The sequence below is a fragment of the Aquila chrysaetos genome, chromosome 26, assembly GCF_900496995.4.
Source record: "Aquila chrysaetos chrysaetos chromosome 26, bAquChr1.4, whole genome shotgun sequence".
NCBI lineage: Eukaryota > Metazoa > Chordata > Aves > Accipitriformes > Accipitridae > Aquila > Aquila chrysaetos.
In genome coordinates, this window is record NC_044029.1 from 12,367,663 (window position 1) to 12,511,480 (window position 143,818).

At 41.7% G+C, this 143,818-nt stretch overlaps 2 protein-coding genes and 1 long non-coding RNA gene across 12 annotated transcripts; all 3 read left to right on the forward strand.

Annotated features, from left to right (window-relative positions):
• The first annotated feature begins 12,510 nt into the window (after window positions 1-12,510).
• Window positions 12,511-106,302, forward strand: OSBPL8 (oxysterol binding protein like 8). Of its 10 annotated transcripts, none has more exons than XM_030002738.2 (24): window positions 12,511-12,702; window positions 45,577-45,682; window positions 51,100-51,136; window positions 56,664-56,798; window positions 76,196-76,266; window positions 80,886-80,966; window positions 81,849-81,950; window positions 83,174-83,377; window positions 87,901-87,985; window positions 89,164-89,335; window positions 91,314-91,548; window positions 92,936-93,120; window positions 93,904-93,985; window positions 94,684-94,782; window positions 95,232-95,328; window positions 95,690-95,788; window positions 97,285-97,382; window positions 98,764-98,853; window positions 99,436-99,572; window positions 99,926-100,111; window positions 102,676-102,763; window positions 103,168-103,270; window positions 103,878-103,983; window positions 104,239-106,302. In XM_030002738.2, exons 2-24 carry the CDS (start codon window positions 45,641-45,643, stop codon window positions 104,372-104,374), a joined length of 2,670 nt encoding a protein of 889 aa, XP_029858598.1. In that variant the 5' UTR covers window positions 12,511-12,702; window positions 45,577-45,640; the 3' UTR covers window positions 104,375-106,302. The 10 variants fall into 10 exon arrangements, with proteins under 10 accessions (XP_029858598.1, XP_029858596.1, XP_029858595.1 ...); XM_030002736.2 differs by having other exon boundaries at window positions 12,512-12,764; window positions 56,661-56,798; XM_030002735.2 differs by having other exon boundaries at window positions 12,512-12,702; window positions 56,661-56,798.
• Window positions 106,303-108,528: 2,226 nt separating this feature from the next.
• On the forward strand, window positions 108,529-110,819 carry BBS10 (Bardet-Biedl syndrome 10). The gene is made up of 2 exons (XM_030002836.2): window positions 108,529-108,744; window positions 108,835-110,819. The coding sequence occupies exons 1-2, from the start codon at window positions 108,560-108,562 to the stop codon at window positions 110,789-110,791; spliced, it is 2,142 nt and encodes a 713-aa protein (XP_029858696.2). The 5' UTR covers window positions 108,529-108,559; the 3' UTR covers window positions 110,792-110,819.
• Window positions 110,820-122,468: 11,649 nt separating this feature from the next.
• On the forward strand, window positions 122,469-126,828 carry LOC115336214. The gene is made up of 2 exons (XR_003921662.1): window positions 122,469-126,472; window positions 126,582-126,828. It is a non-coding gene; the product is annotated as an uncharacterized LOC115336214 (long non-coding RNA).
• The last annotated feature ends 16,990 nt before the right edge of the window (window positions 126,829-143,818 follow it).

A 143,818-nucleotide genomic window follows, 5' to 3' on the forward strand; every position in this document is an offset into this window, starting at 1 on the left:
TGGGTCAAATCCTTTGACTTTCTTCTTCAATATTTCCATCTATGAAAAAAGAGGATACTTTATTTACCTCATATAGATATTGTGAGGACATTTTTATATTTCTATATTGCTTTTAACATGCAAATACATTCTACAGTGGAACACAGTGCATATTACTTTGAAAGGCCACCAGCCTACGTTTTAGAACATATGAAGCATGTGTTTCAAAACTTTTTCTTATGCACAGTAGAGATGGGTCCAAATTGTAGTAATTCAGACAAGGCCCACGCTGTACCAAAACACTGTGTTATTTAGACTTGAGTTCAGGGTCAGGTCTACCTCCTATGAACAGACACTGTTCACGCTTTAGAAAATACTCAGTGAAAGGTGAAATTAGAAAAAGATATAAACATTACTTTTAATATAACAGAGTGCTGATGTATCAGAACTGGAAAATATTAATCAAATGAGATCTTCTGGGTGTTCACAAGTGTTTTAAGGTTCTTTCTGTCCAACCACACAATGAAATTTGTCAAGACATTCTTCCCCAAAAGTAGTATCCTAATAACTACCTTTTTACATAGGAAAAGTAGAAAGGGTAAAAAGAGTATAAAGGAGAAATCCCATGGCAGCCAGATAAGGGTAAAATCCTGGTCCCACTGAATTTAATCAGAAGTTTGAGAGGGCTCCTATTTTAGCACTTTGGGATGGAAAGTTTTGGCTGGGTAAGCAATATTATGTTCCCAACTTAAAATAGAAAGACGACTATTGCGGTGCATCCCTACAGCTCTCAAAAACTACGGGCTGGAAAGTGCTGAAACAAATGCGGAAATTTATCAGAGAGACATTTTGCCCCATAATTCACTACACAAAGGGACACCCCAGAGCTAAAGCACCTCTTCACTGATGTAGACAAATCTTCAGTGACATCTTAAAAAATCCTGAGCAAGCTGGGACAGTCCTGACATTGAGGAAATGAGTTCCAGGAAATTTTGTTTAAATCTAGACATTGTGGCATTGAGATGCCAACTCAGCAAGAAAAAAAAAAAAAATCTGCTTTTATTGCTAATGGCAAACTAATTTCTGAGATTGTCCTTCACCTGAGGTCTCTGCAAGTAAAGCAACAGCAGGAAAAAGCTTTGTGCCTCTGGGGCTTTAGATTAAGATCACTTAAGAAGGCAAGGTATTTTCGCAACCGGTCACCACCCTCACACAGTGGTATCACAACTAACGTTTTCTGTAGTACAGGATTTGCAGAGATAGAAGAAAGCAGGTTAAGCAAGAAGAACTTCCTCTCTTTTTCAAGAAAAATACTTAGACTCCTGGGGACAAAAATAAACTTAGCTACCACTTGATTACATTATTTTTTCTAATGCTGTATTTAAATGACAAGTGAGTGCTCTAACAGGGGCAGAGTACCTGGAAGTATTTTACCTTGATTTTGGCTTGCTCCTCATTAAGCCATACATTGCAGAAAGGTTTAGTAAGAGACAGTCTCTACGCCATCATCAAAAGGCTGATGTCTGCTTTTAGCTGACACAGGAATTGTACCTGATGGAAGACAGAAGAAGATATTTAGAGGAGGAAACATGCAATTATACCTGGATTTGATTTGGATGTAATTTGTAGCCTTTCAGAATTTGTCAGTTTGAAAATTTTAAAAGCAACATTATTTTTTAAAAATTTTTTCATATATATATATATATATATATATTTTTATGAATGCAATGATCACTACACTGACTTAACAGAATCCTACCCATGAAGGCAGGATTGTATTCAGGACCACTACAATTTATTAGAAGTAATCATCTAGGTTCAGATTCAGCCAATTTTAGTGATGAGAAGCATTACTTAATGGAGCTATTTATTAAGTGAAAACGTTCATGGAAAAATCAGGGAAATTCTGTTTTTCAGCCTTCTGAATGTGATAAACTTGAATCTGCACCCACCCCCACTGGTGCAACTCAGCTGGAAGAGGTGAGTTCATTTCTGTGGTATAGAAGTATCATGGAGCAGAATCAGGTCAGAAATACACGCTGGAGAATAACGTAATAAATTGTCCAACTGCAGTGGGTTTTTTAATCTTATGTTTTCATGACTATTGAAGACAACTGAAACTGTGCAAATGCTTCCCTTTAGCAAATAAACACTGTGCACAGGCTGGACTTCATGAAGTTGCCTTCACAGAAGCAAGAAATGATTAATGAATGTTTTTTAACATTTCTATTGAATATAGTCCAGTTTGTTCAAAACAAGGAACACTGTGCCAACATTCTATGTTGGATTTTGTAGCTCCACCTGCCAGGCAGATATTCCCAGTCTTCCTCTGTATTTTTTCCATTCCTCCCTCTCTTGGAAAATTTTTATTATGAGAAATTTGCTTCAGTTATGTTAGGAGAAGTTCTTAATTCAACAAAATATTTAAGCAGATTTCAGCCTTCTTCCATCTTAGTTACATAGGGCTAAATTAAGATTGGTGGATTCCTATGTGTCATTCCGTTTTCCATTGGACTTTGTTGTGGGGAAATTATTAAACACTCTGAGCTGTTATAAAGACTTAATAATTTGCATTTACTTGCATCAGGGAAATGTAATTCTCTCTGATTTTATATTAAGCATTTACTAGTTTATTGCACCACATGACACAAAACTAAGTTGAGAAAAAAAATTAAAAAAAAATTCTTTCATTCCAACTAGAGGAAAAGCCTCCAGTGAACTAGATGATTAACACCATTTTTAGTTCCCCTAAAATCTTAAGCCAGTCCTATCCATTGCCAAACAAAGGATGCTTCACCTAAACATGACCAAAACATAACTGCTGTAAAAGTCACTAGGGACTAGAGAGACTTATATGCACAGAATTTGGAATAGAGCACAACTATGCAATGATTTCTTCTTTAAATCATTTAAAGACATTTCCTAACCAACTGAACATTGACTAGTGGTCACCTGAAAAGTAATTGCTGGACACAATTCTGAAAGCAATTGGTCCTATTAGTCACCGACACTTTCTGAGTAGAATAACACCTTTAATATCAAACACATTCAAAAGCAGTAGAAAAAAAAAACCAACTAGATTCTAGCTTTCCTGTTTTCTCAAAAGAAGAATTACCCATGTAGGCAAGCTGGTTACCAAATGATATGGAGACTGATACTGCTGATTAACACAGTATAAATATTACCCATTAGACCTACTACTGTAATTAGCAATAATAACAACTCAGCTAAGAAAGGTCAGTTTGGAACCATCACGGGGGGATTAAACACTAACACGTTCCTGAATGCCTGATTTCCAGATATCACCTTGACCTGCATGGATACTGAAATACCATTCATGAAGTAGCAGTTGCTTTCAGGAGGGAGCAGCATTTTCTGTCCTGTCAATAAACTTCATGGACCACCTTAGCAGCAAGAGCATTTACCAGCTTCACTAAATTTTTGTATACTATTGGAAACTTTCAAAAGATTTTTGGTTTTAATCTGCTAGTTAGATGATTTAACTATGAATCTCACTGCATTACACTTTTTGGAAGGATTCTCTATTCAAGCGAAACAACAATTTCAATTTACGGCCTACTCCTGGACTGTAACTTGTTCAAAAGTCTGTTTTTCACAGCACCATCTGCCCAATGTGCTAGTTGTGCAAGACTAATTTCACTTCAGTTTGGGTTGCTGCTTTCCATACTTTAAATTTAAAGATAGAGGAAAATTAAAGCCAGCATAATTATCACTATTAAAAATCTTTCACATTAGTTTCAATAGAGAACATGGAATTAAAGATACTATCAGGTCTCCTTTAGCCCTTTCCTAAAACCCACAGGAACCACAGGCAAGTTTCATGAGAACTGTACTCACACAGATGAAACCTAAAAGGAAATGACAGTTCAGATATTTCATGAGACAGAAATGCAGAACCATCTAGGCAACTTCCAATTAGATTTGCAGACTGCAAGGTTGCAGCAGAGAGGAATGACAAGAAGTTTCCTGTAGCTGGGGCAATGATGAGTATATACATCATGTTTCATTTGTGATGTTTATAGCTATTAAACATATGCCAAAATGAAGGGCATAACTCTCAACTTATCAAGATCACCTGTCAAGGTCCAGATATGAGGTACTGGCCTTTAACATATTAAGAAGGTAACAAGAACATGGTGAAAAATGAAAAATAGCATTGCATAACATGGAAAGGACCTAAAAACACATGGCATGAGTTGCTTTTACATAGTTTTCTACGCATCAGGCTTTCTTATGACAGAAATAAAGTGTCAGATAACACAGGAGCTGCGTGGTACAAGACCTAAAATAGAGAAAATTGCCCGAGTTGCCCTTCCCTAATCAGAAGATGTTTCATAAGCTTCTGACAGGCTAGAGACCACATAATCACAACACACATTTGCAGAGGTGGATGGAGTCTTGATTCAATTGCCCTACTGCTAAATAAAAATCTTAACAAGACTGAGAGATGCCTGTGCTTTGCGCTGAATTAATGAATGCATGTCTGTGAGAGGAAAATCAAATGTGACAGTTGACTTTTTTTGAAAAAAATCCCCCAAGCATTGACTAGATAACCCCCCTGAACAGTGAATATATAAGTTTTGTTTTCAGTAATGATGTGCTTAGCATTTACAAGCTAAGTGAACTTAGCATTCTACCAAGAAAATGAAGGAACTGAGACATGGCCAATCCTGCTTAAGGTTAAGATAAGGCCTGGAAATAGAATATGCTTTGAGGATTATGCACTAAGGACATACAGTATAAAGACATAAAACCTACATATATTAAGGGTATGAATCAAGCTAGCAATCAAGGGTCAGGAGGGAGGCTTACGACAAGACACAAGCTTTAATTTGCAATCTGCTAAGGATCAATTGCAGTTGCTGCTTCAACTGAAGCATTGATCTCAACAGCTAGTCACAAGGGAACCATGCTCATAGCTGTCACGGTCTAGCTGAATGGGCTTGCTTAGCCAGCAAGTGATAATAGGTCTGAGAGAAGGAAGGGCCTGGACTCACTGAGTTAAAAGCACTCACTTTTGTCTAAATTTAGGCCATAGAATGGTATTGCATCCAATATAGTAGACAGCTATTGAAAAAATAGGAGAAAGAATCATCCCAGGGAACAAAAAGAACCATAAAAGGAGACTGAGAAGAGAGTCTTGATAAAAAGCCTGTTATGGAGGGACCAGCAGATATTGCCTACTGAATTGACAAGGGATCAGAAAGGAGCCTCACAGCTATGGAGGTCCCTTTCTTCCCCCCACAAGCAGGTTATCTCCTTTTGGAAGACAGGCTTATGACTTTGAGTATGTTTTCTTCCACTCTGTATGAGAGTCCACAATGAGAAGGAAAACACAAAGAACATGTCAGCAAGAAGTTCTGGAAAAGGAGGTTCAACCTGGAGCACCTTGATCTGAATGTGCGCATGTCTTCCTTCCTGCAAAATTGACGTGGTGGAGGAATTGTGCCAATGGGTTAGCTCCAGCCAGCAGCTCAGCACCACACAGCTGCTCACTCACTCCCCCCACGATGGGATGGGAGAAAGAATCAAAAGGGTAAGAGTGAGAAAACTCGAGGGCTGAGATAAAGACAGTTTAATAGGGAAAGCAAAAGCCGTTGCACACAAGCAAAGCAAAACGAGGAATTCATTCCCTGCTTCCCATGGGCAGGCAGGTGTTCAGCCATCTCCAGGACAGCAGGGCTCCATCACGCCTAACGGTGACTTGGGAAGACAAACGCCGTCACTCCCAACGTCCCCCCTTCCTTCTTCTTCCCCAGCTTTATGTGCTGAGCATGATGTCATATGGGCTGGAATGTCCCTTGGGTCAGTTGGGGTCAGCTGTCCCGGCTCTGTCCCCTCCCAACTTCTTGTGCCCCCCCAGCCTGCTCGCTGGTGGGGTGGGGGGAGAAGCGAAAAGACTTTGATGCTGAGTAAGCACAGTTCAGCAACAGCTAAAACATGGTGTGTTATCAACACTGTTTTGGTCACAAATCCAAAACTTAGCACTATCAGAGGTACTATGAAGAAAATTAACTCTCTCCCAGCCAAAACCAGTACACAATGGTACTCCAGCAATCCCACAGATCTCTGTAAAAGCTGCTACTTTGCACTCTTGACAAGCCATGCAAGTATGGAGTAAGTGCTGGACCACTTACATTCCTTCCAGTCTCACATTCCAGCACTTGGAGTCAGGGGGTGGCAGATAAATGAGGGGCTTAATGGCAAGCTTTCAAAGGACAAGTGTTAGGTTCAGATGGGAGTCCCTGATCACAGTACGCTTCTGAAAACAGAACACATGGATGACAGCAGTCAGGCAGGTGGGATAGCCTGTGCAGAAGACTACCACCATGTAGTCCCCCAGGTGTGGTCCTGGCCACCAGCTTTGTGGCCTTTAGCCACGACTCCTTTACAATGAATTGGTGTTTCTGCAGTCAATGTTCTGTGAAGAAATCCAGTTGTGATGGCCCAGTCACTGTGATGTGCCTGGACAAGGAAATGACTGGCACCACAAAGCCTTGACATAAAAATACCCTTGGAAGCAGTGGACTTGACTTTGACCAAACCCTCCAGAGCCATATACAGCACCTGCAAGAATCCCATCCTGTCAGCATTGGCTAACAGCCTGAGAAGAACTTAGACTGATCTCAACCTTACAGTGGTCCAGTTCAGCAACTCACTTTGGTTTTCTGTGATACCTTTACAAGGACTAGAAGTTCCTCCCTCTGTAGTGAATGTCTCATATTTTTACTTTTTTAGGTGGGGAATGATATTAATCATTTAAGTATTTTTAGGCAGAGGAAGAATTATCCCCATTTCCACCTAGGAACAACTACTGGCAATTACATGTGATGGTGCAGAACCAGCCCTATACTCTTCAACTGCGAAGTTCAGATCTGGATTCATTAATAACTGTGTATTCTTGTCCTGAACAGGTTTTGGTCAATATTGCTGTCAATCAGATACAACTGTATGCTAAGAAGTGCACTGGGGCCTTTCACCTTCTCCCTCCTTGTTCCCCTCCTCCCCTCCAAGACCCTGGCCAGTCTGAACTTCCTAAAACAAAAAGAAATGTTTCAAACCTCAGGAAGGGTGAGTCTGACAGTGTCACTTAAGCCTGATGCATCTGGTATTGGCAGAGAGCCTTACAATGAAGAGTTATGAAATTCATTATTGGCAAGGGTTATTTCAGACCCAGAAGAGAGCTGACATTCTGTATGACATGTGAATGTCTTACATTCTTTATATACATTTACCCTTCAGTGCAAGAGTTGGTGCATTTTTGTTTTCTATTTCCTCACAATACCAAATACTAATACAAAAAGTTCTGAGAAACTGCAAAGGTATGCAAGCTAAGTAGCAGGTGAAACAGGTGCATTAGGTGTCCTTGCTGCCACAAACTTCCTCTCAGCAGGATTACTGGATTAAAATCCTACTGATACAGCTAAATATAATCTTATCAAGCTCAGTTCACTGTACATGAGAAATGTGAGGTTCTTTACATGAAAGTTGGAGGCTAAAAAGAGACACATGGGGAGAAGGAGTTTTTCCAAGACAGCAGAGGAGCTGATACAGCAGATATTTAAAGAGGACTTGTTAGACAAGAGCATACTGAAAACTGCAAAAATGACAAACCAGATCAGGGCTAAGAATACTTGAACACTGGGGATGCAAAAGAATAAAAATATGCTGGCACTTGAAAAATGCCTGAGTTGAATTAAAAATCCTGTAACATCATGTCCTAAATAACTAAATATAATGCAGATGAGCAGGACTGACATTTTATAGAGACAAGCTTAGATCTAAGGGAAGGAGGAACATACATAATGGCATTCTGGAGTGCAAATGCCTGTGACAGAATGAGTAGTTCCAGCATCTTATAAAATAAAAATGTGATCTAACAGTGGAAAATAAGTTTTAATTTTTTTTATGTTAGTCCCATGAATGACTGGAGTAAATTATGGATGACTGTTGACAAAAGTAATTTCATAATGATAGCATTCGTAACTGTGAACAGACTGAGGACAATGAGAATTACTGTAAGCTAAATTAGAAATATTTCAGATACCTGCAACACAGCTTTTAGAATCCAAGTTGAAATATTGTCATCTTATTTTTAATTTTTATTAGTACAACCATACTGACTTCAAGTCAGAAACTCAAACCAGTATTAGTAATGTCTGTAGTTTTAAAGCTTCAAAACATTTATTCTAATAGCCATGCATTACCAAACTCCATGATAAAAAGTCTACTACTAAACGTTGTCTTCTATCATGAACAATGTACTTACAACCAAGTAATAGTCTTTTTTAATTTCAATTAAAATTTTAATTTTACTAATGTCACAATGCAGATAATTTCTCCAAAACAGAACAGAGCAACACACTGAAGCAAGAAGTGGTGAGTGGCTGCAGAGCTGACTGCTCTGCAAGCAGTGCTGAGGCCCTCCCGCAGAGGGCAACGGAGGACCTCTGGAACTGGTTTTCTTTTCATAAGAAGAGGCTAAAACCACTTTAGGTGAACATTTAGCTAAAAAGTCTTTTGCTGTTCTGCTCAAGCCCAGCTGCTTTTTAATTATAACCAAGCTTTGTTAATTATGACTAAGAGCCCAATTTTAACTTTTATTTAAAATGGTTTTTTTTTTTCTAAGCTGAGAACAAAAGCCTCAGTTCTCTTTGAGAGATGTGGGAAGCTGAAACTTCCAGGAAGAGCAAGCAAAGGACAACTTCCCTGAAAACATAAACCTGCTGTAACTTTCATAGTAATGTTTTTAATACAATATTTCTAGTTTATTTCTGGTTTGGCAGGGAGGTTTTTTCCAATTTTCAGAGCTGTTTGCACCTACAGATGTAGCAGGAAGCTATAGTATCCACTTCAGAGAAACCAAAAAGAAAAAAAAGAAAAAAAAAAGAAAAAAAAAGAGGGGGTGCAGAAGGCTCCCGTGCCAGGACTGCAGAATTCTCACTTTACTTCAGACTCTGCTGTTGCTTTTAATCTTTCTCTGTTTTCTTTTACCAGTAAAGCCCCATGTGGTACGTGATACCACTAGATAATAAGATAACACCTAGCAGGATTACAATGAGTAATCCTTTAGTGACTCTGCAAGTATGTTATCTGAGAACAATGCAAATTTTGTTATCTTCTTTTCTGAACAGAGCTAGTTTGTATTCCTCTAGCATCTACCAGCTCTAAACATAGCCCACAAAGATATGCACAACCACAAAACAAAACGCTCTGCCTTTCTGTTGTACACCTTCATCTCTAAAGTACTTTATCTTGTTTTCTGAACACGCAGTAGAGAGCACACGAACTTGGAAGGAGCTGTGAGATGGTGGCACTGCCATAAGCTCCCACGCTCCAGGTGGAAGTTGTTCTTGCCCACGGCTGAGCCTCATGTCTAGCATACAGATCTTCTGCTCACTACTTCTCCCTTCCTTTTGCAAGAGTTGAGTCAGGAAGGAGCAGCTGTAGGTAACTGAGGTGAAAGGCTTGCTTCAATAGATCATTGCAAACTTCACCCTGTAAGGAAGAGAGGGACTAGATGAACTCTTTGTGGGTCCTGAGTGCACTAATGAGCCTTAATGGCTCCGAGCAGCCTCACCTGTAGCTTCTGCTCACACCCACGGGCCCAGGAGCTCTATTTAAGCTCAGCCCTGGGCCTTTAATCCTCACCTGAGCTGTGTTAGAAGAGTACTGTTTTCAGTGCAGTTGTGTCTGTGCTGTAGCAATTCTTGATCCAAGCCTCAATCTGTGGACTGACTTCAGCCTGGTCTCACTGCCGTGGCTCTGCCTTGGTGGTTGCTGGACCTGATCCTAACCACAACTGAGGGATTTTGCTCCTGGCTTCATCTTGGACCTTTCTCTTCATCCTGATATTGCCTTATGATCTGGACTCTTGGCTGAATGTGACCTCTGTTTCCAGGTCTGTCCTGCTTAGGTGCTGTGAGAGGGGGTCCTGGGCAGCAAAGTCCCTGCCCTGCCAGCAAGGTTATCTACTTTGGCTCTGAGATCACCTGCGCCTTGGGGAACAGTCCTGTTCTTGCTGCTCCCTGAGAGCCTCAAACATCAGGTCCACCCTTAAGTTACCTGAATTCCTGCTACTTTAAAGGGGGTGGAAATATGCCCTAATTAAAAGCCTAGTTCAAAGATGGAACAGAGCTTCCCCCCTTTCACACAGCAGCTTCCATATCCTTTTCCTGATCCCCATGTTAACAGGGGTTGGGAGCTGTGGCCTTGCTGCAGGAAAAATAGATCAGTCTTCCCCTGCTACCTGTGGGCCTCCTGTTGTTCTATATGTGGTCACAGATGCACACAATGCAGGCAAATGCTTTCCCCAGTCCATGTATTTATGGTGACAGTGAAGTACTTCTTCCACCTGACAGCCCTGACGAGTGAGGTACAAACTCCCACTACTCATCAGTGCTCTGTCCTCAAATCTGAAAATGTGATACTTTGTGGTTGTTTCCCCCCATTTTCGCTATAAGAGGCCCTTTAACGCAGAATTTCTGTGACACGATGTGGCTTTGTGCAACCTATGAAAACATCAGTTTAAGCTGCCTGAGCTTCTCCATAAGCTATTGCTGCTCTGGTGTGCTGCCAGCCTTCCCCCTCTATCGCAGACAGGAATACAAGAACTCTATAAAGCCAGGAAAGCACTGCAAGGAATGAGTAACGGTTTACTGGTGACCTCCAGGAGAAGCAAAAGGCATAGTATGGATTCATCTGGCATACTCACCAAGTGAACCAATTCCCAGCTGTGCACAACTGCCCGGTGTCACATACTTTGTACATCTGGAACTGTGACCCCTCCACGGGCATTTAGCATGACTTGAAGAACTCCATGTTTTTTGTGGAGCTCTCAAAGTGTGAAAGTGTAAAATACGGTGTCCTTGAAAATAGCTTTAAAAGAATTGCTCTGTCACAAGGCAAGACATGTGCACACATGAGCCAGGACTGCTTCCCAAAGTGAGACTCGGCCCATTCGCTAGACCACGACCAGCCTTCTGAATGAAAGCTCTACACTGAGAAAGCCCACGTGTGTAACTCGTGGATAATTTGAGATAATTCAAAGGGAATTATCTCATTCCAGGGCCCTCCTTTGGGGAGAAGTATTGTTTAATTATAGAAAGCCTTGTACAAAGAAGCTTCTTATCTAATGATGAAAACAAAATTGTTCTCTGTATTTTTCAACATTTTATACTTCATCGCTGAGAAGAAAAACCAATCTTCCACAGTCAGGAATATATACATATCTTTCTACAGAAGTATTAAAAAGAAAAAAATACTGGGGAAAGAATACTCAGCCTTTTAATTAACTCAGATTATTGAAGGAACAAAATGAAAAGAATGTGAGTGGAACATTAGCCCAAGATAATGGACTCCTAGCGACACTGCTACATAAATGAGGTACAGCAGATAATGCTATGAAAAATAGATTGAGCTAGAAGGCTTATTTTCAGAGTTGGAAATATTAATCCTTTGACAAGTTTTCTGCGTCATTAGTTAGCAGGTCAGTGCTGAAGGTGCCAGGCATTTTCTGAATGTACTGACAGTACTTTCCCTTGAAATAAGTGGCAAGAAGATGCTCAGCATTTCCAAAAGTTATTCAGCATTTTGCAACTGTTTTCAGTTAGCTCAACTGGCAGGTGATGAAAACCCGAGGTACACAACTGATTTTAAATACGGTAACATGCGCAAGATGCTCACAGTGGAGCATGTTTAAAACTGCTAGTAGGGGACACATTTTGAGACCGAAAAAAAAAAAAAAATCCAGAGCGGGGTTCCTGTTGGTGTGTTAACTGGCAACCGCACCTCTTGCTGATTTATGGGTATTGTTCAGAGCGTATTTTATTTCCGTTGTTACTACTTTTTGGCTGCCTAGGTTATTACTTAAAACCACACTTGATGATTAATACAATGCTGCCGTGCTATTTATGAGTGTACTTTTTCCAGCACAGTTCACAGTTTATACTTGAAGGAATAGTGCCGCTGGACAGAAAAGGATTTTTCTCTCCTAAGACACAAGTACACCTCCCTCACAGCTAGGCCTCCCTCCGGGCGTCCTCCAAAACGTTTTGGGCTCGCCCTTCGCATTAGATTCTGCCCTTTGTTCCCTGTGGAACGACCTCTGGACCCTCTTCCCCCCCCCCCTCCCCAGCCCCTCAGCCGCTTCACAGACCCAGAGCCGCCCCGCTTCCCGCCGCCGCCTCCACCACCGCCGCCGCCGCCTCCACCACCACCACCACCACCACCACCACCACATCGACCTTCCCCCTTCAGTGACTGCCAGCCCCCCCACCCCGACACTAAACCCCGGGGTCGTTTATCGCTCCGTCCTTCCAGCACCCCCGCCATTTTCCAGGGGCCGCCTCAGGCCCCGACCCCCGAGGCCGCGCAAACGGCCGCCCGCTGAGGCGGGAGGGGCGGGGAGAGGAGCGCGCACGTGACCCCCGCAGCCGAGGGGGCGGGGCGCGCCGCCGCGGCGGATGAGGGGATCAAGCGGCGACCGCGCGCCGCGTAAGGCGGGAGGGAACCGGGAGCGCGCGCGCGCGCGCGCCTGTGTGTGAGGGAAGGAGCCGTCGGTGCCGCGCGCGGCAGGCGGAGCCCGCGGCGGGGAGGGGAGGGGTCCCGGCCGCCGCACACCCCCCCCCCCCCCCCCCTCCCCGCGCCTGTACCCGTACCCGCACCGGCCGTGCCTCCCGCCGGACCCGGCTGAGGGGAGAGGTGAGAGAGAGCCCGGCGGGAGCGCGGGGGTCCGCCGCCGGGCCCTGGGCTGTGCCGCAGCGGTGGGTCCGGGGCGCGGGGCAGCGCCGCAGCCTTCGCGGCGGGGGTGTGTGTGGGGGGGGGGTGTTGCCGCTGAGGTCCCCGGCCAGGTCCCCGCCGGTGCTGCGCTGCCGCGGTGTGTGTGTGTGTGGGAGGGGGGGGGGGACGGTTCTGGGAGCCCCCCCCCCCCCCCCCCCCGGGGTCTCCGGTAGCGGCTGGGCCTGGCGGCTCGGTTGAGGGGGGGGGGGGGGGTGTGTCTCCGCGGCGGGAAGCCGAGCCGGCGGACCGCGTTAAGGCTGGGGTCGGTTTGGGACCGGCAGCCCGCGCCGCCGTGCAGCCCCCGCGCCTCGGCGGAGGCACCTCGCGATCGCCTGGGTTTTATCGGCCGGCTTGTGCGCACCTTGGGCCGGCGAGGAGCCGCGAGCCGCGGTCTGAAAACGGTCGGGTTAAGTACCGAACGCGGGTAAAATTTAGCTCCTTTGAGTGTCGGTAACCTCCTTCCCCTCGCCCCGGGGAAATAATCTTCTGATTGAGCAACGCCCCGGGGAAAGAAACCCAAATCCCTGTTATTGTCCCTACTCCCTCGTTGCTGCCAGCCGCTCTTCTGTATCTTTATTAGCAGGCCTTATAAATGGCTCGCTTCCAAAAGAGTGTGTTCTCGTGTTGTCTGAAGGCGTTTTTCTTAACGCACTCGGTGATAATTCGGACGAGCTTCAGACCTTCGCTTGAAATAATAGTCTTCGTAAATTGTATGTTATAGAAATGCTGTAGAGAATGCCTTTTCTGAGAGGAATCAGTCCTGAGCTTTTCTGAAAGCCATCAATTCCTGTGTGTCACTGAAGGTGTTTCTAACATGAGATATTGCTGCTTGTGAGCTACTGTCCGAACAAAACAGAGTTTTTCGGGCCGAGGACAGGAAACCTTCTAAACTGCTGATTTTCATCTGGAAGTTTTCTTGACTTCACTCATTTCAACTTAAATCACAGGAAATATGAATCTGTTTGATCCATTAAGCGTTACACAGTTAGGGCCCTGCTGATGCTTGTTTAATATTAACCTGATTTGCAAAGTTTTGAAAAGACAGTAGTTGATACCGAGTTATTAGTCCACGGCAAGTGTGGGAGACGCGTATGGGGTGTTGCTCCCCGCTTGTCTTTGTGAGGTCTGTTCTCCAGCTAGTGAGAGTTCAGAGTTGATATAGTACTGGCCTTAAATGAAGGGGAAAGAACAACAATACAATTTCACTTGTTGGCTATGGAATAGCTGTAGAAGGGACTGGTGAAATTCTGTGTGCTGTTTCACTTTAGAGTTCCCTGCAAATTTCTGAGGATGTTTGTTGTTTCAGCCGTGCACTAGTTTTTCATCAAAACTCCTGAGCTTTGAAGTAATTTGTTTTGTGAGTATATAACTCTGCTGTAGAGCCCTCCTTTCCAGATGCTGATTTAACGCAGTCTGCTTCAAAATTGAAACTAGTTGCAAAAAGAGATGTGCAATTGTGGTCACTTGTGGGCTCTTTGGCTTAATTTTTCTATTGTTGTAGAGTTATGAAGGTGTTGTAAGTCAAGTAAATTTGTTGAGACATCTAACTTAGATCTAGTGATGAATAGATCTTTTTTTTTTTCCTACTTTAATCATGGAGCAGGGAAAGAGCTCCTTTTAAACATGCTGTTATGTAAAATTAGTTAAAAACTGACTTTTCAGAAAAGGGTCATCTAGCTCATGTTTTTTTGCCCACAAATGTGAACTTCTGGGGTACTTCAAACTCTGTTTTGTAAATGCTTGTTAAAGCTTGTTAACTTTTACAACATAAGGAGGAATTTTCTGATGTTGCAGGAAAAAATGTTGGACTTGTACACTTTTTACAGGGATTTGAATCACGACAAAGTCAGACTGATGTGCTGCTGTTCTTTCATTAGTGCTTACTGTATTATCTCAGGGTTTTACTTCAAAGGGAAATAAAATCCTGAAATTAATAGAAAGTAATCTTGGGGGGAAAAAAGTTTATTGAAGATTGCTTTCTTTTAGATTGCCTTTTTTTTTTTTTTAAATTCTGTTGAAGTGATCAAGATGTGTCTTGGGTGATGCAGTACTTACCCTTTTTGTTTTGTCTGCTCTTACGCTTTTAAAGGAATGTTTGTGCAATTACCTAGTACGAGAAACTATGCATGTTTTGTATTCTGTGAAGTTGTGTTCCAGCCTACTCTCCCTCCGGTAAATCTTTGCATAGACCACCTAGCCAAGTTTTGATAAACTCTGTCAAGTCAGTTATTAGGCTTTCACCTCTTCGCTGACTACTGTTTTACCACCTGCCCCCCCCACTGCATTTTGCACAACTTCTGGTACCTGAAGTGTACAGGGGAGATTTCTAAGGGGTTTTTGTCCCTTCTCCCTCCCCATGCTGTGAAATTGCTGTCACTTTAGGCTATCTGTCAAATAATTTATCTGTTAGTCTCTTGGGCTTCTCTTTTGGAACAGAAAATAAATTTGTTGCAGAAATCACATGCCATCATATAGTTAAATGGGCCAAGCAGTGTGGTTTGTTTGTTTGTTTTTTGTTTGGTTGGGTTTTTTTTTTAATGAACCTGCATGGGGCTCTGGGTTATTTAAATTTATGATTAAACACGGAACAACTTCTAGTGTTTGACAAACCAGAGAATTGTGAAGGAAGACAGAAAAAGACCTTCAGTGAAGAAATAGTGACAGCTGTTTTCTGGGAAATGGGATAATCTTGCTACCTAAAAGTGTGGGTTTTTCTTCAGTACGTGCAATATGATAGAAGCAGTGCAAGCACAGAAGTTGATCCTATTCCCCAAACTGTGATGTGGAAATCTTGGTGAGGTAAACTGTGGATCATAATACAGTATGCTGTTAATGAAGATCTTGCTTGTATGGCAGGTGTACTGTTGGGGAGGAGGGGAGCAGTAGCTGAAAGCTCTTTAAGGCAAGTATTTATACAGTCCCTGTTTTTACAGGAAATGAAACAGCATAGTTCTTCACCTAAGCTGTTTCAGTGAATTGCTGAGGAAGTAAAAAATACTACTACTAAATGTCAAACAATTCTTTACCAAGTGAACTGTCTTCCCCCCCCCCCCCCCCATTCTGATGTGGTCGTAATGATATTGAATTAATAAAGCTTTTCTATTTTGTTAGACAGCCTTTTCAATTAACTTTTATTATAACAGGTAGTTGATGGTAATATAGTTCAGAAATACATCTGTTTTAAGATAAAAGAGGTCATGGGCAGAGTCTTGGTGTTTTTTTTAAACAAGCAAACAAAACCCCCACAACAACAAAAAGTTTTTCCCAAAGTGATTTTTTTTTTTTCTTCTGTTGTCTTTGTGTTTTGGGTAAAGTTGATAACCTCTCTGTTTAACTTCAGCCTCTCAATAGTTTCCTTCCTTCCCTCTGCTGCTTACAGCTCTTCCACTAATACAAAGTGGAGGGTCATTCTTGGAGTTTACAGCTGGAGCAACATAAAGGGTTTTGTAAGCCTCTTGCTTCCATTGAAAACATATGAGCAAATATTGAGACTAATGTGACTTTCACAAGTTCTCTAGATTTTGGAAGGTCTAATTGTAACCAGAAAGTAGAAAAAAATAAGTTATTTACTTTGAAAAAATTAAGATTCACTTTCATGATACTGGAAATTAGTAGAGGAGATACATTGTTTCTGCTTTGTGGACTGACTTTGACCCTGGATTTGGAGAATCTGCATCATTTTGGCAATGTTTTTGTAAATTAACTTCTGATCAAGGAGATGGTTTCTCTGCCCAAGAAACTCCCATCAGTTTAGACACAGCAGAAGCAGCTCTGTGTAGCTTTATCTTAAAACAAACACTTGGCCAGCTCGTGGGAACAGCAAGTTCCATGCTTTTCTAGTAATTTGTCTCAATTAATTCATTTTTGTAATTTCACACCATAGTAGAGAGACTTGGTGGAGCTTGATGTTTTGAGAACTGACATTGACTTTTAAAGGGAAGATGTATGTGCAGTGTTAAACCCCATAAACTGAGCGAGTGATGTTTAGGAAACAGTGCTTGTAATAGGGCACCGATTAGCAGCAGATACATTAGTCAGAAGTGTTTTATTCAGAGTAACTGGTTCTGGATTGTACACAGTTGAAATCTGGTGCAGTATTTTGCTATGTTTGTTATAAAACAATGTTTTATTCCATCTGTACAACAAGAAAATCTGTTGCAGATGTAATGTATATAGTAGCATAAGAAGCCTCTTAAGAGCAGCTAAAAGTGTTTGACAGATGGTAAGAGGCATTTGGGAAGTGAGATTTTCATTTTGGGGAAATAGCTTGGACTTCTGGTGTTAGGAATAAATAAACCTCATTTTCTTCACACTCTTAATTGTAGATATGAGGTTTTATCTCAGCTTGTTGCCTCAGCCCAGGGTGCAGCACTGATCCTTCATCCACTAAAAATGCTACATCTGTCTCTTCGGAAGTTCTCAAGGTTCCAGTGACTTTGACACAATACGGGAGTGTGTGTATCTGATCTTCCTCTTTTTTCATTCATCCATTTGAAAGTGTTCTCATTGCATCTAAGCTTGGGCTGGTTCATATGCTATCTGTGTGTTCATATGTTTTCCAGTGCAATAATCCTGTCACCCAGTCTTTGTGTTTTAGTAATGCAGAAGCTGTTAATATGACTATTCAGTTGAGATAAGGGCAAACAGCTTGTTTCTTCCAGAGTTATCTTTTGCTTGCCTGCAAACCGAAGCCATAGTATTTTGAAGGTTATTTTAAAGACCAGCAGGTTGCTTTTTGAAAGGCTTGGACTTGGGAGTGCAGCTGTATTACTGGTCATTTAAACATGTGAAAAAATATTTTTATTGAATTTAGTGTTCTTGCACAACTTAGGGAAGCGTGCATATTGTAGGTGACTTTTTTTGCTTGACAGTTTTGGCTGTTCAGGGAATTATATGTCAGAAGAAAATAGGTTGGTTTTAATATTCATGTGTTTAAAGCTGATACGAAGTGGGTGGCCCAGTAAACTGGGTGGGGTATTTGACTGTGGCTTGGGCTTTACTTACCTTAGGAATGCTTTATTTACCTTAGGAATAGCTTTAATAAATTAAAGGATGCTTTTCATGGCTCATTTCCCCTCCAAAGTAACAAATAAAGCCTTCAAATGATTTACTTGCCTCTTCAAATGGCAGAAGCATCATTCCAAACCTGGGTTTGTCTCATATATAGTAGGTCTTTTTTTAAGTACCTACAGAGGGCCTTATCTCAGTGGCTGGCATATATTTCCTCAAAAAGATGTTCTTTAGATATTGTTTTTCTTATAGATGATTTGGAGAGTAAAGACAAACAGCTTACTACTTGTAACTAGATGATGCTACTTAGAAAGAGTGTTACATTGTTGAGATGAGATTTGCATGGTAAATTATAGGTTCAGTTGGTGTCTAGTTCATGAATTATAAAAGATTCCTGGCTGCATTCTAAAGGAGAAATGTGACATTTTACGATTCATGAAACACTTCTTGATAGGTACATGGCAAGTTCCTTTGCTTGAAATTTCATGTGGATTTTTTTTTTTCCTAATTAGTGGTAAGGCATATGGTAAAAAAGGGTGCTTGTACAGGCAAAGTGAGTACTTTTCTAGGTAAAATATGGGCAACGTTTCCTTAAATATTGCATTGACTGATCTCATTTTTTTAGTTAATATATTCAGATTTTACACTCTTGCAGTCTTTGCAAGGTTAGAAAAAAGTATGATGCTGCTGTAAATCTGCAATGAGGTACTCCTCAGGTGGCACTGAATTAAGAAACACGTTTACCTGAGAGCTTAGCTTCCCTTGTCTAGTTATGGTTTAGTGGAAAAGATCACTCAGTATGAACATACATGGTAGCAGATATAAGCCCTTTTCAGTACTAAATAGCGTATTTTTTCTTTATTCTTGTACGTTAAATTCTGAGGTAAATACCTGCTTGAGAGCCACTGTGTTTTCTTTGAAACAGGCCACAGCATGAGAGGTCCTCCATGGTCTGTTCCTGCAGGTGATAACTAATACTGTAGAGTGGATGCCTGGAGTTGGGGAAAAATACTGCTCTCAGTCACACAAAGCTTTTGGAATAAATCTGCACAAGTTTTTCACCCCCTGCACAAGCTGTTCCTTCCAGACCCGTCTCAGCGGTGGCTGCCTGAGGGACCTGCTGCGGCGTGCTCCTCCGTGCCTGGGGACGTGTGGTAGAAAGGGCCAGGGTAGGAGTCTTGTTCCTCATGTGGTGGGACGCCAGTGCTGCCAAGAAGAGGAGGCGGCAGTTTGTTCACAGTGGAGGTTTTAGTGCAACTCGTGAACCTTTACATTGCATAAAGCAAATACTGTTCTTAAACACAGAAGTGATAGCTAGGATATTGTTTAGACATTAAACCAGTGAGTCTGCATAAACTGCAGTTCGTTGTTTTGCAACTGTGGGAGTTGAATCCTGCAGCGCCATACTGTACCAGGACAGTGGGTTTACCATTGTTCGTCACTGGAGAACTAGTCTAAGAGAAGGACTACAGCCTGAAAACAAATATTTAACATGGTTCTAGAAGATCATCAGTTTCCTTCCTTGCATGACTTTACCTTTGTCCGATAAGAGCTCCATTGTAAGGCTTTGATGTAAGCAGTTTCTTTTGCATAATTGAGAGCTCTCATGATGTTTTCTTTCAGTATTTTTTCCAGTGGAAAGCAATCACAAGAACAAGTTTATTTGTATCTCTGAAGTGAACTGAGCCAGTTTAGATATCCATTTAGAGTAGTGCAATTGACCTGTGTAATGCATGGAAAATGTTTTGGTTGAAACAAATGTATTATGACTTAATGTATACAACGCAGTCTATGTTACTTGGGCCTGACTCTGAGTGTGAACTATTTAACTTTCTCTTCCCCCTCATCCCCACCCTCATGTGTGTAGTGTGAAAATGAAGCAGGTCATTTGCTTGGTGGATTGATTTATTTGTCCGTCCTTAGGCAGTTTACCATTGGTGTATCTCCCACCTTGTAGACAGGCACGGATAATTTTTGTGCTTCTTGTATAGCAAGGTGGCAGTAGTGCTGACTCCTTGTCTGTACTGCCACCCACACCCTGGCTGCTGAATATGAACCTGCATTTGTTCATGTGCTTTACTGAATGCTGGCTCTGTGGAGTTACAATTGGGAGCTCAACTAAATGTAATTGCTAGGAGTGGTGCTGGGTGGAGGTGGTGTGGATGACCAGGGAAGCTTTGTTTCAGGCTTTGGTCGTTTCCAGGTGAAGAAAGCCTGCAAAGTCAACCAAGCACTTGAGAAAGTGGACCTCTTTTCCCCTGAATAGGTGGATGTCTGATTTAATGTTTTTGGAAGAAGTCACCTGCTCTATGCTCTAATATGACTAGTGCCAGTATTACCCTGTTTTTTCCACTAGTCCTGGAAGCTGCTGCACTGCTCTTTTTGAAGCATATTGGACACTCAAGATTACTGATTTTTTTTTTTTTTTTTTTTACAATCTAGAAGACTGAGTAACTTCAGAAAAAGAATATGTACTTTAAATACTTAAAACATGCTGATCTTATTAATACATAGTCCATGTATAAATATAGAATACAGTATCCACAGACATTAGGATGATGCGTATAGGATGGTAACTAAGGGAAACTTTAACTTTTTCTAATATACTAGCCCTAGAAATAAGGGGGTGGTCCTGAGTTGAAATATTAACACGATAAAAATGACAAGAATTGAAGAAAAATAGCACAGCTATTGTTCCTTTTAGCAAACAATCTTTGAGTAATCACTAATAGGTTTAATCCAAGTCTGGAGGAAACAAAGTTTGCATAGAAGCCAAAGCAGAGTTAAAAAATTTAAAAAAAGCTTTAAAATGATTTGTTGAAGACCTCAAATAATAGCTAGTGTTATTGGGAGGAAAAACCGCGGACGAAAAGTTCTGTAGACTTGGGTCAGAAACAGGCATCAACTCGGTGTGAATACCTTGTACCTAATAGCTCAGTCTCTTTGCAGCCGACATTGACGTGTGGAGGTACAGTACCTCAGCTAGCCTTTGTTAACAGTCTTTGCACTGTAAACCGGGGGCAAATGCAGTGATAATTTGGCTTTGACTATTCTCTGTGGGCTTGTTACATGCACTATACAGCCAACATACATTTATTCAGAGTATAGTATAATGGGTTCTGTCTAATTTTGGATAATACATTAAATTTTGCTAGTATGAGCTGTACAGTTGAGTAACTGGTTATGTTGCAGCAGAAGTTAATGCAGAAATGCTCTCTCCCTTAATGGTCATTCTTCTTAATGCTCTTTTCCCCCTTTGGGAGGGGAAGAGAGAGGTCTGTGCATCAGAAGGAGAAGTCATTTGGGTCTTGTATTGGGGAGCCAAGATTCAAGGTCTACAAGAAGAAATTTCAGGATGAATAATAGTGTTTAGACTTGTGTGATTTCCAGCCCTCCAGATGCTAGACCATGAGTAATTGTCTGAATAAGATATGTGCTTTTCTGCTATTTCCATTGCTTATGGGGAGAGCTTACAATGCTCTATGCTTCTCTGTTATTGACTTCTGTTTTTTTTCCCCTGATCATACTCTTTTCCAGTTCAGGCAATGTCATGAAAGTTATGGTAATATAGAAGGAGCAGGGCATAAGGAGGATTGAGGAAGGCAGTTAAATTCTTACCTGAAGCAGCAGATAGGGTTAATTTAATGTGACTGAAAATCTGGCCAAGCTGATGTGTAACATACTTAAGGTGGATGTAATGTGCACATCACTGATGGAGGAGTATGTTTTGTGAGTGAAGATGACTTACATCACTTTCCTAACCTAATGGCATCTCTTCTCCGCCATGTTGAGGTGGCCTTTTTGCTTCTTTTCCATCCGTTCTTCTGCCTACGTAGGATGGCGAGGGCCTTCTGCTTGTTAGTTTTGTTGAGGAAAAGGCATCTGGGATTACTGTTTTTCCCTGTGATATATGACCTGTCTACTTTCTCCTGCAACTCCAGCTACACTGCCTGTTCCTATTTCCTTGGTTACTTACCGTCTTTCTCCTGCCTTGGTCTCCTACACAGGTCACGGTTAAATTGCTGCAGGGAATTTTCTGTCTCATTTCTTGTAACTCTAGGTACCATCTGACTAAGCATGGCTTTAGCTGTTTTCAGAAGATTATAGTTTTAGAAGAGGCCATGATCATAACCTTGTATTCCCTCCAGATAGCTGAGATGCTGTGGAAGACTACTAGCTGGGGGAGGGGACTGGGTTTTTTGGTTTTTTTTGAAGCAACATGCTTTCCCGTGTTAGATAGATGGTGGTATGTGCTGTCTGTATGTGATGCAGACAGTGCCTGTGTAGTATCTGCTTTACAGCAAGGACTTGCTTAATCCATAGAACATAATTTGCCTGTGTGCATGTATATATTTGTGTGTATAAAAGAAGTGTGCTAGTAATATGTTAGAAGCAGATAACCTCCTGTAAACTGCTAGATGGCAATCCTCAGTCTTCAGGCTAAGGCAACAGTAGGGGTAGCTGTGACCTGAAGTCCTTCGTGTTATTTGCAGTGTCCTTTAGAAAAAGAGGCTTTTTGTATGGATAAGAAAAGCAACTTTGATTAATCTGTATGATGCAAATTGTAGACTCTGAAGGTACCTCTTTGCTTTGATTAGCATCTTTTAAAAAAAATTTCTAAGTTGAGTCTGCATGATACATGAGAAGTTGCAATTCTAAGCTAGTAATTCTAGCTTCAAAATTTACACTAAAGATTTTGTTAAGCTGTCCATTATGACCTGTTGGAGCTGAAAGATTCACGTAGCGGTACATATTTCCTGTACCAAAATTACAATTTTTTAATGTTTCTTTTGTGATCAAATGAAATTCTTATCAGTAATTAAAATGTAGTCTTTGTGACTGTAGAGAGAAGCCAATAAGCTAACATTTGAATCTTGTTTTGTATGCAGAATTAAGGACTCCACACTAGCCTACCTATAAAGTTTTACTCTTTGCTGTTTTTAAAAACAGTACCTTGATTCTAGCTTGCAAATAGGATTGTAGTTATACTTAACTGTCACTAACCTGTGCTGCAGTGAAAAGGGGCTGGATAAACCTTAATGCAAACAACTACATTAAAATACCATAGATAGAAAATCATCAGGGGATAACAGGAGCTTAAGGTCTGTGATATTTACAAGCAAAAAGAAACTTCCTCTACACAAATGCCAATTCTACCTATTTGAATAACGCACAAAATTACTGACTGTAAGGAGAGGTTTTAAGATGGATTGTTGAAATCATCAACAAGAATGAATGTTTTCCCTTGATTGAAAAAGTTTCTCCTTTCATCAAAAAAGAAAGCCTGCTGAGGCAAAGCAGCACCGAGCAGAAAGCTTATACATGCTAATCAAGGTAGAAAACAGAATGGAGAGCAATGAGCTGCCTTATAAAATGAGGGAAAAACTGGTGAAAAATAAACCTGAGAGAGTGTACAGATGGGTCTGTACCATGTCAGCTACTTGAATTAAATATTAACTATACACGCTTACTGTCAGTACTTTAAAGAGCAGTGCTCGATATTCCTCTCTGTGCGTAACAAGAATATTTTCTTTTAGGCTTAATAATCAGTTCCTTTCAGTGTCATCAGCTCTGTTTGGTTCTCAGCTTGGAATAGGAAAACATGCTTTCTTTTTATGTAAACTAAGAACCGGTGTAACGAAATGAGGCCTGTGGTGTGAGAGGGTTTGGTTTTTGGTAGTTTTGCTTTGTTTTGTTTTTTAAATTTGTAGAAGACCTCTGTTCTGGTCACTGTCACATCACAGGTTACAAATCGTGCTGCTTTGGTTTTCAGAGGCATGTTCATGTTAAATTAAAACAAGCTTTAGTGCTTTTTTCTCTGATTTTGGCATATAAACTATATTTGTCTTCAGTGAACTTGGAAAAGTTGTCCTTGCATATCTTATTGTAATTTCTACTTTCTTCCCAAACAGAGCTTGATTTATATCAAAAAGAAGATTAAAGATCTGGTAGGTGGTTGCTATTTTCAAGCATAATAAATCAGTGAGTGTATGTTGTAGCATTTATTGAGCATAAATATTTATTTTTTGTTAATAAAAAGTGACCAGAACAGATTTTTATGCATAATTTTTGACTATGTATTTTATTAATTATAAAAATTTATTTAATCCCTCTTTATGAAATGAACTGGTTGGTTCTCACTTATTTTAAGCCACTTTCCTCTGTGACTGACATTGTTTTTGTAAATACAACCCACTTATGAACAGGGCTTGTGTTATCCTCTAATGTAAATATACTGAAAGAACCTCTGTTTTATTAATTGTCATATAAGCAGCATAGAGAATCAGGGCATGAATAGAATAAGGCAAATGTCAACATTCAGCTGTACTGTTTCAGTTGCTCTGTTCTGTGAATGCTTCCAAGTATCACCTGTAGGCTTTCATTCAAAAAGAGAAGAAATTACTGTTCTTTACATCTTGTATAGATTAAATATTTGCCAATACGAAGCTCAGAAAAATACATTGCAGATGTTGTTCTGCTTATCTTTCTGCATTGTAGGTCGTCTTTGTTCCCTTATGTGGATTTATTTCTGAACTCTGTTCCTTAATTATTCTGTATAATAAATTGTGGAGTCCTCCTTCCTCTTATTATAGGTACAAGAATTCATTATGCCTCTGAAATTCTTAACCAGCATGACAATTCTCGTGCTGCGAACAGTTAAAAATCATATCTTTCTGTCTAATACATTTGTTCTTCTTCAGCAGAACTTGCAACAATACCTTATGCATCAGGTTATTGAAGATCCAGCAGAAAAATTACACTACTGCATGGCTTAGCTTTCAGAAAAAGAGACCAGTCGCTCTTGTGTGACACCGTGGTCACTCAGTATTGCTGGCTAATAATGGGAGGCTCAAGCCTCTCAATCCTCTGGCTCTTTTGTTTTTTATTTTAAACTTCAGGAAGCTAAGGCCTGTTGCATCTTAGGTAAATAATGTAAAGGGTAACTTGATTGTGTGTTGCTCATGAGAACTATGGACTAAAGACAATGAGTTTTTCATTTTTGCTTAAAATTCTGAATACGGAAAATTGTCTGGCAGTTGACCTTTTGTGAAGATAGTGTGTACAAAAGCATTTGTGCTGGCAGGCTTGGTAGAGGAAAGGGAAACTAGAGTGACAGAGATCTGACGTTACTCTCAATGCAGTGTCCAGAAGTGATACCTGAAATATGTCTGAGATATTGCACGTAGGTCTGGACTATTATTCATTGTAGGCATTTTTGTAGACATTTTTGTGGGTTTAAAAAAAATGCTTAAGTTTCCAGTGCTAACAATCAATTTCATCAGGGTTTTTTTTACTGTTAGTTTCTCATAGGGGATTAAAATGTAAACTGCTTGCTTAGCAGATATTTCTATCTTAAAAATGCAGACTTAAGAAGCTTGGGTTGTTTTTCTTGCAAGATGAGTAGCATCTGTTGTGATTCATATGGCTTTAAGGTGTTGGGGGAAGTGTTGTAGAAGCAAGCACTTGAGTCGTAGAATGATTTTCTGAATATAGTTTAGTGCCTTGATAGAGATGTTTGAATTTGAGCCTATGTCTGTGAATTCTTGGGTGAAGGGGAGGAAGGGAGGTGGTTTTTTGGTGTTGTGGGGGATTTTGGGGGGAGTTTGTTTGTTTGTTTTTTGTCAGGGAGCAGCTGGTGTTTTCATGACTTGGAACTTGCTATAGCTGACCTTCTGCAGCCTGCACTGCGTGTTCTGCAGCAGGGCAGCCCAGACAGCGGAAAATCTAGAGTAGTGGAAAGTAATTGCTAAATAAGTTTCATGTTGGTGAAAACTTGGAAAAAGACCTGAGTGAAGGAAGCTGTGTGTGTGTTATCGGGGTTTTAACTTGTAATCTGATAAGCCCTCATTGAATCCTCACCCCTTCTCTGGTGTGGAGGGTCCCAAGAGTTGAGTCTTGCGCGAGGAGAGCAGAGACTATGGGGCTTTTCTATTACCACTTAAGGGTGTAGTAGATACAGTTTTCCAACTTCATTCAGCATCTGCTCTCGTCTTGTGACACAATGTTGCTGTTGCCAGCCATACAGAATGAAAGCCTACTTTAGCTCTGGTGGGCTTATTCTCCTTCCTGTTAGGATCATGTTTGCTTGAAATTGATTCTATGTTTTTAAAAGAAATGGATTTTTTTTTTATTTCCATGTTTGTCCTGTTGTAGCCATCTTTTAGATGATTGCTCTGTCATTTAACTGTTTGTTACACTTGTCTGACACTTTTACATGCCTTTTCTCCATCCCAGCTCTATTCTTGGGTTTCTGCTTGGATAATGAAGTTGCTCAGCATCATACACAACTACCTTGCCTTACCATCTCCTTCCATGTCCATAATAGTTTTCTCCTTAGCCCCATGCATCTCTCTTTTTCTTCATTCACTTAAGCATGTAATAGCATATTTGTTTTCCTTCTTGGCTGCTATCCTACCTGTCTTAACAACTCAGAAACCCAGTAGCGTTCTTTGCTGTTCTTCTGCCTTTCTTTACTTTCACTGGAGAAAAATACAGGTGTTCACTGATTGGAGCTTGCCAACATACATGCATATTTTGCTGCTGTGAATTTTTAAAGGTCTCTGCTTGAATCCTGTGCATGGCAATCTTTGCTGCTTAACTTGCAAAGATCATGCTATTGTAACAGTGTGGGAGAAGCTGCAGTGGAGGTGCTTATGTCAGCAAGTGTATCCTCCCTTCCCCAAACAAATTACTACAAGCATAAGCTGTACAAGCAAAAATAGTAACACTCTACTCCTCCCAGTACTGTGTCCAGGGAGGTTGTTATCAGCAGAAATTTATTTGCTAGGACCAACACTTGTAGGAGCCCCACTGCTGATACTCTGGTGGAATGCAGCGATACCAGTCTGCTCTCCATTGCAGCCTTGGAGTTTGTTGTGTTCGCAGACTTAACAAAGATACCATGTTATTGTGTCTTGGCTTGGGCTCCTCCTTCATTGCTGTTTCTGATGTCTTATGCTTCTTGTAGTTTCCAGCGAATGTTTTGCTGAGTAGCAGTGACAGTAATTTTGATCTTAAGAGAAGCAGGCTGTCCTTTCTCATAGGAAGTGGAAATGCTGGTCTTTTATGAATTCTGATTTGTGAGCATTATGATGAGAAGCTCTCATGCTTGGTGTCCTGGGAAAACCTGTTTGAACTAACATTTATGTACTTCGCTTGAGATGCATAATGAGGCTGACAGCTAGGAGAGAGTTTTTAGTTGGGGGGAGCATTGAAATTGCTGTTGAGGTGGTTCCTAAACCTATTGTTTTTCTAGTGATTGAGCCATTTTTCTACCCATTATGAAATAAATATGAACCCACCATGATGGCAGTGTGGGGTTTTCATAGTTGTTCTCTTACAGATATTGCTGCACAGATTGAATTAAGATTTGTAGCAGTGGGATATAGCATAGTTTCCTTTTATCAAAGAACTCCACTTAAAATTTTACGAAGAAAGGGAATTACAGGTCAAGGCAGTATATACCTGAATGCATCTCACTTAGGTTTTCCCGGAGTGAGCAGTGGTTCATTTTTGTGAAGCTCATGCCATGTGTCATGAAGTGGGTAAAGTCACTTTTCAGAGAAGAGTGACTGCTTCTGGGAGGTTCTGCACGGAAGGCTTGTTGCTGACAGACTAGAGCCACCTTAAAGGAGTGGGAGAGATTAGTGTGAAACTCAGGTGTTTGCTGTGCAGGCCAGTATTTTCTGGAAAGTCTGTGCCCTGATTCCAGACAAATTGGAAGCCCAGAGGGTCCAGATGTAACCTCCTATAGCAGAATGGCACTTTCTAGTCAGGAATTTGAGGCTACTGCAGAAAACTTATTTTTATTTTGGTCAGCTGAAGTACAATGTCTGAGTGTGCTCAAATCCCATACACAGGAACAGTTTATTGTGGGTCTCTGTTTTAAGGATGTTACCTCACCTGCAGTAACTTAAAATTTTTATGTTTAATTGGCATTATGGTACATGTCTTTAGTCGGCTGAGAAGGGACCAAGATTTTGTTTTTCAAATTAATACATCTTGCATACTTTCTTACTACGTACAGTATGTTCTGCAAATGCTTAAGCTGAAGGTTCTTGCAGCAACCTTACCGTATATTCTGTATATTGTGCTACCTAACCCCAGGTTAAGGTAGAGAGCTAAGCTGTGTAAAATACTGCCATCTACAGCACAAGGGTGACTTGACAGCAATCGAGATAACTCCTTGTCAAGTTAAGACCTATTTCAAGCATTTAACTCTGACGTGAAGATGATTCTGACTTTTAGCCACCTCATAAAGGGGCTGCTTTCGAAATGAATAGCTAATTCAAGCTTGTCTAAATACCTGAACAGATGCTTGTTAAGAAGATATATTGTGTATATTTGAAAAGAAATTAAGCCACTCTGAACTCCAGTAGTGAATGAATGAAGTTATACTAAGATATAACACACAGGTCACTGGAAACAAAATTCTGATGTTAAAACGTGATAATCAGCTCAAATTCACTAGAGAATCAGAAATCACTTTACTTACTTATCCTTCTGTTGAAAAAGTTATGTTTCTACCTAGTGTTTTAACTGGACACCCCCCCCCCCCCATGAATTTACTTGCTCTGACACTAAAAACTAATAATGATGATTAATGTGAAGGACTAGATGCAAGAAGAAACTATAAAGAGATGCAGATTCTTCTTCTGTTGTCATGATGTGACAGCCTCCTATACAGAATAGCATGGAAAAATTGTAATGCTATTAAAAGAGCAGAGTTTCATACCTGGCTTAAAATCTTTTATTATAATATGAATTTCAAGCTCAAATGGGAAAGTGTGGAAACCAGGAATGATAGTAATTTACTTTTAGGCAAAGCTACGGAGTGCTTTTGGTCTGCACCTGTGACAGTATTTGTCATGCAAAATGGATCTTGTTCAGAGTCTGGATACTTTGAAAGGCTTTTGTAAGTGGCTGGACATTGGTCTACTATAATCTTTTGTTCCTTTCATTATTTAGGGGTGTGACTATAATCTTCCATTCCCTTCATTATTCAGGGGTGTGGTAACAGAATAACATAGTGATTGCTTCAGCTGCAACAAAACCAAGGGGTTGAGAAGAAACCTGATCATCAGCTAGAGATCCACATGCATCTGAATTTCATGGCAGGTCAACATGATTTTTTTCTTTTGTAAGAGGAAATACAATACCCATTGTAAAGTTACTAAAAATGTTTTTGTCTCAAGAAGGAAGAAAAATTTAATATTCAACAAACTGTTTTAAAAGTTCAGAACCACTTTTGATCAGTTTAGAGCACTTTGTGTCTCTAAACTGGAATGATGCCACTCTTAGAGATATTATTGAAAATGGGCAATTGCTTGTAGTTTTGTGGTGTTTCTTATTATTTTAAAGCCACTTGGATTCACAGAGGTGATCTCCAAGGACACTCACTCTACCACTCTTAAATGTGCTTTTATATTTTTAATGAAGCTTTCAATGTGTAGGCTTTAAGTTGGCTGTGAAGTCTGTCTGAAGCCTTACCTTGCAATTAAGTACTGTAGTGTGGGATTTTCCATGCTTTTCACATCTAGGAAAGAAGCAGTTAGAAAAATGAGAATTCCAGGTCCATCTGCCTGTCTAGTCATTCTGCTAATTTAAAAATGGCAGCCATAGAAAATGCAGGTTTGGCAACATAAATTTTAAGTAGCTTTCCTTGTCTATACTCAATCCAAAAAGCAGAAGGAATAAGGTTACCTTACTAGGGGAGAATGAAGTTAAGGTCTGTGAATGTGAACTGTGCTGTGCAAGCTGAGAATGAGTTCTGGCCCGTATCGATATGATTAATATCTATTGTTATAGATAAGCATGAAAAGGCAAAATCAAACTTCATAGCCCACCTAGCTCATCTTTATCCTTTGTTTCTATGCCTATTTTTTTTTTCTGTTAAACCCTCAGCTTTGCTAGGATCAAAGAGTTCCCTTCATCAACCTTAAATGTTTCAGGGTTTTCATGGAGAATTGAAGAATTTTTTTCAGTTCTTGTTAAAATGTGATTTATTTATGAGTTATGATTTTTAGTAAAACAACTAACAGATACTTGAAGGTGTCTAAGGAGACAATTGTGCTTTGCTGCTTTTTTTTTAAATTGAATGCAGTATGCCATTCTTCAGTCCCAAAGTGGATAGACTGCTTAGCATTTTAATTGGTTTTCAAGCTGAATTCAGCTTTAATGTTCAAGGCCAAAGGCAGGGTTGTGAAGGTTAATTATACTTATCAACATTTGGAAACAGTCGATTCTCATTGTATGTGAAAGTGCTTTTCTCCTTGGGGGGGGGAGAGTGGCTTATTTCTTCATGATGCAACTGGAATGCTTATGTGCTTATCTTGGTTAGGTGATTTCAATGGATAAGCTTCTCAGTTATTTTACAGTTTGGTGCTTATAAATGGCATTGAAATATCCAAGTGGCCGTTCACTTAAAATCTGGATTTTATGAAGTTAATAGTGCTCCTGGATTTACCAGATCTTAATTTCATATTCCATGTGTGTTGCAGACAATCTGGGTATGAAAAAGCTTAAGTTATGAATGTCACAGACTTTCTAAAAGCTATCATGGGAGTGTAAAACATGCCATTGCATTAAGAACTACTGGCTTATCGTATTCTCAAGTTGTGATCATCAGGAGGAGAAGGCAGCTCATCCTCTGAATTCTGTTGAGGGCTGCAAAATGAAGGAAAGAAATACTTATGGGAAAGATTTTGCATACCTAAGTGGTTTTGAGAATAAAGGGCTCTGCACACTTTAAAATACTGATTTCAATGAAAGCAACATGTGCTTTTGCTTTACAATTTTGGAAGAAAGCCTGAGCAAACCTTTATTCTCTTACATGTTCATCACAAGACTTCTTGAAAAAATCAGAGTTTTTAAAAGTTAAAGCTTCTAGTTGTAAGTACGGTGTACCTGCTGAAGTTCACTGCTTTGTATCATGCCCACTGGTTTTGGATATTCAGTCTGGGCACTCAGTCAATAATGGATTGAAAACACAGGACACGAGATTTCTCCAGTCATCCCTTTTAGCGTAGCTTATGCTTGGAAACATGTGGTGCCAGTTATTCTTACAGCTACTCCTGCAGGAAATATAAATGGGTACATTCAGTTTTCTTCCTTCTGACATCTTGATGTGGTGTGCGGAAGTGAGTGTCAGAGATGGGACGTGCCCTAGGAAGTGGATGCTTGGCTACGAGTAAGTTGGTACATATATTTCTGTTCAGTTATAGCTCTGAGACCTGAGGTATTGCTGCCTAACTCCATTTACATTGTGAAGCATAGAAATTAGTCTTTTATTCTTTTCCTAAATGCTAGAGTTCGAAATACATGCGTAAACTGCCTTCAAGGGAATAAAATGTGTAACATGATACTTAGAGGTGTAGTTAACTGCTGTGGCAGAGATACAGGGTATTGAATTGCTTTATGCTAATATTATCTTGGTAGTTAAGCTAGTGTTATCTTGGTATTGTGTGTGATTTTTAAATGTGAAAGTAAACTATAAAATGCTGTTAAACTGATAACTCTTGTCAGTTTTGGTGACAGTATTGGAATGAGGTAATGTCTTGAAGGGAAGGATCTAGTTTTTCTCTTTTAAAAATAAATTCTCTCTTAGAATATTCTCTCTTAGAAGTATTCTTTATTGTAAAAACACAAACTGGATTTGCTGGAGCTCACAAGCATTGCATCCTTCCTTCCAGGCATTTGTGTCTGTCTTCTGTCTGTCCCTGGGCTCCCGAACTGTGGCATGTCTCTTGCGACCTGCACCATGCTGTTCTGACTTCCCTTAACTAGCTGTTTATTGAGGGGATGGATAGAGGATGGTGGGGAAGCAGGATTCAAAACTTCCTGTTACACAGTCCTATGGGATTGCACAGCTGAAAGGGTAGCATTCACCTTAAATCACATGCTCAGGCTATCTGTTGGCCCCGTTAACCCATTTTATGGGAAGGAGAATTCTCAGTACTTGAGCAGACTGGGTGGAACAGCAGGAGGGGGTGTCTTGTCCATTCAATATTTGTTTGGCCCTGAATGGAATAAGTCTTTGTCCAGGATGCTAGGTTTTTTTCTCTCTTTATTTTCTGCTCTGAAGCATTTCAAAGAACTTCCAAGGAAGTGTCAATACTTTGCTTTCCTGGCTGTGCTATATGAAGTGACCTTACAACCACTCCCTGGTTGTCAAGGAACAGAACCCTATTATCCCAACCATGACACATACTTTCTTTCCTGCTTGAATGAATTTAGTGTCTTCAATATTGGTCCCTGAAGCAGAACTGCTCTTCAGAAATGGGATAGTTTTGGGAACAAATGTGTTTAACTCCTGTGCTTGAGAGCTGGCTTTGAGCTGTGAAAGGCTTGGCTTCTATTTTCAGCTCTGGCAAAAATTATTTTTATGTAAGTTGCTTGTTTATCATTGCAAATAGGGTGAGCAGTTGCCTAACCTACGTTAGGCAGCGATACTGAGCTGATTTCTGAGGGCTGTGAGTTGCAGGTAAGTTGTCACTTGGTGACAATTTTATCTGTTCCATAGCTGCTTGTTGCGGCAGGCTAGGTGCTTCTCATTGCCCAAAGAAATGTCATGAAGGAACATGTAATTTGTTGAATAGAAATGGGTGGGGAAACAAGAGGTCTAGTGCTAGGTCACTTGCCAAGTCTGCAATGTGACAGTATTTTACAGTTCTTGTGGATCAGGTTATATTGTTTAAGTGCTATTGGTTCATCGTGTTAAACTAAAAGCTATGTGAGATTCTTGTAGCAGTTCCAAATCAAAGTTGATCAGTTACTCAGTTTCAGAAAGACAAGCTTGGATGTTTGTTGCTAAAAGCACTAGTCCTTGTTAAGCCTGTACAAAGGCTATTTGAAATATTTGTTTGTGACTTAAAAAAGCCCCACAAAACAATGAAGAAAACACACCCACAAAAAAGCTACTTTCCCCCCCCAATGCCCCTGAAAAAACTCCCAAACCAAAACCGACCAAAAAAACCAAACAAAAAACCAACCCCCCCCAAAACCTATGAAAGATCCTGAATTGCAAACATGTAGAATAGCACTGACACCTAAAAACCCCAGAAATTAGGTTCATCAGCTCATTTTAATTAGGTGAGCAGTAAAGTAAAAAACCCCTAAACTTGGCATAAACAATGGAAATCTAAATTAGACTTTCTAAATCTTTTTAATAAACCATGATGTGTAAGCCAGATACTATCGCTGCCTGTTTGAACCTGCTGCTACTTTAAGTTAGAATTTCTAGGGTTTTTCCTATTGCAGTAGGCTTCTCTGACCTTTTGTTCTTAAATTCTCGTACAGATATCCTGTATCTTGAAATTGTGGAAACTACCTTCTAGTGCTAGCCAAAAGAAATCCACATAAATGGCATCTCTTATGTCATCAACTCTATTTTAATATCAAGAAGAGGCACTGCTGTCAAGACAATAAAACTAAATTGTACATGAGAATAAACATTAGGTTCCTGTTTCAAATATCCACAGTGTTTAATCCTGCAGAAAGTCCATTTCATAAAAACCTCTCAAACACAATATAACTATTGCAGCTAAGCACGGCTCAACTGAGACTTCTCTGTGTTAAGTCTTCTTTTATGCTTTTAATCTTAGAACTTGCATTGATTTTTCTATTTTATGTATTTCAGGTTAGAGCAGAAATTAGGATTGCAGTTACTCTCTTACCTGAGCCCCTGTGAAGTGTGTTCATGGTACTTATTAGCAGGACCCAGTGAGGTAATCTCAGTTCTTCGGTGAAACTAAGCCATTGGGGTATAGGAAAGCGATTCTGTACTGGTAGGTCTTTGGGAGCTCTGGATGAGGAAGGATGGTTTATTTTATTCACTTCACATTAATGCTGTTCCTCAACAGTGCTTGCTAACAAAAAACTATTACCACTGTTAGACCTTTGGAACCCTGTAATCCGGTGTTATTTCTAAATGAATGCAGTTAAATGGCATCACACTCAGAATTTGAATCATTGTATTCTTCTTGGCAAGGTCTTAGTGAGTCACCTAAGTCATATTTTGAGATTGGTCTTTTTTTAAGTGCACAGAACCAACTGCCTCCCTCTCCACTTTATGAAACTTAAGATGTCCTTTCAACACATACGAAAACTTAAGACCTCTTAAGGTATATTTCATCTCTTTAAAATGAGTTACCCATCCTTTTCAGTTCTGAGAAGCAGCAAAATGCACAGTGCAAAAGAAAGATTAAAAACCTAGTAGAATTGCCACTTGGAAAATTGCTCCTTTGCACTGGCTCAGTTTTGGAGGTATATTATTCGTTTGATGAATTTTGTTTTCTTCTTTTTGCTGTAGATGTGCATTAAGATGATTCTCTTCCCCTTCAACTCTTTGTTTATTCAACAGTAGCTGTTTATATTGCTTTGAACTTGAGAACCCTCATCACATTTGGATCAAAAGGAACTTGGTAGCATACAGATATGGAACAAAAGGACACTTTGTACTCCAGGGAGCTTCTAGTCAAACACTGACAGTTACTGGTTAAGAGATACAGTAAGAAAAGTAAAGATTGGTATCTGCTTTGGTTAGTTATCGTAATTTCTGGGAAGACTGTGGTGGAACCTTATGTGATACCAAAAATCTGATACACTATGTCACTTGTAGTCACCTCCTTACACATTTCTGCTCTTTTGAAGGTGTGGGGGTTTGGGGTTTTTTGGGGGTTGGTTTTTTAGTATGGTCTGTCCTGCATATTCTAAGCTTTGACCTTTAGAGCTGGGTGATGCAGAGGGTACATGTAGCCATTAATGTGGTATTAATTTGAATTTGCTTTAGTTAGTTTGGATCTGTGTCCATTGTCAAGGAATGTACTGAGAAAGATTTGGTCACTCTTGAGGAGGACAGTCATCCTGTTCCTTCAGGTGTCTGTAACTCCTGCAAAGATGAGAAAGAGACCATAGGTGAGAAAAGCGGGTGGCTCTCCTTAAGCAGAGGATTGTGTAGTCTTTTGGACACAGTCTTGGAAAAATGTTCTTATCCACCCCCCAGCAACAGACATTTTTAAGCATAAATGGTATTGTAATGTAAGTAATACATGCTCTAATGCCTGAGACAGTTGCTTAGTGTTCATATTAAAACTGCAAATTGTTTGTAAACTCTTGGTAAGCGAAATGTTTTACGACGACTGTCTGACCAGGTACATATTCTGAAATCATGGCAAGCTGGAATCTTGCTTGTGTTTGCTTAAGTCAGCTTGGAGAGAAGCAATGTAGGAAATCAACTGCAATAGCTTTTGATGTGGCAATGAACTGTCTGCAGAATGGTGCCTATCTCTCCAAGCAAAGTCACTGAGATACAGAAACTTTACAGTAGTTTAAGGTAACTTTTTACTTTATTTGCAATAGGTAAAGAGCACTCATCTAGTCACATATAGTTCATCTGGCAGTTGGTAACTCATCTGCAATAGTATGATTACTTGCCATCATGTATATGTAATCTCAGGATAGCTCTCTGAAACTTTATTTTTTATGAAGTTGACTGTATTCTTGACCTGCATGTGAGGCTTAAAATATTTCTGTATCTGTGATTGCATTATAACGAAGATGTTTAGAGGGTTTCATCACTGAAGGTAGTATTCTGCATCATCTGAAGTATTAAAGTAGACTTTCAGCATCCCCCTATTGAGGCTTTTTCAGCACAATGAATTAGTTCTTATGTGCTTAAAGTGGTTTTCATAGGCTTGAAATAGTAAGTGTCCCTTTTTTTTTTTTCTCCTTTTCAATGCTTTGACTATTTGACAGTAACATTTGTCAAGGGGAAAAGAGAAAAATTTTCCTTTTAGAAAAAGCAAGGTTGGATTTTTGTTTTGGAAAGTTCCATGCAGAGGAAATCCAGATCTATCTTGTGTCTCAGGATGGCAACTGATTCCACTTTGGCATCAGAAACAGAATGACTTGTTGTGCCACCTACCCATCTTGTGTGTGGAAACATCTCTGCTGACTTATCTTACTTTTTCATTTCAGAAAAACGTTTAACAACAACATTGCTTTTCCTTTTGCCTTGGCTTGACTCCATTTCCCGCAATAGTTTCCAGTCAGTGTTGGGTGAGTCTGTAGCTGTAGACATAGTCCATTCTTGCACAGGCTGCTATGGTTGGAATGGAGATGGGTGAAGAGGTGGCCTTCAGCTGTTCTTTACTGCTGCCATGCCAGACCTGCAAGCAGAAAGGCAGGTGCGAAGTCCCATGGCTTAGCTCAGTTTAAATGATCTGTGTTTTGAGAGTGTCTGTTTAAAATAATTTGCAATAATGGGTGTCCCTCTGACAGAAGAGGGTTAGGGAGCACCTGCACAGACAGGCCTGTGGGCAGGTCTGAAAGGCAGCAGCTGTAGTGGGGAAGGCAGAGGACCAGGTGTGGAGGACTAGTAATCTCTTAACCCCTTTCAGCTGTGTCTAGAAGAGTGTGTCGTGCTGCAACTTGATAGGCTGCCAACATGAGGTGAGAAACCATAGGGAGTACTAGCTGGCCTCTCATTGCAGTGCAGAACAACTTTTTTTTTACTCTGAGATATCAATAGGAGTGTTTTGGCTTCTAAAGCAAACCTCTAGATGAACATGAGTTGACTAGGTAGATGGGGGTGTGCGTGTGAAGCTATTAGTAGTACCTTTACAGTTGTGAAAGAAAACTTCTAACACTGTTAGAAGAAAGGCAGGGTTCCCTGACTTAAAATGATTACATTTGTCATGTTCCTTTCTTAAACCTTTTTAGTTTGTCATCTTTGGGCAGGAAAAACACAAGGCACAAATAGCAAATGTGCCTTTGTGTCTGGGGTGGAGTTCTGAAATGAAAACAGTTTGCGATGTGTCTAACCATTTAGTCTGACTGCATCTTTTTTTTTTTTAGTTCAAAGACTGTTGTTGACCAATTTAACCTTGTTTAAAATTGATACAAGTATATCTGCTGTAAGGTTGGTTTGGCATCCACTTGGTTATTTTGCTGGTTGGTATTGCAGCGTCTTGAAATGTAAAAACAAAATGCTAGATTTGGCTATGTAAGGTTTGATCGAACCTTCTTTTTCTACGTCATCACAACAAAGCAGAAAAAAATCTTTTGAATATTTGAGGCTTCATAGGTGCTCTCTGGTTCAAGCCTAATAAGTGCCAAGAATTTAATGATTTAATGCCTCTCTTGTTCTTATCCTCAAAAGTTAGCCTGAACCCTAGGTAAAACTAGCCTGTAGAGGCAAAGTGAATAATGGTCTAGGTAACCAGACACCCCTATGTGAAGAAATAACCATTTTTAGTATTGAGACTTACAGCTCCTTTGGATTGTGGGAGCAGTCTTAGAAAATATGCATCAGGAAGACTGCGACAGGTTGGGGAGCTTTGAAGTGCATTTTTAATGTCCAAAGGTCTCCAGAACACTTGGGACTTGAGCTTTGAGAGGATGCTGGGTCTTAGTACCTGGAGGTGACTCTTACCACCTCTTCTGTACTCCTTCATTTTTATCAGGACAAGTTTATCTGTGGGACACCCGTTTAAGGTAGTAATTTATTAAAGTTGCAGTGGCTGTTCAGAAGTTTTCTATCCTTTTTGTTCACTGCCATCTATCATTCTCAAAAGATACCTGGGGTATCTGAACTATGCTTCTGCTTACCAAGGCTCTTTCTAGATAAGACATGTTTTCAAGTCTTGTTCTTAAATGCTTCAACTTTACTGTTTTTTTTTTATATTTGGGGGGTGGGGGTGGTTGTTGTGGGGTGGTTTGTTTTTTTTGGGGGGGGGGGGGGGGTGTTCCCCTTCTGAAAACAGCAATACAGAAACAGAGGAAACAGCTTGCTTTGCATGTGGATTGTTTATTCAGGAAGTGAGAAGGCAGGTGATGAAACTCAGGGTGGAAGGAAGCATTTCATAAGGGTGTACTTACTGGCTGATAGCATTAAGTGATCACAGTATACTTGGGGGACATATGTGAGGCAGTTGTTGAGTCTGGTGTGGTTATAGCTGTAGCGGACTTTTGAGCATTCAAACGTTGCAGTTCAGAGTTAACATAACCATGCAGTTAGTTGTCTACGACTTCCCCTATATCATTACTGGTTTTGTCAAGCTCTCCTATTTGGCCTGACTTCACAGCAGAAGGAATTGAACCTAGAGATTTCCTCAGCTCTCAAATTTCTCTTCTAGAATTGGAGAATAAAACCTCTTCCTAGTTCTTCCAAGTTCTTGTTAGCGTGTGTAAGATGCTTAGTTTGAAAGTTGAAGAAAAATTTGTGATTTCTTTGTTTACCAGATCTTTTGCTGAATCTTTTGACCCTGTTGGCCTCATTCCATTTTTACCAGTAACTCAGCTTCAGTTCCTGCTTTCTCGGAACTGTTCTCAACAAACACAGGGTCCTTGGCATGCAGTGACATTGGGTCATGTGCAAAAAGCTGGCCTGATCTGTAGCTTGTTAATGAAGTGTACTTGGTGTGTGGACTCATGAACTGAGACAGACGATCTGTGGCCTTGCACTACAGCCAGGGGGCTGTACATCCTCTGATGCACTGGATTCAAAGAGCCTTGAAAGTAAGACATGTACCTTTATTGTCTGCCTGGACTTCAGTAAGGCCTTTGACACTGGCTCTCATGCCATACTCCTTGAGAAGCTGGCGTCTCGTGGCTTAGACAAGTGTACTCTTTGCTGGGTAAAAACCTGGCTGGATGGACGAGCCCAGAGGGTTGTGGTGAATGGAGTTAAATCCAGTTGGCGGTGGGTCACAAGTGGTGTTCCCCAGGGCTCAGTATTGGGACCAGTTCTGTTTAATATCTTTATCAATGATCTGGACGAGGGGATCGAGTGCACCCTCACTAAGTTTGCAGAGGACACCAAGTTGGGCGGGAGTGTTGATCTGCTGGAGGGTAGGAAGGCTCTACAGAGGGATCTGGACAGGCTGGATCAATGGGCCAAGGCCAATTGTGTGAGGTTCAACAAGGCCAAGTGCCGGGTCCTGCAGTTGGGTCACAACAACCCCACACAGCGCTACAGGCTTGGGGAAGAGTGGCTGGAAAGCTGCCCAGCAGAAAAGGACCTGGGGGTGTTAGTTGACAGCCGGCTGAATATGAGCTGGCAGTGTGCCCAGGTGGCCAAGAAGGCCAATGGCATGCTGGCTTGTATCAGAAATCGTGTGGCCAGCAGGAGCAGGGAGGTGATTGTTCCCCTGTACGCGGCACTGGTGAGGCCGCACCCTGAGTACCGTGTTCAGTGTTGGGCCCCTCACTACAAGAAGGACACTGAGGTGCTGGAGTGTGTCCACAGAAGGACAACGGAGCTGGTGACGGGTCTGGAGCACAAGTCTGATGAGGAGCGGCTGAGGGAACTGGGGTTGTTTAGCCTGGAGAAAAGGAGGCTGAGGGGAGACCTTATCGCTCTCTACAACTACCTGAAAGAAGGTTGGAGCCAGGTGGGTGCTGGTCTCTTCTGTCAGGTGGCTGTGGAGATAGGACGAGAGGAAATGGCCTCAAGTTGCGGCAGGGGAGGTTTAGGTTGGATATTAGGAAAAATTTCTTTACTGAAAGGGTTGTCAGGTATTGGAACATGCTGCCCAGGGGAGTGGTGGAGTCACCATCCCTGGAGGTATTCAAAAAGCACATAGACAAGGCACTTCGGGACATGGTTTAGTGGGCATGGTTGATGGTTGGAATTGATGATCTTGAAGGTCTTTTCCAACTTAAATGATTCTATGATTCTATTACCTTCTGTGCTGTTGCTGCTCCCTTATTGCATGGAGCAAAGTGAAAGTGCCTTCACCCTGTCATATGACTACTGAATGACACTTAGATTATTTGAGAGCCTTGGTTTGATCACCCTAGTTAGATTTAGGATGTAGATTTCCTTTAATCTCTTAAAACTGATCGTATCCCCATTAGCTCTTAATTTTTATGAATCTGTTCTTTTTTTTTTTTTCTTCTTTTTTAGCACTTAGATACCTTTCTCAAGAGTATTACCTTAAACTTCCTTATGGACCTTACTGAGCTGAATGCACTGATAACTACACCTGAGAACTGCTTACCTATGGGTCACCTCGTGATCCTGACAGGCAGCAAGTTGAACATGAGCCAGCAATGTGCCCTTGCTGCAAAGAAGGTGAATGGTGTCCTTGGATGCATTAGACAAAGCATTGCCCGCAGGTTGAGGGTAGTGATCCTTCCCCTCTGCTCAGCACTGGTGAGGCTACCCCTTGAGTGCTGGGTCCACTTCTGGGCTCCCCAGTACGAGAGAGACATGGACATGCTGGAGAGAGTCCAGTGAAGGGCCATGAAGATGTTCAAGGGGCTGGATCATCTCTTATATGAAGACAGACTGAGAGAGCTGGGGCTGTTCAGCCTGGAGAAGAGAAGGCTTGGGGGGGATCTCATCAATGTGTATGAATACCTGAAAGGAGGGTGTAAAGATGACAAAGCCAGGCTCTGCTCAGTGGTGCCCAGTGACGGGACAAGAAGCAATGGGCACAAACTGAAACACAGGAGGATGTTCCTCTCAACATCAGGAAGCACTTTTTTACTGTGAGAGTGACAGCACTGGCACAGGTTGCCCAGGCACGTTGTGGAGTCTTCATCCTTGGAGATATTCCAAAGCTGCCTAGACGGCCTCCCACAAAATGGGGGTTGGACAACATGGAGTAAGGGACCCCTGCAGGTCCTCAACCATTCTGTGATTCCCTGTGGAATAGCATTTCTCTGGTACTGTTGTGACTCCTTTACAGCAAGGACCTAGGTGAATTATTACCCTTTTTGATGTCAATGGGAACAGCTAGGTTTCCTTTCTCCCATTGTGCCTCCATCCATGCTTGTTGCCACATTGATCTTTGAAGTTAAGTATATTCTGCCTGTATCATCTTAAAGAAATTTACAGTATACTCTTATCTGATACCGATCTTGGGCAATTTAAGTGCATTAACTTATTTTAGGCCTTAAGGAAAGAAGGCAGGCATCCAGCAAAGCTTAGCAGGTCAGTGTTGGAGGTCAGAGCCCTGGAGGACACTTCCCCGTTGGAAAGGCCAGATCAGCATGCAGTAGCCATTTCAGTGTCCACTCGGTGCAGCCTGTTAGCAGGTCACAGGTGAGGCTGTACCTTGCCTATGAGGTACGACACTGGAGTATAAGAGGGTACTCTGATACTATAACAGATCACAAAACAGTATCACAGTGCAAATGCCATATCTAATGACTGTAGGTGATAGGGAGAAAGCTAAAACCTGCCTATATAATACAGTATGCAGGGGTTCAAGTAACTTAGTCCATTGATTAAACAGAAAACATATTAGATTCAGGGCTCATCTCTACCACTTCCACTGAAATTCAGGAGCTCATGTAGGGAGCAGTGAGGATACAGGAGGTAGCATAGCAAGCATCTCAGCCATGAGATCAGGCAAAGACTCTTGATGAAATTCTCCAAATTTAGTGAAGTGTTTGAATGGAAGCTAATCTTCTGTGGGAGAAGGGGAAGAAGAGTCCTGCGAATTGAATTAAGGTTTTAATGTTAGAAACATACCGCCGATAGGGTATTACTGCCATGGAGTCAGGTTTAAACTCTAATATGCCTGGAACAAGGTACATATTTGGTGAGGAGCCTTTCTTATGCTGGAGGAAAAAAGGGCTTGTCATTCCTAATAATCTCTTTATTCAGTTAAATGAACATATCCCTACAATAAACACTGATATAATCTGCTTAACATATGGAATTTAAAAGTCAATACAGAACACCGCCAAGTCCTCTTGTTTTTAAAGGTGTGAATAAAGGCTTGCTGCCACAGAAACTTCTGATACGGTCAAGGCATCTGCCTTCAGCTGCTTTTGGTCCGTGACCTGTGCAGCCATACCTCAGAGAATATCATGTAACATTATAGAATCATTTACGTTGGAAAAGACCTTTCAGATCATCAAGTCCAGCACCTCAATGTCTTTCTTGTAGTGAGGGGCCCAAAACTGAACATGGTATTGGAGGGGCGACGTCACCAGTGCCGAGTACAGGGGAACAATCACCTCCCTGCTCCTGCTGGCCACATGATTTCTGGTACAAGCCAGGATGCTATTGGCCTTCTTGGCCACCTGGGCACACTGCTGGCTCATATTCAGCCTGCTCATGTTGACCAGCACCCCCAGGTCCTTTTCTGCCGGGCAGCTTTCCAGCCACTCTTCTCCAAGCCTGTAGCACTGCGTGGGGTTGCTGTGACCCAAGTGCGGGACTCGAGGCATACTCTTACAGCTTTTGAGATACTTTTTTTTTTTTAAAGGGTGGGAATTAGGCAGAGGTAGGAAGTCACATAAGACATTTGAGTATGCATATGTATAGATAGTTAGATAAAATCCTCTTCACACAGAGTACTAGCTTTCATTTATGCATGCTGTCCTTTGCTTCTATCAGAGACCCAAGCAGAGTTTTCCTATTCTTGAGGTGCAGCTCTCTGAAAACCAGACTGTTATAAAAACTGCCAATGTCTGAAGCAGTCTGTTAAAATAAGTTAAGATGAAATACAGATGTTAACACGACAGGTTGTCGATCATGTGGTAAGTGGGATGCATTTCCCTTCTGCTTTAAATATATGCTTCTGAGCTAATCACCCTAGATGCTCTTCATAGTTGGAGAGAAATATTTTATGGCATGATTTGTCCGATTGGTACAGCTGCTTTAAAATGAGCAATACTTTTCTAAGTTCCTGTTTGTATCCATCATCTATAAAAGAAACACAGGTGATTAGCTGGGATGCCATCATATAATTTTTTTTCAAATAATTTAAATTTGCATGTGCCCTTCTGAACGTTTAAGCTCTTAAGAGTTGTGATTGTGAAGTAGGAACATCTGTTAATTAAAGCTCCCAACCAACCAGCCAGGCAGACAACCAAATTGCAAACACTTGTGAATATGGAGAGAGCAGCAAAGGCATGTTGTAAATGTCCCCCAAAAGCTAAAAAGATGATTTTTTAAATTTGGGGTTGTGTCTTCACATCTAATCTTGCTGAAGTAGAAAAGAGCTCACTTACTCATGGAAGCACACTTCATAATAACCTGGCTGCATTTACAAATAAATACATTCCCCTTCCTTACATTGATTGGAAAGTTGTTTCAAAGCCTTGGGCTTGGATGGTTGGAAGCATTCTGTAATTTTCAAAATAAATCCCTTGTCTGAGTTCATACTTACTTGCCTTTCTGGCAACATTGTTTAGCTGAGAGATCTTTTCCCCTTCTTGGTGTTTATTTTGGCATATTTCAGAAGCAACATTGTTCACTTTCAGCCTTCATTTTGCCAAGAAAAATAAGCCAAGCTGGCTGGCTGCTCATAAGCTCAACAATGTGGGGGAAGGTAGTCCTTAACCATTTCTGCACCTGCTTTACTCTGCATGTCTGTTCAAACATGAGCAGGCAGAATTTTCCCCCTCCCTCTCCCAGATAACTTCTCTGCAGTCTTTGGGATCCTGCTGGATTATGAGTTTCATGGGGACCATGGATGACCATGACTGCTAAGAATTAGATGTTAGGGTACCTGTCTGATGATAGTACTCCTGAGACTGAGGTGAGGAAGGATGTGGTGGCTGTGGTCATGTGAACAAATGGAGGAGCAGAATACACCAGAAGTGTTGACAGTAAAAATTAAGTGTTTAAAAATTTCTGTTCAAAATAGAGATGGGTTTAAAACTGTTTTAGGGTGAATGTTCTTGTGTCAGGGAAGACCTGTTTATTTGGATAACTTCAGTATTGTTGCAAGTTTGTGTAACTAAAAAAGCTGACTAACTGTTAAATATCAGTGTATACATCTGTTTGCAATGCCACTCATTTTTCATCTTGTTTAAGAGAGTTTAGTGTTTCCATAAATTGAAAATGTATGCAGCCTGGTGTTGCTGAATCGCCTGCTAATAATAGAACCTAAAATGGGTGTGTGGGGGAGAGTTGACAACAAGCAGTCTTCAAGAGTCATTACCCAATTCTGCATCCCTGTGCTGGTGTGTGGAAGGCGTGTGTTGCAGTGCCTGCCACCCTGGGAAACAGAACTTCTGGGGTGAATTCCTCTTTCTGTGGTAATGCCATTTTTCATTTTATTAATGCAAATTAATCACTTGTAGTCATCTCCCTTCAGATGTCTACTGTTTCTAATTTACATGAAAACATCTAGCCATACGCTTCCCAGTTAGGTGCCACCACAGTAATTACTCAGGTACTTCAGTAAGATCCTCGTTGGTCCTTTGAACTGAGTCATAGGCAGCTATAAACTTTGCAGTTTCTTTAGCACACAGTTGTTTTGTTAAACCTTTTATTAATGCTTCCTTTTGTGTTTTATGGCGTATGTTATGGTAACTTGCTATAGTGTGTTAATACTGTATGTTCTTCCTAAGGGATTTTTAATTCTAATGTGCTTTACATAATACAAGAACAAAAAATATTGTAATGAAAACATTGAAAGCAGTTGAACAAATGGTTGCTCTTTATAGTGAGATTTGTTTTCATGAGTGCATATTTCCTGAGGCAGGCTTTGAACTGCAAGCTCTTGTTGTGTACTGCCCTGGTCCTCTCCTTGCACCTTCTTCTGTCCACCTGCACCCACGATGCTCCTCAAGCTCCCTGGGGAGGCTGTGATGCCTCCTCCAACCTCACCCCTCTGTCCTCAGTTAATCTGTTTCTGCTAAAGCTTGAGCTGAAGTCGTAGCTTGATGTATACCCTAAGAACAATATGGTAACACTGTAGCTTAAAAAAAAAGTCACCATCTCCATGCTACCCTGCTCTTGCACAAGTGTTGGTTTAGCAGTCTGGTTTGTAACATAGCTGCTTCCTGCCCCTCCACCCCACCCAAGACAAAAAGAAAGAAATAAAATAAAAAAAAAAAATCCTTGAGCTAATTCTCTGATTAAACACTTGTTCTGGCTGGTGGGAAGGGCAGTGTGAACATGGCTTTGTGGAGGGTGGGACCGCAGGGTGTTCTACCTGCGTGATACTGGTTTCTACTGTTTTGAACAGGCCAGCTTACAGCCTTTTCATCTGCTTGTATCTTTTGCTGATGGCGACATTTGAGAAAGAAGCAGAGCAATGGGCTGTAGATGGGCATCTCTGTAGGCATCCCGTTTTGATGTGCTTCCCTCCTGAAACCCACTAAATGAATGAACAGTTAAGGCATGTTTTTTCCACTGAGTTTTGCTTGATTTCAAACCGTTTTCTGGTCTCACTGGTGACTTCAAATGTGGTGTGAATAATAGGGTTTATTGTAGCTTTCATTTTCTAGCAAAAAAAGTAAAATAGGAAGTGTCTTGAGAACGAGGCATTGCTTTCTGGCTGTGTGTGGTGACTGCCAGCTGAGCGCCTGCTCTGCCTCAGAGGGTGCTGGTTTGCACAAATGATTTAATTTCTGTGTATCTGTTCCACAAAGCAAAATGTGGCTGTTTCTGGAGTTATGCTGGGAAGCCCAAAACTCTGACTGCTCCAGAATAGCATTTATGTACCCAAACAGCTTGTGTCCACATGCCTGTGGGGTGGGAGTGGTGTGCTGCTGAGGACTTGTTTTTTTTTTTCTTGTATTCTTCCAGCATAACTCTTCCTTATTTGATGTAAGCGTGGTTAAAAGTAAATGCTTGCCTCTGTGAGTAGCTTTTGTTTTGGCCATTTCATTTGAAACTCTTCTCTCCATTCCTAAAAAGTTGATTTTTATAGGTAATGAGCATGTTTTGCAAGGAACCGTAATATACACAGTTTACAATAGGAAACTATTTACCCTCTTAAAACATAGAAGAGAAAGAGTGTGTAGCTTTTTAATGGATTTCAGCCATTGGAAGTGAATTTTTTTTTCTTTTTTTTTTCCCTCCCCCTCCAGGATCTCAAGTAGCAGGATGGACGAACTCTAACTGACAGAGAGGCAGACAACACACCCTTTCAGCATGGAGACCGTTCCGGTTGATGGGGAACTTGATAGAAATTCAGTGAGTAACTTAAATGTGGCTTCATGTAATTGGATGAACATGAAGGTGCTTTTGCAGGGAAAGAATTAAACAGCTTGAATCTGTTCTAGTTTGGTTTGAATTGATACTCTTCTGGTGAATGCATTTGGAATGTCATGTAGTATCACCCATCATTTGCTAGATTCTCATGGTAAAAGGACCGGTTGTCAAGAAATATTTTGTTGTTGGATTTGATCCTCGGTGTCTCTGAGTCCCAAAAGAAAAAGGTATTCCTCTCAGTTGTACTCACTGGCACTTTACTAGTTAGTGACTATGGACAAAATTAAAAATAAGGTATTTCTTGGTGGAATGAGGAGCAGAAAAGGTGGGAGGAGTGAATATTATATGTTACCAGAGTCATTTCAGTTGTAAGAGTTGATAAACTGTGCTGATTATAAAATTTCTGAAGTAGTGAAAATACCAGCTCTTTCTTTCTAAGCATAGTTTAAAAACAGGAAAGGCTAGTGGGTACTATGACACTTCATCATCATCATAATGCTGAAATTATTTAAGAATTAAATTTTTCCACAAGCTGTGTTATGTGGAAGCACTCTAATAGCTGAAGCAGGAAATGTTTTTTAGTTTCCAAAGCTGCTTTCTAATACAAAGCACTGCCTCCCAAAGGCAAAATAGGATATCTTTTCTGTAACTGAGGTGAAGCTCAAGTTTAACACCTCATTAGTGACAAACTTTGTTTGTGATGGTCCAGCTACTACATAGACCTATTAATTTGATCAAGTGTTTTATCACTGTTTTTATCTTAAGTGATGGATTTGGAGACAAGCTATTATGCAGTGCTCTAAGAAAATCCTTGGCTTTTTTCTGTATTAAACAGATCCGTTGATTTGTTGTGGGGCCAATGCATTTATATCCCAGGCACAATATACTATAAGTATCATCTGTCAGCTGTGCAATAGGATATTTTTAAAAAAAAAAAAACAAACTGTCAATTGAGTTGCTGTGCTTCTTGTTTCCTATAATAAAAAAAAAAAGTACCAGTTTACAAAAAACTTTAAAGTAACTCGAAATGTGCTAGTTTTCTTTTTGTGACATGCTTTCACAATAGCATGATTTTAAGAAGGTATCTTGAAATAAGACTCTATATGTTTTACCAAGTCTGCTTCAGAAGAATGCTAAGTGTAAGGATAGATTTGCCTCTCATCCTATATACTTAGGCACCTGAAGTGTCATCTCAGAATAATTTTTTTTAACTGATGGTATACTGTGACTGGCTACTTTAAACATGTCTTACCAAAATATCATTTAGTGGGATAATTGTCTATCTTAATTGCAGTTACAATGTAAAGTTTTTGTGTTGCGCTACAGCTGTTAAAAACATTTTGGAAAGCTTATCTGGGAGTCTAATATACTTGGTCTGGTGTACACCATAGTAAAAAATTGAAACTGAAATATAAAAACAAAAACAAAAAACAATGCGCATATATTTTAAAAGCGATTGGACCCAGTAATTTTGAAGACCTTGAGTGTATGCAAATTTTGACACTTCCCAGAATTTTAAATTGTTTGAAGGGTCACATTTGAGATTTTTCAGTATTCCAGACTTATAGCTGCAATTTGATTTATTTTTTGAGTTCCATTTGTCTGATTCAAAATAATGAAATACATGAATTGCGAACATGCATGAAGAATACTGATCAACATTTTGCTACATGGTTTAAGTCCTTTGGGGGGTTTCTAGGACGTACCTGAAAAAGCCCTTTTTAGAGGTGTCAGCTTTCTAATGTGTTTTTTGGCTTGCATGTAAAAGAAAGAGGAGGAGATCACAGAACTTAACGTTATGGGCTTTTCTTTCCAGAATCAGTCTAGGGAGAAAAGTCTTACATGAAATGCTTTTCCTGTCTAATAATTAGGTTGATATATACTGTATCTGAACACAAATGTTATGACAGCGCAGCAAACTACTTTTGTAATCTGGCACCATTAAAGCAATGCAAAATAGTAGACACTTTAGTTTACGTTCTTGTTTGAGAACAGTTTTTGCCTATTTTTCTATAAAATAATAATTTAATTTAAACAAGCCTCACTGGCCCAGAACTCAGAACATTACATGGGAATGTTTGGTGTAAACCATTCTTTTTCTAAATAATTTTTTTTTTAGAAAACTTTCTAGTCAGCACTAATTTTCACCAAAACATGTATTTCATAAATATGTTGCCTTTGATATAACTTGTACAGTCAGTCCTTGCTATTTAAATACATCAGCAGGCATAGAAGTACCTTTTTTCCTTGAAGCATAGAATAGAGGTCCTTTTCTCTGGTCAGCTTTGCGGGCTGGGATCATGGTCCTGAATTTATATGTAACGTGATTAATCTTAGTGATCTACTTGTATTAGAGACTGCTTTCAGGAAGTCTGTCTTCAGCAGGGTGAAAACTCTAACTTGGCTTTAAAAAGTGCATTTAAACTCTATTAAGAATTTAGCTGTAGGTTTAGATTGTAAATCTAGTAAGTATGTTTAACAAGCATCTTTTGTAGTGTGAGATTCAGACATGCTAGTGTGACATGTGTTTGCTTTTACCCTAATCTTCAACAGGAAAAGGATTTTGTTTTATAGGACAAATTGGCAGATATAATTCTAGGTTTAGTAGCAGTTGTTATAAGCTTTATTTCTGAGAAATGAATGTCTAAAAATAGCATTTTTCTGAAGCACAGAGTTGCTTTTGTATGAAAACAGAATTATGGCTACCATCTCATTTGATGGTTTATATTGCTGGTTTTATTCCTTAGTCTTAATCTAAAACTTTACTGGGAGGAGGGCTAGGTTTTGTATGTTTTGATGGTAACATTTTTAACTAATTGTGCCTCAGCAGAAGGTAAATCAATAATGTAGTGTTGAGAACTTCCCTTATCAAAGGACTTGTTCTGTAATCTGCAATCAAAGTCATCAATTAAATAAATGTGAAAATAAGGGTAGGCTGTGTCTCTGGAAATAAGTGTATCTTTCTCTTAATTTTATATATTTAGAATAAAAAATTGTGCAAGATAATGGACAGGAATGCCCTGAGGGCATTCTTTTCAGAGAAAACATTGAAGTAGTAAAACTGTCATTTTTTATTCCCTTAGAGGTTTGAATCCCTGATCTGCAATGATATGAATTGCAGATGATAGAGGTGTAATAGGCTGTTGGAACACGAAGAGGTCTTTCTGGCTGAAATAGTCTCATTTCAGTATCTTGCATCGATATTTCAAAATATATATTCTGCAGGTTTTACGTAAATACACAGGCCCAAATAGTTCTAATCAAGAGACGGGGTTGACCAGCAACGGAGGCAGTTTGGTGTGTAAACAGAATGTCTGTTGGAGAAGATCAGGGACAGAGTTAGACAGGCTTGTGTTTCAGCCTCTGGCGTAGGAGCTGTTTGTACCAGTTCATAGGATTAACCATGCAATGCTAAAATATTTACATAAAAAAGCCCCTGCATCGTCTCGAGTGACAGATTGCCCTGCTCTGTGGTGTCACGTTGTATCTTGGTCAAGGCTGCTTGAGAGGCAGGCAGTGAGACAGGACCTGCTGCAGTGCTTTTTCACTCCATTTCTTCAATGCGTAAGTACGCACTGTGGGTGAACATGCTGTCTGAGTCTCAAACTTCTGATCCTGTATGTCTGTTAACAATTTATTTTTCCAGTTCTCTTCTCTTGCTTTCCAACTTTTAGTGTGAAATAAAGCAGACCCGTGCTGAATAGTGGTGTTCCCAGTCCTTCAGTCAGTTTCTGGATCTCTGTACAGTTACTGCAAACTCCTTTATCTTGCTCTCTTATCAGTCACTATTCCCTCGAATCTAAAACCAGTGTAGGGCAATACATTTCCAGTCCAAACAAATTGTTTCCTAGTCTGTAGCGTGCTACCTGTACATTAAGAAGAAACACTTTGCCTTGAAAACAGTTGAATTCTTGAACGTGTTTCATGTGCTAGTATGTAAAGCTGTCTGCTAAGTTCATGGGTTCCCTTAGCAGTGTTTCACTCTTTGACCTAAATTTAGTCTCTGACAGGGGATAGAAGGTTGTTTACCAAGTGCACTTATAATTTATTTCAGCTTCTCTTGTTTAATCAAGTCCATTTCCAGAAAGTGCAAAATTATGAAAGAAGGGTTCCCTCACCTTTCCAATGATGTGTACTGCAATTGTAGTATTCTTATTGCAGTACTTTACATTTGCGTGTTGCAGTGTCAGTTTAACACCCCCAGGCAACTGTGAGGGATAGAAATCTGTGTTTTGAGATCAGGAGTGTAAGACAAGACTCCTGCTTGCTGATATTTTTATTTTTCTTTTTTACGATTCCTGCTGTTTAGTACTGATAACAGAGAGGCAAGATTGGATCCTCTTTAAGGCAGGGCAAGGATTTATCTCCTTTCTGGAGCAGAAGTTTTTTGTTTGGGATACAGAAGATACAGCATGTTTGGATTTATTTTATTTTTAAGGAGCAAATATTTATGCTGATCAGTATGCTTGTTTTCTCCTCCTTTTCTGTTATTCGTGGGTTTCAAATGTAGTAAATCCTTTGAGATGTAGGTGGAACTTACCTTACCTCTGTACACGGTGGAGCACAGTGGGATCTTGGCTCCGATTTATGGCCTAGGGTAGCAATGACTTATAGAAGATTCCAGATCAAATGTCAGAAAGGATTACAGACTACTACTATGTAATTACTCTCCTGTAGTGCCTATATTTGATGCGTTCAGTGGGACAGATAATTTTTTTATACAACTTGATTCTTTGGAAATACTTTGATATAAAATATCCTCTTAAATTTAAAACTGCACTGCTTGTCTTCCATCCTAAGTAATTTAAAATGTTACCTGTGTTTGTAGATGAACTGAGTCTGTGGCTTCTAAGTTTGTGTTTGTGTGCAAAAACAGTTAGGCTTGGATCTGGCATTGGTGGGTGCTCGCACATTACTGATGGCTTAAAAGTTTTTGTCTTTCCAAAACACCTGTCTTTAAGTGGGCAGTTTTGGAAACAAATTTTGTGTTATTTCAGTTTTCTTCAGAGCTTTAGTCTTCTGAAAACAGTCCAGCTAAAAATTTCTTAAAATATATTGTGTATCCAGTTATGTGAGCACTAAATTGCTGATGGAGAGGTTCCACTCAGAATTAGCAGTTGGGGCAGTTGCTGTTTACTAACCATATATGATGATGGCTTCTAATAATGGCTTCTCTATAAGCATATTTGTCAGTTTTGTTGCTTCAACTTTTCTGAACTGCTAAGTCTCTTGAGGTCTTGCCTTTGGTATTGAGGTGCATGTTTTATTTTAGTTATGAACTAACACTGTTTTCATTGTCCTTCTTCTTTCCCGCTGCTGCTGCTTTTGTGCACTTGCTTCTTCCTGGCCTGGATTTTTATGTTTGCTGTTCTTCGTTCTTCAATTGTATGTGTACACAGCATCATGGTGATAACAGAGACTCTCATGGACCATCAAGTAAGTGACTCCCCCCTCCTACAGTATGTTTGCACATATGTTCATAATAGTTAGCATGTATCTTTACATATAGGCTGCTGGGCTAAATGCTACGTTTTCTTCCATACTGTAATTGAGAAGCTCAAGTACAATGAAAATTTACTGTTGGAAAAGTATTTTACCTGGCATACTACTCATCTAAATGTTTCCCTCCATTAACCCCCCCCTTTTTTTTTTTTTTTTTTTTTTTGTTAGTGGGAGAAGTGTATTCTTCACCTCTCCCAGCCATGGTTAGAAAAAAATAAATCTTTTAAATTACTTATCTGGAAGAGAAAAAGATATATTTATCAGTTTGAAATGAAACCTTCAAATGTTATTGTAGTATAGATAATAAAGACATGGAAATAATGGTTCAGAAACAGTTTTATTTTTTAGCTTGTCTGTTTATAGTGCTATATGTTTCACTTGATTTCAATAACTTTACATCTTCAGAAATGAACAGGTGTGTATACTGTAATACTCAAATAAGGATTGGATCTGATGTGGTGATAGGGAAAACTTCAGTGTGTGTATATACGTGTGTGCACACAGCCAAAGACTTATTAGTGCCATTGGTTCGTGGGTGTTAGTATGATCGTAGGATTGGCAGAATAATTTTGCCTGGGATTAAGAGTCTGTGTATGTGGGAAAGGTGCAGGTACAAATTCTTTCTTTTTAGTGAGAAATCTGTGCAGAAGCCATGGTATTAGCTGATACCACTTATTATAGAGATCAAAAAATAATGCAGAATGGAATTATAATAAACCTTCTCCTATATCTGATGTCCTTGTGCTATTTTCAAGAGTGTAGGCACTTTCACATGCTCGTTATAGAAACAGAAGAACTGGGAATCTGCCACTTCAGATATAATTTTTTTTCATAGCTTTATCTGATGAAATAAATTGGCTGTAAAGATCACAATTTGTGTTTCTTCTGATGCATGAATCATACTGACAAACTGTATTTTAGTAATTTGATGGCCAGTATGTGGAAATGGAACAAAGTATGTATTATCAACTCTAATAGTTCTGTTGGTATTGAAATGTGCCCTCCAAAGAGTTGCGAGGAGGCTTTGATATTTACTAATTGATGTTTCTTCTCTAAAATAACCCTCTGCTCATCTTCGAGGAGGTAGATGGTATGGGTTTAAACTCACTCAGGTAAAGGAAGGGATTAACGGAGGTCATCTTTCTCTTGAATGAGTGCTCTGAAGCCTGAGTGAAAATCTAAAAATGAATCACCAGTTTGAGGCCTTTGAGTGAAAGGAATGGTTGGCCACACTATTGTAGGTCTTGTCAGACACGTTGAGCATATGCCTAACAAATCCATCTTTCAAGTTGCAGAGATGGCACGTGAAACCCAAGAAGAATTAGAATCATAGAATGGTTTGGGTTGGAAGAGACTTTTAAAGATCATCTAGTCCAATGCCCCTGCCATGGGCAGGGACACCTTCCACTAGACCAGGTTGCTCAAAGCCCCATCCAACATGGCCTTGAACACTGCCAGGGATGGGGCAACCACAACCTCTCTGGGCAACCTGTTCCAGTGCCTCACCACCGTCGTAGTAAAAAAATTTCTTCCATATGTCCAATCTAAATCTATCTTCTTTCAGTTTAAAACCATTGTCCCTTGTCCTCTTGCTATAGGTCTTGGTAAAAAGTCTTTCTCTATCTGTCTTATAAGCCCCCTTTGTATATTGAAAGCCTCCAGTGAGGTCTCTCTGAAGTCTTCTCTACTCCAGGCTGAACAGCCCCAACTCTGTCACCTTTCTTCATAGGAGACATCTTCCAGCCCTCTGATCATTTCTGTAAGTGAGGTGTTCCCCAGGAACATTTAAAAAAAAAAAAAAAAAAAAATCATATTTTGATTGTCCTCACTAAAACTCACTAGAAAGTGTGAGTGCTTTGAAGGTTAGTCAGAAACTGAGTGTGGTTTTTGAGACTTACATTTTTGATTAGTTTGCCAAGATTTCACTGCAGGTACATGGGGACAAGTGAATCTAAAACTGTAAGTTTCAGTTTGGTGTTTTGGGCAAATAAGAAAACATGTTTGACTAGAAACATCATTTATTCATTCGTGCTAACTTTTATTTCACAAGTGAGCAAGGTCACTAGAGTAAATGACCATTCATCTCTTTCAGGATCACTGTTGGTTTTATTCTGTGAATGTAATGAAATTCCAGGATAAAATCATTCTGTGCTTCAGATGAGTTCAAAATTAGCTATAGGACTGTCAAACATTGTCAGTAAATGGATGACATAAGTATGTACCGTACATTTTTATAGTGTTTATAAAATCAATCCATCAGAAGCTACAAACAGCAGCCAAGGAGCCTCTACAAATTGCTGAGTTATCTATTAATAGGTACTAATTAAATCTATGCTCTTAAAAAGATCTGCTTCCGAGTGGTAGGTGTTTGATTTAATGGCATCTTGAAAACTCAGGTTTGTTATGAGCATAACTTTTCCCCCTCCTCTCTCCTTTCTAAGCACTTTTTCCTTTTCCTTGTAATAGCTTTCTTTGTTTCCATCTCTATCTTTTAAGGTTCCAGAGCTCCTGCCATAAGATGCTTGGCATATCTTTACAGAGATCATTAACTTCCTGAAGGTCCTGCTGATTTTACAGCTGTGACTGTACAGGCATCTCTAAAAATCAGGTCATTAGTCAGTCTTTTATAGAGAAAAGATGAAAGCCTCTTAGTAATCTTATTCACTGTCCCCTGCTCAAAGCAACAGGTAATGTTCTGCCTTGCCCTGTCTTTCCCCTCAACCCAAAGCAAACATCTGAGCATCAGGATGAGGCATTTTGAAGGAAGAGGACAACTTCTTCCTAGTGGCGGCTACAGTGGTGGATAGACATTTATGTACTTAACTGATTTATTTCCGTTTGTTTAGTACTTTTACAATGCTTTGTATAAAAAGGAGATTTTAAAACTCTACTGCTAATCTATAAAAGCTGAAGGATGATTGAATTTCTCAAAAGCCCTCTTGATTTAAGAAGTTCATCTTGAATCCCCAGGCATGCAAAGTGATTTCCACAAGATATTCTATGTTAGGTGATACATAAACTGTGTTTTTTAGGAAAGGAGCCTTTGTTAGTGCTAGCAGTCTTGGCAGGACCCAAACTGAGTCTGCAGACTAATGCAGGAGCATGAATTTAATAGTGAACTTGAAGCTTGTAACCCTGTGGGTGTTACCGAGTTAACATCGCTGAATTCAGTTCATGCTTTGGTAGAACTTGTGTGCAGAGTTTGCTTATGCTGCAAATTACGGGTAAGTACTGCCTGAGAAGTGATCATGTCTTGACAGCTTAAAGAAACCTTTGGAATTCCCAAAGCTTAAAGCTTAAAGAGAAGTTAGCCATGCTGCATGCTGCCCGTACAGAAACGAGCCTTCTGCACAGGTCACTCGAGAAAGGGTTGTTAGCGCAGCTCCCGCTGCGGAGCAGGTACTCGACGCAGGCGAGGAGCCCACCCGCAGAGCTGGAGCACTGCCCGCTGCAGCGGCCGGGGGCACCCGCAGAGCACGGCGGGCTGTGAAATCCCTTCCCTGTGAAGCTAAGTGGCCGCTGGCTCTTTGAGAGCAGCTTTCAGCTAGTTGATTGAAAGTTGGTGCTACTTTGGTGCACCTTAAATGTTTTTAAAACAGGTATAGCTCGCTCCCCTCGCAGGGACCCCTTTTGTGTGAGCCTGTGAAGCAGCTGTTTTCTACACACCCCACACCCCCTTTTATTTTTCATTTCAGATACCAGACCTTTTGTGGTACAGTCCCTTCCCAAGACTTCAGCAACTGCCCTGCTCCCCCCTTTTCCCTTACTTGTAGCTGCAGGACAATAAAAAGCTAGTTTGGTGGTACTACAAGAAGAGCAAAGTCAGTTACTGCTTTGAAGTGCTGGCCTTCTGGCACTGACAGACTTGAACTCTGACCTGGTAAAATGAGCTCTTTACCTCCCTTGTCCATCTCCTCACGTGTTTTTCCTGAGCAGCAGTCTGCATAGGGTATAGTTTGTCCAGAGCAGAGCTTTAGATGGTTTATCTGATGTAGAAAAATAGTACAGGTGTGTATCCTGGCATTCTTGCGTTCTTCTTAGAATCATAGAATCGTTTAGGTTGGAGAAGACCTTTAAGATCATCGAGTCCAACTGTTAGCCCAACACTGCCAAGTCCAACTCTAAACCATGTCTCCAAGTGCCACGTCTACACATCTTTTCAATACCTCCAGGGATGGTGACTCCACCACTTCCCTGGGCAGCCTGTTCCAGTGTGTGACAACCCTTTTGGTGAAGAAATTTTTCCTAATATCCAATCTAAACCTCCCCTGGTGCAACTTGAGGCCATTTCCTCTTGTCCTATCACTTGTTACTTGGGAGAAGAGACCGACACCTGGCTACAACCTCCTTTCAAGTAGTTGTAGAAAGTGATAAGGTCTCCCCTCAGCTTCCTTTTCTCCAGGCTAAACAACCCCAGGTCCTTCAGCTGCTCCTGGTAAGACTTGTGCTCTAGACCCTTCACCAGCTCCGTTGCTCTTCTTTGGAGATACTCAAGAACCTCCCCCCCCCCCCATACTGTCTTGTGTTCATTCTAGGCTTTGGTGAAAAAATGTTTCCATTGCTGTAATAATAGTACTGATCAAGCTAAGAAGAGGGCCTCTGTACTTCGCGGAGTCCATCCAGAAAATAGAACTTGTTTGTTTTGACTAGATCTTCTGCTGAACTTTTAAAACGATTTGAGGAAAGCTTGGGAACTCTTAAAATGAGCAGCATATAAGTTCCAATCTTTTAGGCAGGCTCTTCTTTAGCAAGCACCTATTGTTCCCCCTCTGATCTCTTTTTGTCGGTATATCTACTTCCACAGGCCAGGTGTTACCGAGTCAGCCATTATTCCATTATGAAAAAAAGTACAGTTTTGTTGTGTGCAGCTTAAGGAAATGTACAGCCACTGTAAACAGGATGCCTGGCCAGGTGATCTTATAAATAGCTAGAAGATGTCAGACAGGTCTTTCAGACTGATAAGGTTCGAGAGTAATTCTTCTGCTTTAAGCCTTTGCCTTGACAGAGTCTATACATGATCTTTATTAATAAGACTTGTTTCTTGTGGTGTACATACATATGTTCATCTTAGCTTTCTGGGATGGTGGCACAGCTTGATCTAGCAAGTAATTTCCTGGCTTGGCTGCGTTGTGGCTAAACCAAGAACTATCACAAAAGTGATGAAGAAAGCAGGGTTTCAGAAGTTAAGTAACAGCTCAGTGCTGTATCTGTATTCAGTGGCAGCCTTTCCTCCTAGTTTTTTTTCATCTTCTGCCTCATGTCTTAGACCAGTCTTGTCAGCTTCTTTCTGCCATCCCTTTCAAAGCAAATCTCTGGTTTGAAATCCTCATTTTCTAGAATGAAAGATTTCGCAAGACAGGATTTGAATACCAGTTTCATAAATAGCAGTGAAGTTGTTAATAGAAATCTATGCACAAGCACATAACAGCATTGAATGAGCATCCATTTTGTATTTCAGCAGTGGTAACAAACAGCGATGAATCACAGCTTTTAACTCCAGGAAAAATGAGCCAGCGCCAGGGGAAAGAAGCCTATTTTACTCCAACCAAAGAGTTACTCCAACCATCTCTCAGCCCAGGAACTACCCATAGCCATGGTAAGACAAAGCTATTTTTTACAGAGGTTTTAAAGAACTTAAATGCTGACATTAATTTTCTGTTCCAAATGTTGATTCAAAACCACTGTCTTTCACAATGAAGAGGTAAGGAAGAAAGCATATTGAAATTATTGTATGTAATTCTTTGTATCCTTATGTGTTAATCTGAAACAGAAAAAAATGCATTATGTGGTGCACTAATTTATTAAAGCATGCTATGATTTGTGGGAGAACAGTCCACTTGATGGTAAATCATTATCTGTGTGTAATCCTGTAACTAATGGTCATGTTAATGTCTCAGGTATTTAAGTTGTGTCTTCACACGGAAGTGGTGTGATACCACCTAAGCCTGGAACCTTTGTGTAAAGACCTCTTAACAATTACTTCTACTGAAAGATCCTTCCCTTTAAGAAAAGGGGTGGGGGGGGGAAGTCTCAGCACTACTTTTTGCCAGCTTTCAAACAGTCCCTCTGCCTTGCTAAACCTGTTGAAAACAAACTCCGTGGATCCATGTGAACTGATGGGATGCAAAATGAAACTCATCAGCAGGCCTGACATGTTGATAGTCTGTTTAAAAAAACAAAAAATAAAAACCAAGCAATAGTTGCTCTCCTTGTGCTTATTTGCATTTGAAACTGCTTGTGTTGTCTTATTGCCTAGGATATCATTAGACATGTTTGTTACCATGTGTGGAGTCCTTAGTGAAAACTTCAGGCTTTTTTTATTAATATTGTCTCTCCTTTTACTCTTGGCAGCCATGCCAGTCATCTATGCTTCCTTTAGTTCTTGCCATGAGTAGTGTTCCTGAGATTTTTTTGGTATGAGCCTCCCTAACTCCCATAGCTTGCTTTGTCAAAGTAATGACATTAGTCCATCAGAGTAATAGAGGCAGTGTCTCAGGTAACTTTGAATCTTCTCCTGTTTTCCATTCAGTACCGTTCACATAAAAACAAAAAAACTTTGAAACCAAAGATAGTTGTTACCATGTTGAATCTGGTAGTCTTTTAGTGTATTTTAAGAATTATTATGGTAGTTTTTTCAGTGCTATGAACAGCTGGCTTTCATATATTTTTCTCAAAGCTGCTGTTATCTCACTGGAACAGCACTTGATGTTCTCTGGCTTGCATTGTGCTTAATCGGAGAATATTTTCTGTAGAATATACATATATAACCTGTTTGTAATCTTTATTATGTTTAAAGAAATTTTTGGTTATTCTCTCTACGTACTGTGTTGTATCCCTTACTAGACTAATGTTGTAGTTATATAAATGTATTTGAATATTCTAGTAAAATCTTCCTTTTAGCATTGCTATTCCCACTAATTTATTAAGTCAAACTGTTTTGCTTTTTTTAAGGGCTTTTACTCATAGGAAAATCATTAAAACGGGCTTGAGAAGCACTAAGACTTGATTATGCTACGTCAAATTTCTTGCAGATACTAGATCTTCTCTTCTGATTTTTTTTTTTCCTCTGATTATTTCAGGGCTTATATAAGTGATTTTAAGCTGGTTAAATGTATCTGTGCCTTTTTTAGCATCAGTCATCACTGACTTAGTCTTCCAGGAGCGCTACTAGGAATGAGGCTGTAGTTTCATGAAACAAGGAATTTGGCTTGCATTCAATTTCAGTAGTGAAAAGGTAAAATGTGGGCTAGGCTTCAGCAACTTTTAATTGCTAACTTCTAGCCTATCTGCAACTCAGGAGGCGTAGGTTTGATTTTTTTATGGAGGAGGTTGACCCACATTTAGAAGTTGGGTGATTATTCTGTTGTAGTTATTCCTATGGGAAAATTACAGTGCTGGTGAAAATGTGAGCTTATTACATAGAGAAAAAGAGATGCTGTGCCAGCCTGAAAAACATGAAGTAGAACAGAGTTTAAAGTGGTGGAGTACTGGAGGCTGACTGTTGTAAATGAAATCCTATTAACAAAGGTCTTCACAATATACCTGCAGTATTATGTGATGAGAATATGCAGAAATATGGGAAATGTTTAGATACAGTACTTAAAGACATTTACTATGAACTAAATGGAGATACTTGTAGTCATTGACACCTGAATGCACCCTTAGGAGATGGGTAATGTAAATAAACAATTCAAAAGCATGCTAGGCACAGGATAAAAGAGAATCGAAACAGAAAAATGTGTGATACAGTCTACAAAGAACTGATTAAATGTATATAAAGGGGAGCTGTGACATGGGTACTTAGCTTTTGCCACTGGACAGTTGGATGTTGTTGGATGCTATTTGGCCACCATTACCTAAGTTATGTTTCCTGCTGCCTGAATAAAAGAGCCTGTGTAGCAAAGTCGGTTTTGTATAGAGCTTGTGGTTAAAAATAAATGAGTTGGAATGAAATGAAACCTGTGAAGAGGCAGTCTCTGGAGCAGCTAGCACTAACTTTGGTGTTAGTAGGGAAATACCACCATGTGTGCTGGATTCTTTGGCTGGCCCCAGCAGTCCGGGGACAGGCATGCTCAGTGCCTGTCTCTTGGAAAATGTACTGGAACAAGCTTAATTTGTGTCTTCTGCTTGTGTTTAAAGTAAGATCCTAATGACAGGTATTACAAATATGAATAAAAGTAGATGAGTCTTAATATGAGGGAGTGGAGGTAAACATTAAACATCTGTTTGGGACACTGACTTCCTATTTGGAACAAAGAGAACGATACAACGTGTCATTGTGAAGTTGTAAGTGGTATGTATTTCATGATTTTAAGTGCTCCTGTGTATAAATACTGCATTTTCATTTATGTGACCATAGATCTGGATTTCAGAAAGCTTCTATTTTCCTGTACTTGGTTTCTTAGTTTAAGACACATGACTTCCTCCTTCATCACTCTTGTCACTCTTGTGAGATGGAACTTACTATGTCATCTGAGCCAGAGATGGGGGTCATCTTTTTGGAGTCCAATGCAGATCTGTTTTACAAATGTAGAGTAAAGTTTGATCTGGCTGCATTGTCTAGTGATTGTTCAGCAAAAGCCTATTTACACTATCATTGTTCTGTATAATCTTTGTATGAAAAAGTTGCAGCTGCTTATTTTCCATGATATTTTTAAGATCCTTGAAGATACGCTGTCCTTTGTTCTGAGGCTGAAGACTAGCTTGCCTTTGAGGCTACAGACTGACATTTACAGGTGTGGAGATCAGAGTCGCTTCCATAGAAAGCTTCAGCAAGGTTGTCTGACAGCAATGTATTTAAAAAAACTGGTGGTGGGATTATGCTTGTATGATCTCAGTCAGTTTATGTAGAAAGTTCAGAATTTTAGTGGTGAAAGGCTAACTCAGCTGTATATAGCATTGGTCCTGAGATGGACAAGTGGTTAACTAGAGTGTCAGAATAAGCTAGTCCTGATCATAATACTTCAGTTACAATTTGTTCTATAAAACAAATTTATTGAGCCTGGAAATGTCAGTGGCTTTAAGTTGGAGAATACCAAAATCCAACTGCTATCTGTTGCTATCTGTGCAAAAACTGACACACTCAGATGTGCTGAGTTTTAAGAGACATCAAAACAAACCTAAAAAAATAGCTTTTTGCATCCACAGCGTGCAAGAAAGGATTTCATAAAAGCACAAAGTTGGCTTAACTAGACAACCATTTACATTCTGTGTGGTACCACCATTTCTAGAAAGCCAGCAATACAACTTGTTATAGAAGCTTTAAGCTGAACTACACAAAGGAAAGATTTTTGAATATGGAGCTTCTCAGCATCATAACTCAGAAACTGCTTGTGAAAGTGGCCTTGAGCAGCTCCACATTGAGTTGATCTTGAAAACTTTACTGATTTCCCTCACTTTTCATTGTATGTTTAAGAAAGCAGTTTCTTGACTTGCTAACTCAACAGCTCACTCGCATGGATTACTTTGCTTCTCATGTCAGGCTGGGAAATGGTAAAACAGTGATAAAGAGTTGGCAAGAATTTGCAAGATCGAACTTTCTGAAGCAATCTTTTTTCCAACGTAGAGTCTTTAATTCTAACTTTTGAAGTCTTTGTTCTTAATTGTCCTTTCATAGTATCTACCAAGTTAGTGCTGCCTCTAACTCGTTAATGCTATATATTGTACCTGAATGTTGCCTTCTGGTATGTTTTATTTTCATATCATTGTTGTTTTTCTTCTGAGTTATCTGCCAGGCAGTGAAACCTTCCTAGTTCTCTGTGCCTTGAACATTCTAAATGATCATACCGTGTTTTTTGCTACGTATTTTATTTAGAATTGTCAGACTTGGAATTGAACCTAAATAATTCAGTAGCCTTTTGATGGAAACTTTAATGGGTTTGGGGAGTTAGCTTTAGCTGTAAAGTTTTGCTTATGTTTGTGGTATGGTGGGTTTTCAGGCTCTAGTGAACTAGTGTGGCCTTGCCAACTCACCAAGACCATATTTTTGTAAGTGTAGTGCATATAGATGTTAGTACTGCTAAAATATCTTTCAGTTCTAGCAGTTGATGCATAGATTGAAAAATGTTAATTTAGCTCATTTTTCTGTGTTTGCATTCTACGGTTGAAAATGTTATTAACCATTAATGGGCAAACAAGTAAACTTTTATTAAGCTTTTTTGGGGGAGTTTACTTTTTTTTAACCTACCATAAGTGCGGCCAAAAGGAATTATTGACAAAACTATTTTATTATGGTTAAAAAAGGAACATGAAAAACATTGAGTACAAGACTGCATTTTCAAAAGCTATAAAGCAGAACTCTGCTTGCTGATGTAAGCTGTTTATGTTGTTACACAAATTATCCCTGGTAAATTGGATTCTGGTAAATCTTGTTAACTCAGGCTTACATTGGGATACCACTTTATTTGTTTGCTAAAATGGGTTAATATAGAAATAGTGATCACTTAAAATTTATGAAAAAAAAACAGAAGTCTCCTCAGAAAGGTTTTTAATATTTTTTAACTTAAAATATGCTGTGAAAACTATTTCAGACTTTTTATGAAAACAGCATAGATGCTTAAATAATAATAAGCTGTACTTGTGGTAAATAGGGAAATCTAGTTAAGATAATATTATTAAAAATTCTGTAATAGGATGTTTGAAAATGTCTGGCTTTTCTGTATTTTTCTTGTCTATTCAAAGCATTGATAAGATGCAGATGGGGTGAAAATGTGAGTAGTATCTGGGAAAAGCCTGTGTAGGATGGTGAAGATTGAGGAGATATTTCACAATTATGTAAATCTTTGAGCTAAATTAACAGCTTCTTGCTGTCTTTTTTTTAAAGTCATCCCGTCGCATAAGGGGGTAAGCAGTAGAAGTGTGTGCCCAAAGGAGCTTGAGCTAAGAAACAGGATCTGCCTCTCTTTTCCAGGAGAGTAGTAGTAGTTGTTAATTCAGTTTGCAATATGATGAAAATGTATTCTGTGTTACATGACTGAGAAACAGAAGTGGCTTAGGTGCAGGGAGGGGGGTTGGCAGTGGAAGCAGAATTATAGGTCTGCCGATGGTGATGATCACAATGAATAGAAAGGAGGAGGCGAGGCTGATTTGGGGCGAGAGTAAGGGTGGTTTTGGCTGTGCTGAGCTTGTACTGAAGACTGCTCCAGAGTAAACATCTGAAGGACATGCTAGGATTTTAATCCATAGGACAGTGCATTTGGGGAGAAAATACAAATTTAACTATTTTTGCATGTGAGAGAGGATGGAGAGTGAAAAACAGATGTTTTTAAATGGTAGGTCCTAAAGAACACTTATTACCCGTTGAAAGGATGAGATGCCTTTGGAGCCATAATCACCAAGAAAATAAATTACTTGTCTATCTGAGACAGCTAACAAGTTAAAGGTGGTTTGTTGTAGACCTGTACAGCTTCCAGCTTTTAAAAAAAAACGTTTGTTTCAGGTGTTTGGCTCAGTTGACAGCAGCAGCATGTTTTGTTTGACCAGGTGGTAAGAAACATCTGGAGCTCCTGACTCATCATCCCAGTTCTGGCTTGCTGGTGGTCAGCGTGCAAGAAGCTCTGGTGATGTAGCACACATCTCTTAGCAGCTGTCAGGGAAGACAGACTACTGTGGTCCAGTGGAAGGAAAGATACAGCCCTGTGTCAGTGAACTCAAAGTATTGGTAACTCCTTCAGAGATAGGCACTTGGCTTCAGTGCTTTGGCCAGGTTTCTGCCAGGAGGTCACGAGCGCCTGTGCATTCATGTGGGTGCACGAGACTGAAGCCACAGCAGAGAGGCACTGTGTTGGAGCTGGAGAGAGAAATCCTGCATGCCTGTGGTTGTAGCAGATGCATGCGTTGAGCATGGGGGAGGCTGTAACTCCACTGGTAGAATACTGATCACTGCTTAAATGCCAGCTCCTGCTTTCCTTTCAACTAGCACTTTCAGTGTGTTAATATTTCTTTTTGAAAATGCTATTTGGCTTGCAGATGGTAAAATCTTGCCAATCTATCTGGTTCCAAATCAAGCTGTTTCCTGAGTAGTTGGGTTATGTCCAATCTTTGATATTGATTTCTGTTTTTCTTCTCATGTTTCCATTGACTTTACTCTCTAGAGTGTCTAGACAGAATTATTTGTGGAAGTAACTTCATGCAATCTCTCCTGTTTTCCTCCACTATATCTGTCCTTTGAACAGAGAAGCTGAAGAATGGCTCAATAATTTATTATCTTGACACAGTAAGAGCAACTTAGTAATAAGCATGTCATACTTTTTTACCTCACTTCATCTTTCCATAAGTCTGTCTCACTGTCTCAGCAGTAGAGAAGAAACTGCTAGACGGCTTGCTGAGGCTCTCCAACAAGCTTAATTTTTAACACTTCCATATTAACAGTAAATATTACTCCTGAAGTCAGGCACCTTCTCTGTAGAGGAAGTGTGTCAAATGTCTTAGAAAAATGTTAACGCTTTTGCTTTCTCCTGCCGCATGGGAATTCTGTCTAAAACCTTGCAAGCCTTTGCTCTTGGAGAGCCTTGGTCTCTCTTGCTGTGTTCTTGGGAGGTGTTTTAATTTGTCTTACCTTGTCTTTTGATGATGAGGAAGTATTTTGTAATCAGCAGTGTATAGGAGCCATGTGGACTGGTTGTTCTTTAGGTAGTTATGGATTAATATCTGTTGTATTGCTGCAGGGACCTGACTCCAGTGACATGGGTGGTCACTTTTCGGTTTTATGATGGAGCGTACCTCATGGAGGTGAAGCCCCAGTTCTGCAAAATTGTGTGACTTATTTGGAATAGCTTTAGTGATGCTTCTCTCAAACAGGATGTGAATGAGGTTCTAGTCACAGTAATCAAGGAAGGAGTGAGTTCAATCCCTAAATAATGTGGTTTTAGCTGGTGTTACCAGACTGAATTTCTTGTGAAATGTTTGAAGTTCTGCTGTGGGTAGTTCTGTGCGTGGGTAGTCTCCTGAACCTATTATCTTGACCTCCTGCTTTCTTACTGTAATGCATACTCTGGCAGATTCCTCTGTGCAAGTCATTGTGTGTTTATTAAAACTCTCCATTTCTGAAATGCTACTCCACCCACTATTTGTGGCTTGGGTAAATAGCATGTACTCCTTTCTGTGTGGGTTATAGCTTTATGAAAGCACGGTACTGGGTCTGAAAGGCACAGCAGGGCTGATTACTGTGAAACTTCTCGAGCAAGTTCTCTTTCCATGACAATCTCTGCAGAGCTGGCCTACTTGAACCTGAAATGTGACCTTGAGAACTTCATAAGGGCTGAGATGAAAACTGTTGAAACCCGAGCAGTGCGCAAGCCTATTTACTTTGGAGTGGGAGGAGCTGAGCAGGAGTGTTAGCAAGTGAGGAGGTGCAGCCAAGTACAGTTGCCAACAGGGCACTGGGAGCCTTGGTGTTCATTCATAACCGCTCTCAGGCGTGCCTCTGGAATTACTCCTCAGCTAAATTGCACTCGACTTGGAAATACCAGAGAACAGAAGAATATTTGGTGGAAGAAACTTGCTACTCTAAACTGCCAACACAACTTGTAGCCTCATGGTTCAGATGTCTTTTTTCTGCATCAGATATTGGTGTCTGAAGGCAAGTATATCTTTAATACCTTTTTTGTTAAATAGGAGAAAAACGCTTTCACTTAAAGTCCATGTGCAAAAATCAGGTGTTGGATAAAATGCATTTATAGGTGTAATAGCATAGCAGTTTCCTTTTTCTGTTTTCTGCCTGCCGTGAAGAATGTGTGTATGCTGCATGTAGAGAATTATTTATGACCTTTTCTTTTGTTGGACTGTGGGGAGAATTCTACTGGAAAACATAGCGTTGTCAGGATGTCAGGGCAAATTATTGTCAGACTTGAAGGGCAAGTCTAAAAAGCTTCTGTCTTCTCTGCTACACCATCAGTTTTCCTTCCTCCTTCTCCCTTTAGTTTTCACAAGAGTTTGGTTTTAAGAAGGTTTTGGGTTTTCCTTGTATAGCTCTAAGGGGAAAAGGAATACTTTTTTAGTTTACATCACTAGATACACTGTTAGTTGTATTATTGCATCAGTAGCAGTTTGTATAATGTGTTCATTATTTTAAACTTATAATATCCATATAAAAAGGATAATTATATTTAAAATTCCTCAGTTGGATAGTTCAGAATATGTATGATTTGAGTTCAGTTTTCATGCTTGGAATTCATACCTGTGCAGTTCAGAGAGGTCTTTTTTGATGAGCCTATGTTTTTTTCAGCTGTAAATATTTTTCAATTGGAGAAATTTTTTAAAACTAAAAGCAGGCTTTGTCAAAAGTGTTCATGCGCTGTTGGAATTGCACGTGTCTTCTATTTGCCTTTGCTTTGGTATTCTGAGATTTAAGTTTTGCCTCAGGCAATATCCTGGAAGAAGGGTTTAAGCACAGGACTATGGGGGTTTTTTTTGGCCAGCATTTACTACTGAAGAAGCCCTGATTGAGTAGTTGATATGAGAAATGCATTCTGTACTTTAGAAACTGTATACAGCAGATAAGTTTTCCTCCTCTAAAGAGATGTTCAACAGATTGACTGAGAATGGATTCTTCCCCTGCTCCCCCTACCCCCCCCCCCCGCCCGAAATAGATGAACTAAATATTTGTCATGGTTTTTTCATCTTCATACTGATTTAGGTATTGTATAAAACAGAGAAACCAGGAGACTTTTTCTCCCTTTCAGTGCTTTAATGAAGTACTTAACTTTTGTTATGAGGAATCTTATTTTTTCATGTACAGATACGCAGTGGCACACACCCGATGTGTTTAGGCTAGAGTGCAGATACTTTCCTGTTTATGCAGGCTCTTCAGCTGTGTCTGACTTCCGCAGTTGGACTTGGCTGTAGTTCTATTTGTGAGTATTTTGAAACCATGTAAATTTCCAAGCTGTCTGTGTTAGTGCATTTTCTAAGTATATCAATTATTAAGGCACTGGGAACTGGTAGCAAAAGGATAGAAGGCTTCCTGGGACATTAGTATCATTCATTAGGTGACCTTAGACTAATTCTGATTTTATCAGTAGATTGACCTAATCTGTCTGAAATTATTTTCAGGGAGGGGAGAAGAGGAGAAAGGATATATATTTTTTTTTTTCTGTGTCTAATATGTGGTGGCTAATGAAGTGCACCTTTCCATTGTCATGTACAGAACATGCAAATAAAAGTACTTCCAACTACTTTAAAAGTATGTCTGTGTCCTTTCAGGAATCAAATTTATTACAAGGAATCAAAAGGCTTTCTAAAAATCTTTGGGCACTAAGCGTGTGGAGAGCAGAAACCCCTTTAATATTGCAGGCTGATGCTCAAGAGTTACAATAAACTTCAGCTTACAATCACACCATGGAGATGATTGCTCATTTTTATTAAATGTTGCAGATTCCTTTTGATCTAACAGCCTTTTGGTTGTGTGTCAGCTATCTCTCCAGCAATATGTACTGCTTTGAAGTAGTTGAAGCAAATGAGCATGTGTATACAAGTATTAGCAGGCATAATAAATCACAAGCTGTTGAAAAGGTGGAGAACTAATGAATTTTTACAGCCAAACCATGTAATTAACTGTTTTACCACTGCAGATTTAAGTGAAATATGAAGATGGCTTGGTGGTGGGGAAGGGAGATGGAGGAAGCTTAAATAAGGTTATTTTTTTTTTTTCTTTTCCTCCTCCTTTGTGGTGGTGAGACAGAGTCGTATTTTGGCAAAAGGCACAGAGTCTGCCCCTCCTATAATGCTGTGGAGTTAAAGCAGAAGGTACTTAGAATACCCAGATAACAGCTTCCTTCGTTGGGAGATAGCCTCATAGAGGGGAAAAGTAACATTACCTGTATTGAAATTCTTAATTTTATCTACCCAAAGATTTCAGTTTCACTTCTAAATGGAGAAAAGGGCATAGGAAGGAGAAAGAAGTTTTTAATCTATTCTCGTTTACAGTTTGGCTACATGAACAGTGTCAAGGGACCTGAGAGGACATGGAGAAAAATAAGGTGAAAACCTTCAGGATTACATTTTTTCCTGGAACCCCTGGATGTCTAGCCACTTTCTAGTAACATGAACATAAAGTGGCAGAGAAGACGACGTTGTGGAAGAGCCTGCTAGGCTGGCAGAGTCATGCTCAGTAGTGGCTCCAGAACAGTGGCACAGCAGCTGGAGGCAGATGCAGACAAAGCGGTGCGGGTGGCTGGTGGTGGACCCTCCTGTTAGTCTGTGTGACCCTGCCGTTCCGGTACAAGACATGGAAATGTCCTGATACCAGTGTCAGCAGAGTGTTCCTGGGCAGGGTCATAGCCCTGACTCTGAAAGCTGAGATAACAGACCCATTAACTGGGCAAGATAGGTCACTAATGAGAGGATACAGTTCCTTCTGTGTGTAAGGGGAGTTTTTCTACTGTAGCTTTCTCTTGATTTTAATTAGAAATAAGAAAGTGCATATTCTGAAGAGATTTGGACCAAGGTAGTCGCTCTGTTTTGTAGTTAAGAAGATAGATTTGGAGAAGTGATGTGGAGCTGTGTTTATTTAAAAAAAAAAAAAAAGAGAAAAGAAGAAGAAAAAAGTGGTGTTCTCCCTCCTTGCATTTCCTCCTCATTGGCCCACCATTCCACTCCTTAAGTTTTTCAGCTGCTCTTTCTGTTCTTTCTGGGACATCTGGACAAGGACTGCTTCAGCTGAGGGAAGTATGAGACACAGTAATGGATAAATGGAGACAGGCCTGAATACATGATGTGCTCATCCAGTTTCTCCCCCTCCCTGTGCACAAGTGAATAGAGGTTTTTCACTTCTTGTACAAAAGAAGTGAAAGTTACGTATTGCATATAATGGTTTCTGTTGATGGGTCATATTTGGTTTTTTCAGTTACATCTTTTTTCCTTGGCATGTATTGGGACATTAGTCTGTTAAGAGGCATGAAGAAATTCTAGTGATTCATAGGATGCTGGAAGCTACTATGTTTCATAATCGGAAAATTATATTCGGTGTTTTGTTATGTGTCTTAGTGTATGTATCTATAGGTACTAATGCACATACACTTTGCACAGTTAAAACCTTTCATAGGAGTTATAAAATACTTCAGTCTACTGTATTATCCTTAAGCCAATGTGAACTGAAATTACTGAGCCGCGAATAGTAAGTACACTTCTTTGCGTAAGAGCTGGAGTAAACAGTATTATTTGAGGATTAATCAAATTCACACTACCATTGATTTAATTTGTGGGATGTGTTTCACTTTGTAAGAAGAGGAGACCTCTAGTATGGAGTAAGGGAGAATACAAGTTCTTATTTTCAAGCCAGTTTTTAGTTTCATATTTTTCTGTTTTCCAGCAAGCAAAGTAGGTTTCAAAATGTATTTTGTCAGAAATAAGGCATGGTGGGGAAAACAGGATCAGCAGAGAAGCACCAGATGGGAAGGAGATTCCACGTATGGAAGAGGGTGGCCATGCATGCTAGTTGTCAGGGCAAAGAAGCAGCTGATCTAATGAGCAGTGGATGAAGGAGGTCAGGGAGAGCTTATTTGACTTTATTCTGGTAGCTATCAGCAAGAGCAGTTTGGATCAGCTGATTTCTAGTCTTGAAGAACAATTTACTGGGATTTTTTTATGTTTAAAATTTAAGTTCATTTTAAGTGTTTTATTCATTGCATAAAATATTTGGGGCATTAATAATAAAAAAACCTTTTTGTGGAGCTTATTTTGTGCAACTCTTCCAGGAGTCAGGCTGGTTTGTATATATAAATATGGCAGAGTCTTAGAGAAGAAAAAGCTGTCACCTCACCTTTTAAATAAAAATAAGAAATGAAGATGTAGAAGCTACGACAATCAGTTGATGAAAACTAGCTAGGTAAGTGCCTAAACAGGAAAGTTCAACATGGCTGTGTAACACAAAACATTGGCTCCCTTTTCAGATTCCTGTAATGTACCACAATATCAAATAGGGAAGCCACATAGGTCACAAGTTGTGCTTTGTGCAATATAAATTTGGGACTTGAAAGATTAACAGGAAAAAGAATAGATTTAAGGAATCCTTAAAACCTAAATAATCACTATTTTTGTGTACTTAGAAAGCAGAGATGAGTAGGACCAAAACTGAGATGTAAAAAATGAGATGCAATGTATTTGCGGAAAAGAGGAGCTGAAGCAAAGCCATTCTGCTTTAAGCGTCCTAATGGGTTTGACGAGAGGAGTATAGTGTTGCTTGGCTTGCTGCTGATTTGGCAGCCTCTGTCTCTTCGCTGCATTTTTCACATGTGCCCTTCGTTTGTTTCTTTTTTTTTTCCTTTTGTATCTTACTCATCAGAATGTGAGGTAAAAGGCTGTTACTGCAACACTCTTGTTCCAAGCAGCTAATGCTAACCAGCTTTCACAGAGAACATAATCCTTACACAAACACCTTAACTCATGAAGGAAGAGGGTCCAGTGCGACGTAGGTTTTCTTCATGTGCTGGGATTTCATCTGTGTTTTCTCCAAGAGCTGATGGCCGAAAGCTTGTCCGGAATGCTTCATTTGGAGGATATAATGAACTCTCTCCTGCTTTACCAGGTTTGTTTTGGTCTTGCATTTCTTAAAATGTACAGAAGAGAATATAATTTCCACCTCAAATTTTTCAGTTTGAATGAAAGTAATGTACCGAGATGTTGGTAGAAATCAGAAATAATATTGCTTGTATGCATTTAGATAACAGCTCTTTGTAGTGGCAAGATTTGCAGATAGGCAAGTGAGTAAGTTAGCTTACACTGCAGCAAATCTCCCTTTAAAAGGCATTTGTGTATTTTGTACTGACTGGAATATTTGTTTTGGTTGTTTGGGCTTTTATGACTGAAGTTCTTTGATGTGGTTTAGAAACGCCTTCCTCCCTTGTACTTTCCACTCCCTCAGCAGACGATGGACTTGCTTTAAAATAGTAAGGTACAGCAGAAGCTTTTAATTTGGCTATAACTACTGAAGAATCTGCGTGCTTGTCATCAGTGGTTTGACATAAAATGACAACGTAGAATGAGTTAAGGCTAAAAGCATAGCCTTCCTAAACTCTGTAGCGCAAGGTTTTTAAGACATTTGACACCAGAAAGGGCTTGAATCTCCTTTTGCTCAGATTTGCTGTCTCCTGAAAATCAATACTGGAATATTGAAATGAATTTCTAGTTTCATTGTCCATAATGTGCACTTCTGATATAGGTACCTGAATTTCAGCAGTTTGCTTCAGGAAACTTCGGTGCTTGAAAATACATTACAAGGTCATCCCCTCCTGAAAGGGGACATTGTAGAAATTGTACATTCTTACCAGAATTACTCTGTATGTGTGATTTGTCTCATGCATGCACACTTACGTACTTTGTTGCGTAGTCCCACCGGGCCAGAATGCTAGGCGGGGGATGGGGAAATAAAATAGTTTTCACTTTTTATTGTATGCCTTCTGCAGAATGGCTCACTGGATTTGTAAGCCCTGGCTCTGAAGCCATGGAAAAGAGTTGGGGTGCAGAGCATAGGGGTGGCTGCAGGCTGGCGGTTAGGGAGCTCTCTGCATCGCTGGCCGGTGCTGGCTTGCAGAATCACTGGAGCAGCATGTTCAGCCTCAAGTGGGTCGGGCAGTTGCTTGGGACACCATGTTCTATTAAACTTCATGTTTTATTCTATAACATTTCCTTTCAGTCTGCTTCAGGAAATGATTAGCCTTCTACCAGGAATCTAACACTGAGTTTTATTCAAGCTGCTCAGGAAATAAAGATCTCAAAGCTTGAAAGCGTGGAGTTGGCAACTAGACAGATCGTCCCTACCTTTAAAATAAATGCGTGTAGTCTGGTGATTACTGAAACAAAAAGGGATTCGTTTCCTATTCGGTTCCTTCCTGTATAGAATTCTACATTAAAGCTGATCACTGTCCATAAGTGGACAGTGAATGACTTCTTAAAACGCAGAACAAATGGGAAACAGTTTTTAATGAAAAAAAAAAAAAAATCAACTATAAACATATAACTAAAAAATGTTTTGGAATCTTCCATATATCTGAAGAATTTAAACAATATTAATATGCTGGAAGGTATGCTCTTTCAGTTTGGTTTAAGCAGGCAGTAGTTATTGCCTGTCTAAAAGATACTCGTGTATAGTTAGTGAGGACAATCTTTGGTTATTATTGTTTATTTTATATGGTGTTTGCAAAAGAAAACATGACTGTGAGAAAATACATAAAAGGACTTTGCTTCCTTTTCTGATTACTTCAGTTTCAAAATCCACGGAGGAATCTGAATTAGTTAATATGGGATTGTATTCTTAAAACTGTTTGTCAGCAAGCCTTTGAAAATCAGTCAGTTAAAAAGACTATTGTCTCCTGTGTTCAATTCTTTAAAAAGTTTTTTCCATTTTTTTTCCTGCCGTGTTTATTATATAACACCAGTATTGATATGTCTCACTAAGTATAGCTCATAGTTCTTCCAGAAGCATATAGTTTTTCAGGTCAATTATTTGTTCTTCACAACTGCACATGCACAGCAGTAATGAAATCAGGCTGTTCCTTACTTTTCATTTGGAAGTCAATAATATTGTTGCTTAGCTTGCTATTTGTGAATTTGTCATGCATTGCATTACTTTTTTAGTAGTTCTTCTGTTTGTTGGAAAACAGCCACCAGTGGATAGTAGTTCTTTCTTTTTAGATAAAACAGATAGGACATTAAGAAGTAACATGGTCTTTCTGATCTCTTTTCCTCGAGTATCTTAATTGCAGATAATATTTGAGAGGTACAAAACCAGTATTTGAGATGTAGATGTTACATGGTTGGTTTTGTTTTTTCCCTTCCCTCAAGACTGATTGAAGGGACAGATTGCGGGTGTGACTTTAAAGAATACCCGTGTTATGCTTCAAAATTGAAATCTCTTAACAGTTTTGTTTTAAAATGTACTCTGCTGCAGACTTTATCCTAAAGATTCTTTAACACTAGTCGTACAATGTATATACTCTTCATTTTTTGTTGAAGGCAATGTTCTGGAGGATTTTTTTCTGTTGGTATTGGCTGCGTATTCCAGCTCAGTCTCTAAAGAACTGCTGTTTGATTTTGTTTCATTGACATCTTGCATGTATAGAGTTCTGGTTGTTCCAGTTCCATGCAGGTGTCAGGTTCTTGCATCTGTCTGAAAGTTCATCATGAGTTTTTGTGTAGATTTCCACCTGCAAGTCTTGGAAGGACATGCTGAGTGCTCACAGTAGGAATGTACTAATGGACAGTTTTCCTTGGTTTCCGAGGTCATACCGTGAACTGTGGCTGACTGCACTGGCGTTGAGATCAGCTTTCAGAGCCAGTGGGGCCTGTGATGTTAAGGCAAGGAAGGTCACACTAGGAGAAAGTCTGTTAAGACATAGTGTTGCTCTGAACACAATCCATGATGTCCAGAACTGCTTTAGAGGCTACAGTAGTGGAACTTGTGTTTAAAATAAAAATAACTCTTTAAATCTGCAGGTGTCTTAATACTGGGAGTGCAATCTGCAGCTCTGAAGGTTGATTCAAATGGCACTTGGCCACTGTCTCCTAACTCTGAAAATTGCTTTCAGGTGTTACGTAGAAAATAGTATACAAATCCAAGAGACTTAATAGAGAGGAAGTTACAGAAAGAGGCTGTATCTTCAACACCTGAATTTCTACATTGTGAAATGTGAGCTCAGGTTATCTTGTTAAAGAGTTCCTGATTGAATTACAGGATGGGAAACAGCAAGTAGGCTAAAATATTAAGCTCAAACCCACTGCTGATAAACACTGAAAAACTTGGAACACATTCTTTTTATTAGACCATGCCTCTAGCCTCTCATACCCTGGCAGTGTCTGCTCCAGACACTGATTTGATGACTTTCTGTGGTGCAATTTGCAGTACCTCTGAGGTGAACAAAACTACAAAGAGCAATAACACAAAGCATCATTTAGAGGCGCGGCTTTCTTGGCTTTGCTATTATCTTTGTCAGAAATCCATAAAGAAATTTGTTCTTCATAACTGGTAGCAGAAAGGGGGAAAACAGTATTTCTTATGGTTGATTCTCTGAATATAGTTGTTCTGTTGTTGTTGTTTCCTTGACCAAGTACTTCCACGACAAAATGTATATCATCCTCAGTTTGGGCCCATATATAGCTCTTTGTGATGTTTCAGTTCAAATTTCCTTGCAGGTATTAGTATCAAACTGTTCTTGTTAGAAGTAAGACTGCTTATGGTATCGAGGTCTCTCCATCTTAATAGAGGCTCCCTGGAAAACGTGCCCTTACGGTGGGTGAGGCTGTGTCTGGCTCAGCACCTGAGTTACGATTTATTTTTTTAACGTATGTTTTAGCATATGGGAAGAAAAGCCTTCTGTCTGTATTCTAAGTGAGCTTATCCCTTCTACGGAGAGGGATGTTACAAATAGGATGGTGCGGGATAGGAAGCTGACTGGTTGGGTTTCGTCACAGACCGAGATGGAGCAGTGCAAGGTGTTACAAGATCTGCAGCACTCGGACTTGGGTTCGCTAGCAAACCCCTCAGACCGCCCTTTGCTGAGCATTTGGGTAAGGAAGGGAACAGCGAGTGTGGTGGCAAGTTTATGAAGCAGCAAGCACGCACACCTCTCGGGCTCAAGACACTGGAAGCAAGGAGGTGAAATTCATGGAAATGCAACTGCACTTTCGTCTTTGTGTCTGATTCTCTGGGACAGAGTAGTTCTTTCTGTTTTCATTTCTGCTTGGTGATACTGATGAAAAGCTTGTTTATGAAAGTAAAAACATATGTTTGTTAGATAAGGATGTGTAAAGCCCTTAAAACTTTAGTGCTTTAGAGAGCAAGCTGTGAATTATAGCTTTTCTTTTGTAAGAACAATCCTGACTTGGCACTTTCTCGTTGATTTCCATCACTAAGTCTTCTCTATGTGCCTATAAATAAATAAGTAAAAGTGGGAAAGCCATTAGAAAATGCCTGCATTACATTTTCAGTGGAACTTGGTTCCTAATGAGGGATTTCTTTTGGGTGTGGGGGTGAGGAGAAAACCTCATTACTACAGTTCTGGTGTGTGTTTGACTGCCTAAGACTGGCATCAAATCTAATAACTTCTCAATGAGCCAAGGCAGGTCTGTCCTCTAAGGCTTGAAGCAACCTTTGTTTTGTTTTGGCACCTGATGACTGGTGCTGTAGAAAATGTGCTGTTGTATTTGGTGTTACATAGGAAACGTGGCTTCTGGCCTCTGGATCTTGACATGCCTTTTTGTTTTTTTCCAGATTCCCTAGTACTACAAGTTGTCTGCCTGTCTGGGTACTACTTCCCTGGGGTCAAATAGTCTTCTGCATTATAGGGTTTTTTTAGCTGAACAAACCTATCATGGATGTATTGTAAGAATTTCAAAAGGAAGGGTTTAATGAACTGTGTATAGAGGGGCTTCTGTAAAGACATGTAAAGGTTTCTTTAAAGGCATGTAAGGTTTACTTTGTGTAAACATAAAATGAAATATCATTGTATTGCAGTATATAATTTTTTAAAAATCTGGTCTTAAAAAAGAATGTCTGCAAAACGTAATACAAATAAACAAAAAAAACCCCAAAACTGATTATCAGACCAAAGCTAAGAGGAATCTCAGATTTCTCATGTAACCTGAAGACCAACATAATGCCTCTATAAGTCAGTGAAACTTCCCAAGATGTGTATTTGTGATAGATGAATCAGTTCTGTCTTAGAGTTTCTGGGTATTTTAAGTTGTGGGAGGGTGAAAATACTGATTTAAAAAAAAAAAAAAAAAAAAAAATCCTGCACTGAACAAACTACTCAACACTGCTATAGAGAGTTAATAAAAATTCTCTTAAAGCTCATAGTTTCCCCACACATCCACACACTCCCCTTTAAAAATGTGAAATCAAACTGTTTCTCTGATAAATCTCATTTCAGAGATCTGAGTACTAATTTCTGTTTCAAAGTTCGGAAGACCTTCAAAGGGAAGCCCAGAAGAGCTTTTGGTATGCGTTTATACAATTTCTCTGCTGATGTAGTGCCCTCTGGTGGGTTGAAGCTCTAGGGTACCACTGTCAGAGCCATGCAAGGCTGTTCAGCTGCCTGGATTATTCCTGAAATTCATGTATGGCTTCATATTTATCTACCTTCTATCTGGAGGGCATGCAAATGATGGCGTTTTTACTTACTCGGGTAAATGCATTGTGCAATTTGTTTTATTCCTGTTTATAAAAGCTTTATGCTACCACCAATCTCTTCAAAGAAAATGGATCACTGAGGTGTTCTGTCTCATAACCAGAGTAGATTGTTTTTCCCTAAGAGGATGCTAGGTTCTCATATGTTCTGTAGCACGTAGCAGCTGTGCAGCAGCACTAATGCCAGTTGTGACCCCTCTTTCCATTGTCACACATATACTGGCTACAGCCCTTGTCTCACTTTGCTTTTTGGATACTGGGAGAGTGTGGGGTTTGTACTGAGTCACTCACAGAAGATAAATGTGGGATTTTGACGACTGTTTTAACATAAAGCCTTGTAGTCACCCGTATGCAGCGTCAAGTTGAAAGTGTAAATTCAAGACTAATGTAAGCAACCTTTTCCATTTTCTTGCAAAAAACTGACTGGCGATCTTAATCAGTGTTTTAGATTTGCTTTCATGTAGGTGGTATTTAACAATTATTTCTAGCTACAGAAATGAACAAACCAAAAAAGGCTCCATTTAGCATTCTGCTCTGTGCATGCGTTTATGCAGATGGGGGAGAATGAGAAGATAAAAGGACAAAAGTTTGCACACTGTATTTATGATTTGTCAGCCTATTAGATCAGGTGCAGCACCATCCAAATAGAGTGGACTGTTCTCGCCTCTTAGTGGGTATTAAATTAGTTTTTATTGTACTAGCTGGTATGTTTTCAACTGGTGTGATGGACTGGTATGTATGCATTGTTTGAAAATCTGATTTTCTTGTGCTGTTTTATGCTAAAAACAATTTGCAAGTTTATTTCAAAGACTAGCTCATATAAAATGTTAATGTCTTCAAATCATTGGCAACAATGCTGTCTTTTCTTTAAGGTTTTGACAAAGGGAAGGATGATGTGTCACAAAGTAAAGAGGATACAGCACATTCTATGTCAAAAAGCAAGGTAAGGAAAGCAGCCTCCTAATCTAGCTTAAAAATGTCTGTGCAAAGGAGTTCTGTGTTTTTAATTAAATGCAAGTGTATTTAACTTTCATTGTAGATAATCTTGAAGGTTACTTTTCAGATTCAGCAACAGATAAACATTAAAGGGAATTTCTTAATCCAATTCTCAGGATGACATCACGTGAAAATCTACAGTTCAAATTAGCGAAAATGAAACGTGGAGTCTTCTCACTGTCATCTTGGGGTGGGATGTTGCCTTGCCAAATGTAGCGATGGATGGTAGCCAACTCTTGCTACAGAACACAATTTAAAATCCTTTTAAGCTGTAGGTGAGGATGCTGTTCACTGAGCTGTAGCAAATCTTCTTATAAGAATGTTAAGGAAACTGTAATTGGAGCAGGTTTAGTTTAATGGTTTAAATTGCCAGAGTAAAACACAGTTAAGTGTAATCTGTTGTCCTGTCTGTTGCAAGGGCTTCTGTACCTCAGAATTCAAGTACAAAGGCCCATTTCGTTGAGGCAATGAGTGTGCAAAGGAAAGCATACTCAGTAGAATATTAAACTAGATATAATTGCTATTCATGTTTATGCTTTCCGGTCATCTTGATAATAGAAGTGGAAAAGGCAGGAGCCAGGCAAATTTATAATCGTCATTGTGTAGTCCCAAGATGGAAGAGGCTCCCTGAGATGCAGTGAAAACTGAGAACATCCAAAGTGGAGTTGGGAGATGGATACCGCAGTCACCAAAACCATAGCATCTTGGGGTGCCTAAACTTTAAAAAGGAAGAAAACATGAACTACCCGAGCAACTACAAAGACTCTTTTTATGTAGTGATCCCAGGTCTTTTCTCTCCAGAGCTGTGTTTTGTTTTGATCACAATTACTTACACGAGTAGTTTGCAATAGTGTTCTTTCTCAGAATAAAATGTTTCTGATGGTATTGAAATAGTAGGCACATGATGAGGGACTTGTGTAAAAAGTCATTGTAGCGTCTACGCTAGCGTCTACAATGTAGAAAAATCTACCATAGCTATCTTTTCCTTTCCTAAATCCTTTATAATTTGTAGGTTACAATTACAGAAGCTGACATTGTATAGCCACTCTGATGCAACCTTCTTTATTTGTTGGCTTATTGTAACTTTTAAAGTGCATTAACATTCTGGTCAGCAAAAGTGCCTGGCATGTCAATGCACTGAATTTTTACTTAGTGATTTCTATGTATTTAGAATGTGGAATTCCAGGAAAAAAATATTTTCAATTGGGTGTGTCACAAAACAGGCATCTCTCTTTCTCTTCAAGACATTAAAGAGAAGAGGGAAGGACTGCATTTTGCAGAGGGGGAGATTGTGTATGGTTTTGATCACTGAGTGGAGTAGCTAAGTTCACTTGTTTTTCTTATTTAGGCTTTGCTACAGGATAGAGTTTAAAGGCTTTAAATTATGCAGCTGTGTGGGTTTCTATTTTCTGCTAGGACGTCCACTGTTTTTTACAGAGGCAAATGTGGTAACAGACACTTAAACAGATTGTCAGGGCGCAGCAGGCATGGGCTGCTCTGTAGGGGAAGGCGAGGACCTGAGCTTGAACACAGCCAGCTCCCAAGGGAAACGGGGGGGGATGACTGCTTCTTGCCGCTTTCGCACCCAGCTCTTTCCATAGCTCTCTGCTGCAAGGTTGGCACTGCAGTCTGTCAGAGCTGGCCCTGGGCACGGGCAGCTGCACCCCTAGGAGACAGAGGGATTGCACTGGAGGGCTTGACAAATTTTTCTGTGATATTTCATGTGTCAGAGCCTTAAAGAGAAACATTAAAGAGATATTGAAGGAAATGAAAGCGACTTAAAGATTATAGTAGCATTTCCCTGCTTCAGTGGTGTCATCAGAATAGCACTGGGGTGAGCAGGTTAGTTTCTGCAGCTGAAGCTGCAGTTTTGTGGTGTGTAGCTAAGCATTTCAAGCTTTTGGTGTCTTACATCTGACTTGGAATGACAAAAATTTGCATCTTTCAGCTTTACTGCATCCTAGAGCCCCGCTTGTCAGGTAGATCAAGGAAGCATACTTTACCATCCAGCTTGCTTCTGATCAAAATACTTAACGTTGGTCCAGAAACCTCTAAATCATTTTTGACTTGGACATCAAGTTAATACTGTCTCTTTTAACTTGGATTTATTTCAGACTCTATTAATCATTTATCTTTGACTATCCAATTTGTTTTTTCTCTTCCTTATATTTATTTTTCTTGGTTCTTGTCTTTCTAGGATCTTAAGTCTTTGTGTGCTTTGCTGTTACTTTTGCTTGTGTCTTTCTACTATCAAAGATGAGACTCGTATTCCTACTTCTCCTAATACATATTTTTCTTCATCCCTGTTTTTGCAATTACTGCATGTGGGGCTTGATAAGACTAGTGGTTCCTTTATAACCCAGAAATAAACTTCAGGCTAACAGAAAATGGTAACTGTCTGTCACAGCTGTGGAGGTGAAGTAGCAGCCCTTCTTTCTAAGTAAGGATGGAATAGCAGTGATGAGACTTGCCCAGAATCTGGTACTGAATGTACCTCGCTGGGACTTGCAGTAGTTTCTCTTAAAATGTTTTCTTCTTTTAAATTTTGATCCTATCCACTTTGTGTGGATCTAACACTGAGAAAGTTACTAGCTTAAAAATCTACCAATCACTGATCTGTCTCATAATCCGTTGGACAGGTAAATATGGACCTCTACTCAGTGTCATATGAGTGAGCTTTAAAACTGAGATACTGAGAAAATGAGTTTTTGTAACCTGTGATACTTACTGGTTTGGGGCTTTTATATGCATGACCTTTAGATTGCATTAGCTTTCTGTTAGTGAGCAACTAGAATATTTATGAGTGTTTTGCTTAAGTTGCTCCATTATAGCTTGCATAACGAGTTCATTACCTCTTCTTATGTGACAGTGATAAGAATTTTTCCCTCTTCTGTTATTACATTTAAAGTACTGTATTTCCTTTAACTTCTAGACAGAGGAATTAAATTTCAAGTTGTATGCCTGTCTTAAAGCTAAATTTCGAGTGTTAAGAACATATCTTTAATACAAAATGAAGAGGTTTCCTTCATTTTTCCAAGATGTATATATCGAAGTTAGAGAACATTTACTTATCATTGAAATGATTTTGAGATAAAATTACTTTTTGCCGGTTATTGCACATATCTTTTTGACACTAGCTAAGTAGACTCCTGTAAAGTCTTAGTTCTGAATTAAAGGCCTCAAAGTGGGATCAAAGTTAAAATGCTTTGTTCCACTTGTAAGTCTTTCATTTTTATTTCTTTGGTTTGAGCAACTTTTGTGTTAAGAAAAATAGTGCTCAAGTGCACTGTTTTTATTATTGCAGTAAGTTTTCTCAAAACTTGCATATTTTTTTACTCTCATTTTATAGTATTCCAAAATAGAAATTTGGTGAATAGACTTTGCATTGTAGCCTAAGATTTGAAATGGCTAGTCAGAAGTGTTGAACAGCTTGAGAAGCAGTTTGCATAAACTGTCCTTGAATTTACACAGTTTAGAAGGTTACATTGATTTTTCTTCCTTTTTTTTTTTTTTTTTTTTTTTTTGACTAGGCAAGAACTTTGGGTCCATCAGGCTTATGTTTCAGTGCACAAAGAAATGCAACTCTTTGTAATTTATCTGAAGTTTATGTATATACCTACTCAGTGTTCTCTGACTTGCAGTAGGAATGATAACTCTGTGATAGATTCCTTTTTGTTAAGAGCTCTGTATCCCAAGGTGAATATTTGGTGGCTCTAATTCCCTTTCAACTAGTAGGCAACAGATGCCAAAGAATAAACTTTGAACCTTACAAGATGTGGGGAGAGGCAGGAGGGAGAAATCACGTGGTGCTGAGGCAGCATATTGTCCTGCCATGAACAAGGACTTGGGTTTCATGAACAAACCTGAGTCTCGTTCCCCTGTCTATCGCCACTGTGAGCTTCTCGAAGATGACTTGCGAAGTAATCAGAGCGTGGGATTAGGGAGGAAGGAGCAGAACGAGTGGCATTAGTGGTCAGTTGTACTCTGATGATTTATAGAGCACTGAATTCTAGATTGAAGAGGCTGTATTTTCCTTCATGGGTCACGGGGTAAGTGCCTCTATAGCAATCCATTTGGAGGAGCTAAGTTACAAATGAAGATGTTGGGATTCATATGTGTTGGGAACGACTCCTGTTTTTAAACACCAGGTTTCTCCTAAAACTTTCTCTTGGCTAAAATAATGCCTAACTAGTCAAGACTATGACATATCAAGTAGCAGGCTACATAGGCTAAATATTTACTGTATATAGTTCAGCTTTTCTGGAGGAATCTGACTTCTTTCCCATAAAACACTTATGAAAAAAGACTCCATAAATAGGCGGTGAACAGCTCTTGATACAAGTTGTGGTTTGTTGTTTCTGTTGTTGGTTTGGGGGGGGGTTTGTTTGTTTTTTGTTTGGGGTTGGTTTTTTTTTTTTTTGAAGTGGGTGAAACAGTAGAGGAGTAGGAATGGGAACCTTACAAACATAACTGTGCACTTCAAACACTTTCTAAACTGCCTGCAACAGTAATATATCCTTGTATCTATCATCGTCATTTATTTATTATGTGTTTTGTGAATTCCAGTCTGAATCCAAGCTTTTCAATGGCTCTGAGAAGGACATCTCTTTATCTTCAAGCAAACTTACAAAAAAAGAATCTCTCAAGGTGAATTAATTTCCTACTAACTCCTCATGGACTATAAATGGATTCACATAGTTTTACCATATTCTCTAATGAGAAGACAAAAATACCAAGTAGTGATGAGACCTATGGAATATTTAAGTATTGTGAGAAGTTGTGGTGTTGATTCTCTTCAAATCTTATTGTACTGTTTCTTGAGTGTGGGCTTCTATAATGCAGGCTTTAAGATGGTACAAAATTATAGGATAACTCAGAAGATTATAAGATTGGCAGGGACCTCAGGACATCTACATGCAATGAAATGATGAATTGAATTATCAAAGTTACAATTTGCATGCCGTACCTGTGGCTTTTCTACTGCCGCCTTCCCACTGTGTTTTAACAAGACCAAACTCCACTGTTTGGCAGATATCACGTCAGGAGAAACATAAAATTATTTGCCTCTAAAAGAGGGAGATACATTGCTGCGAATGTCTACTGGGGGGGGGGGGGGGGGGGAATAATTGGTGGGTGAAGTCTACTGATCAGATAATGTATCTGTAAATCTGAATGTAGCCTAAATTTGGTTTTGTACTTTACACCAGGAAAGGAAGGGGCGGAGAGGGTTTGTTTGGTTGGTTGGTTTTCCCTCTGTGTTTCTAACAGGAGTTTCAAAGTCCTCAGTCTTAAAAGCAAATAGCAGAAGAATCTAAAATTGGTTATGTCGTAGCCGCTCTTGAAACAGAGCATGAAATAGTTATTCGCACCTTGAAGTCAAATGCTGTGTTTTAAAGCTACTTCTCTGTATCTGTGTTGCAAATTGAGTTTAGCTGGTTTTTCCTCAGCTTATATTGATAGATGTCTTTGTGTGCTCTGATTACTGACTTATGGCTGTGGCATTGTAAGTATTTTTATTATTATTTACAGGTTCAAAAGAAAAATTACAGAGAAGAGAAGAAGAGAGCTACGAAAGAATTACTTAGCACTATCACAGACCCATCAGTTATTGTTATGGCTGACTGGTTGAAGGTCAGAATCCAAGTGTGAAACTTGACTTGGAGATGTAGCAGCTGCTTACTGCTTTCTGACCAGAATAGAAAAGGCTCAATCTTTTACTTGCTGTTAATTTTTTTCTACAAGCACAGCAGCCACTAATTGCATCCTAGGGTCAATCCTAGGGGAATAATAGAGAAACCTAGCTCCCACTTACTGTAGTCACCATAGTCACATGCATCTTATGTGTATAGCCATTAACTTCAGATGAGTTGGCTTTACAATTCTTATTTTGTCCTTTTTATTTTACACTTTGAATTGAAGCTCTGTTACATCTGTAACAATAATGAAAATGGTTCAGTCAGATATTTGAATACAGATTTCTTTGTGTATTTCTGGTAATTTTCCTTTCCTTTCTTAAGAACTAACTGTCCTCTAATACTGGTACAAAAGGTGAGGAATTGATTTCTCAAAGATAGTAGTCAGTGTCATCAACAGTAGTGCAGTTTCTATATTTGTATATAATTCCTTAAATTTGTAAATATATTCCTTGGAAATTGTACAAGAAAAAAGATCTGTTACCCATTTTTACAGTTTGCTCCAAACAATAACTTGTCTGGAAAAAGTTTCTCCAGCTTTTGTAAAAATCACTGTAAACAGGCTAAAACATTGCTCAGATGTCAAGTTGGCATTCAGTCGTACAGACACAAAGTAATTAAAATCCAGAGTTGATAGAATTGATGCAAGCAGTCTAATCAGATGTGCAAATTCAGGGACTTGAAAGGATCTTACATTTCACATATGGGTTGAAGCTAACAGCTGTTATAAGAGGTTTTATCTAAGAAATTCAAATATATTTGAGTTATTTTGTGAATATCCTGTTTTTCTTATCAGACGCCTGCCCTGTTTTCAGAGGAGCTCTGTTTCCAAAGGTTATCGTGTCTTCATGCTAGTGATAAAATATGTTCCAGATAGGAAAACTCATGAAGGTTTCAGATGAATAGTCATACTTCCTATATCTGGATGTGTGTATACCTATTCTTAGAATAAGTATTCATCAAGAAAGAATAGAAGAGTGAGCGTTGAAACTGTACCTTTGTATTGTCTTTGATAAACCTGGGTAAACTTTTGATAGACCTGATAAACTTTGTTTGAAATAAAAACTAGAAAGTAATTTCATTTTTAATTCTCATTTTGTTAAGGGGTATGGTTTTGGTATTGGCTTCACTGAGATATAACAGTAACTGTTTATCTTCTAGATTCGTGGTACCTTGAAAAGCTGGACCAAACTGTGGTGTGTACTGAAACCAGGAGTGTTGCTTGTTTACAAAACTCCCAAAAATGGCCAGTGGGTAGGAACAGTGCTCCTGAACGCTTGTGAACTCATTGAGAGGCCTTCTAAAAAAGATGGCTTTTGTTTCAAACTTTTTCATCCTTTGGAGCAGTCCATATGGGCTATAAAGGTTAGTGGTAGCATATATGGTTCTTAACAGATGACTAGTATTAGCCAGCTATGAGTAAAGACAACCTTAATGAAAAGCTGAACTGCATTTTTTGTTGTAGCTTTAATGGTTTGTTTATTGTGAATATAAGTGTTCAACATCTAGTCCTCTTCATCACAAAAAGTATTTGATTTATGCTGCTCTGTATACTTAAATAGCTTCAGAAGTGTGGTGTGCAGAGGGTTGCCATTGAAGAGGTTAATGCCATCACTGGCAATCATTTAAGTGGGAGGAATGAGTGTATAACGTTGTATTTTACATCAGTTGAATCTGAGAAATTAAGGAGGGAAGTCATTTGCCGAAATGAAAGAGATGAGATGTGTTATAAACATTTCTTGGCTTCCAACCCTATCTTCATGTAATAAAATGTCAGCCTAGTTCAATTTGCTTGTAAGAGTAGAAATTCAAATGACATCCTTGTGCAATTATAGCTTATATTGCAACTTGTTACCCAGTTGTGTTCCTTTTTGGCTACAATTTTAGGAAGATAAATGTTTTCCTTCAGTTCTGATGTCTGTTTGCTTTGTCATACGTGGCATAATATTGTGAGGAGCTCTAACCTGTAAGTGTTGAAAAGCACAGTGTGTTCTGCACAGCAAAGGTTTATTTCCATTTCTTATAAGAATCTTTAAACAATGAGTAATAGCAAACATTATACTCTAGTAAATGAACTATTGTAGTCCTGGTTTTGTGTTTGCATATGGAGAGGGAGTGCAGAAGCACAGCACAAGTGAACGTACTTACCTCCTGAAATGATATCTTGCTTTAGATGAAATTACTGTACAATATTAGGACCCTTGTCATAATAAATTAATTATGCCCTCTGCAACATACCTCTTCAGATACAATCTCACAATTAGTACCTATCTTCTGAATCTTAAATTGATATAGATGTACTGTTGCATCTGTAGAATATGCTGCATTGATTTTGTCTTCCTTATCTCAGACTGGGAAGTCAGTCAGCTAGTATAATTCCTGATGTTTGTGGTCTTTCTGAATTGTTATCTTTATCAATGTTATCTAAATTTACCAAACCTGGGTCAAATCTTCTGTAGCTGCTTTTGAATTTTATGTCAATATTGCTTAGGAGGACTTTTCACTAATTAGTGGTGATTTCACATTTGCAGAACACAGACTTCATATCCTTTTTCAAAGCTATAGGGTTTGGTGTTAATGTGTTTTAATTATTTATGATCATGTATACATACATTGCAAAGTGGTGGCCTGTCTGCAGAAGATCACAAATCAGTCTTATATTTCTTTATTGCTTGGCAATGAGAAATGGATTTGTTTGTTTTTTTAACTAGATATTTAGAATTTAGAGGACATGCCCCACCAGATTTTTACTTTTTTAAGGTAGGTCAAATTTTGAACCTGAACAAGTTGATATTGTCCATTCTAAATGTGCTGAGAGCTGGAGTGGCGTTTGTTCATTTTGGTATGGCTATTTGCAGTTGAGAATTACTGGATTTAATTAGATGAAAGGCCTTGAATTTTGAAACCTTTTTCTGCCTTGTTTACCTAGTCAATTATGATGTCCTAGTTACAGATTCATTATCATGAGGCAAACTTTCATAAGCATAACAGCAGTTGACTGATTTACAGAGTAGATTTACCAGAAGAAGCCTGAAGTCTAAGGCAAAATGACCCTTGTTTGCAGTCAGTGCAGGAAGATGACATTGCAAGAAACATTTACACAGGTATAAGTATTGCAGGAGATTTTCTCACTTGAGCACACTTCGCATAGTGTGTCCTTCTGGCAGACTGCAAATTCTCTTCTGCAGTAGTTTGTGGCCAGTCACTTCACACACTACCTTAAGCCTGTTGCTGTGGTCTTTGATGTTCCTCCTGCACTCTGAGGTAGCTGATGCACTGTACCTTGTTCTGTCTTCCTCATGTGCCCCGTCCTGATGCCATTTCAGTTTTCTACAATTAATAACTAGAAAAGTTACTGAAAATGATTTTTCTGAAGTAAATTTAGTCAAGTGTGACTGCTTAGCAGTTTTTATTGCTTCCTCTGAATGTTCATGACACTTGAGTTTTATTGGCATGGATGTTCTGTAGGAAGTGAACTTCAGAGTTTTTCTTTAATCTAGTGGAATTTTTAACTCGCCCGTTACCTTGTATTGGAGTAGTGGTACCGTCATTCTGTCAGGAACAGAGACAGTTCAAATAAAGTCACCTAACAAATGGAAACTAATGTCTCTCTCGTACAGAACACTAACATACTGAAAATTTATTTTGAAACCATAATGGGTGATATCAAAGAGAAATATCCAGTGCTTTTTGGAAGAGTAATCAATTAGAGGAAATCAAGATCCACGAGCAGTTATTCCAAAATAAGTCAACCTGCTCAAATGTTCACTGCAAATTATTCATTTGATTTTAATCAATGTATTGTCAAAGCACCTAGGGGAGTGTAGCTTTCTTGCATTAAAAAAAAACCAAACCTGAACACCAAAACCACACTTAATCTCTAAATTATAGTTGTTTGGTACAGAGTAAGCAGCGTACCCTGCATGCCCACAGTATAACCCTAAAGGGGAGACCTCGCGGGCAGAGATCTGCCGTTAGTCCGTGTCCCGTGACCTGAGAGTTTCGAGGACTTGCGATGGCCGAGACCTTTGCAGGGCGCTGGTGCACCTGCGGTGCGGCCGCCCCCTCCGTGCAGCCCCCCCAGGACCTCTCCCTGCCTGCCCACCTCGGGGCGAGGAGTGCTCACGCATGGGGTTGTCCCTCCTGGTTCTCGGTACCAGCTAACTCCTGATCCCCGTGTTGCCGCTTCACCAAAGACTTTCCGTAGGCCCACCTTTCCGCTCGCTCGGAGGGAGACTGAGGTTTGGAATCTTGTTTCTAACACCCAAGTTGCTGATACCCCGTACTGACTATTCGGGAGTTTCTGAACATCATTTACACCAGCACTAGCTTGCCTGTATTGGTATTTAAGTGCCACCAAGACTCCTCGTTACCTGCCTCTCGCCCTCGGAAATGTTCTGGCTGTTTCATTTGCTTGCTTCTAAAATATCTGCCTTTATCTGCTTTTGCTCAAAACTTCTGCTGGCTTTCCAATTCCCTCTTCTAAGCCTTGTACTGGCTTTTCATTAGGCTTCTCTGGGGGAAATCAGTTAAGGCCAAAATGTGTTAACTCATTAGTTAGGCAGGCTTAACCCAGCTTTCAACGACAGCTTTCAAGTATATTTAATACAGCCCTCTTTGCCTATCAGTTGTCTTAAAGTTACCATAGGTAAACTTTTTTTGAAGGGGCTTTAAAATCGTTGTTTAGCATTTTATTCCAAAATGAAGCTTGACAGAGATGGAAAGGTCTTTTGGATTTTTATTTTTTTTGCCTTTTAATTTGTGAAGTAGTGAAAATTAAACTTTGACATTTGACATCCTCTGTGTGTCTTTTGTTGAACATAATATCATGGTGTCCTGCTGATACCCTTTATAGAGAGACTTAAGCATCTAAATATCTTTTATGGACCTGGGCATCATCTCTTCTTTTTTCTTATTTAAATGCCAAGCCTACAGTTAGGCACCTAAATATTATGTGGACTTGAGTACTGAATAGGTAGACAGGTTGAAGGGGAAGGAGGGAAGGAGAAAGGATGAATGGGTTCCTATAGCAATACACAGTGTTTGAGTGGGAGGAATTACTTCCATTTTATTTAAATATTGATTGACTTACCTGTCTTCTGAAGACAGGCAAAAATCATGCAGTTCTGGAGCATAGCATGCTGCTGAGACACCAAACACATTGTCGTGTGAAATAAGCATGAAGTGGATCACTGAAGGCAGCCTCCCGTTCTCTGCAAGGGTTTGGCTTGCCCTTGTGTCTCTCTGCGCTATGAACCATAGCATCCTTGTAGGAATTGAGAGGAACCTTTGCTCTCATCAAGAACAAATGGGACTGGAGGGGGAAGAGCCAGCTGCTGTACAAATGTGGGGTCTTCTACTAGGCAGCATTTGTGGTAGATCAGCTCTATTAAACCACCCCACAGATACGTCTTTTGTTTTGCTTGCTTTCAGTCTTACCTCTTCAGCTGAAATACTGAGCTGAAGAGGAATGTCCCTTGTGAGCTCTCTACACCCAACTGCAGGAATCGCCGGACAGTGAGGGTGCCTCCCCCATGGCGTTCCTTTTGATGCTTTTGTCGTCTTGCTATAAGTAGCATCAGCAGAGCATTTCCAGGTTACTATGCCAAGTCTGATTTACAAAAAAGAAAAACCACCAAAAATTATTGGAATCCCAAAGACCGTTCTTTTTAAAGTGGGGTTGAATTGGGAGCTATACTTAGAATGAAGTCTTTGAAGAAGAAATCCAGTAAAAGAGGGCTGTCCATCTTTCCATTCATGTCTTCATTAGATGTTGCTGAGTGACAGTAAATAGCCCTGCAGTGTGTCAGCTTATTATTACATTGAATAATAAACTGTAAAACTGAATTAAAATATCTGATGCTGTTGTTTGTTTTGTGTATTTCAAGGGTCCCAAAGGTGAAGCAGTTGGTTCTATAACTCAGCCATTGCCCAGCAGCTATTTGATCATCCGAGCTGCTTCAGAATCAGATGGTAAATATATATATATCAGAGTTTTTCTGTGGTGACAGCAGTTAGTTATTAGAAAGAGATGGTTTCAGTTGTCTTACCATGTCTATTACAGCACTGTCATTGCAGTTTAATTGTTGTTAAGGTTATCCCTTAAGTTAGTGCATTCAGTTGTGTTGGTACTAGTAGTTTTTCATGGTTATTAAAGGAAAATTTTGGCCTGAAGAAACTGTTATTGAACTCCTTGCAGTTGCCTTGCGTTGGCTGGGTAGAGGAGGGGGAAGGGGTTCAGATTTAAATATATTAATGTATGTCTAAATACTCAAGCTAGTGCCTTTCTAAAGTGCTAACGTGGACATTCTTTTTAATGAAAGCATTTGTGTGTTATAAAGTGCAGCAATTGCCTAGAGTTCTAGTAGTAAAAATTCCCTCAAAATATAGTTTTCTTAACACCCTTTATCACTGGGGAGGTGGTGGTCAATATCAGTGGTCAATATCAGTGTAATCATCTTCAAAGGTTACAATGAGGAAACAAAACTTAAAACTGTTGTGTAACCTTTCTAGCAGCTGCTTTCCTTCTACTGGTTGATTAAGCATACCCCTGCAGACTTTAAAAACAGGACTCTATTTGCCTTCTGTATTGAAAAATGGATTAGATATATGGAAATGAAGACATAAGGAGCGGAAAGAACACACAGATTTGTTTAGTTACTTTTTTGAAAAAAAAAAAAAATTAGAATATCTGCTATTTTATACTGAAATGGCACTTATATGCTGTCATCATAGCTCCTTATCCATATTGTTATTGTATTACATCAATAAATTTTGTCAGCTGATGCAGTTACTTAATCTTTAAAACTAGAGTAGGGCTGTGGGCAACTTCGGAGGAATTCAACAGTCAGGGCCTGGGTGGAACCATACTTGCATTAAGGAAGAAATACTGGAATATGCTCTAACAGAATCATGATTTACCTTGCTCGTCCTACACTTGAAGCATCCCTTGTACTAGAGCTGGGTAGTTGTGAGTCGTTTTTATGTCCCCACCAGATTATAAAATCCAATGCATGTAACATGGAACAACTCTGAAGTGTGTTTTCAAAGACAATGTAAGCAGACCCAAAAGGATTGTGAAGTTAGGAAATGAAAATTGTATAGTTCAGTTATATCCTTAATTTTTAGTCTAATAATAAATTTGTCTTTAGGCAGGTGTTGGATGGATGCTTTGGAGCTAGCACTGAAATGTTCAAGTCTGCTTAAACGTACAATGATTAGAGAAGGTAAAGAACACGATTTGAACTCTTCAGCAGACAGTACTCATGTCTCTCTCTATGGTCTGCTTCGTGCTAACAACTTGCACAGTGGAGAAAACTTACCGTAAGTGAATTACTATACCTAATTGTCCTTTTGGCAGAACGTTGTAGTGATAACTTCTCCGCAGGGAGAACCTCCTTCTAAGGTTGTGGTTCTTTTTGCTCCTGAATTCTCTTTATATGCCTTATTTCCACTGTGGTTTATATTGTATGTGGATAAAATGAAAAATATTTTTCAAGCAAAGTGGATACAGAGGAAAGTTTGGCCCAAGGAACTCAAAGTTGAGTATCACATCAGTAAGTTTAAGTACTCAGTTAAACTGTTAAAAGTTTAAATTTTTTATATCTTGAAGTTGGTCTCTCATGTTAGCTTCACCTGAAAATAAGAGGTTTAGTACATGTGACAACAGTTGGTAGATGTGAATATAAGTTGCTGTTCTTTGGTTAAAGAAATGACTAATCCCATCGTTACTGAAGTGGTTTCAGCATGTCTCAGCTTTGAATCATCAGATGGATGAATAATGATTCAGTCACCCTATTATTATATTAAATTAAATGCACAAAAGTTGAAATTATCTGGTATCACCTGCTATCTAATGTCTGAGTGCCCTTGAGTAACTCCTTGTTTATTTCAATAAATACTTTCAGCCAGATTTTTGGGAGCATAAGCTTTTGTGGAAATATATTATTAAACAAACATGGCGAATGAATGGTGTTTTCAAACACTTCAGTTGTGGTACCAAAGTGCATTAGAAAACATAAAATATTTAGTTCTTTGAAATAATTGGGTCTGAAGCTCGTGCTATGCACAGTTTCTCTCAGTAATTTTCCACCAATTCAATGTACTTTCAGGTGGATGTAAATTTATTTCAAATAATCCCTCCCACCCATGAAGAGTTAGCTGCCCATCTGTCTTTTCTGGGTGGGCAGGAATTTTGTACTGCTGTTAAGAGTGTGCTCCTGTATTTGAGACAGAAGACCTAGACTGCAAGAAGTGGCAATTCTTTCTGGCATAGATAGTCTAGGAAAAGCACAGAAAAGGCAAATTATTGCCCCCTGTCCAGATGACCAAGCAGGCTCAGCTACAGTTTTGTTCCTTCTATTATCTCATGGAAACAATAAAACTGCTGTGCACAATTCAGCTGGAGATCTGTACTCATGAATAGTAGTTTGATATCAGCAGCTGGCCCAGATTACAATCACAGCAATTAGCTACAACTGTTAAGTCTAATTAAGACTAATGGTTTAAGTAAGTAGATCTTTGGATATAGCATATTCTAAGAGTGTGCTTAACTATCTAAGCAACAAAACCTGCAGCTCTAATTTTAATGATGTTGGCAAGAGAGAAAGAAGAAAGGTAAAAGCAATTTTAGCTTCAGCTGAGAGCTAGCTTTTAAAAGTATGTTAATAGCAAGAGGGGGTCCACAGAATACATTGGACTGATACTTTAAGATGGTCACCTGAAAAATAGGGATGAAGAAAAAGCAGAGACACTCAATGCTTTTTTGAAGGAGACTGAGAGTTGACCTCGTTGCTCTCTCCAGCTTCCTGAGAGGGGAAGTGGGGAGGGAGGTGCTGAGCTCTTCTCCCTGGGATCCAGGGATGGGACACGTGGGAATGGGTCAAACCTGTCCCAGGGGAGGTTTAGACTGGACGTTAGGAAGCATTGCTTTACCGAGAGGGTGGTCAAACACTGAAACAAGCTTCTTAGAGAGGTGGTCGGTGCCTCAAGCCTGTCAGTGTTTAAGAGGCATTTGGACAGTGCCCTTAATAGCACGCTTTATCTGTTGGTCAGCCCTGAGGTGGTCTGGCAGTTGGACTAGAAGACTGTTGCAGGTCCCTTCCAATGTAACTATTCTAAACTTGGTGCATTTGACAGTTCAGTGAGAAGAGCGCATCCTATATGCTTCCAGCAAAGCTAGTTTGACATTGCTGCCACATCAGGCTTGATGTTAGCAATTTTAGTGTGTATTTTATTAAGATCCTGGTTTGGAAGCATGAAATTATTGTGTGAAGATTCATTTAACCTTTATTTTTTGTAGGTTAAATGACAGTGAAATTGAAAGGCATCACTTTAAAGATCAAGATATGTACTCTGACAAATCTGATAAGGAAAATGACCATGACCACGAGGAATCCGATAATGATGGATTGGGGAAAAGCGAAGAAAGCGATAGCGACACATCGGAGCGACAGGATGATTCTTACGTTGATCCAGAACCAATTGATGTCAAGGAAACTACTTATTTAGAACAGAGTCATGAAGAGCTTGGGGAGGTAAAAGTGCTGTTGATGTAATGAGCAAGCAGCTTCTCCAAGTAAAAAGCTGATATTTTAGGGGTCAGACTATGCCTGAAAACTGACTTGCAGGATTGGCTTTCATATTTTCAGCAATAACGGGGGAAAAAGTTCTGTTCACCCATGTTCTGCTTTGCTTTGCTACTCTTGTGCTTGTGTCTGAGATTTTAACAGAGATAATGAGATTATCTGGAATATTGCTCAGACAGAAGGTGCTCAGTTTGAAAGGGCCACCTACAGCAGAAGTTGACCATGTCTACCCATCTTTTTGTTGTTATTTCTATTTGGTTTTTATTAACTTACTCCTGTTTTTTTTCTTCAATTAAAAATCTTCAAGTTGAAGATTTTAATGCAAGATGACACTTTTTTTCTACTGCAGGAGAGGAGTTAAGCAGCCTTGGGGTCTGCAGAATTCAGTGGAAGGCTTGCTGTGTTTCTGATGTCACCATGCATTTTAATATGATGCCTCAGAGCTGCCATTCCACTTCTGCAGGTTGTCTTACGTATCTACACAGGCAAATACGACAGGGTTTTGTATGTTTTACTTGCTATAAAGATACCAAAAAACTTAGTAACAGAAATTGAGATGAGCTTTTTTCACAGATCTCCCCTTTCTTCTCAAGTGCTAACTATGAGGGGTTTTTTTTTTCATACTGATGGGACATAAATACTTTGTGCTTTATTGCTTTCTAGTATTGTTTCTAGAAGAAGCAGTAGTTTAGGAAAAGTTGAGGAGTTGACAATAAATTCTTGACTGTGTGTTTTAGAACTGTTCTGGAAAGAGGGCTGCCTTTCCTACAACCTTTGCTTTTGATTTCAGAAACTGTAAGGAAGAGTATCTCCCCTCTCCTTGGTCAGAAAGGAGCATATAGTAGTGTGGCTGCTGGTGTTGCTCACTTACCCCTAAGTAGTGGTTTTCTTCAAGGGAAACCACCAATACTGTTGACTGGTCAAGGCAGTGAAATGCATAAATGTGGCAGCTTTCTACCAAGTTTTCCCCACCATGAATGAACAGCCCTTTGCTATATAAGACCTGCACATGAGAACACAGAGTAATGTACTTGATGCCTAGGAAAGGACTAAGGAAGGATTTCTGAGCAAAATTGAACCTCAAATTTTTCTGGTTTAGGGCTTATGAAAACAAATGCGGTTTTTAATGCTGAATATTACATCTGTCATACTTCATTAAAGATGTATCATAAGTGTATTTAGAGAAACTTGATTTTTCTTCCATAGTTGCTTCAGCTTCTCCGAGTGGTTCATTTTAAGTATCCGTTTTCCAATCTCATCCTTGGAATGTGTTGACCTGTCTTCTGGAGGATTATTTTCTTTCTCCTTTCTGTAAGCAGTTTCTTGTTCATCCTAGGCAGGGGAGGCTGCTCAGACAGAAGTAGTGTCAGAAGAAAACAAAAGTCTGATCTGGACATTGTTGAAGCAAGTCCGGCCAGGAATGGACTTGTCCAAGGTTGTACTGCCTACGTTTATCTTGGAACCTCGTTCTTTCCTGGACAAGCTGTCTGATTACTACTACCATGCAGACTTTCTGTCCGAGTGAGTCAATCCCATCTCTGGTTTTCATTCTTTTCATTTTTTTAAACTAAACTGGGGTAATGGTGTATACTGAAAAGTTTGATCCTCTCTACTTAAAACAGTGTCATAGACTGCTTAGAGTTTGAATGTTTGTCTGACAATGTATCAGTCATCAGATATCCTTGTTTTCTGAAAGCTAACTGCCTGAGAGCTCATATGGTACATCTTGAAGTCTGGCCCCTCTTGGTAATTTAATAGCAAATGTGTTGCAGACATTTCTGGTTTAGCTTTTGGAGACTGGTTAGAAGACTTCTTAAAATTAGTTTAATTTTTTTTCTCTAAGAGGTATATTTAAGATGGTAAAACAGTACCAGTTAACCTTTTTAATACAGTGTTAAGTTCCATTCAGATTTATAGTTGCCTGCTCAAATGTAGCTAATAAATTAAAGACTGTAAATTGAAATATTATTCAACTCTGAGTTCTGTACGTGCGGAGGCCAGTTCTCTAAAGTAGTATCTTATAAATGGAAGAACTTCAGTGGGGGTGGAACAGGATTTAATGTTACAAAGAGCAGACTCAATCATGGAAATACCATTTCTGATTTTTTGTTTGATTAGCGTTTTGAGACAATTATTTGAAAACTTTGAATTTGATGAGATCGGGCTGAAAGTTTTACAGTACTGCAAGTCACAAGACCTTTGTTTTAGTCAGCTCCTAGATTCAAGATATATCACAGCGATTGATAGCGTGTTATAACTGAAACAATACTGATATTTGATCTGTGAGTTCTGTTTGTTTCATAGAGCTGCCCTTGAAGAGAATGCTTACAACCGCATGAAAAAAGTAGTGAAGTGGTATTTGTCGGGATTCTACAAAAAGCCAAAGGTGTCCTTTCACATACTATTTTGTCTTTACTTTAGTCATTGCATCTAGTTTGAGGGCTTAGGGAAGTGCTGGAATAAGTTTTCTTTTTAAATTATATCACTATGCATTTTTTAAAAGCAAGGTTAAGTTTTTGTTATTTACACAAATGCATCGTGGACCTTTTTGGTCCCTAGCCATGCTTAAAATAGACTATATTCAATTGTTTTTTTCCCTTGGAGTAGAAGTTGAACTAAACATTTTGTGATAAAGTTGAGCCAGTTCTATGTTTACCATTCTCCAGTGATAACATGCGGCAGTTAGAGGAATAATATTTCCACTACTTCACTTATCTTTGCACTAAATACTTTTTATAGTCATGTTGGTGGGAAACAGTATTGAAAGAAGAAAGTACTTACTACTAAACTTCAGACAAAAGGTCTGTAATAATTCTCCTGCAAAAAAATCTTATATTCTGTTTGTCCTTATGTGTAGCCTGGAATAGTTTAGCAGATTTAGTATATCTATGCCGATTTCTTTAGAATGAAGAGCAGAGTAACTGAGCATAATATTCAAATGATGAAATCAAGTACAACGTACTTTAGCATATAAATTAGATCATTTTTTTTTTGTGTGTCTTATCTTCAGTGAAAGACTGATAAAGTATTTCATGAGTTCTGTACCTGCATTGTATGGTTACTCTCTGTTGTATTTCTGTTTAGGGACTAAAAAAGCCGTACAATCCTATACTTGGTGAGACTTTCCGCTGCATGTGGATTCATCCAAGGACGAATAGCAAGACTTTCTACATTGCAGAACAGGTAGCTGCAATAACCGGTCAAATATTTTTAAGAAAAATAAATGCACTGCATTTTCGTGCTAGCCAAACAATATGGTAGTTTCAGAAAATGTATTTAAATGTATGAATAGTATCCTAAAAGCTCTCCTGGTGAGCATAGTTTTTTTACAGATGTCTCTCTTAAGTGTGTCTTCCTAGAGAGACAGAAAGGTGTTTCCAGCTTTTCTGTTTGCTCTTCCTCCAGGAAAAAGTCAGGTGCTAATTTTCTTAATTCTTGAAATTCAGTATGTGTTTTCTTGATCTTTATCTGTAAAGATTATAGTCTCATTTCACATATATTAACTGTATTCTATTATGTGCAGCTTGAATTTTGCATTCTGTCATTATTAGCTCAAGGTTTATACTATGTTGCATGGGGTTTTTTGTTGTTTTGGTTTGGTTTCATTTCAAATATGTGGTTTTTTTCAACAGGTATCGCATCATCCTCCAATATCTGCCTTCTATGTTAGCAACCGCAAGGATGGTTTTTGCCTTAGTGGTAGCATTCTGGCCAAATCAAAATTCTATGGTAAATAATGGGTTTTTTGGTTGTACCTGTATTGAGGAGTGTAAAATTGGTGCAAATGAGCTGTGTTTTGTGGATGAAAGAAGGCTGTTAGAAGAATCAGGGGTTTGATCATTGTATTACCCTTTCCTTACAAAGTTTTTGCTACTGGTCTTTGGAATTTTAATTTCTAGTTTTGGATTCTATATTTGGATTCTATTTTAATTTTTAATTGGAGATGCTGTGTATTGTAGTGGCTTCGCTAGACAGGATAGATTGCAATGCTAAATATACTGATGTTCTTAATTTTATTGCTCATTTAACAGGAAATGTTGACTGTTGTCTTGCAGGGTGAGAAATGTGATTTTCTGTGTTTGAATTTCAGGGAATTCATTATCTGCCATACTAGATGGAGAAGGACGGCTGACATTCCTAAATAGGGGAGAAGATTATGTAATGACAATGCCATATGCTCATTGTAAAGGTAGTGGGTTTTTTTCATTCTCTAGATGGCAAAGTTATGAGAACAGAAGTTTAGGATTCTAAATAGTTCATTATTCTAAATAGTATACTGTGTTGGATTCGAACTTGTCATCTGAGAAGAGTGTTCTGAACATTGGCAACATTGGTGGCTCTAGGCTTCCACATATTTTATCACGAGGAAAATACATCTGTTGTTTAAGCAATGATCTATGTTTTGGCACAGAAAAAGATTTTTTTTTTTTTTTTTTTTTTTTTTTTTTTTTCATAAATAGTAACAGCATATATATAGCTATCTGTCATTACATGGCAGCAATGTACTGTTTGGGTTGTCTTTTTTTTTTTTTTTTAAGAACAGTTTTGAGCTTTTCCAGTATTTTCCTCCTGTAAACATAAAAGGCAACGTAGGATCTACACCTCACTGTGTGACTTGAGTGTAAATTGTGACCATTTGTCTTTAGTTTCACTGTGGGAAACCAGTCAGTAATTTGTAAAGCTTTCTGGAAGGTCAGTAGTAGTACAAAATACACTGCAGAATTGCTGATTTTTAAACTGCTACTTACTTAGGTTTACCTACCCATATATTCTCTGCCACAGTTCTCTTTTGGAAGCCTTACAGTCAGCAACTATAATATTTTCCTTCACTTGAGATGTATGAAAATCAATTAGCAGAATTAGGTAATTTGACATTAGTTTGGTAGACTCTTCTCTTTCCATTGTTTGTGGGTGTTTTTAATATTCTGTTGGATTTTTTTTTTTATGGCTTTGGTGACAAAAATAATACTTAACAATTAAAAAGCACATAACATATACATACATTCAAGTCAAACAGGAAGAAGGAGAACTGGTGTGACTAATAAAGCTGATAGAAAGGTAGAAGAATATGCAGGGAAGGAGAATGTGCGTGGTGGAAAAAACATATTTGCACATGCATCCACTGTATGTAAAATATATTCAGCGTTTCAAAAGCTGGATTGCAGGGGGAAAGACAGTAATGGTGGGAAAGAAAGTGTACTCAGCATTGTCAGCCTTGTGCTTCCAAAAATCTTCAGGGAGGTGATCAGTGTTGTCTTATATTGCTTGTCCATGATTGTCTTCACCTGCGGTCTGACTGTACATACTGCTTCTGTTCAAGTTAAGTTTTTCTTTGCTCTCTTTGTCATAGAGTTATTTTCCTGTCTTAACCTCAAAAGCTTCCCTCCTCCAATCATCTCCAATAAGACTAAATACCACCCTTGCTAGAGACAGCAGCATATGCTGCCAAAGATATTTCTTAATAAACAATTTTTCCTGCTTACCTGTAGTTGACTTAGGTCTTTTTGTTTCTGTTTGGGTTATCTTATTTGGCGGAAAGATCATACTTATCAGTAGGAAAGGTCATCTGAAAAGATGATTTTTCTTCTGGCACAGACATGTTTACACCAGGAATTGTGCCCAAAGAACTTAGGGGTTTTGTCTTGTTCAGTTATAAACATTCATTTTAGCTGTTTTCTCCTGCAGGAATTCTTTATGGCACAATGACCTTAGAGCTTGGGGGAACAGTCAACATCACCTGTGAGAAAACCGGCTACAGTGCAACAATTGAATTCAAACTCAAGGTTAGTAAATGCTGTGAGTGGGCACAAGGAGGAGAATGAGTATAATGATAATTTAAATAAATAAATAGGTCACTCCTTAGATATGATCTGATTTAATATGGAATTGTCTTTTTGTCTTTTTGGAAGCAGGGATTTTAATTTTAATTGCTACATATGCAGCTACATGTATCTAGCAAATAGCGATTATTTAAAAAAAAACAAAAAAAAACGGAACTACATTGTCATCTCTTTTCTTAATGTGTTCTTCTGGGTCCAAAGGTTTTGACTGAAACTTACAGTGCTGTCTTCATCTCTAGTGATAAGAGATGCAAACATATTGCTAGTTGTATGAATCTTAAGAACGGCTCTAGTGGTGGAAAAGCAATGGTCTGTCTTATCTCCAGCAGTAGCAACAGTGTATGTCTAGGAAGGTGTAAGAACAGGGGAATTGTTTAGTGATCTGATCAGTGGTTCAGGTATTTTGTGTGGTGTTGTTAATATACTTTGGTGATTTTTAGTTCTCTAAAAATATTCAGGGTCTTTTTAAACTGGAGAGCTCTTGGAGGAGAACTCAGACCCAGGTTCCCCTCTTCCATCCTGGGTAAATTTGAGTTATTCACAACACCTTGAATAAAGATGATGCAAAGGCTTTGGCTAACATTTACATCAGCCTAATGCCCAGTGCTAAGCAACAGTTTACATGGACTATTTTTGGCAGCTGTGCATGCTGTAGGAGCACGTCACTCCCCACTCACAAAAGCTAAACAAAGGTTTCTAAACTACTTATAGATGACTTGCACTTCTGAAAAATACATTTGCTGTCTTTGAGGCAGAAACTAATTTAAAACTGATCAAATAGTTGTTAAGAAATGTGGACGTGGAGAGGGAAACTCTATTTGGTTGAAATTAGAGGGGAAACATAAAAGTTAGGAGGCTGTGTTAAATGATATTTTGCCTCATCAGCCCACAGGATACATGTGCAGACTGTCAAAAAGGCCAAAGAAAATCCCTGGCAATCATTTTTGTTGTTGCTTCTGCAAGAGTTAATCTCTAGTAACAAATGGTCTTTGGCAAAGTGGTGAAATTAGTGTAGCAAATTACCATGTCCTCCAAGATGTCATTGTGTCACTGTTTTCTGCATTATTTTACGGGGTTTTTTTCCACTTTTCTTCAACAATGCTTTTGCTCAGCAAATCTTTTAAGAAAATACAGCATGAGAGAACAACTTACTGTGTTTTAGGCTTGTTTTGGGGATTAAAGAGGCAGAAGTTATAATACTAAAAGCCGTCAGGGCTGTTTCCGTCACATTTCACAAATGCACTTTTTTCCTTAACACTAAACATAAATGCAAAAATAATTTGCTATTAAAATATACATGAAAGTATTTTTTTTTGTTTTGCAGCCTTTTTTGGGTAACAATGACAGTGTTAACCAAATATCAGGGAAAATCAAGCTTGGCAAAGAAGTTCTGGCTATTTTGGAGGGTCACTGGGTAAGTAGTGAGTGATGATATTTTAAAAATGCTGGCTGACAGCTGAGGTGAAAATAGCACTTAGTTACAAAAAAGACTCAAGTTTTAAAAACAAAAAAAGTTGATTAAGTCCCGCTTTTATAGAACGTATCTCTTTATAGTTAGTTCTCTAGAGAGTATAGAATCAGCATAGTGTTATTTGCAACTGTTAAAAGGTGGAAAAGTTGTGTGTATTTGAGTGGTTCATGAAGAAAATACATTTCAGCTTGTGAAACGTTTTTAGCATATGTGTTAGTACTATGAAGAATTGTTATGGCACCAGCATGAAATGTTTATAATTGTTTCAGTTCTGGTGAGATGACACTGGCACTGCTGGTTTTTGGCCATGGTAATGGTTCCATTGCAACTCTGTTCCAAGTTAGAACTAGCACAGCGTGCAGAAATTGAATTTTAAAGTTAGCATATCTAATTATTCTTAACTACGTGCATCCAAAAGAAAAGAAATTCTTGTTACAAAAAAAATTGCTTATTCCTCACTTTTGTGTTATTTTGGCACTCTTTGAGATTATTACAATTAAGGTAACTGAATTATATATGTTACAGGACAGTGAAGTTACTATTAGTGACAAGAAGACAGATGTTTCAGAGACATTCTGGAATCCGACATCTGATATCAAGCAGCGTAGATTACCTAGATATACAGTGAAGTTTGAAGAGCAAGATGACTTTGAGTCAGAGAAGTAAGTTCACTTTAGAACCATATATCATTATTTTGAAAAAATAAAACTCATCATCTTCCAAATTATGAACAAATTTTATGGTTTGAACATGGAACACATTAGGAACAAAATATGGTTTCTTTCCTTCCCATGTTTGCTGATACTCACTTGTAAAACAAGAAGGCAATACTGTTAAATAGAAGGTTGTTATTTACAAACTTTACAGTCATGGAGATTCTTGATGGAAATGTAGAAAAAACATATATTACAACTTGGTAATACCCTGTTAGGGGTTACTTAGCCTATAATTAAGGAAATGTTTGCAATTATTTCTGTCAACCAGATTGTAACTCTCTATATTGCTCGTTTGTCAGGCTTTGGCAACAAGTGACAAGAGCAATAAATAACAAAGACCAAACAGAAGCTACTCAAGAGAAATACGTTCTGGAAGAAGCTCAGAGAAAGAGTGCCAAAGAGAGGAAACTTAAGGGTGAAGAGTGGACGTGCAAGCTGTTCGATCAGGACTCAGTCACAGGAGAATGGCACTACAAATATGCTGAGTGAGTCCTGGAGTGCTTGTAACAAAAACTGTTTGTTAAATGCCTGGTAGCGTCATTGAGCCTCTTGCTGTGGTTTCAGGAGGAAAAGAATTCAGATATATAGCTGAGTTCAAACTCATGAAATGCGCAGTGCTACTTAATATTCCTATTAATACATTTTCATTAAAATGCATAATTTTTTAGCTCAGCTTGGTAGGCCTTTTACCAAAGAGAGGATGTTAATATGTCGTGTTGAAAAGGCAGTGATTGCTAATGCAGGAAACCATGTTTCATGTAACCATTGCAATGGCCTTTTTCTTTTTTTTCCTTTTTTTTTCCTTTTTTTTTTCTTTTTTTTTTTCTTTCTTTATGGTTAAGTGCCTTGACAAATTTGTGCTATGTTCTAGAGTTCCTTGGGCATGGCACTTTGGGATGCATTGTGCTCCTTCCCTGCCCCTGCAACTGACCAGAGCAGCTACACAGATTTTCCCAGACTGGAAAATATAGTACACATGGGCATATCAACTGAAAATCAGAAAAGCCTGTGCTTAATTGAACTGAGCTGTTTAATTTGTTCTATGTTAGAATAACTCTGAGAGTAACAGGTTTACAGCAGTGGTTAATGGTGGGACCTCGTAGCTCAGTTGTCAAATACGCCCTGCCCACACAAGTGTCTGTGAAGCTCTTTGTGTGATGATCTGTATCAGAGATGAAGATGCAGCTGCGTCTCTAACTGCTGGGGTGCATTCTGTGTTCTCACCAACTCTTGCAAGAGTCAGCCTGGAGCTGAGCTCTTTGCTAGTGATGGTTTTCACAGACCACCCACGTTCTCCTGATTCTTTTACAATACCCTTTTACAATATTGCAAGGATTGTAAAAGTAAAATATCCAAAGATGATATACTCTGAGTTAAGTAATTCTGAAACTATTGATGCTGGAAGTATATTCCCATGGCTAAACCTGGGAACCCTTCACCTTTGTGTACAAGAATGGCAATATTGGGGCAGGGGCCTAAGTGTACGTATAGGGAAGAGTACAAGCATCCTGAGTGCTCTTCATGTCTCCAGCAGATTTGCAGCTTGGAGGTTTCCTGGAACAAAGCAGGGATTCTGTGTATTTAGCAACTCCCAATAGATTTCTTTTCCGTGTATTTCCTTGGTTTCCTCTTAAGTCTGTGCAGACTTTTACCACTCAAAACATCCTGCAGCAGGGAATTCCCCAACTAGACTAAAAGCTCTGTGAAACACCCTCTCTTGGTTTGAACCTTCTAGTGCTGTTGATGCCTCTTGCTTGTTGGAAGAGTTGCGAATAGTCCAGCTGAACTCTGACTGCCCGTACTGTTGAATCCTGTGTAAAACTGTCAGGAAAAGTACTGCGCTTCAAATCTGTTAGGTCTTAAAGCTGCAGGGGATAGTCTGTCATGTTAATCTGCATTATTTCTTGTCTCCTTGAAGCCATGTGGTTCAAGGATGGGCCACGGAAATGTGCTAGAAAGCAGTCTGCCCTGTCAGCAGTCCCTGGAAGAAACTTCTGTCTCCTTTTACACATATAATGCTGGCTCACTACCTGGTCCATGTAGCAGTCTTTTATGCTTACGGTGAAAGATGTGTTCAGTGAGCTGTGGCATTTGTTAAGGTATCCGGATTATGGATTTAGGCATCTGGATTACAGATACAAGAGACCTTTGGGAGACCAATGCCTAGTTCTTACCCAGTTACCTTAGATGACATTTAATTCAAGTCAGGTTAAGCTAAGATGTAAATGCAGATCTGTGTTCACAACATCTGAAACAGCTACAAATGTTTTAAAAGGCATACAGGAGATGAAAGGAAATCCATGCTTAATCTACTCTCACTAAAGCTGTGCATCAGAACAGTCTTCATGCAGCTCACTTGCAGTTTCTATCCTGAGAAGGCTGTAATCAGGGGCGATGTTGGTCTTTGCCTTTGGCTGCTTGTTGTTCTCCAGTGAGCTTTTTTTTTTTTTTTTTTAAATTCTGTATCAACCTGTACTTGGAAAAGCACTCTTTAAAAAAAAAAAAAAAAAATCAGAACAAGAAAACTGTGTATAGCTCATTAGTGCCTCTTTAAACCACTCTTAATTACCTTTAGCCACTTTAGGATGAAGGCAGGTTTTGAGGTAACTGATTCTTAACCTCTCCTTCCTAGGTATCTTTTAAAAGAAAAAAACAAAAAGCAGTCCGAAATAATAATACTTTTAAAAATCCTTTAATTCCCTGTAGTTCTAAAATAATAGCTGTACAGTAGGCAGAAAACCTCTCCAAGTTTGACAAATACTAATCACTAGCCAGATAAATTCTTAATGATATTGTTGGTTAATACAATAGCTTGTACTCCTGCCAGCTGGCTGAGGGTTTCACCTAGCTGTGAAGTTTATTTTTTGGCTCTCTTGGCCCTTCAGGTTAGGACTGGGCTGCAGGTGGAAGATAAGATCACTTATTCCATGTCTGACATCTGTATAGGGAGAGAGTGCTTTAACCTGTTCATTCCAAGTAGTTTCTGAACAGGAAAATAGTTCTTATTTAAATTGCTGCAGTATTGATCAATTATATTCACTTTGTCTAGTACCAGACCGTGGGACCCTTTGAATGATATGATCCAATTTGAAAAAGATGGCACCATCCAAACAAAAGTTCGACATCGGACACCAATGGTATGTTCCAGTTCTGTTAGCACACGCAGGACGGTCCAGGGACTTGTATATATTACGTTATGTGTATAAAGGTCATCAAAGCATTGGGAGCAATAGGAAATACAATTGTTATCCTACAAAAATGTAAATTTACCCAGTCCATAGTCTTTCACTTCTGTGTTTCTTCCTAAGAGGTAGAGGTGACTTGATTGGATAGGAATATAAAATATGCAAACTGGAACTCAACATTTTAATGTGTATTTTCCCTTAAATGGGAAGATGGACAAATTTCAGACTGCTTATACTTTAAAAATTTTAACTTGGACTTCTATTAGATATTGTGCTTTTAACTATTATTATTAGAATGTGCTGCTTTGCTACAGTTCTGGTTTTCTGGAAATAATTTGTAAGTTTATCAATTGTAGGTTAGTGTTCCAAAAATCAAACGAAAGCCAGCCGGTCAGAAGAAAGGAGAGTGTGGTTTCTCATCCCCGGAGCCTGATAACCAGGACTCCTCTGGGAGTGAAGGTAGGAAAAGATACATTTGCATACAGAAATAATAAATTTATTTGACAGTGAAACAGAGTTCTGTAGTCACACATATTTTTCTTATCTCAATGTTTGTATTATGAAATAATGCATGCTTTAGATCACAGTTCTGTCCAACATGAAGCACATTCTGGAAAAACAAAAAGGAGCAGAATGGCTCGTGGTTTTAATTGCAAACTTTCCTGTACTTTTAAACATTAGTATGTAGTGTAGGTAGGTTTAAGTGCTGCAAATATTTAGTATCTGGGGGAAAAAAACATGTTTTTAAACTCTTTTCTTTCTTAAAACAAGATTAATATTTTCAATTTGTACATCAGTATGTTGCTAGAAGGCAGATTTTTGTTGTTGATAATGCTTGCAGAAATTAAACAATACAGTGAGTGTTTCAAGATATTTGAAGCGCTTAACTTGCTGTCCTTCTGTGCTATAGGTGACTCTGAAATAAAGCTTTAGCTTTCAGTAGAAGCTTATTTAGAAAACTTTCTCCTTATTTTTGCAACTGATTTAGTTTGTTATTAGTACTTTGTTCCTTTTTGACTTGGCAGTCACTTCTGTGAATTACATCTGGCTTTTTGTATCTTTCTAGCGCAACTTTTGAAGCATAATACTAGAATAAGGAAAAAAGGGGCAGACCTTGGTGAACTGCAGAGTGCCATTGAATCTATAAAGGAAACACAAGAAGACATTAAGAGGTAGTACTAAATAAAATGCTTTAAAATGGTTTAGAGAATATTAATTTTCTAGCTTTTTTTTCCTTGGAGGCTGGTATGTATCTTTCTGCTTTAAAGCCTTGATGTCTTTAAACTACCCTTCATCCCAAATACTGATTGCTCATTGATGTTTCATAATTTTCTTCAAAAACTGTCTTCTGTAGGGAGCTGTAACATACTAGAAAATGTCAAATTGTCTAGACTGTAATTTACAAGATAATATTTTCTTTCTTACAGGGACATTATGGCTCTACGAAATAGAGTCGTGTCTAATTCACCACCCGTGGACTACCATTTCTTGCAGTTTAAGCACTATGTCTTCATTTTACTCGTGGTTCTGCTACAGCTTATCATTAATTTCTTGTTCAAATAGGAAGTGTGAACAAGGGCCTTTCTGAACTGGAATGATCGAACTGTTACTGGGGACCATATTTTAAGTTGGACTTTAAATGATGCAATATTATCTAAAAGAGCCCTGTAGCAACAACTTACAGAACTTTGCGTCAGCGTCCATGGTTCAGAGTCATACTCCCGTCTACCCAGTTGAAGTAAGAATTGTGTAAGTGCCAGTACGCTCTTGCTCCTGGTGTGTGCCTCTGTCTCGCAGACATACAACATCAGCCTTGTGTTTTATATTACGTCATATGCTGTACTGATGAATCTTCACCACAGAATAGATGAAGTTAAAAATTCAGAGGTCAGACCCTGTAGGTAGGATGTGATTCTCGTTATGGTAGAGTGATAAACAAGCATACTTTGTTACGTTTAAACTTACCATTTTTGTAGCAAAGGAACTTTTGAAGTAGCCAACAGTTTTTGTAAATGGCATTGGGTGTTTGGAAGTAAACTTTTGTTTAAGGTCAAACAAATACATTATTATACAAAGATCACAAGTGTTAGGAACTGGCAGGTAAAAAGCTGAAGTCTTTGGGAATTCTGCAATGCAATGTCCTTGATTTGTTTTGGAAGTATGAGGTTTTTTTATCCTGAATTACTATAGTGGCTTGTAAGCCAGCTGTTTTATTTTTATAGTTTTAAAACTTCAGATTCTTCATAAAAACATTCCTGCATCTGCTGTATGGAGCACATTTTTTAACAGTACAGCACCTGGGAAGGTACTGTCTTGATCCCCTCTCTCCCGTGAATTGCTAATGTCAAGGATTTATGGTATGTTGGCAAGTCTTGATAAATCTACAGCTTTGAATTTACATTTGTGTATGGCCACGTCACAGTAAGGAGGCAGACTGCTGATGCCAGGACTCTTTCTTATTTTTGAAACAAAATGTGAAGATGCAAACGTGTGCTTAGTATGTAGCTTGAGTTGAACCTCCCAAAAGGCAGACGATGTAGAACAGAATTTGGGCACGGTCATGAGTTCACTTGCAAATGAAAACCTGTGTGTTTACAAGGGGAAGGTCTTCAGAAATTGTAGGATGGCTAACACCACACATATCAAAACAAATGAGAGTGAAACCCTAAGTCTTTGTTAAATTTCTCCTTACTGCAGTATATACTACCTAACAGAACACATGGATGCACCTATGCATTATGCTGTAGCCATACAAATTAATGTGAAGCTTAAGTTTCAATTTAAAACCAGGGTGTCTAACATTTTTATTTGAAGAAATATATGCATGTATAACCTTGTAAAATTCCAGCAAAAAAATTTAGTGCCAGTGTTTATCTGGTGAATTCCTTACCCCCGTCAAGCGCACCAAGTCAAAAAGGAGCTGTACTATTGTAAAGGTACTCTCTGTAACCCAGATGAGACAAGAGGAGGGTGAGCGGCACAATGCAAAGGGCAGCCAAGTTTGTGTTCAGAGGATCCTCTCAGAAATCAAATCCATCCCGGGCAGTGGAACAGTTCAAAGGTCACGTTTGGCGCTTTGCCACAGCCCGGTTATCCCTCTGCCTTGGCCAGCCTCCCTGACTCTCCAGGTGATCTACCTTTCTGTTCTGTGTCAGTCTCACCGGTGTTTAGTGAAAATACTATTTATGTGTTGTTTATCAGTCTAGCTCCTATATTCCTGTGGCTGACACCTTCGCACACCTCCCCTTCTCTTTTACCTTTACCTTTCTTTGGGCCTCAGCTACGTAAAAGTTTATTGCGTAAGCAGTCAACTTCAGCTTATTTCTTACAGCTTCATATTAGCATAGTTTGGTCTTGAATCGTTTTCTGGAATGTGGCACCTTAACCAGAGGGATCTTGTATACGTGGGCAAGACCAAACTTGGGTGGACTTCTATTATATCTACAGCTGATGAGGTAAAATTTGTGAATGTATAAAGTCCCTCTGTAAAACAAAAAACCAAGAAACAAACAAACAAAAAAAACCCCCCCAAAAAAAACCAAAAAAAAAACCCCACAACAAAAAAACCCCAAAACATAAGTTAAGTCCCTAAACAGAAACTGAAGTTGCTAGCCATGTATAAAATGGCATAAAGAAAGCAGAATATTATAGCATTAATTTAATGTTCTCAGCCTGGATTTTGGCCATTCATTATTGCATTCAGATGTCAAAGCTTCACCTGTCTTACGATCTACAAGCCTTTAATCATACTCTGTGTGTGAGAGTAATAAAAGAGGAAATGAGAATTTGGGCAATAACTTCAACCCCCTAAAATAATACTCTGCTAAATTTGTGGTGCTAAAACTTTTGACTGATAGTTACAAGCTTTTATCTCTCTTGTAAATAGAAATGTCCTTCTGCCCTTTCGTGTTGATTTTTTTTTTTTTTTTAATCTCTTCTATTCTAGATCAGTTAGTAACAGTCTGTGTGTATTTTTACACAGACTGCATGGTAGTAACTGTGGATTTGACCCAGCCAGCTGGGTGGCAGCGCAGTGTTGGATAATGTCAGACTAAACAGATACTCCGTATCTGAAATTCTTGCTCAGCTCAAGATAAGTAGACTTGAACAGAGCGAGACAAAATGCCTGTGCTTATTTTCCTTTTCAGTGTATTTTTTAGAGTTTAATTCTGGTTTTAGTGATGATCCAGGAAGGTAAAGGATATATGATGAAACTTTTTGAAAAGTAAAATTGCAGACTTCCGCTTGACTGTATGATTAGATAACTTAAATTCTGAAAAGCACATCGAAAACCTAGTAATTCCTATTTTGCTGGGTTTGGTATGATGTTCACTCGTGAATAGAACAAAGAAATTTCTTGCCTAATTTTTACAGTACAGCTGGTCACAGGCATGTATGAAGCCTGTTCTTTAGTGCATCACCATTGTCCTATTTAACCATGATGTGTAGCTGATCTTGAATGTTACATACTTAAGACTGAGCTCTGCGCATAGTTATAAAAATTGATTGTACAGTTTGCAGATGTTTGAGGGCTGTGGCCTCCTACTAGAAGTTTAAAACAGCACTTGTTTTCACATTTGATTTACAAATCTTGTTTTAGGTTTTGGGTTTTTTTTTTCTTGTACAGGAAATATTTTTCAGAATTTGTTGCCATGTGGTTTTGTTGTTTTGGTTTTGTTTGTTTTTTTTCAAATGCACTCTAAGCCTTTAATTTGCCATTTAGGTACAGATTGCCTAGTTAAGGTACAGGTGACCTAAGAAAAAGTAAATATGCCATGTGAAACGTAGCAAGTATCAGTTTCAGCAGTAGATGATGTTTCTTGCATTTCACATGTTGATTCCTCTTAAATAGTTGACATTACTTAATGAGGGAATAGCCCAGTTGTTCCCCCCCACTCCCCCCGCAATTAAATCTCATAAATTATTTGAAAGGTTGTCCCATGAAATGTAGTGATGGTAGTTTCTTCCCTTGTTTGTTTGTTGTTTGCTGCCCTCCTGTGCCTTTGGCAATTTTATTTTTTGCTAGACTGGTGTTTATGAAACCGACTTTGGATTCAGTGTTTGTTATAGTTTCTCAAAGGCTGTTACTTCACCACTGTTTGTGTAAATAACGTATAACAAGGATTCTGTACATCTGTAAGTTTTGATTATTGTTCTTTCAAGGGGTATCCTCAAATCACAGAAAATCTCGCAGATATTCAAGCATTGTAAACAGTGCCTTCTTGCTGGGAGTCTTGCTGTTCCGAGACACGTGAAGAAGATTTGTCAAGCGTGTGCCATATGTAACATCCGACCTTTCGTGAGGGCTTTCGTGTTTGAAAACTAACTTTCCTGCTTAGTCAGGCTCTGGGGGAGGAGGGAAAAAAAAAAAAAAAAAACAACCAACTATTAAAACACGTTAAATGACTCCCTCTTCTGGCTGGATCTGTGGGGGTCGATCCCGGGAGGCGGCGGCCCTTTCCCCTACGGCCCCTCAGCCGCGGGCGGGCAGACTCCCGCCCTGTGTGGAGCAAGGCCCTTCGCCTCCGACCGGGCGGCGGCACCGGGCCGTCCCCCCGCCCCGCCGCGATCGAGCGGAGCCGAGCCGAGCCGTGCCGCTGGGCTCCGAGCCGTGCCGCTGGGCTCCGCGTCCCGCTGTCCGCCCTCCCCGGCTCTCCCTCACCCGGCTCCGCGCCCTCCCTCAGGCCGCCGCTCCCACCGCGCATGCGCCGGCCTTCCCGCCCTCGGCTCTCCCCCGCCGCGGTCGCCATGGCGCGTCGGCCGGAGCCGGGCCGGCTGGCGCAGGAGGCGGCGGCGCTGGCGGGCGCCGTGCGCGGAGCCCTGGGACCGCGGGGCGGGCGGGCGCTGCTGGTGCGGCCCACCGGGCAGGCGCTGCTGACGCGGGACGGGCGGTGCTTGCTGGAGGCGCTCAGCCTGGAGCCGCCGACGGCCAGGTACCGGCGGGGAGGCGGGGGGGTGCGTGGGGGCCGGGCGGGCCGCCGTTCCGCCCGCCGTTCCGCCTAACCGCCGCCGTCTGCCCGCAGGATGATGGCGGCCTGCGCCTGCAGCCACCGCGCCGCGACGGGGGACGGCGCCAAGACCTTCGTGCTGCTGCTGGCCGGTCTGCTGCACGGCCTGCGGGCGGCGGCCGGCGGCGGCCTGCGGCGGGCGCTGCGGGCCTTCGAGGCGCGGGTGCTGGAGCGGGCCGTGGCGCGGGGCCTGCGCGGCCATCTTCTGTCGGTGCTGGCCGGGCGGCGGGCGGAGGCGGGAGGCCTGGAGGCGCTGCTGGAGGCCTACCTGGGCGGCCGGCTGGGGCCGGGCGAGAGGCGGCGGCTGGCGCGGCTCTGCTGCGAGTACTGCCGCCGCTGCGACCCGGGGGCCGCCGCCGTCCCCCGCCCGCGGGTGCTGCGCCTCCTCGGCCGCCGCTTCGCGGAGCTGCACGCCGCCGTGGCCGGTCTCCCCGTGGAGAGCTCCAGGGTCCTGCCTGGGCTCGTTCTCCGCAGGGACTTCGCGGCCTACTGCCCGGCGGGAGGGGAGCTGCGGGCCGTGCTGGTCACCGAGCCCCTCCGGCCCCCGCTCTCGGCCCCCGGCGGCGAGTTCGCGGTCGGCTCCGAGGGTCAGTACGGGGCCTCCCGGCGCTGGGTGGAGAGGAGGACGGAGGACGTGATGAAACGCTTGCGGAGCGGCAACGTCAAGCTGCTGCTGTCGAGCGTGAAGCAAGAGGAGGTCGTTATCTACTACGCGAAGCTACACGGCGTGTCTGTGGTGGAGTGCTTATCGTCGGAGGAGGTGGCCCTCGTCCGTGAAATCACGGGAGTCGCGCCTTACGCGCCTTTCGGCGATAACGCGCGCGGAGAAATCGCCGACGCCGCAGCTGCGACCTTTTGCCGGCCCTTGCTGCTGGGCTCAAAGAGGTGCGCTCACATTGGCTTCACCGGCCTGCGCGCCTTTCGGCCCCACTGCCTCCTTCTCTGTGGGCCGGTCGACAGCGTTAATGAGCAGCATGCTGCTGCTTTACAAGGGGCGTTTACGATGCTGCAGCAGCTATTTAAAACGGTCGATCGGAGGGAGGAATGCAAAGGAGAAGGTGAAAGCCAGAATGAAGCCTCAGAGGTCTGCAGCTGGCATCCTTCAGCCGCTCGGCAGCAACTCGTAATAGAAAATATTTCTTGTAATGGTGATCACGTTTCTGAACGTCAGCTGAAAGCACATAGGGATGAAACAGAGACGCAGATTGTAGACCCTGGTTTGCAGGGAAGTGAAAATCCAGCACGCGTGCAAACAGACTCGCAAATACCCTCAAATCCCGTCTCGCACGCCAAAGAATTCAGTGTTGCCACTGAAGGAATAGGCTCTTCAGGAGGCGTACAGAAACCGCATGCAAAAGGCGAGCAGCCGAGTGGCGTGCACGAGAGCTGTAAAAGCGATTCACTTGTGGACAGTCAAAAGAACTACAGCACTGCTGTGCGTGCCGCACGCAACGCTAATGCAGTCACTGCGTGTGAATGCCTAGATGTTGGCAAAGACCTAGAGGAAACAAGTTGCAATATAGTTCCATGTAAGTGTGAAAAGAGTTGTGTAAGTATTGCACAGAATTACTCCAGCTCCCTCATAGAAGCAGGATCAGTTTTGCCGGTAGGAGGTTACTTTGAAATCCTGCTACATTATTATATTCGGTACTATGCAAAACAGTTTCAGCAGTCAGAGGTAACTTTCGTATCTAATGTAGTTGCTGATGCTTTGCTAAGTATTCCCAAGTCCTTGTACAGGACAACAGAACAAAACAGCTTTACCAAATTCTATCTCAAAGCTGTAGATGCACTCAGAAAAAATCAGCCACTGCCTATGAACGAAAAAGGCTTAGAATCGGTGTATTGCAAATACCAGTTAGTCATTTCAGTTCTTCATTGTGCTACAGAGCTTCTCTCCATAGATTTAATAATTGGTATTAAGCGGCCACTGAAAAAAATTGAGGATTATGACTCAGAAGATGACTTCTGAAATTGTTAATAAAGAATGTTTTTGATTATGTGTTTTCCTGTGTCTTCTTGTCAAATGGGCGTGTCTCAAAATTCAGTGCTAGAGACTAAAAGATGCCTTTTTAGGCCCAGAGACCTAATGTGCTGCTTTTCTTTTAGAAGAAAAGGAAGAAAAAGGCTAACTAGCGAAGATTTGTGGAAAACTCTGTTGTGCTGTCTGAACAGCACAAGCGTGAAGTTTCAAACATGAGAAAGCATAGCTGATTTCCACTGCAGAAGATGCTCAATGCCATCTCCACTCTCATGCAGAGGCTCCTGTGTACGTTCTAGCTGAGGGTGAACTTTACCTCGTTTGGCGGTTTTGAGTATTTATGCAAGCTAGATGTGATTGGTATTCCTGGCACGTTAAAAGTTGCCAGTATGGCATGAGCCACTGAACTTGCAAGTTATGAGCACGGGGGTTTTTTTAGCTTTCATTATAGGCTGGATTGAATGTTATTTTAAATAAAAATATTTCTGTATATATTGTGGTTTTGAATATAATGGGAAAAACATAGCTGTTGTTAGCCTGTTGAGCATTGGGGCAGGCAGTGGTAGGCCACTGCAGCATGTCCCATTGAAGAATTCTCTCATCGGATAGGAGATGCAGCATTTTTATCCTCCGTGGAGTTCACTTTAGTCAAACTAGTAGAATTAAGAATAACTTCATATTGTGCATGGCTGGCATTTGCTCTGGCAAATTAGTTTATGTGATGTTACTTAGTACGACTATTAATTTTAATTATCCTGGGTTGAGTTGTGCTGCTACTATAAAAGGCCATGTAATCATGGGAAAAGTGTACACAGGCCATAATGCAGTTTTGTGTGAAAAACCTGAGACGGTGTTTCAGTTCAGACATCGATCATTCGGGATTTTATTCTGGGGGTTTTTTGTTTGCTTGCTTGTTTTTTCTTTTATTCTTTTTTTTCCCCACAGGATTTTCACTCTAGTACAATTTGCTTTAAGCTCAGTATCACCGGGATGTCAGTATACCTCCTTTTCTGCGGTGTCTTAAAAACTTCTGGTTTGGTGAGAGAGGTTTTTGAGTAACTGAACAGCTGCAGCTGATAACAGTATCACATTGGTTCTCTTTGTGCCATGGCCAGTATTGCGTAATACTTGGAATAACTGGGTTTTTTTTTAATCTGCCATTAAATCAAATTTAGTGAGGATATTTAAAATCATAAGCACAAATCATATTTATCTGCGATACCTGAGATGATTACAACTGAAAATCAGATATATTTTTTTTCTCCATTAATTTATGCTGTTGCTTTCCCTTTTTCAGTTTCTTCAGAAGAGTCTCATCTACCAAAGTTCTTCAGACGTTCTGGCAGCAATGCTTTGTTTGACTGCAACTTTCTGATGATATTCTTGGTAATACAAAATGTTGTAATAATTTTTTTTTTCCCCTGACTAACACACTCTTACAGGTATCTGCATATGAAAACCAGCAAAACTCAGTGTTTGGTGGAGTGATTTCTTTAATGAAGGACTACAGACAGTAATTCATTTTTTTAGAATCATTTTCGGTGGGTGCAGAGGTGGGAGCAAATTAAAATCACATTCTTGCTGTTGCCACGTGCTTTCAGTGAGTGCTTAATGTGACAGGTCCAGTACGAGCGAAGAGAAACCTCCCTTGTAGAAGAGCTGGTGTTTCGGAGCTACGTGCCCTGCTTGCCCGGACGGTCTGGACGCCGCTTGGGAGCTTCCACTAGCCCTGGCGCTTCAGCAGGCAGTTGGGTTTTGTATTTTAACGTTGTAATTAGCTGCCGAGACAGTTTTGCTGTTGCACAAGTTTCTGCATACTCTCTTCAAACTGCTGACCCAACGTGCTGGCTAAAGATTAATGATTTGCTTTGTGGTAGTCTTTTAACAACTGCGGCGCAGAGCGTGTGAAGCTGGGCAGCGGTGGGGGTTGTCTGCAGAAGCTGCTTTTGTATTCGGAAGCAAGGTGCTCTCTAAATACAGGTAAAATAAAGAGAATACTGTATCATTTCATGTTATTTTGTACCATTTGCACATCTGCACACTTTCTGGTTTACTGCAGTTCCTTGAAAAAGTTTAAACCAAAAATATTTTGGTATGTGAATGGTCTTCTGGCTGTTTCCTTTAAATTGTGTCATTCTTGCCATTGAGAAGAAGAAGATCCAAAAATTTTATGCTACTCAAAACTCATGTTTTTGTTTGCCAGAAATACAAGGGAGAACTTTAAAATGGCAATTATATAAAACTTCTCTTTCTGACCTGTTTCTGGTGAAACCTCTTGAGCCTGAGGGCTCATTGACTCAGGTGCTGTATTTTGTTGACTCCTCTGTCTTTTTGTAATTTGCAAATGATCAGTTTTCCCTTTCGAACTACTGATTCCCTGTTTTGTGTGGAGAACGGAGAACATGGCATGCCTTTGCCTTGGAGAGGAATATCTCTGTCCTGGACTGCTGGGGTGGATGCTTCTTCAGGACATGGCTCTTTGGTTTCCAGTCCTGGAGTCTAAGCGCATTACAAGATGTGCACCAGCTCAAGGGAAAAAAAAAAAAAAGGCATTAACTTAGTCTTTTGGGAGAAGAGCAGATTTACTTCTGGATTCAGCCCTTTCTTATCTTCAGGAGTCTTTTCCGTTAATTAGCCTAGAAGTGTAATCATGACCTAATCTTAGAAAATATTTTGGGTTCACTGCTGTCACATCTACTCTTAAAGAGAAGAGCTGTTTGTAGCCCTGAGAAGCGGCGCAGCCTGCGTGCTGGGCTGCAGCTCGGGTGCTGTCGGTGCCGTTCCTCCTCCGCTGACGTTTCTGACCCACTCCAGCAGCTGACCCCCGACCGCAGAGGCTGCGGTTGCCCAGTCACCCTACTCGGGCTGTTACTGCTCCTTGGTACCTAAGCCTTAGGTATGCAATTATTTGTGACATCTTACAGCTATCTCAAATTTTAAAGCTATGTATAAATCTAGCGTGCCCTTTGGCAGGTGACGTGGGGACGATTCCAAGAGTGATCTCTTGACATAGTGGCAGGGACAAAGGGGTTACTTGGGAGAATGCGTTTACTCGGTCAAAACCACAGGGAGCGGTATGTTTGGGCACGCGCTAAGGTTGTAAAAGCCCATGGGTTTTTCTTCTTGTACTGTTTCCCAGAGACTATTTCTATTTTATGCTATTACTCTATTATTTTTATATTTCTAAGTACGGATTGGCCTCCACACAAAGTGGACGTCGGCTACATGTGGACATGTGTGTGGACTCAGGTCCAAACTCGAAATGCCATGTAAAGTACAGGGATACTGTTATTAATAGCCTAAAATTAAAAGAATGGTTTTAGAAAAATCATGACGTTTAACTCTCCTTTTTGCAGCCCCTAGCAAACCTATTTTCTACCCCACGTGAAATTCCTTAGAATATTTTGAAGGCGCTCGCCCCAGCCCCAAGGAGTGTGGGTACATTCTAAGCAAGGTAATCCCATTTGTCAGGTAGCAAATTCACATATACAGGCAGATAGTTTCTTTTTTTAAAATAAAAAAAAAAACCACCGGGTTTCAAGATGCATGTACGGTGAGACAAGATTGAAACTGCATCCTGCATGCAGCTCTTGAGAATGGGAATAATCTGTTTACGTGACAAGGATACACCGGTTTTGTTTGTTGATTTGGGCGGGGGTTGAGTCTCAACGGACTTGTAACGGCTGCTGGGACTGCACCGAGACAGCCTCTGTTCCCCAGCGCTCCTCCAGCTGCCTTTCCCCATTGCCTGACCCTGGCAGCTCGCTGCTCAGCACCTTCCCGGGCCCTTCTCGCTATTAGCAACCTAAATATGGCCAGTTGATTACTGACCTTTAGCCTTTCTGGCAGCTATACAGAGCGTATCGCTAATAGGAACCAGTCGCAACAAAGGATATCGTTCTGCTGTGTCACAAATCACACACTACTGAATCACATTTGCAAGAGGGAGTAGGGGAATGCAAGGTTTTGTTTAGGAGCTTAACTGTATAGTGGCATAACTCTGGTGATTTTGTATTGTTTCTGTTGTTATCTTCATGACAGTCATCTTCCAGAGTCCACAGGTGGGTGATTAATCGTACCACGTAAGAAGATTAAGGAAGATTAAATTATTCACTTGCATATATCTCCTGGACTTCACTAGAATTGCGTTCATCTGAGCCTGTACTTAGTTTGCTTTTTGTTATGTAACAAATCTGCTATTAGCGGTAGAGACTTCCATTTTTGATTACTAAATTTATTTCTATGCTTGTTTAGGTTAATCTGTCCCCTTGTGTATTTTTTGGCGAGGTTCTTTTAAATCTCATGTCAAGAGAGAAACTATTTCAATGTTCAGTTGCAAAAATCTCTTTAGTTTCATTATCTTGAAATCTAAGAAACCTCTTTTTTGTCACCAGTAAACCCAAAGATTAAGTACGTGCTTTATTTACTATACCATTTATCGCCTTATTACTATTAAGACTGAACAAATCGAGAGTAATGTCTGAATTTATAAACAGTAGCTTTGGAAATGCATTGGCTGTAATTAACACGATTGTAATTTTGCAGTAGCTTTTTGTGTAAGGCATTATTTGTATTCTGTTAATGAGACTAGAAATAGATATTTGGATCTAGGGTTATACAAATTGCTTCCCTCCCAGAATATTAAACTAATAATTCCTTCCAGGAATAAGAATTTTAATTTTAGCGTTCCAAAGCTAATAATAATGGTAGCAAAAATGAAACAGATTTAATATATAGTAGCTCCTTCTTTATTATGTGATTCAATAGAAGACTAGACTTTGGAAGTGATGCTTATTCCTGTGATAGATGCAGCAGTGCACTCTTTTTAAAAACAGTCCTGGCAAAAAGAACACAAAATAAGTTTTCTGTAGGAGAACCATTCCTGCTGGTTCAGCAGACAGTTTATTTCTCATGAAATCGCCAGCAGATAAAAGAACTGTTACACTGAGGCTGTGGTTCAGGGTGGGATTAAGGGCACATCAGTAATATTGTCTCCTGCGTGGCTGCGTCCTCAGCCACCCACAGCAGAGCTCGCTATGGAAGATAATATTTCCATTGAAGGTATTTTTAAAAAGGTATTGTTTTACTGAACAGAATCTCTAACCTGTGCTTATTTTGAGATTTCCAGTAAAACGATCCAGCACGGTGATCTTTCTTTTGATAATAATCATGACCTGTTTTCAGTGAGTGTCTTCATTTTCCAGGCTAAGCATCTGATTAAATATTACCTTAAAATGTGAATGCAGAGAGTGAACACATGGCAGGGATTTCTCTGTGTATGTGGGGAAAAGGCAGCTCCAGATGAGAGTTATGTCCGTTGAGATTTTAACATTAGATGTGATACGTGTCTGGTATCATGTATAAGGATTATATTTAGGCTTTTGGAGCAATGAAAGTCACTGTAGAAACTGCTGGATTATATTCATAGGGCAAATAAATTGCATGGGAACTGTTTCCTAAAACCAGAAATACTCTGAGGCTCCTGATTACCGATGCAGTACTGAAAAAAGTACAGAATAGTTACATAGTGCTGGAAAAAAATTTAATCTCTCACCAGTGTCGGCTGTACTGGAGATGTTTGTTGACATGAGGGTTTTTTAATGTACTGGTTTTAGGAGTACAATCCTGAGCACCGGTGTCCCGCTGCAGGGCTGCTGCTGTTCCTGTGGGTACCGGGGGTCACTCTGCCCTTGCGCTCTAGCAGTCATCTGTTGCCTCGCTGTTAAGCTTTTCTAGTACGTGTAGCTTCAAGAAGTCTGTTGTTTCAGCGTGACTAGTGGATTTTTAATTCATAGAACAAAGGGCAGCTTGTTTAGTTTTGTGATTGGAGAATTTGTGTGTGTAAAACCTTTCTTTATAACTTACACATCTAAAAAGTTTAGAACTGCGGTGCCGTAAAGACAGTTTTAGTAAGAAGTACCCGGCACTTCCCATTGTGAAAGTCAGGTTTTAGCATTTGTAATTCAGCCTGGATGCTCTCTCTCTCCACCCTGGACAAGGGGTGACTGCTTCCTGCTGGCTTACATGGAAAATGTTGGCCAAGCAGTTCGATTGCTTCCAGAAAACAAAGTAGAAAAGATGCTTTGTTTTGCCGTCGTTTTGTAAGATTGATCTTTTATTTGGGATTCTTTGCAATCCCTTTGCTTCACTGCTGGGAGCACAGTTGTCTACTTCTTCTCTACTAAGAGACCTGGAAGGAGATACGAAGCAGGGAGCAAAAAATAATCTGAACCCAAATCCTCTTCTTCCTGTCCTGGGTCTCCGAAATAACGTGCTGCTGGGCCGCCTGCTCACCAGGTTCACTCTGGTGACGCTTATGTACTGAAAAAAAGAAAAGCTGCCCAGTCACATATAAGAGGGGTCCTACTGTGCCAAGCTTAGATGCGATACAGTTCAGCTTTCTGTAGAGTTTATGGATGAATTTGGGCAGCTCGGTAAGCCTTGCAAGCTGCAATGTAGGTAAGTGGAAGGGTTTTGTGGCATTTCCAAATAACCGGTGCTTATAATACAGCAAGTATCCAAAATTATGTTCCCTGTAATCTGAGACGTTTTTATCACCTTGCAGAATTTTTCAGTGAGGCACTTCTGAAGCCTTGGTTGTTATTAGCAAGTATCATCAGCACCATTTTGTTCTAGGCCTCCCCTCTATTTCAAAAGTTTGCCACCTTGGCCATAATCCTAAGTGTTGCAGAAGATAAATGGCTTGGGTCTATGAAGAGGAGCCAGTCTGTGATCAAGCAGAAAGCAGGAAATTTTCTCCTCCTGTTTCATTGTTTCTACTCTCTGCTTGACTGTAGAGCTCGTGAGACACTGCAGTACAATAATAACTCCAGTTATACTGGGGTATAACTGGGTGGAGAGAAGGAGGGACAAGAATCGGAGAAGTCAGGAGACAAGAAGACCCTGTTCAACAGGAAGAGAGGGGGAAAGTTGAAGGTTGAATGATGAATAGAGTGTAGAAAAGGACTGTCGCGTAGAAGGAAGAATATAGTCTCAGATACATGAATGGGAAGAAGCAGCCCCAGCTTCCACACATCCCTCCCTGGAGATGCGGTAGCAAAGGGAAAACATTAAGTTCTGCTCTCTCCTTGGAAGAGTGGCAAAAGACGGTTGCCAAATGGAAAACAAAAATAAAATCCCTTGAAACTGATTTTCTCCTGTGCTGGTGTGGGAGGGTAGCTACCTTGGAAAGCATTAGGGGCCGCGGAGACAGCCTGTCTGCATATCCCAAGGCAGTCTGGGCTGTAAACTTGCGACAGCCTGAGATAACGATTCACGTTTCTGTTCCTGAAGCTCAGAGAGTCAGGGGGTGGGCGCAGAAATTACTGGGTGTGGATTACATTTATTTACATAGCACGTCTTGCCCTGGCTGGCCTGAGCCTCTGGAATGTGCTTTGATCCTTAGGTACTTCCAGGATACAGGCTGGAGTCATCAATAACACCGCGTTTTGCTCCCCAGCCTCAGTGGCGAGGGGTTCTGGGCTCGGGCTTGTGAGGTTCCGTGTGCCTGGGGAATACCACGCAAGTTCACGTCACAGGTCATGCGGTGAGTAACGCAGGATTGTAATGGGAAGCTTCTGGGTTTGCTGCTTTGAAAATAATTGTACAAACTCTTACTGAAGTCATAAATCATTATCTGATAAATTCACCATCTGCTAGGCCTTAGATAATTAATCTGAATTTACTTGTGTTAAAGCGTAGAAAGCCTGACTAGGACCTCTAAGCTTATTTTTCATAGTGGAATGTAACAGGAGTTCAGTGCTTTTAGCCTCCTTATGGAATTGTAGGGAAAAATTAATTTTCCTGTATAGTTCTGACTTCTCATAAGACTGAGAAGTTTCAAGAGAAACAATTATTCTAAAAATCATAGATTTCCAGCATCTGAAATACCAATTTCTTCTTGATAGCATCTTGTTTGTTTAATAGCTAGCACTTGCGACCACGAAAAGGGTCTATCCCCACTGAAAACAGCAGGTTTCTACTTCTGCATATTCAGACCCCAAACCTCTAATCCAAACGTATTCAAGTGATTGTAAACAGAAGATACCGAATTCACAGGGTACCAAACCAGTAAAATTAATTACCTAGTACTTTGGAGCAGGTGATGATCAATACCGGGTTCTTTCTAATAAATAATTCTCATTGTTTTTCCCACTGGAAAAAAAAAAAAAAGGTGGTTGAAATAAAATGCATGAACAAGATCATAGATCATTCTCTCACTACTATATCTAACATATTTGAGTTTTAACCATTCATTCTGTGGTATCTGTAGGATTTTGTAAATATGATTAATACCTGATTTTAAAAACTTTTTATTGATTCAGTAACTGCCTGACTTTGGCTGTAACATTTTAACTGTAAAGATCAAATTATAATAAAAACATGGCAAACAGCTCTGAATATCTTGGAAATCTATTACCATGACCCATTGGGGAAAAACAGTGAATTTTGTCTTCTGGAGTTTCATAACAACGTATGCCTGAGGTTAGGATTGGGTCCCGAACCAGCAGCATCTGCAAAACTTGTGTTTAGTATCTCATAAATTGTACAGCTTTTCAACAATTTCAGCTTTACATCTTGGCACTGCTCAGGTTTACAACAAAGTCTGAATCGATATCGAAATGCAGAGAAATAATTTTCTCGTCCTTATTCCCTCTGGATTCCTGTTGTCAGAATGAGTGGGTGTTCACGTCAGAAGGTAGAATAAATGCGACTGCCTTGAAATGCTGCCTCTGCAGCTCCTAGTGTTATTGCACTTGTCATCGTGAGCGTTCTAAATGCTCCAGTTTTGAGCTTGGAATAAATTTGTTCCACTCATAACAACACCCACATCTGTAGGAAGAAATGTGTGTGTGTGTACCTTTCTTTAGTTTCCATGATGTGACATGTCTTTTCCCTCACTGATTTTCCTCCCTTGCACTGTTTTGATGTGCCATGTGACACTGGCCATTATTTATCCATATTTTTTCCTCAAGGTTGAGAGTTGTCATGTTTTGTTAAAATCTTAGATGCCAGAATTTCTCTTGGCTTACTACTTATCTGTTCACATATATTTTAATCACCCCGCTCAAAAACTACTTTAATACAAGAGTCATTGAATGATTCAGTAGAGAATAGCAGATATGAATATTCAATTTAAAGAAGGTAAGTGCTGAGGACTTTTTGAACTTTTCACAGTAACAAACAGCACAGGATTAGTATCTTAGAGTTGGTGATAACTGGGTTCTCCTAAAATGGTTTTTGTTTACCAGAAATTTCCAGGTTGGCTTTATAGTTAGTTGGACAGTATCACTATATAATTAGTTTGCTGCTATTGGTATATTTAGTCAGTGCAACGGTAATACAGCAGCCTACATTTCTTGTAAAAACAACTAACCAGGTCTTCTGCAGGAATAGCTGTTAAGTATCATGGGGTAAAGACGTCAGCTAGAGGAGGTGGCAGAGGTTAAGACCCAAGGGTTTTATCATCGCTGGCACTGATTTACTGCAAAGCCCGGAGTAAGTCGCTTAATGCCCGTGTGATTAATTTTTCATCATGAGGTAGCAGTGGGCTTCATACTCATAAAGGTTTCAGGCTGTGCTTTAAATCTCTGGGAGTCCAAAGGTGGATGCAGATGCAATCATTGTGTGTTAAAAAAAATAAATACAATATATTGGATGTCCTCTCAGTCTCTCAGTTATCTTTTTATGAAGTGTGGAAAACTGTTTCTACCAGGGTTGCATATAGTGTATATTTTATTCTTTTACCCATGACTACTGTAGGAAAACGGAGATGTTAATGAGGAAGCAGACACCATTTCCTATGTTCTTTCCCTTCTAATACAAGAAAAACTCCCTCACATATTAAGGATTTCTGCAGGCGGTACGGTGAAATGTTTAAAACGCAGTGGTTTTAACGAGCCTGTCCCTTTCCCTCGATGCAGCCCCCTCTTTATTCCTGTGTTTCCCTGAGCCGTCGCACAGGACTTGAGCTCCAAGCCCTTGGAACAAGCGGTAACCAGAAGACCTGGCCCAGCCCAGCCAGGACGGGTAGCGGTGACTTCCAAAGGGCGGGAGGAGAATTCCCGGCTGAGCGGATGGCGCAGAGCTGGGTCGAGGAGCTGGAAAAGTCGGCAGACTCGGAGGGTTTGACCATCCGGGTGAGGCGCTCGGGATTTTGTCAGAAAGCGTGTCCGGGGGCGTAAGCTGATGACGCTGGACGTGCTCTTCGGGTTCCCGTCGCGGCTGGAGGGACCGCTCGGCGGCCAGCCGCCCGCGCTGACGAGGGGACGTTTCTGCGCCCAGCAACCTGGGCGGCCCGCAGCGGTTCAGCCCGCGGCTGCCGTGCCCCGCAGCGCCGCGCTCGGCCCCCACTCCCTTCCCAAGAAGGTGGAGGTGGTCCCGGTGTCCAGCCTGACGGCCGATGGCACAGCGCGGCGATTCGCCACCGCCCGCAGAAACGCTCTAAGGACCAGGTTCAGCGCCTCGTTGCTGTTTTATCCAAACCTTCGTGCCCGCCGTCCGAAGGCGCCGGTGTTCGCTTACAGCCCGAGAAAGGATAACGTTGCTTTTGGAGAGCTGATCAGCGGGAGACTGGTCTCGAGGGCGCTACTCGACATCGCTGTGGCCGTGCCACCGCGTTTCCTCAGCCTGCACGACTGCCCAGAGCTCCAGCTCGGCGTGTGTGTGGTGTAATGGTGTCCGGTTCCATTATTTGACCTTCTCCGTAGCTGACCGATGAGGAGTCTTGTCATACGGCCTGGCACCAACGCTGTCTCCTGAGAGCGGTGGAGGGAAGGTGTATGGACAGGCGCTGCGTGGGAAGATCTCTCTTCTTCCCGTGCAGCCGTATTTTTGATTTATTAGTTCCTTAATCCAAGCCCAGGCCTAATTTTTGAGGGAACAGCGCATGCCAAATTGTTATCTGGTGTGTCATTTGGCTTGCTAGGAGAGAGCGTTGAGTGTGCAGCAGACTTATCTGTGTAATACTGGATGATTACATTAGAATAAAACGTTTAGAGACAGAGACCACTTAGTGGGTTATGCGTGTCACGTAATTCCAAGATGTGCTTCTGTTAATCACCAGCACAGGTAAAAATGTCTTGTGATTTTCCTTTGACTGCTGAACTTTAATAATCTTCATGAAATAGTCTACCTCTTGGAAGACTTACTACTGCCATTAAAATAATGAGTCCAACACCTACATCTCTCTCATTTATCTGTGGAATTTTGCTTCTTTCTCCTTAGATATTGGAAATCACATTTTTTTAAAAGACTATAAACTTTGTGCTTATACTAGTAAAAGGTCCAGCGCAAATTTCTAGGTCAAAATAAGATACTTATCTGGGATCCTAATCCACATTTTCAATTTCAGTGCATCAGCCCTAATGTACACAGGAGAAAGAAGCAATTTGCTCAGATTTTGTCCCACTGGGCCAAAGCAACCTTTTTTTTTTTTTCTTTTGGGTACGAGCGATGGTTTGGGTTGCCTGGGAGACAGCTGTGTATTACCTAATTCACAGGATGCCATTTCTATAGCAATTCTTGTACTCTGAATGTGTAGAGCATTAGATGTTTATTCACAGACTTGGGTATATTAGTTGTAGTCATGTTATGATACTCTTGACTTTGAACTTGTAATTTCCACAGGTACCTTGACAGAGCATCCTAGCAGCAAGGAAAAGGACAGAGAGGTATGACTGTATTAAAAAGCTGACTAATTATCCTGAAGGTTATATGGGAAAATCAGAGAGAACTGAATCATGTGCCATTAGCAACTGAACCCCCAATTTTCTGTTTAAAAAAAAAGGTTGATGCATATTGTCGCTCATAAAACCAGCAACAGATCTGGGTTAAAATCGGACTGCTGCTGCAAAGGAGATTGACTGGAGAACCACAACCACACCAGTGTATGGGTGACATTAAACATCAGAGCATCGGTAGCACTGGGAAGGCGGGGAAGCTTTTTTTTGGCTTTGCCGTGCCCGGGAGGGACAGACTGGTCTCATGCCCTGGGTTGCGCGTAGCTGGAAAGCGGCCTTGCCTTACTGCCTGCTGAAATAAGTCACTTGCAGTGGTTTGTCCTAATACATACAAGTCAAATTCCAGAGTACAAATGGAAAAGACACAGAGTTCATGGTCCTGGGGGCTTGAAATCCCCTGCACAGTTGGTGAAACTGAGACCTCTTTTAGGTCTAAAGTTTTGTTAACTTATTTCCTAAATTCAAGGTACTTCACAGAACGTGGCTTCCCGCAGGACGCAGGTTTGAAGGGTTCAGGTTCATGAGGCAAGGGACGGTTGGGAAGGGCTGATCCTGAACTCGGTAGAGCTGATAAAACGCCCGCATCGACTCCACAAACGTGAACTCAGACTGCACGGGAATGGGAGTTGGGGATTGGACTGAGGGGGCCTGTTTGCATTTGCCTGCGGTTTCGCTGAGAGCACCGTGCTTGTTTCGCGAGCCAAGGATGATATCTGCTGTCTGCAAGGCAATGCCTCCCGGTTCCCACCGAGCTGCCAGAGCTGCGGGAGCCAGAACTGGCCGTCCTCCAGAGGCGAGCTACCGACGCTGCCGTGGAGCGGCAGCCTCCCGCGCCCGGCTTGGCACTCTCTGTCCCGCTGCTGCGCGCTGCTCTAGAAAACCTTCCGAAGAAGAGAGTTTTTAAAAAAGAAACGACGCTTCCTATTAGGAATGGGAACAGGTGTTGACCTCGGACGCCGCGTCTGCTTCGGGTATCCTGGGTGCTCTGCGGTGCCTTAGGCGAAAGCAGCTTAGGCGCATTTATACCAAACGAACCCCGCTCCCCTCTGCCTATTTTTTACCCGAGATGAAGGGAAGCCTCGTTCTTTTCTCTTTCCCTGGAGGCCCTTCTTCCCATCCCAGACACCGCACCACAACATGGGAGACCAGGTGAAGGTTGTGCGCGCTCCCCATGTTGTTGGTCTGCTTGAAACGTCACCAGATGATGATGGAGGAACCGGGAGTCCGGAGAGACTTTGCAGGCATTTCCCTGGGAGGTGTCAACCAAGAGGTGAAGGACTGGAGAGCCCTTTGGGCTCAGCTAGTAGTCCTGCTGTTATCTTCTGGTGACCTTCTTCCTGTCCCCTTCCTTCTTTATTGCTAATTTATTTTTGTAAACTGTTCGCCAGCAGCTCTCACTGAAGCACCTGGTCTCCTCCAGGCTGCTGCTTGCTCCTGGTTCCTTCAGTTCTTTGAGGCTGAGAGGAAAACCAGCTCCAAAGTATGGAATAGCATGGTATTTGGGGTGATGGACAGGGTTTGGATTTTCAGCTTTTTTAATCCTTGCTTGTCTCCAGATTTTAGGTGTGAGGGTACGTGCCCCCTGGACTTGTCTTAGGCCAGCTGGGTCAGAGGGAGCCATGGGCTCTCCCTGTTTCTCATGACAATTGGGCAGTAATCCAGATTTTGGACGTAAGAGAGGCAGACTGCAGGGCTCAGTGTTTCATAGCTGTCCAGGCAGGCTGCCTTTCAGTTTGCATTCGCTCCCTGTAAGACATTCTGGCACAGCTCTGTCTACAGCTAATATCCCCGAAGGGATGGGGTGGGGTAGGAGGGGGAAGAGCGTGGCACACAGAAATCTGCCTAATGCTCCCCGCTAAATACAAGCCAAGAAAGGCTCGTCTTCCTGATGATGGTGTAGCGGGCAGTTGCACATAAATGCGTGCTGTTAAAATTCATATCTGTCTATAATTAAGTTGTGTCCCACGCTGACGTTGCCCACTCCTCTGCTCGGTTTATGTACAGCATTTATTTAGTGTTTTTTAGTAAATGGTGGTCTCAGTGCAGCTGGCGGTCACAAGAAACAGCAGAGAAGAAAGTTCTTCCCATAGGAAAGCCACGGATTAAAAATAATGACTCTCCTGGAAGAGGCAGTAGTTGATGCTGAAACATTTCAACTCTCTTCATTTGCTAATGTTGTAAAGTTGGCAGCTCTTTAAATTGATGACAGCCCTCTAAATTCATCAGGCTTTTTATGTTTTTTAAATAAGTAATCCATCAGAATGACAAAGTACCTTTGGAAAGAAGAGCATTGTGATATTCAGTTCATCTAGAAGTTACAGAGAAAAACATAGCCTATCTGTTAATTGTTCTACTTCAATGTCTTTTGCTGATATTGAGAGCTTAGAAGAGCTCAATAGTGATTTCAATTACTTGGGTATAAATCCAGAAAATGACAGTGGAGTTAGTCCAGATTTACATAAGTATAAATGAGATTTTAAGAAATGTCTGCATAGTTTCCTTTCAGGCTTTAGATCTAATTATCTTAATTAGCCTCTCAATTCAAGGGTCTAATTTCCGCCACGGTTAATGAATTGCACTTATACTTGGTGACTGAATTATCTTGCCATTTTTTTAGGGAATATTCTAAAGACTCCTAATGAGAAAAATAGCCTCAAAGTTCCCCGGCTTTGTTTTTCCAAGTATAAAGACTAAATATAGTACGTGTTCTCCAGAAAATGGGAGTGACAGGGATTAGTAATTCATGAACGACGTGGCCCATTTACAGTCCTACCAGCACAGAATTCACCGTGGCATGGAGAACATCAAACAAAACAACTCGGTTGACTTTCATGCATTTAAAACAATGAGGAATAAAGGCTTAATCCAGACTAAAACTGCAAGTGCTACCTGGGTTTAGTTAATGCTGATGAAAATATTGAGTAATAGCTAAGAAATAAGATGAAAACTGAATGTTAAAAGGCTGAAAAGTAATGAATAAAAGCCCCAAAGTATTAGGAGTTGCGGTTGAAAATGAAGTTGTGTTCTGAGAAGGCTGTCCTTTGCTCAGAGAAGTCTTTCAGAAAGTCCTCCCCAAACCCATGGCTTGTATTTGATTGTCAGCGTTTTAAATCCCTGCCAGCCCATTTCCAGAGGCGGTACGTTGTCACCGTGAGCAGCCCTTCAAGTCTACGGTATTTCTTAGCAGTTGATCATTTTCACGCGGTTTTCTTTTGAAATAGATCTCCGTGCTGGGTCGCTGGGTCCCCAGTTCCTCCAGCCTCCTTTAGGACGGGATGCCCTTGCGTTTTAAGGTTGATGTCCTGGGCGGTGGTGGAAAGGAGAGCAGAGCAGAGCTCCCGAGCAAGGTGCCATAGTGGACGGTTGCCGGAGGGGCTTGTTGCGGATGCTCCAAAGCCCCGGGCAGGTTCGGGACACCGGGGAAACGTTACCGTGTCACGCAGGGCTCGAGTGCCGCAACCGCCTTCACGCCTTGCTATCCGTCTAGTGCTCCTGCAGTGCCAGCAAAGGAGCGGCAAGTTTCAAATGTCCTGAAATTACCAGGTAAGGTGCGGGATCGAGTAACCTTTAAATGACTGGCGTATCTCCAGTTCTCGAGACGCGTACTGCAAGCGTGGGTTTTGCTGCGTTGCCGTAAAGTAACGCGGGAGCTTAAGCAGGGATTAGTGCCCTTCCCGACAGAGGTAACGTGAATTTTCCAACAAAAGCTCTCCTACTCACCGTCTTAAGATATTGCATATTGTATCCTCAGAACTGGCCTTTTCCCTAATTACCGCCTCGTTTTGTTCTCCTCAGCCAGCTTCTTAGAGTACAACCCGCTATTTAAGCCTGCTTCCATGCGTGACTTCAACCCGGTCTTTTTCTAATGCCATGCTTCTGGAAGAGGTGAAGTTGGTCCAGCTGCACCTCCAGTAGCTGTCAATAGGAGAAGGTATTGGTTTGCTGGTTTCTATTCCCTTATAGAAATAACCCAAGTCCTTCTTGGAGCAGATGTGCAACGGTGCCTCGGAGTTTCACTGTGAACCTCTGCTTTCCTTCAGGTATAAATTAACCACAGCAGGCATTTGCTGCCTGCTATACTACAAAACGTCAGATACTATCTGGAAGCACTGCATGCAATTTTGCAGCAGTTCAGTAAACAGCGTACATGGCTGCAGTGCTCCGAGTGAGTCAGAGCCCTGGAAATGAGCTGTTACTAACGAGCAAGGTACAAACAAGGCCTTTCTTTACTCCACCAAAGCACATAAAGCAACTTATTGCTGGAAATGCTTCTCTCTGCAAAAAGAGGTACATTCCTAACAGCTGTTAGAGATCCAAACCACAAACATATTAAAATATACTTGCCTTCTTTATTGTAGCATTTTAATCTGCTAGCTCCTGTGATGATGCTAATACAAATGAAAAAAGCACCTTTTCCCACGTGTGGTTCTGTTCTTGGTGCATCCAGTGCGGCAGCTTTATCTTCAGAAAACCCCCAAACCATCTTTTTGCATTTGTTTATTTTTTTTTAACCTATTCGGCAAAAATCTTTGCATCTCTTCTGCTGGAATCTGCTAATAATCCCGTGTCTGTATGCCCCACTGAAGAAAGTGGCATCGGATGAAAACCTCGCCTGGCCTCAGCTGCCTTCAGGAGCTGGGCCTGCGGGATGAGTTAGGCTGGCAACTGGTCTCCGGTGGCACAGCTGGCTCCGGCCGAACGCTGACCTTGGTTTCCCCAGTGTTTCACCATGTGGGCTGATAGGAAAGCAGCTGGTGTGACGGGCGTTTGATTTGTTGCTGTGCCGCAGTAACCCTTGGCATTAGAAAAGCCCAAGGATAGGTTTGCTGCTGAAATCTCCAGCCTTTCCTCTGGTTAAGCCTTGGATTAAGCAGTAGGAGCCTCCTCCGGTACGTGCGAATGGTGTCATAAATGGAAAATGGATTCCAAGTGTATTTTCGGTGGCTGATGGCAGAAGCCTCGCTGTGCCTCACCTTCCCAACCCCACCGCCAGCCACCCGAGCCCTCCTGGCCTCCGCTCAGAGCCCCCAAAGCAAAACACCAGTGGTCCTCCACCTTCTTGTCCCTACCCAAAGCTTCGAAACCGGGAGGTCGGCTTCTGCCGCACCACGAAAACGACGTTCTTCCAGCCTTTAGCCCCACCTGCCATTTGCCTCCTGCTTTCCTTCGGAGCTAGAAGGGCTGCGGTAACGGGAAGAAGAGGACGGCTTCTAGTCATTTTCCTTCACGTGGTCGTGTCTCGTGTGTCCCACCTCGGTTTGGGGAGGCACAAACAAGCAGAGAAGTCCCGGCAGCCCCAGCCATCACCAGCCTGTGTCCTGCAGTACCCCTGCAGGCAGCGGGGAGGCTGCTTGTCCAGCCCCTTCAATTTGTTGGAAAATGAGAAACAAACCGAAATCCTCAAGGGAGGGAGCCGGGGAGGGCAGAAGGAGAAACCTGCGATCGCTCACTGGTATGAGAGATTCCCCTACGAGCTGGTTAGCTGCAGACAAGCCCGCGGTGCTGGCTCTCGTGCGCGGCTCTCGGCCTCGTTATCTGCCAACGCACGGATGCAGCGGGAATGTCGGGCGCTCGGATAATTGGGGAGTTGCTGGGGAAAAGCTTCCCATCAGGGGATGGAGCCTAGGGAGGGTGAGGTCCGTGGGGGCTGCCGATGAAAGAGCTGCAGAAACACTGAGTTGTCTATATGCTTGCCACATACTGAAGCCTCTTAACTTACCGAGTTGGGGATCAATGCCCCTCGTCGTTCCCTTCTCCTGCCAGAGTCCCTCTTCATCCTGGACATTGGCGTCTTATGTGTCTCTCCGGTACGGCTCTGTAACCCAGCACACAGCCCCTGGATTTTTGGTAGTAATTAAACTCTTTTTTCTAATCATAATTACTCATTTATTCTAGGCTTTTTGTCTATTCCTCCTAACTGCCTTGAACAGGCGTTTTCAGGCACTTGTTCCCCTCCCTGCTTGCTGATGGAAGATGTCTGTAGGTGTCTTCTCACCACATCTAAAGAAGGCTTTGTCCTTTTTACATTATTTTTAATTGCCACCACTGGCCTTATCCTGGGTGAATCTATTTGGGTTTTGAACTTGTTGTGGTTTAACCCCAGGCAGCAACTAAGCCCCACGCAGCCGCTCACTCACTCCCCCCCCCACCCAGTGGGATGGGGGAGAAAATCGGGGAAAAAGAAGCAAAACCCACGGGTTGAGATAAGAACAGTTTAATAGAACAGAAAAGAAGAAACTAATAATGATAATGATAACACTCATAAAATGACAACAGCAATAATGAAAGGATTGGAATGTACAAATGATGCGCAGTGCAATTGCTCACCACCCGCCAACCGGCACCCAGCTAGTCCCCCAGTGGCGATTCCCCCCCCACTTCCCAGTTCCTATACTGGATGGGACATCACACAGTATGGAATACCCTGTTGGCCAGTTTGGGTCAGGTGCCCTGGCTGTGTCCTGTGCCAACTTCTTGTGCCCCTCCAGCTTTCTCGCTGGCTGGGCATGAGAAGCTGAAAAATCCTTGACATTAGTCTAAACACTACTGAGCAACAACTGAAAACATCCGTGTTATCAACATTCTTCTCATACTGAACTCAAAACATAGCACCGTACCAGCTACTAGGAAGACAGTTAACTCTATCCCAGCTGAAACCAGGACAGAACTAAGATCAAAACCCTTGGGTTTTGCCCCAAGGCCACATATTTATAGTGCAGTGGTGGGTTGACTGAGGACCCGCTTCCCCTGGTTTACATTAACCCGAGTGGCAGGTCACTTTCTGTGTGTCCCTTCTAGGGGCTCTAGGGATTTTGTAGACCTTGTATCCCCTTCCTCTCCTTCATTTCTCACTTCCAAGCAGAAGAGTCTAGTCTTTCTCATACAAAGCCTTTCTACGCCTCTATGTTTACCCCCCTCACCTTTTTCTTTATATTTTCTACCCCTGCTATATATATATACTTATATACTTTTAAAAGAACTGGTCGGAACAGTGCATGATACCTAAGGCACACACATGCCCAGGCTTGTTCCAGTCACAGAATGGTATTTCCCCTCCTTCTCACCCCTAACATTGCTTCCCTTGTGACTGTTGTTACCTGATCAGAAAGTAACTTCCGAAACACACAAAGTACGTTTAGAGAGGAGTCATTGCTTTATTCTGCGCAGGGTGCAAGGTGGAAGATTTCCACAACTGGAGCACACCTACTGAGGTTTTCAGTCCAGACTTCTACGCTGCAGGTAAAACACCACGCCTATCTAATTCATATGTTCCGCCTAACTATTCCATATGCATTATGTTGAGCAAGCATGACGTGTTGTTCTCTTGAGCAGACACCCCAGAGTCTTCTACGCCTGCGCGGGGGTCTCTGGTGGTTCTTCGGGGGTCGGTTGGGGAAGAATACCCCTTCTCCTTTTGTGGTCATGCTTCATCTGAGGACACCAGGGTCTTTGTTTCTCTTGCCAACCCCTCATTTCTCAATGCCGGAGGAGGATGTATGTCCTTAATTAGCAAGTCTGTGACTCTGAACCGTCCATTTTCTGTTGCGTTGACTATTATCCAAACACTCCTTAAGCATCCTCTATTGTAAGCAGAATCTTAAACTAGATAAGCTTTACCTTGAGTACACATATCTAAACAGTCCTTTAATAGCAAGCGTATCACACTTCTCATGTTTTCGGTTTTTTTCTTTAAGCCATCACCGCCGCCTTATTTGTTAATCAGTCTTTTGAAGGCTTGAGGCAACACCGTCACTTACTTCCGAGCCGAGGTTTTGGGATTCCCAGCGCCGTTGAGGTCTCAGCCCCGAGCGCCCACAGCCGGCCCAGCACCGACGCCGTGGATGGAGAGCTCTGCCCGCGCCGGTGGGGCCGGCACTGCTGAACTTCATCTCTCCATCGCTACCCAGCTCCACACCGCGGGGCTGACGTCCTCAGCTCTCCCCCGGGCAGCAGCGTCAGAGCGGGCGGTCCTCGCTGTCCCCTTCCTCGCCAGGACCTGCTCGGCGTTGTGCCCTCGAAGGCTGGGCGCCAGCTGCCGCGGGTAGATGCCAGCGAGCCGTAGGAGAATTCGGAGAAGGCAGCGTCTGCCGTTGCGCTTGGGTGTTTGTTTTATCGCTTTCCAACGAGGCAGGAACAAAAACGTCACACGTGGTCCCCGGTCCTTGTGCCGCCTGGGAGGAGGACGGGCCAGCTGAGCTCGTGACGTGACGGCGAAGTCCCTCTGGTCCGTCTGGGAAATGGAGGAGACGCGCGATCTGGGCGGGAGCCAGCTAGAGCTCTTTGATCGCGTCTTGAAAGGATTAGAGCGCTGAGGACAAAGCGATACCTGGTGATGAGCGGTGCGTAATTACGCAGCCCGGCTGGGCAGGGTGGGCTGTGCAAGGGGCGAGCACCGCTCCGAGGAGCTCGGCATCTGTGCGGGCAGCCTGCCTTCCTCCCACCGCGTCCCTGAGCTCCGTGGGGTAAAAACACCCCGGCTGACAGGACAAACCCAGACCGGCTCCGTGACAAGCGTTTGGCGTCGCTGTGATGCCGAGCTAGCAGTGATTTGCAGCGCAGGTTGTTTCTCGGGAATAGCCAATGTTTGCTTGTAGAGCCAGGGACACGAGAGCTGCGCTGATGGGTTTGCAGTGATAATTACGCCTTGGACAAAGCTCTTGCTTAAAAGGACTGTGTTCTCCCCAGCCAAGACCTCTCTGAGCGTTTTTGGGACGCCTCGACTCCTACTGGATGGTGCCACTTAAAGCGTTTCAAGAAGGCTCTGCCGTGAAGGTCTGGGTTGCCCTTGGCTCCCGAAAACAGCCCCTGGGATGAGGGAGATGCCTCTGAAGGGTGGCTGTGTCCCCCGGAGCGGAATCGCTCCGTGAGACGTGCCCCTCTTTCCCCGGCCCGGGGAGGTGAGGAATTCCTCCCAGCTGCGCATTCGATGCCTGGTAGTAGGTGGGATGAATTCTTTCCGAGTGCCAGAGAGGGAAGTGTCCTATCCCTTTTGGCACGAGGCCAGGCACTGGATTCTTCCAGAGGTAAATAAATCTTCGGGGCTAATTAATAGCTTCCTTACACTAGCACAAATCTGCTGGAGTTATTACAGCGAAGTAGCAAATTGAAAGGACAGTCACTCGTCTTATTCTGAGGGAGGAGAAAGTCTCCAGAGAATTTTTTTTCCTTAATTTTGATTCTTTCCCTTTTGGTTTTAATTTAATCCTTTTCTCAACAAATAAACGAAAGCTTCCAAATAGAATTTGCTCTGCATGAGTGAATCACTGCCATGCTTTTTCTCCCTTGCCTTTAAGAAATGTTATAGGACGAACAGCGTTGCCCATGTTGAATAACTAGAAAATAATGAAGAAAACAAAGTGAAAGAAGTGAATCTCATTTTCAGCTGAGATGACTGTAAGACAGAGGCAGGAGTCATGAGCTATCAGCTGTGTGTGGTCTGCAACCAAAAACCTTCCTGAAAAGTGGGAGCAAGCTTGACGTGCCTCACCTGTGGGCAGGCAGGAGACTTACCAGGTACAAAGACTGAGGACTTACAACATCTTAAATCAGACAAGAGGGGAAAATGCAGATCCATTTTCCTCGCCGTGGAGGTAGCTGCTGGCACAGCAGCTGCGGGGGAGTCGTGCAAAGCCAAGCAGTGAGGCAAACTCCAGGAAAACTCTGAGCCTATTACTTAGCTAACTCCCGCATGAGCAATTGGCATCAGACTGGCAAGAGGTCAGCTGTGAGAGAGGAATGGCAGATTGACTGGCTTAATTCTGGGGTTTTTTGTTTGGTTTTGTGTTTTTTTGTTTTCATCTCAGCTGCTTATGATTTTTTTCTTTTTTCCTTTTTTTCTGCCTTGTGCACTGTTGTGGTTTAAACCCAGCCAGTAACTAAGCTCCGTGCAGGCGCTCACTCACTCCCCCGCCTCCGGTAGGATGGGGGAGGGACTTGGGAAAAAAAAGTAAAACTTGTGGGTTGAGATAAGAACAGTTTAATAGGACAGAAGGAAGAAAATAATAATGATAATAATAACAATAATAAAATTACAATAATAATAATAAAATTATTAGAATATACAAAACAAGTGATGCACAATGCAATTGCTCACCACTCGCCGACTGATGCCCAGTTGGTTCCCAAGCAGCAATCCACCCCCCTGGCCAACTCCCCCCAGTTTATATACTGGACATGTCATCACATGGTATGGAATACCCCTGTGGCCAGTTGGGGTCAGCTGTCCTGGCTGTGTCCCCTCCCAACTCCTTGTGCCCCTCCAGCCTTCTTGCTGGCTGGGCATCAGAAGCTGAAAAACCCTTGACTTGGTATAAAACCTACTGAGCAACAACTGAAAACATCAGTGTGTTATCGACATTCTTCTCCTACTGAACCCAAAACATAACACTGTGCCAGCTACTAGGAAGACAGTTAACTCTATCCCAGCCGAAACCAGGACATGTACCTACAGCTCTTTTCCTCTCTCCTTACCTCACCTGTCCCTGGGACAACAAGCAGATGTTATACTCTGTCGGCTCATCTGCTGCAACAATTTTTTCATCCCATGAAACCGAATCCGGAATGAAGCTTTGGGAGAGCTGACCCCGGCGGAGCACACACACAGAGTCCACGCAGGGAAGAAGCAGCTGCCCCGGGACCTGACTCCCCCAAAATCTTCTCCTGAATCACTTCTGCCTCTACCTCGTAGCACTTACACGGGGTAAACCCGTTCAGTCGCAGCCTGCCTGCCGACACGTTTTGGTTGTAATAAACCCACGGCAACTGTATGTTGCGCAGGCAGCGTAACGGTCTTCGTGTTCGCTGTTGCGCCCGCGGTGGAGAGCGCGGGCTGGACGGGGCCGCCGGCCCAGCTCTGGGACCAGGCTGCCTGCTCTCTGGTTTCTCCTCCTGAGGTGTTTCCACGCTCTACGTGCCCCAAAGCGACAGCTTTGGTCTCAAGGGAGGGATGCAGAGCTCCGGCCGTGGTCTCCCCCCGCCTGCCCGCTCCTCTCGCAGCGGGTCTCCAGAGAAGGGCTGCTGCAGGCGCTGGGAAACCTGCTTCAGCTGGATTTGAATAAATCTCGTCCTCCGCACCCGGGAAGGACGACTGCAAAGGGCATCTCGCGTTGCAGTCTCTTGCAGCAAACTCCTTCATTTCTCTGTTCTTTCTGCATGGCTACAGACCTATCCTAGCCTGTGCTTCCATCAGTTTTAACGTCTGTATCCGTCTGCACGTAATAAAAGCATCTGTTCCCCGAGACGACTTCTGAAGAATGTGTGTGAATTCATTGAAATGTGAACTTGGGAGTTTGCTTCAACGTACTATGCAGATTTACTTTCCCGCTTGCTAATTAGGGCCACGGTGATGGCACAAGCATTAGTCCTCGGGCAGAAATTGCTGCACGGCTCGTGGGCGCCCGATCCGTACGTGCTCCCGGTTCGCTTGCCTCCCCAAGCACTGACCTGGCGGTTGGCGTGCATCAGGCGAGCTCTTGGGAACCTCTGCCCGCCGGTCCTGCCCGCGCGGTGCCCGCAGCAGGACGCGGGGGGGTCCGGTCGCACCGCCGAACCCCCAACTTAGTGCTTCCTTCGGCTCACCGGTGCCTTCCAGAAGGGGAAGGAGATGAGCGAAAGCCGCTTTTTCTGCTGTGTCACTCGGCTTTGCTGAAGAATTGGCTGCTGGAGCGAGCCGCGAGCCTGGCAGAAGGGCAGGACACGCTGCGCTCCGGCGGGCAGCCAGCTCAAGATTACTGACGGGCAGCGCGGTCATCCTGGGACACCTCGGCAGGACCGGGGCAGCTCGGATGAGGGTGCGCGCTCACGGTTTGAGCGGGCGCTGCTGAATTAGCCAGAGGACTCCTATGGCTTTGGCCACCGGGCACAACGGGCATGTCGCCTGCTGTCCCTGGGGATGCTGCACCCGGACCCGGACCTGTTCGCCCAGAGAAATGGGAGAGGGGTCTTGCGGGGGTCTGGGCTTATTTGCGGGCAGCTGCCCGCTGGGGCTCTGCCTGCTGTTTCCACGCCGGCCGCTGCGCCGGGGAACGGCTGCCCCGCGGCTCTGTGCCACGGCTCTCCCCGTCCCCGTGCCCCCGGAGCACCCTGCCGCTTGCACGGGAGAGGGTCGGCACCCACCCGGGTCTGACGGGACCCGAGCAAGCGGTGTGTGCGTGCGTAAAACCTCCTGCCTCTGGGCACAAGCTTCTCTGCTCACTGTGGACCACATCCAGGAAGAGTGCATGCGTGTACCTGTATGTACACATGTGCACATATATGTGTATACGTATGTATACATACACGTATGTGTAACAGCAGGCTAAACTGGTTACGTAGCTCAATGCCCTCGGTCTCGATGAACAACTACCCCTTCTGCACAGGGTCAGAGTTTGGGAGAAGACTGGTACCTGGTGGCAGAGGTGGGGATGCAAAGGTGGAAGCTTGCCATGGGAAGACGTTCAGCACGGGCCACGCAGGCATTGTGGAGACCTGCACTAGGCTAATGACTCATTTCGGGTAGAAAACAAACACCGGGAGTGCCATGGTGTTGAGAGGAGAGCTGCGGGACCATTTGAATACTGTTAATCTCTCATTTCCCATCGTCAGTCAGTTGGGGGCTAGAAACCCGCAGTGGGAAAGTGATTTGGGAGGTAAGGTCTGCTGTGTGGGAAGTTTTCACCTTGCATCTTCTTTAGATGAGGACATGCAGGTGATCAAAGCAGGTTTGGCTCACACAGGCTCTTTAATTTCCCTTTTGCTTCATTAGCAAGAGATATCACTGCACCATGGTAGTCATGAAGCCCCAGCAAAGACCCAGCATTGCCGACTCCAGCTCTGGATGGTGTTCACCAGCAACTTTGACTCTAACCGAGACAGCCTTCAACCGGCCCCCGAGGAACTGCCCAGCGGGTATGGATTGAACGTCCACGTGGAGGTACTCGGCAGCTCATCACTCGCCTGGGAGGCCAGTCTGGCAGAAATAACACCAAACTTCTGGCTACCTCTTGTGCTGGGAAAGTGTGTCTGTGCTGGCCTGAGAGCAGCCACGCAGTCTCCTCTGAACATTTTGCCTTCTGCCTCTGTTTTCTATGGCTGGTTGATACTGAGAATTGGGCTGATGGTCCTTGGCAGCTGAGACCGGCAGCCTAGGCTGGCTTCAGAGACCGCATAAACAACAAAAATCACAGCTGAGCAAAAGCAGCAGCTGCCCCCAGCTGACTTTTGCTTTGTCCAGATGCTCTATCAACAGTGTTAGCCATTGCCAATTTTCCTTCCTTTCTTTCTCTCCCTTATCTCTAAAGAATTACTCTTGTGCCATTGTGTTGCCCAACTGCTCTGTAGTCACCTTGAGCACCCTCGTTATTTTCTTGTAAAGAAAAGCCCAAAGGACTTCAGTTTCCTTTCAGTCCCAACCGTACCAGCTGAAAACAGCTGCCCAGGCTGTTGGTGCTTCGCAGGGGCTCAGCTGTCCAGATGTGTGTTTCCTCCAGAGCCTGAAAATGGGAATGTCGTACCGGGCTTCTTAGGTCTTTTGGGCTTTCAGGAGGAATATGGATATTCTGCATCAGCTGGCCTATTTTTTGACGTCACAGCTTGTTGTTACGTGATGTGCTCCGGTGGCGTTGATGCCGCAGCAGACCCCGAAGGGGTGTCCGCCCTGATGTTGGGTGTGTAGCCCCAAGTCTCGGCTCTACTGCCGCTCCTTGTCCACGCGCCCTCGGCCGGTCTGAGTCCTCGCCATCGGGGCGAGCAACCGCCTCCTCCAGCACGCAGCCTCCCGACCCGGAGCGGTGGCTCCGGGGGCTCGTGGTGGTGCAGCTGGCATGGCTAGCAGCCGCCTGCCCAGGGCTAGAGGGGCTTCAGGTCCACCTCGGGCACTGGGTAGCACCACCCGCAGCAAGGGGCAGTGGCCACGGGTGCAGAAATTGTCTGTCACGCTCTGGGAGAGGGCGAGTCACCCGCAGCCCTTCCCGTTTTACCCCTCTGAAGCTCAGCCCAGAGCTGTGGCTCCTAAAAATAAATGCTTCTGGAGGGCAGGCTCCTCCTCGGGGACATCTCCTGGCTGGGATCGGAGGTTACTGAGGCAGCCGTATCTCCTGACTGACTGCCCAAGCGCTGATGGTTTTAGTGCTGCTCTCAGGACCTCCGGAGCAGAGTCATCCTGCAGTATAGATTACGTGACACATGCCAGCCCCGTGGATATGGCCTTCATTAAGCAGAGATGCCATTTGCCCGGGGAGAGGAGAGCAGGCTAAGCCACGTCTACCAGCACGTGGGGATCCCTGCCAGACCCTCTGCTCCCAGGAAGATGAGCCGCTGGTATCTGATCCAGTGCGAGACAAGCAAAAGCCGGTCAAACCAACCCACCCGCCGAGACCCTAATCCACCTCCAAAAATATCCCCCGGCCATGAGAGGACAGGCTCAGGGGGTTGTTGGCTGCCTGCTTCACTTTAGCAGGCGAAAAGGAAAAAGCATCAGCCTCGCAGAGGCAAGGCTGGGGCGACGTGGGGTGCTTCGGAGCTCCTCCTCGGGCATGGCGCGAGGGTGAACGGTCCCGAGGTGAAAGCGGAGCCCTGCCCCGGCACTTGGGTTTCACTGCGGCGTGGTTTGCCAAGGCCACCCACTGTCCCCGCCAGCGCTTGTCCTCGTCCTCGGCGCACATCTCCTTCAGGATTGCATACGCTGGCTTTTCTCTTTCAGGTTGGAAAAAAGACAAATCCGTCTCGTTCTGCCTAGCAGACCTCTGCAGTTTCCTCATTTTCATTGGGATTTGCGACTGAGGCAGATATTGTGTATTAATAGAAACAGCCAAATGGGCTTCCAGAGTTCAGACTAGTTGCGGGGGGGGGGGGGGGGGGGGGGGGGGGGGGGGGGGGAGGTGGCTATTTGCATACTTTTGATGAAACACTGAATCAGAGCCCTGAGACTGAACGATGCTATGGGTGACCACAGGCGAAAGGAAACTGCTCACGCATGGGTGTGAAAATCAAATGCACAAAAGCAGCTGTGTCGTTATCGGTGTCCCCCGCCGCCCGGCCGGGGACCCAGACGGCTGCATTTGAGGGAAGGGAGCTCGGGGAGGAGCGGTTGGTACAGCCGCTGCCTCCAAAGAGCAATCCGAATACAAGAGCAAGCAAACTCGTTCCCTGTTCTTACCCTCTTTTGATATTTCTGCAAAACTGAAATCTGTCAGAAAGCGCAGCGGGCTTATTCAGGTGAGCTATTTAATTCCTGCTCAAGGAAACCAACATTTTCAGCAGCAGCTGCCCCACAGTGTGTCAGCACTTGCTGCTCTCTCCTCCTGAGCTGTCATCATTTGCCTTTGAGGCAGAAGGAGAAATGACTCTCGCCTTAGCGCTCACATACCAGCCGCAGCGCCCAGGCTTCCAGGAGCCCGGAAAGCACCAGGTGAGATGCTGTCCCGTCCCTCGTGTCCCCCTGTGGCCACGTACCCCCCGGGGGGGTCCGGCTTTGCAGAGCCCCTCACTGGCCGAGGGAGCCCCCGGCCAAGGAAACCCCAACCCGGGGGCTGGCTTGGCCTTCACACCCCAAAACAGGATAGCCCCGGGGTGGAAAAAACACAGCGCCTCGCAGAGCTTGTCCTCTGCGCTTAAACCAGCCCACGTACCGAGCGCTTTTCCAGCCCGATGGTCCAAGTTTTCTGCCTGGGACTTTGCTCTCCGCTTAGCTGGCGTGGCTGGCCGGCGGGGACGAAGGCAACTGGCTGGTCGTGCGTTTCCCACGGCACGTCACTGTATACGTACGGCGCTTCCTCGCTCTGGAGTTTGTCTATACATGCTGGAAGGCATTTGGAGACATTTAGCCGACCGGGCGACTCGGTGCACCCCAATAACGTGTCTGGCCGTGCAAAAGGGCGGCCTCTCCAGCTCAGGAGCTCTGGGTCTGCACCCACCAAGGCACGTGGGAAGGGTCCCGTGCGGCTGCTGAACACAGGGGAAAGCACCCCACTCGCCAAAAATGTCCGGGCAAAGAGAACATCCCTCGGCATCAGGAGACAGGCTCTGTCAGGAGAGCTCTTATCTCTTATTAGACCATCAGACACAGGCAGGAGAAAAAAGTTGGCAAGTTTCGGGGCACACCGTCTCTGGTTTTTTTCTGAGTGTACCATTTGGTCTAATGAAAGACCTGACCCCTCTGCGCAAATCTTGCCTCTTCTCTGAACTTAGACCATGGCGCTGGCAATAGCCTACATGGCGCTGCGTGCTTCTTCGCAGAAATGTACAGGTAAACAAGAAAACGATGGGCAAACACATGCACTGAGCGCCCCGGAGAGAGCAAGCCGAGATGGAGGGGAAACACCATTGCAAGTAATTAAAAATGAATAAAATCCCACTTGCCTGTCTTCCCCACTGCTTCTCGGGGGAGAGGCAGCAGAGGAGAAGGGCACTGGCTGTGCTCCGAGCCTGCTTTTGTTCTGAAAGCTTCCAACAACAACTGGGGTTTATTTTTGTCCATAATAATGACTCCGGTCCTGCTCGGAACTAAGCAGTGTTAAGCCCGAACAACTGGGACGTCCTCGCTCCAGACTGTGGTGTTTTGTTCTCATTGACTCATATCACTGTCAAGCAGATATTGTTGTTGTTGTCTGAAGATGTGTAGGTAATGTTTGCTAGCTACCGTTAGGCAGTAAGATGTATTTTTAAGTCGGCAATCTCTATAAACAGAGATATTGGCCTGGGGGTGGGACACCCCAAATGCTGTTGGGAGCGTTTTTACTTCACCTTATACTTTGCTCACACAGACCGTGGGCTGCAAGCTGTCCGCTTGTGCCGGGCACGGGTGGTCCCTCCCCGGCCGCAGAGACCGACGTGTGCCGCTTTCGGCTCTCCTTCTCTCCCATCCCTCCCAAAACTCTGAGGAGCCCTTTCCTTTTCTCGCGCAGCTCTTCAGGCTCTCCGCCTGTGGCTGGGCAGCGCTGGGAAGCAAAGCTTGAGCAGGGGCAGAGCGAGTTTTTGGGATTTAAGGTGGGTGTTTAAGGGGCTGGGTTTCTTCCCGAACTGGAGAACTGCGCAGGAGAGGAACCACTTTGAAAACACGGCACTTATTTAATTGGGATTGGGAAAACCAGCCCGCCCTCCCTCCTGCCGCGACAGGCAGGTGGGCACTCAAGGGGCGAGCGATGCTGGGGCTGGGGACCGGCGGGGACCATCTCGCCCCTTTTTCTTTAGGGTACCGTCAGCCCTGGGGGGTGATGGTGGCTTTCAGCAGGGTGGCCGTGCTCGAGCATCCTCTGCAATTCAAAGCGGTTCGCTGCAATCGTCGCTTCCCTCTCCTTAGGGCTAATGGTTTTATACATGAGGTTATATACGTAAGGGCACACATTAGCACATGCACATCATTGTACACCCCACCTGAGTACCTGCTTTGATCCCCACCAAGCAAAAACCCACACAAACAGCTGGTTAAAATGGTCAACCTCTTTCTTTGACCCTCTGCTCCACCTACTGTAAGTGGTATTCTCTTTCTCTAAGCACGTTTTCCTGACCATTGCCACAGAAAATAGGATAAAATACCCACATTTTAGTTTATGAGGAGCCTCTGTACGGTGGCTTGGCTTCGGAAACATCTAGTATGGAAGGCCCCTTGGGCTGGACACATCATACCTTCATCACCCAAACTTTGCTGGAGAAATCAGTTCAGATGATTAAGATTTCAAGTTAGCTAAGTATTTGTCAGAGTGATCAGTACTTCATTCTAATGAACAGGCGTTTCCCCCCTTCAACGAGATAGCTTTGGATCAGGACCATGTTGACTAGAGACTAATCTTCCAGCACCAGTTGAAATTGAAGTGCAGTCAAATGTTGTCTTATAGAAGAAACACATTTGTCACTTGAATGTATTTTCAGTGCGTGACGTTAATCTTTCTCATTGTTCACATGAGAACTATTAAGTAAATTACTGCTAACTGAAATAATTTTCTAGACAAAGAAGTTTGTTACATTTCTCTTGCTCAGGTGAGGTTCAGAAATGACACAAAATGAAACCTGTAGCACAGAGAACAGCCTGTTGGGAGAGGCACCTCGGAGGGAGACAAGGATGAGCAGAGGCTGAAGCAATGAAACCCTCAGACTGACACGAAAAGAGAAGCTTTGCGGTGGCCCTACAGAGCTGCAGGGGAAAAGCTCAGTCAACCGTTGGCTGAAATTTTTCCCCACGTTGGCACACACTTGCAGCCCCTCATCACCTGAATTCATGGGTTTCCCGGGAGGAAGACTGGGGAAAGCATCCAGAACTTGTTCCTGCTTTTTGACCGGCTGCTGAAGGGGCTACTGTCTTTTTTGGAAGATTGAAAAGCATATTTTTTTAGTGTCTTTTTTGCACCAGGGAATGTTTTCCCATTTGCTAGCTGGCCACAGCCCTTCTGGAGCTCGCTAGTGCCTCTGAGCACATCTGGAATGGATTTCTGATAAGGAGTTGTATGCAAATATTAAAATAAAAATAGAGGCTTTTGCTGTGCTCCCGTATGTTTGCTGGAAAGCTCTCAGACAAAGCAGGTTGAATACTAGATTTTTCTCCAGCAGTGCTTTCAGCACTTTCCTGATATGAAAGTAATGTGAAAAAAAGTATTTTCAAGGACACTTGAGCGAAGTGCATCAGTCTGTGTCATCTTTCCAGGTGAAATTCCCCAAACGGAATAATTTAAGATTTTTTTGCAGAGCTTGATGACTGCCAGAAGTCTCTCCACATCAGCTTTGCAGAAAGTTGTGGATATTCTCACAAAATATATATACAAATGGGACAGATCATGTTCAGATCACACTATCCTCTAGACGAATAAATGCTCGTTTTGCAGGGTGTTTTTGCCACAAAACAACAAACAAGCACTAAAGAGAAATGTAATACAGAGGATCAGCAGCCCGACAAAAAAAAGCAGGAAAGATCACTAATGCGACATTCTGAAAACATATTCTGACTAAAGACTACAGAACAGCTGCTGCAGCATCTGCATTTGCATACCACAAATTAAAATAAAAAAAACCCCAAAAACGAACTGTCATCTGCTCTCAGTTACCGGAGCACGGCCTTGCCGTTTCCTCTGCGTTTGGGGTAGGCTGCCGCGACTGTGTGATACGACTTTTGACAGGAGGACAAAGTTTTCTCTGGCACAAGCTACCCTGACCTCCTCGGCATCAGGCGCTGATGGGCACAAGCTGCAAACCCCCCAGGCAATGGTTTTGAAGAGCGTTGGTGATGTACAAGGGCAGAAAGAGGGATCTAAGGAGGGGCAAAATTCCCAACAGGAGCTTTCTGTGTCCTTGCAGTTGTCTAGGACCAGCATCAATCAATTTTCTCTCCAGCTACACAAAAGCACAGTTTTATCAGTAATATACTAGCTGGCTTATCTATTTTACTGCTACCTGCTTGCCTGCGGTGCCTGGCTGCTGTACCCTGTTTGGCAGAAGGGCTGCTGCGTCCTGCGCCCTGCAGAGGATTTTCATGCCACCTCTCACCTTACTGAAACCCAGGAGTGAGCTATTTATTTGTTGCTTTGTCATATGCAGAGAGCAAAATCTCGGCCAAATTCAGGGCCAGATGTACAAACACCTCTTCAGAAGCAGCTCATGGCCCGAAGGGACTAGTCTAAGCAGACCAGCCAGACAAAGCATTAGGGACAGTGAAGTTTTGGGAGGGTTTGTCTCCATTTTGCAGCTCAGGAGTTTATATAACTCCCTGCAGAGAACACGGGAAACATTTGGCAGGGCTGGGATTTGAATTTATGTTGCTTGAACCCTGCTCTAACTTCAGCACGAAGGCCACCTACAAATCTGAAGTGATAATAAGCACAGAAATAAACCCAGCCTGGTTTTGCCCGATGCTGTTGCACGCCACAGCACACCTTTGGGTGCCGGCATCGGGTGCTGGGCGGCACGGCGGCAGGAGGGCGAGCGCCCGGCCGCGTGTACAGCACCGGCGATGGCAAAGCAATAAATCTCTCGAGACGTAAATTACCATTGACGGTCATAAAATGAGAAGAGCCATCCATAAAATAAAAAGCTCTTATTTATGATGGATGTGCCTCGAGCAGGGCTTTCTGCCGCCTGCAAATCACAGCATATGGATACTTTAAAAGAAAACCCCCAGCTCGGTATGGAAAGACCCCATTTAGGGTAACCATAGGACTCTGTTTCTAGAGAAGAATTTGCCTAGTGTGTGATTTGGCCCCTGTTGCTCACCAGGCATGGGGCAACAGCTACCTGGTGACCCGTATTGGTGACAGCAACCACTGCTTTGTCAAAGTTGCCTCTGCTGCGGACGGTCCACATCACTAGTCCCAGCCTGGCTTTGAGATGTCACCAGTGCGTGTGCTGGACCGACCCCCGGCCATCCAAGGGGGGTGTCCCAAGCGTTCAGATTAGGGGTTGGAGGACCCCACGCCCCTGAGCCGCTCAGCCTTTGCACCACGGTCCCGGAGGCACCAACCTGATGGGGACATTTGCTCTGAGCCACCTCTGTGCCATTGAGATGCTCGGCTGCAGTATCAACCGCAGCCAGCGACGGTGCCCAGTGTGGCTTCATTCGTCTCGCTCCTCGTGCAGAAGAGGAGCCCAGAGCCGCTATACGTCAAATTTTTGTAGCTACTTCTCCTCCAGTGTTGGCTGTGCACCGCCATTTACATCAGGCCTCTGTTGCTCCTGCAGGATGAGGGCTCTCCTAGGGACATTTGCAGTCACCGGAGGACTTTGCTGGATTTGGGGGCTACAGCCTTGCCAACAGCCTCTCCTGCATGCCAGGCTGTAAACAGGCTCCTTGTAGTAAAATGGGATTTTACTTCAGGCTGTTGCTAACTGATGCAATAAGCAAAATTATTGAAACATCTACACTGGGTGATTTTTCTGCCCAGGCCTAATAAGAATCTGCAGTTACGAGGCTTGAGCAACATCTTTCAATGTGTATCTTGAAAACAAGTCACTTGCACAGTTTGCACAACAGCTGGTCCTGAGCATCTTGCTAGCCCAACCTCCAGTCAAGCAAAGTCTCTCTCCCACCGCAGTTTTGGTTCGGCATATGAGGAGGAAGGGTTTTGTGCTGTAGATTTCAAGCCTGGTTGGACTTAATGTGTTGCTTTTTTCTCTCTCTCTATCAGATGCTGAAATCCATAGAGGACTCCAGCCTGGGTTTTTGCAGACTGCTGATTTCACCCTTGCGATCCCACCCTTGTCTTTTTTCCTCCCTCTCACCGATGGAGAAAGCAAAGGTATTGGGTCTGTCCTTCCTCGCTCCTGCTGCTCATGCCCAACCAGGGAAGTTCAGCGACGACTTCAAGGAAAATCGGAAACG

What these genes read in the sequence shown, in the direction of transcription:
- OSBPL8 (XM_030002742.2), top strand. Translation starts at nt 49,109, where the DNA reads ATGCTAAAATATTTACATAAAAAAGCCCCTGCATCGTCTCGAGTGACA. An exon ending in AGTCCATATGGGCTATAAAG is followed by an intron (nt 83,378 to 87,900) that starts GTTAGTGGTAGC and finishes GTGTATTTCAAG; the next exon opens with GGTCCCAAAGGTGAAGCAGT. An exon ending in CTATTTTGGAGGGTCACTGG is followed by an intron (nt 98,854 to 99,435) that starts GTAAGTAGTGAG and finishes TATATGTTACAG; the next exon opens with GACAGTGAAGTTACTATTAG.
- BBS10 (XM_030002836.2), top strand. Translation starts at nt 108,560, where the DNA reads ATGGCGCGTCGGCCGGAGCCGGGCCGGCTGGCGCAGGAGGCGGCGGCG. An exon ending in CTGGAGCCGCCGACGGCCAG is followed by an intron (nt 108,745 to 108,834) that starts GTACCGGCGGGG and finishes GTCTGCCCGCAG; the next exon opens with GATGATGGCGGCCTGCGCCT.